Source organism: Indicator indicator, chromosome 2, assembly GCF_027791375.1.
Source record: "Indicator indicator isolate 239-I01 chromosome 2, UM_Iind_1.1, whole genome shotgun sequence".
Classification (NCBI taxonomy): Eukaryota; Metazoa; Chordata; class Aves; order Piciformes; family Indicatoridae; genus Indicator; species Indicator indicator.
Window position 1 is genome coordinate 49,672,380 of NC_072011.1, and position 130,565 is coordinate 49,802,944.

The 130,565-nt window shown below is 39.5% G+C and overlaps 1 protein-coding gene across 1 annotated transcript; it reads right to left on the reverse strand.

The window, feature by feature from the left end:
* Window positions 1–55,248: 55,248 nt before the first annotated feature.
* EML4 (EMAP like 4) lies at window positions 55,249–119,881 on the reverse strand. Its single transcript, XM_054399219.1, has 20 exons — window positions 119,766–119,881; window positions 112,147–112,275; window positions 109,114–109,139; window positions 95,751–95,874; window positions 90,800–90,949; window positions 88,518–88,587; window positions 87,001–87,111; window positions 84,420–84,515; window positions 82,366–82,500; window positions 82,031–82,166; window positions 80,085–80,236; window positions 78,510–78,635; window positions 78,270–78,401; window positions 77,586–77,653; window positions 71,514–71,602; window positions 69,123–69,220; window positions 64,552–64,639; window positions 63,228–63,326; window positions 56,282–56,412; window positions 55,249–55,794 (listed from the first exon to the last, which is right to left on the reverse strand). Exons 1-20 carry the CDS (start codon window positions 119,864–119,866, stop codon window positions 55,330–55,332), a joined length of 2,526 nt encoding a protein of 841 aa, XP_054255194.1. The 5' UTR covers window positions 119,867–119,881; the 3' UTR covers window positions 55,249–55,329.
* Window positions 119,882–130,565: the final 10,684 nt, after the last annotated feature.

Sequence of the window (130,565 nt, forward strand, 5' to 3'; positions counted from 1 at the left end):
TTGCAGCTGTGTTTAACAGGATGAAAACAAGTACCTAATGAGAGAGAAGTTTGTGGAACTGCACGTAGGATTAATTGCAAGTAGGCGTGACATTATAATCGAGCTTTTTACCTTAAACCAATTAAATGATGACACTTGGTATATTCAATTAAGATGTACCAATAGAAGTATGCCACCTGTGCATATTTAGCCAAAGATGCTGTATAAGCTGTGCTTTTGAACAATAAAGTTGAGACTTGCTTATCAATCATACTGATTGTGCGGGTCTTCCCTCGCCACCCTCGCCGTGGGTTCTCCCTGACAAGTTCCTGACAAGCAAGTTCCCCAAAGCCTCCCAACTCTTCCCTTCTCCCCACCTAAAACCCCCAGGGGTCTTTCTCCCCCCCCCCCACTGCTAGGCTAGTCTCATGCTGGCCAGGTCTGAGACTGTCCTCCCCTTTCTCCTCCTGGCATTAGGCCTAGACAGGCCTAAGAGGCCTTGAGATACTCCCCCACCGTTACCCGATAAGAGAGCATCTCCCACGGGAGTAGAGAGGGAAGAAAGAGGAAGAGAATGACTTTGCAGATGGATTTATAGGTGCAGGATTTACGGGTAGAAATACACTGTTTCCTGTGTCCACCTTATTGGGTCAGACACTCGGGACACCGGAGGTGTAACTTATGTGACAGTAACAGGAGGCACCCAACCTAAACTGCCACAGCAGCTCAGAATTACAGTACAATCTTGGGGTGTATAAAGGTTAGTTTTCCTCCTTGGGTTCTAACAGGGTCTTCTTACAATTAAGGTTTTGAGACCGGTTTAAAACAAATACAAATATAGCAACTGCTATAACCTAAACTGAGGATTGGGCACTGATGTCAGGATCCTTGAGGGCTCTAAAAGCCCTTGCTGTCTTTGCTCAGCCTCCCCTGAGACTCCCTCACCCTGCTCAAAGCCCGGGAGTCCCATTTTGTCTCAGACTGGGCTGTCAGTCCCTGGCCTGGTGACACCACAGCAGTCTTGGTCTCCAGCTGCAACTCTGGCTCTGCATCCTGGATGGACCTAGATCACTGTGGGTAGTCTGTCTACAGGATAGACTCCTCAGATGTATCTTATAGCTGTGTCTCCAGCCCTGTGAAAGCCCCATGAAGCTGTGGAACTCAGTGAAAGCAATGTTTGAAGGTGATGGTTGTTATTGCTTTGGTTTTGTCGATTATGGGAGATATGGTAACTTTACTGTACGTATTCCACCTGAGTTTTTTAAATTCGCAGTCCCCATAACTGTGAGTTATTTAATTGATTTGAATCCTACAATTATTTGTCTTCTGTCCCTGAATTTGCTGTTTTTTGTTGCTGTATTAGGGTTGGCTATAGCTTTGTGGAGAGAGAAACATAAAACTGGCCAAGTTTTTACCTTTTCTGCAGGCAGGGGCAGGGAGCTAAGAGTTAACAAAGAAGCAGTTTCAGATCACAGCGGGGAAGGGGGAAGGAGACAGAAGTGCCAAGGTAAGAAAGGGAAAGAAAATGTCCAGATCCCCCCTTTCCCACTGACCCAGAGATCTGGAATCAGTAGGCAATGTGGGTTCCTCTAGAGTCTGATATAAGACAGCAAAGCAAAAGCCAGTGGGGAGGGGGCAGCCGCTAGCTTAAGAGGCAGTAGCGGCAAGCCTGGCTGTGCCTGTAAAGGCAACGATGCTGGCAGTTTTACTGGCAACCCCTACACAATAACAAACAGTGGCGGTGAGTGCTGCTGTGACCAATGAGGCATAGAGTAAAATTGCTCATAAAAACAAGATGGAAGAATGTGCTGTATAAAATGCAGTTCAGACTGTGTATGTTGTATAAGGGTGCTGGCAGACCCTGAGCAAGTGGCAACGGTGGCGGCAACTTCACCAACAGCAGGCATTACTAATGCTAAAGAGGCACAGAGACTTCCGCCTGCAGCGGCTGGAACAGAAGTGAGTCCAGCAGCAGCAGTGGGTCCCAAAGAGCATTGTTTCTATGCCAGTTGCTTCTGCTTCTGCCAGTCCAGCTGTGAATTTCCAAGCAGTGCCAGTGGCTGTAAATCTGGTTGCTCCTGTGGAAAAGGATCCTTCTGATCCAACTCCAATTCCACCTCCAAGTAAATCAAAGGCAAAGACAAACAAAGCAGTCTTGGATGACACCTTAGAGGGCATGTTTTTTACTTGCTCCAATGTAGACAAGAAAGCAAGCTACGGAAGGTGATAGCGATCAAGGTGAAGAGGAGGAAAAGAAATTTCCTCTTAAATGTTTTGCTGAATTAGTGAAGCCACCAATGGGTGATCAAGATGCAAAAGAGGGTTAGGATTCTGAGAGATCAGAAAACAAGGAAAATTATTCTGGAGAGTCAGAAGACAAGGAAGGGGATCCAACAGAAGCTTCTAGTATGAAGCCCTAGGAGACAGCAGGTTGAAGAAGATGAGAATGCTGAAAATGAGAATGACGATAAAGACGAAATACAGTCAGCTAATGCACCCAGGCAGGACATTAGGCTTGTAAGAAAATATTATCTTGGAGGACAAACTGAACTGAATGAGTTGATTGGGAAGATGCCACAACACAGGTGCTCTTGCTTTAATAGTAGGTGGCAAGTCTGCAAAACAATTAGGTACCCTTGAAAAGTAAGTATACAGGGAGTTCCACTGGTAAAGTTTCACTATGGACACATCTTTTATTGGCTGTGCTGATGCAGTATCCATCCAGGGATGATTTATCCTGGAACCCTCAGAAGTGGTCTACAATAGATGAGGGATGTAAGAGAGTTTGCTGTGAGAGAAATAATTTATGGAGATCACTGAATACTGATGAAATTCCTGTGGGGGCAGGTCTAACCAAGAACCTCATTAAACTTGCTCCTCCTAATTATGTTGGTATTTTGGCAAGCAGACTCGTGCAAGAAACTACAGTGGAGCACCTCCTACTGTTGGTTATTTCACTGATCAAATGAGGCAATTGGAAGATAGTCTCACATGTGTTTCTTTGATCTCAGTTATTAAAACTCTGACTGGAGAGAGAAAGAATTGCATGAAAGAGCTGAAGGAGGAATTTAAAACCTCCATATCCAAAGTGGTGAAGGGGGATGAGGTCACTCCTTCTTCTTCTAAACGGATACAAGTTTCAGCCGCCAGGAGCAGGCGTTTTCCTAGAAGGCCAGTTCAAACTAGGCCAATCCAAAATAGATGGCAACAATCATGTGGGAGTCTTTGGATAACCCTGCCTGACCAATTTGGTGAAAACATGAATAAGTGGGATGGTCAACCCACTTCTGTTCTTTTCAAGAAAGTACAGGAGATGCAGAGTGGCAGAGCCAGAGGTAACAATACCAGAAGGGTAGCTGTCACTACCTCAGTTTTCCAGAACAACTCTAATTGTTCCAACAGTGATTCTGACACTAACACTAAGTGCTGTGTCAACTGTACATGTAAATTAGGGATGCTAATTAGGAGAGGAATAATGGAGATAATAGAGTCTATTGGGATGTATTCATTCAGTGGCCTGGCACTTCAAAATTTCAGAAGTAGAGGGTGCTGGTTGACACAGGAACTCAGCACACTATAACAGCATCAAATTATCAAGGTGCAGAGTCTATAACTATTTTAGGAATCACTGGTGGATCTCAAGAGTTGACTAAGCTGCAGGTTGACATAAGTTTAACTGGGAAAGAGTGGAAGACACACTATTGTAACAGGACCAGATACACTTTGCATTTTGGGAACTGACTTTCTGAGAGGAGGGTGTTTCAAAGACCCTAAGGATTACAAATGGGCTTTTGGAATAGCAACTGTAGAAATTGATAGAGGAAAATTAAGTTTGTCTGTTAGGCTTGAACTTTCAGATGAATCTGCAGTTGTGGGACAACATGAAATAGAGGATGTGAAACTGCCAGTTGCTTCTCAAACTGTGCATCACAGGCAATACAGAACCAACCATAACTGTTTGGTGCCCATTCATAATTTGATTCATCAATTGGAAGGTAAAAAAGGTCATCAGTGAGACTCATTCACCTTTCAAAAGTCCAATTTGGCCTGTGTTTTTTTTATTTGTTTGGGTTGGTTTTGTTTGTTTTGTTTGGTTTTTTTTTTTTTTTTTTTGTAGTGCTGGAAATGTTGGTTTTCATGAAAAAAAAAGGAAAATCCAAATCCTGCAAACTACCAATTTCAGTTTCATCTACTGGGCATTAACATTAAACCCTTTGCTACACTTTCAGGAAGTTACTAGCCAGATTTTTCAGAGCTGAATGCTCAATGCTTACCACTCTGTGTCTCTGTTATTCTTACACCTTTCCATGAATATTAGTTATCATTTGCATCAAAGATGCAGCACAGGGTTAGATGGACTTTGGCACAATACATCTATTATGGTGTTTGAGTAATTGAGGGAAAGTGAATTTCTGAAGCAGATTTGTTATTCATTCAGAAACATGTAGTTGTAAACATAATTTCTGTTCAAGTGGGAAGCTGACTTGTTTTTTTTCCCCTATTTCTTTTATTCAGAAAATTACTTGCATTGACTTTTTCACTAGAACAAGTGCTTTGAAACTGCAGCATGGATTCTTGTAATACTTTGAATTGAGACTATTGAATAACCTAGTTTAGGATATTTATGAATATATTAGAATCTATAGTCTTAGTAATCACAGGTTTGAGACTGAAAAAAAATAAACCAGAAAAGAACATCGCAGAAGGATGTATCAGCTACATTTTTCAAAAGAAGAAAAAAAAGAAGAGGGGAGTTTGGAAATTGAACCACAGCACCATTCTGTGGTGTCAAAAATACCAATATTGGAAACAATTTCCCAGTATGTTGCATTCTAAGAAGGAAAGTCAATGGCAGAACTATTTTGGGAATGATTCCCATTGATTTAGACAGAGAGGCTTTGCTAGACTGGTGGCAAACCCAAGAATAATTTACACTCATGTTTACTCATTAACAATGATACACAGTTTGCACTGAAGTTTCATCATGCACATGAAGTTGGATAGAGCAGAGGAAATTCAAGCACAAGGAACAGTAGGAGTGCTAGCAACATAGTGAGGCAGCCTACATCAATGCCTTTCGATTTGTGCTGCCAAGATACTCTCTTTCCAATGTCACTGTTGCTTATAGGGATAATTTCCTCTTTGAAAACCAAAATCACTTCAAAGTGAAGAGTAGCAGTCTGTTGTGGGTAACGTACAATAGACAAGCACCAAGCTTATCAATAGATCAATGCTATTTATAAGTGATTGCTGGGACACAAATGATCCTGTTGCATGGTTATACAGGAAGAGTCTGTCAGTGAAACAAAACTATTTGTATTTAAATGAAATTATTTCTTCCACATCTGTAATGTTTGTGAGAGATAAGCAGTGATCAGAGCATCTTCTGTCTGCATGGGAATTATGAAGATTTTCCACTTTTTTGTAGATGCTTTGTTGACACCAAATGGTTATTGGAAAATGATATTATGTTACTGAGTTTTTGTCAGATTAGTCTGGAACGTTCATAAGTCTTTTTATTTAATGAAAGTTACCTATTTTGTTTTTTCACTCTTTTATCTGCTTGTAGTGCTGGAACAAGTGGCCTAACAACCTTTCATTTTCTCTATCACATATCCCAGCTTTCTATTCTTATATGACTTAAATCTATCCATCAGTACAAAAGGTTTGTTTAAATAGTCTGGGTGGGTGTGTGGCATAAATCTCACTTTAAACAAGAATCTAAAATGGGGTTAAGAAAAATGATGTTATTGTGATTAATTGCAGTCTGTTTTGTTTGATATGACATACATACACATTAGTGATTGCTTTTAACATACTCCTGTTGCTGCTTCTTTATTTATTTGTTCCTAAAGGCATTTGATTGAGTAACTGCTGTGAGTGCTGTTATATAAACATGCTTTAGAAAAATAGACAAACAGGATTATAATAGATTTTGACAAGTGACAGATCCGGCAGCTGCAGTCCGGCAAAAGCAAAGAATTGAGTATGTCAGCCATTAATTGTTCTGCACTTTCATATAACTGATATTGGTACAAAAGCTTCATTCTGCAGACAGTGGGAGTTAAAGTTATGAGAGGAGAGGTTCAGTCTGTACTGTAGATGAAAATCTACTCCTTCCATCCCTTGACACTAAACTCCTCTCCTCTGATGTACAAATTGGATTAAGGTTTTTCTGTGTGATAATAGTGAAGGGACTGTAGGCACAAGATGACACAAGTTTTGGTCACTCCCCACAATGCTAGGGCTGTCTGCGTGTCTGATACAAGATATCAGGGATGCTAGGTGAAACTGTAACTGAAAATGAAGAACACCTAACCTGCAGCACTCCTACACGCACAAATAGAAACAAACCAAATAATTCACGCTTAAGAACAACAAAAGTTGCATGAATAATGTGTATACAGATTAATTTTACCCAAGTGGTCATTTTTGAGCCTATGGTACACAGTCTGTTGGAGATCTCTGAAATACGTCTTAGAAGGCTAATAAGTTAAATATGCAAAGAAAGCTCCTTGTCCATCGCAGAATCACATAAAATAGCTGGTTGGAAGAGACCTCAAAGATCATCCAGTCCAATAGATACAGGTCAATCCTAAACCATGTCCCTAAGCTCCATGTGCACAGTGCTCAAGTACCTCCAGGGATGGCAACTCCACCACTGCCTAAGGTAGACCATTCCAATAACCCTCTCTGTGAAAAAATATTTCCTAGCATCCAGCCTGAACCTCCCCTGGTGTAGCTTGAAACTATTTCCTCTAGTCCTGCCACTTGCTTCAACCTCCCTTCAGATAGTAGTAGAGAGCTATGAGGTCTCCCCTCAGCCTCCTCTTCTCTAGACTGAGCAACCCCAGCTCTCTCAGACACTCCTTGTAGGCCATGTGCTTCAGGCCCTTCACCTGCCTTCTCTGGACATACTCCAGAACCTCAATGTCCTTCCTGCAGCGAGGGCCAAGAACTGAACACAGTACTTGAACTGTGGCCCATATCCTGACTTACATCTCCATCATTCATGTGTGGTCTCAAGAGGTCTGCCAGAATTTTAAGGCTAACCATCTCTTCCCCATCAGAAGGATCTTTCTTAACAGAGAGACCCTGAGCAGAAAGACACTCACCTCCTTCTGCACCTTCTGCACCTTCTGCAGCTTCTTAGCGCTTTCTGGTGATAGTGGCAACCAAATTCACTGGGCTAGCTTTCACATTCGCTGTAGATTTGGCAGGAGCAGAGGAATTCTGTGCAGGGTTAGCAGGAGCAGAGGGATTCTGTACAGAACCAGCAGGAACAAAAGGATCCTGTGCAGAATCAGCAGGTACGCTTTGAGACCCTGCAGCTCCTGCTGCATCTGTCTCAGCAGCAGAGGGAGGAGGAGACTGTGCCTTGTTAACGGCACCTGCTTGCGCAGCCATGTCTGCCTCTGCCAAGTCTGCCTGTGCCTCGTTAATGGCGCCTGCCTGAGTAGTCACGGCTGTTATCTCAGATTCTGGCACATTTCCCAGACCTTCTGGCACAGCTCCTGCAGCTGCTGCTACTGGCTCTGAATCAAGGCTATCGGCAGCTTTCTCACAAGCCTTTTCTTCCCCGCACTTAACTGTGATCTCCTGGACACTGTAATCAGAACCAGAACCTAATTCCGAATCTCTCTGAGCTTTTCTATGTTTCCACTTACGTGTACGCAGGCTGCAAGAGCAAGTAGCCTTAGGTGTTTCCTTATGTATTTCTCGATACAGTGATACCAGTATCCATATGCTTATTCCAAGAAGCACCAAATTCAAGGTTAGCATAAGATATCTAGGGCACCATTGGTTCCAAAGACCCTCTGTAGATGCAATAGGAGTAATAAACTCAAATGCGTCTGCTAGCAGATTCATAGTTGACTTAACATATCTTCTTAGCCCAATAAGACCATAACAGAAATCAACCACATTTAGTAACTTGTTCTTAACCCAAAGAAACAACTTATATGTCACATATCTCACAATCTTGTCTATCATGGAAGAAAAGGCCCATCTGTAGATAATCACACTGATAACAGAGGAAATAAAATTACTCAGAATCCAAAACATCTTCATTTTGCTTCCTAATCTGCGTAGAAATAAATCATACAAGCAAATGCCCCACATTGGGCACCAAAAATAAAAATGTGTCAGTGTGAGCTGAAATTCCCCTCACACCGACAATCACCAGGCTAGCTCAGTCTGGAAGCAAATGAAAGCTGTATTTACAAGGACATCTACAATCTATGATGAAATGTAATGAATATGTACAAATATACAAAATTCACAACATTTACAAATATGTACAATCAACAGAAAAGTACAACCAAGCTCCCTTTGCTTCCCCACAAAGGGGACCCTTCCCAAGGGACCTCTCTCTCAGGGGCCTCCTACCCGCAGACCTCCCTGGCAGAAAGCAGAGTTAGCTAAAAACAAAAAGACTGTTAACTTAGCTTGCCAAGGTCAGCATGTTATCTTCAGCCAGAAGAGAAGAAGAAACAGCAGCCAGACAGCCCAGCAAGGAAGCCCAGAGCTCAGGCTCCGACTGCCCCTACTTGTTTTGAGAAGTGGTTCTTAAACATTTCTATCTATCCAATGGAAGTGTTTAGAACAATCATTATTTTGCTTTCTTACATCCGATAGTGATCTATTTACATTCTTTCACTTTCTCTGCTTGAACTGAGAGAAGAAAAATTGAAAAGACAGTTTCAAACCATCACACACTTCTGGTGGATTTCTCTATTATTCTTAAACTTGTAACAAATCTCTGGTGATTAGAAACACATCTCATTGCAGCATGTCTGATAAAGCTAGATCAAAACACCAGCTATCTTACTTCTTTCTAGAGATTAATATTCTCTGTTGAATAAGTCTGAATCTTGTTTGAGCTCAGTTCAAGTTCAGTATCACATGGTAATACCATAACGTTTCTCTTGTCATCTCCCTTTCTGAGCAACATCAATGTCTTTCAGGACTGCCTTTGTCCTGTATCCACAGCTAGACAGAAATCACACTCTTTGTGAATCACCTTGTAAACACCTCATGAAGCAGGAGCACAAGGACTGTGCTCCAAAATTGTGCATATACAATTTTGAAATCAATGTAAGTGCTTGACCATAATCAAACATAATGTGGTGTGTACCCCCTCCTGTTCACAGTTTTTTGGGGGTTTTGGAGGGCAGGGGCTTGAGTCAGAAATAAATTTAGCATTCCTCAGTTTGCTTTGGTAGCAATTTGCCAATACAATCCTCAGCTCTAGTGACCTCCAAGATACAGTCATTTGATAAATTCCTCCCTTTGCCATTATTTTAAGACATAACGCTCTGTTCAGTATTAAATTATTGCAAGAAATCAGCCAAAATAATTCTTTGGCAGAAGAAATAGCTGCAAGACTCCATATGTTCACAGTTTTGATTTTATTCCCTTCCAGTCTCATGATCCTCCTTCCAGAGCACTTATCTGCTCTCTGAGGATACCTCAGACTAGCCACTTCTTATCTCTTTACCACAAATGTTAGAGTACAAACCTGAACAATTATATCAGTTACTGTTTTCCTCTCTCTTTCTTTGTTAATGCACAGTACTAACTCAGTCCACTCTTTTGCACTTCATGTTTGCCAAATAAACAGCCAATAAATACAAGCTGTTTTCTGTGTTTTCTTTAAGAAAAAAACTATCATAATTATCTCTTTATCATGATGAATTTGAAACTATTTGACTACACAAGATATGGTAATTTAAAAATCTGTTTATGTTGAAAATGGCATTTTATCAGTAAAATTGAGGGCAAATTCTTACAGCTGGGCAAAATAACCTCTTGCCCTATGGGATTATTGGCAGGGCTGCGCCTGGAAGTCAAGTTGGGAAACACTCCCACACTGAATATTGACCCCAAGACACTAAATTGGAACACTTACTCTTGAACAAAATGCTTTCTGCCAAGTTTAGACAATATGCTTTCAACTTTCAGAGTCAGGTTTGTAAGACATCAATGGCAAAGCACCATGAATCCAAGGACCAGATGGCAAACTAGGGAATAATGAAGAATGCCAGGATAATTCACCCTCAAAAATCATGAGATAAGCATTTAGATAATACACATATTTTGATAAAACTTCTATTGTGCATCTTACAAGGAAAAAGAAAAGGATGTTTTCTAGGAGCAATGAAGTGAATGAAGAGCAAATCAAAGAGAGCTGACCAAAAAGGGATCAGAGGAACACAAGAAAAGATAAGGTTGTCCAAGAGAAAAGTAAATCAAGAATCACCAGCATATGATGACCAACAGAAAAGCTGGTGAGGCGTGAGGAGGTGGTTAGGAAATCTAGATCCTTTATGGACTCAGAAGAGGAACTGACATAGTCAAACTGCAAGTTTGGAAATTGATTTTACTGGCAGAACACCAGTTAGATTCTGGTCATTAATGTAATGTAACAAAATGAAACAGAACAGTGGGTGATTTGTGGATTTTTGCTTTTGGGGTTTTTTTGTTTGTTTGGGGTGGTTTGTTTTTTTTTTTTCTTTTTTTGCTTTGGGTTTTAGTTAGTTGGTTTGGGTTCTTTTGTTTGTTGTTTTGTTGTTGTTGTTGTGGTTGTTATTGTTCTTCTCTCCCCCCTTCTCCTAAAATTTCTTTCAGAACATCTGGTATAAAAAAAATATTAAAAATGTTTCTGGTCCTTTGCAAATGTCTTTCTTTGTAAGTCTTGTATGACCAATACCTAACAAAATTAATTTCTAATTGCTATCAGTTTAATACTCAGCTCTCTAGAATATTTGGTTTGTCCAATCAATGGACTATGAGGTATGTGCTTAGATGGCAAGTTTAAATAGCTAATCCTTAGTAAATGAAATCCTTTCCCTCTGTAACTCAACCAGTGTTTGCAGAACATGTGGAAAAGCAAATATGCTCCTTCAGAGCTCCTGGTGAAACAAACCATATGTCTCTGGAAGATGGGTTCTTGGTTATTTGTACCAGTCCTGCAGCAAAGGAAAATACAGCCAAAAATTGTAAAACAAATTACTGGGAGATCAGGAAGAATTTGCCTGCTTACAGTCACTTGCATTAACCCTTAGAAATGATCAAACTTTTAATCTACTCTTGAGTAACAGCTGACAACAACAGTTGCCCGGGTAGTCCTCATCTGAGGCTGGAGAGCCCAGATATGGGCAAATGTTATGTGCATACTGCCCTTAACCTTGCTTGGCCAAAGCACAGGTGAAGACAGCAGTGCACCTAATGATGAAATGAAGGCCAACAGCAAAGCTGGAGAGGTACTAAAATTTAGAACTCCATGAGCTGCCTAAATTAGTCTAGGAATGCTTCCATCTTTGAATCAGACCAGAAATTAAGATATAAGACATAGCCTGTGTTTGTCAGCACATAGCTGCAGGATCTTAGGCACAGCATTTGACCCTGGTTTTTAATCCACGTTTCTCTGAATGTCACCAGAGATTTGTGTTCCCAAGTTGATGCCACAGATCTCCTTACAAAACACACTTTTTCTAACAGCTTGTGTTTTATGATCTGAGATAATTTCATTCCAACTGTAGGAAGGGAGAGAAGGTCTCTTCTGGCTGAATGTATCCTGTGTGCAAGTCTCACAAACTGCCATTAGCTACTTCAATTCATATAAGGCATCTTCTGACAGTTTTGTAGGTTAGTTAACCTAGTCATTCTTTGTGCATGCTATGAAATCTCTTCCACTAATTGAATTCTGTATTTCAGTCTAGCATTTACAGTGCTTTATGTAGGCTATTTTTTAAAATGTTAGGCTGTTTTGCAGATTTATGGAATATTATTATTTTATTCTAATACCAATAGTAATAACTGTTAAACCATTGCATTGGAAAGCCTAATTTTAAATGTAAAATTAATACTAAATTTAAATATTTGAAATAATTATTTTTGAACTCTAAGAGACTTAAGAATGATTCAAGTAGACACCCACAGCTTACTAGTACAGTACAAGCAATCATTTAAATGTATATATTAAATTTGTCCCTGGGATTGTATCTGGTCAGACTAAGCCTTAGCTGTATTTCTCCCATGATCAAGTAAGGCATACGTCTCTGCAGTTTAGTGAGTTGCCTACACTGAAACTTGATTGAAGCTTAAGTAGATCAGGAGCCTGTGATGCTCTCAAGTACCAAATATTCAAAGGAAGAGCCCTCAGATTTTAATAATTTATTTTTAAACTGCTTGGTTAGTCAGTCCAATACAAACAAGGAATATGTCCTAATTAATCGAAAAATGCTTTCAGATCTATTATGTGATAACTTGGACAAAATTACATGCTTGTGCTTCTTTAGGATGGTTTAGCATTTTAAATTTATGATTATACAACAGTGCTTTAATCCAAGATAAATTGCAAGAGAGCAATGAACCCAAGCTCTTCAAGCTTTCTGATTTTCAGACCCAGTTTGTCCTAAAGGCACCCTTAGAAAAGGTCGGCAGAAGTCTTCAATGTCAGTAGAAGCCATGTTTAATCTGTCACTGTTTCAGGCTTGGACCAGAAAAGATTTGAGGTTTTTAACTTTTATGCTCTGTAGAGTTATAAAGATTGATCAATCTTTGGTGTGCATGTCCAGAGTCATGTGCACACTTGGAGTTCAGCATCATTTTGTTATTCAGTGGCACAGCTTTTATTCCTCATCTGTGTCTCTGGTGTCTACTCACTGCCTCTTCAGAGATGAACAGTCCTTTTATATTGCTTACACAAACTACCAACAAAGCAGCTTTAGTCAGAAAATTGTTATTTTTCTGTACTGCAAATACTAAACATCCTGCTTGTAACTATTTTAACTCCTACATCTGGCACAAATAATACTGAACATATACTTAAAACCCCCAAATTTACACCTCTAAAGAAAGCCCAAGAATATAACCAGGGAATATTCTAATGCTTCATTTGAAAAGTTAATTAGGTACAGAAAATCGGTGTCATGTTACAATATAAAGACAATTATTCAAATAAGATAATTTTTCTTTCTTTGATCATTGTTATGGCAGACGCAAGCAATAGCTTAGTCAAATTCTCAAAAAAATCAAAATTTGCGGGAGGTAGATTTCTTTTGGGCTCAGTAAAAATGAAAGCTTAAAAGCCAAAGACCGTAGGTATGTAGCAGACACCTGAAATGCTGGGTTTGGGCAAGGAGCAGGTAGTGTCCCAGACTTGAGGCACTTTCCTCAAACTGGGCCTGAAAGAGGACTTCGGAAATAAAGAGATTCTTTCCAATTCTGTTGACCTCATCTGAGGCTGTAGAAAAATGACAAGTGTCACATACAGCAGTCCTTTCTGTAGTCATTCCTATACAGAATAAAACGGGAGCCATCACACCACTGCTTTGTAATGAGACCTCCAATCAATCACCGTTATGATGATAAAATGTAAGGCACTATTCATGTGAGCTGAACATAAATTAGAGACTGCATTATAAAAAATTCCCGGTGAAATATTAAACTCAATGAAATTACATTCATTAATTCAAGAAATAAATTATCCCCAGACATGTGGAAAGCTCTGTACTGTTATGTGAGAGCAACTGAGATCTTTTGAGATTGTTAATGGAGAAAAATAGGATTTTTTCATGGAAAAAAGAACAGAAAAGTCTGCCAAGAAGAGTATGTTCTCTCGGGATACACTTGAACAGTCATTGAAAAATAGGGAGTATTTTGTGAAGTTCTACTTCTTCATAAAGAAGATCATTTATTGATGTTGACATGGTGTTCATAGTAAAGACTGCAACACATTTCAAAGAGAATCTTCAGCACAGGTTCTACACAAACTCCTCCCCTCTTAGTCTTCCTACTTCCTGCCAGCTTTTGACCTTGCAGCTACTTAAGAAATGTTAACCTAGAGAGGAAAATGTTGAAGGATTTCCCTCTCTAGTTTATTTATTCTCCAGTTCCTCATTTGCAGCTCCAGGGTTGTCTCAACTGAGCGTATCAGCAGATCATTTCAGCAGTAAACATTGTGAGGCTAAGTCCCTGCTCGCAGAAAAATGTCCACCTGTGGTGGGTTGAAAATTCCCCCCCAGCATTAAATTTGCCAGACCAGCTCGCCTGGAAGAAAATGGGGAGAAATAACAACAGGCACCAGTACAGGTTAGGAGCTGTCCTGCTGTGGCAATTTAGGCTGGGTGCCCCCTGCCACTGCTGCATGAGATACATGTGTGGTGTCCTGGGTGCCCACCCACAGGGGTGGACACAGGAAATGACGTATTTCTACCCATAAGTCCTGCACCCTATAAGGCCATCTGCAAAGTCATTCTCTTTCTCTTTCTTCCCTCTCTGCTCCCACGGGAGATGTCCTCTCTTATCGGGTAATGCCGGGGGAGTATCCTCAAGGCCTCTTAGGCCTGTCTAGGCCTAATGCCAGGAGGAGAATGGAGGGGGGGGCAGTCTCAGACCTGGCCAGCCTGAGACTTGCCTAGCAGCAGGAGGGGGAAGAAAGAGCCCTGGGGGGTTTGGGTTTACCCTCAGGTGGGAAGAAGGGAAGGATTGGGAAGCTTTGGGAATTCTGTGAGGGGTTCTGTACGCTTTGGGATACTCTTTGTCACTATGCTTTGTAGTTTGTAGTTTTTTTTGTAGCTTCACCAATTGCTTTTCCATTTAAACTTTCCATCACTCTCCAATCCGTTTGTGTGAGTCTCATTCTTTTGTCCCTTTCGAGGCAAGAGACAATCTGTCTGGCCCCAAACCAGCACACCTGCTGGAAAGCAGCTCCACAGAGAAAGACCTTGGAGTGCTGGTGGACAGCAAGTTCTCCATGGAACAACAATGTGCTCTTGTGGCCAGGAAAGCCAATGGGATCCTGGGATGTATCAGGAAAGGTGTGTCCAGCAGGTCTAGGGACCTCTCTACTCTGCCCTGGTGAGACCACACCTGGAATAGTGTGTCCAGTTTTGGGCTCCCCAGTTCAAGAGAGACAGAGAACTGCTGGAGAGAATCCAACGGAGAGTCACAAGGATGATTAGGGGACTTGGGCATCTCCCCTATGAAGAGAGACTGAGATCCCTGGGGCTATTTAGTCTTGAGAAGAGAAGACTGAGAGAGGATCTGATCAAAGTCTACAAATATCTGAGGGGCGAGTGTCAAGTGGAGGGGGCCAGGCTCTTTTCGATGGTTCACGGTGATAAGACAAGGAACAATGGGTTCAAACTAGAACATAGAAGATTTCACCTCAACATGAGGAGAAACTTCTTTACAGTGAGGGTGATGGAGCACTGGAACAGGCTGCTCAGGGAGGTTGTGGAGTCTCCTTCTCTGGAGACTTTCAAACCCCACCTGGATACATTCCTGTGCAGACTATCCTAAGTGATCCTGCTCTGGCAGGGGGTTGGACCTGATGATCTCTTGAGGTCCCTTTCAACCTCTGATACAATGTGATGCTGTGATACTGTGAAAACTGTATTTACAAGCAAAACTACAATCTGCAATGAATATGTACAAATATACAATATTTACAGGTATTTGCAATTAATAAACGACACAAGGACACCCTGGCCAAAGATCAGGGGAGCTGCAATAGCTTCTCCCTTCCCTGCCTCCTCCCCTATGCCCCTGTACTGGTTTGAAGCCAGACAGATCCTCTCTTGCCCCGAGAGGGACAAAACAACAACACTCACACAAGCGAATTGAAGAGTGATGGAAAGTTTAAATGGAAAAGCAACTGGTGAAACTACAAAAGCTACAAAGCATAGTGGCAAAGAATATCCCAAACCATACAGAGTCCTTTACATAACACCCAAAGGCCTCCCAGCTCTTCCTTTCTCGCCATCTGAGGGTCTACCCAAAACCCACGGGGCTCTTTCTTCCCCCCCACCCCCACCCCACCCTGCTAGGCTAGTCTCAGGCTGCCCCCTGCTTCTCCTGGCATTTGGCTTAGACAGGCCTAAGAGGCCTTGGGATACTCCCCCACCGTTACCCGACAAGAGAGCATCTCCCATGGGAGCAGAGAGGGAAGAAAGAGAGGCAGGGAATGACTTTGTAGATGGATTTATAGGGTGCAGGATTTATGGGTAGAAATACACCGCTTCCTGTGTCCACCTTATTGGGTTGGACACTTGGGACAAGGGAGGTGTAGCTTATGTGGCAGTAACAGGAGGCACCCAGCCTAAACTGTCACAGCCCCTGCAGACAAGGGACAAGAGACAGAAGCAAAGAAGTTAATACCAGTCAAAATAATGCAGCCAAGGAAAAGCATAAGCCAGCAGAAGCAGAAAGTTAGTATCTCCCAGCCCGAGGAAGCGAGAAGAGAGAGAAACTGTTTTGGGAACTAAATCTTATGGTATATATCTCTCCCATGGGATTGTTTAGAATTATCTTTATTTTCTTTTTTACACCTAATAGTGTTTTTTTACATTTTACTACTTTCTGTTCAAGATCTATGAAAAATTTTAAAGGCACAGCCTAAAACTACCACAATCCACCCCTTCTAAGCAATTCCATTGGTTGCTAATACTATCCATCTAATCTAAACCAATATCTACAATAATGAGTAAATAAAAGTTATAGTCCATTCCAGCTATCTCAGATGTAGATGATTCAAAAGTTCAAAAAAACAGGAAATAAGAAAACAGTTTGTCTCTTCACAGATGAAATGAAGAAAAGGAACAGGGACTCTTAGGTGACTCAGGGCTCTCAGGGTTTGTGCATCATAGATTCCTCATGGATTCTTTCTTTGGGTGCAATGTTGTGTCTGTACTACACTCTGAATTTAAACTCTCTCTGCTAAAGTTTAATTTCTTTGTGGAATATACTGAATTTCATCATTCTCTTGCATTATCCAGTAAGCATGACCAGGACCTTCAGCAGAAACCTCCCATCAGATAGGTTTGGCCTCTCCTGAAGGAGAAAATACCCAAACAGGTTTGCCTAACAGATTCTTTTCTCTAATAACAGGAACTTTATCACCTTCTATTTTTCATAACAAATCTGATTGTGCAGGTCCAAATCGATTTACTGAACCTCTACTATTCACCAACCAGGTTGCTTGTACTAGATGTTTCTCCCAGTTTTTCAAAGACCCACCCCCCCATGGCTTTGAGAGTGGTTTTCAGAAAACTGTTTTAACGTTCAATTTTCCCTGAAGCTGGTGCTTAGTAGGGAATGATGAAGTTACATATGGGGGGGTCCGGTTTTGATCTCTGCTCCTGAAACTTATCTCTGTTTTACATGAAATGGTATGAATGTAATATATGTGGTTGGAAGTCCATGGTTTTCTGCTTCTAAGCTAAAGCAACTGGGCTGCTAAAACAGGTCCATAATTACTCTTGCAATCTTGAATTCTTCATCAGGCACTAGTTATGCACACTGGAATGCATGATGAATACATCTATACAAGCTTAATGGAAAAAACATAATGGGCATGATCCATTTTATACTTTTCAAAGGCTCAGAAAATTGGCCACATCAATCCATATTTCCACTGAAACTCTTCAAAGTCCTTCCCAGTGAAAGCTATAATCTCTGGCAAACATCAGTTCTCAACTGAACTATTCAAATATGAACTTTTTAATGTTTTATGAAGGGGAAAAAAACAATTATTTTTGTTTCCTTTGCATTTACAAACAGGATGCAGGCATCTCATCAACATGTTTTGAACAAGGAAAAAGGGCTGCCTTTCCCAAGCAACATTTTAGTCTCAAAAGGTAAAGATTCTGCATGAAGAAAAAGAGGTAATTTTGATGGCTGCCTTAGCTACCTGCGTCATAGGATCAGAGACCATTTTTGCAAGATCATTACAGTAAGTTCATAATAAATGACACAGGTATTGATTCCTCATCAGAATAAGGAAACACTGTCATATCATACCAACCAGAGCACCTCCCTGGTTGGGTGAAGCAGCAGCACTGGCATTCCACACTTGCCCTCACACCTACTCAGCTCAGGTCTTAAACACTGAAGCAATAAACTGCCATATCACATCAAAACTTTAGCACTAAATCATGCTCGAAAGAAAGAAGACCAACAAGTACATAATGATTTATGCTTCTTTAGGTATTTGTTTTTGCAGACTCCTGAAAGCCAAACCAATAATTTGCTGCATATTAACTAAGTTGCCCATGAATGGTAATGCACAAACAATAATACAACTCATCATTTTCACTGGTATGCTGACATAACCTTCATTAAATCACCTAAATGTATCTTTCACTGCATCATTTCATTAGAATAAATTAATAGTATTTGTTATGTTTCTGTTCAGGTACATATCCTAAGTTATCAGTTTTCAGAAAACTCAGGATTTAGATTAAAAAGAAATAGATCTGACTCCATTTTACTTAGTAAATATTTCTGATTCAGAGTAAATTTTCTTCAGTATTCAGATTCAGCTCTAGCTTTCACCTGTTGTTTGAAGTATCTTATTAGCTCATGGGAGGAACAAGGTTAACAGCTAATATTCTGGGGGAGCAAAACGGAGGTGATCATGACTAATTTCATGGTGGGTTGTATTTTTTTTTTTTGATGGCTTGTTATTATTTGCTATTAAAATAGGCTTCACAGGAATATATAATGAGAGAAGTTCCATCTACTTGTTTTTGGTGGTTGATGGTTTTATGCACAAAAGCAAATCCAAAAGATAGAGGAGAGAGGTATCCTAGAAGAGAACTTTGAGCCACACCTTTGTGACAAAGCTCCTGACTGATCTGCTGCATTGTCAGGAACAGCTGCTTCTCTGGGATGCTCATATCTTCAGGAGCCAAAGGCTTGTCGTAAACCTAGCCTCACCAGCCTGCTCCTAAGTCTGCAGCGTTGTGATCCAGAGGGAAGATCCTCAGTTGTAGAAAGCATTCTAGAGAGGTTGAAAACACCATGCAAGAAAGTCTATCCAATTCTAAACTCATCACCTTCATCTTTTCCTGACTTTTCCACACTGAGAGTAGGCAATATTTTACTGTTCACACTTCATAAGCATCTTGTGACTGAGTTTGAAATGTCCCTGATAAAAGCCCTTGTAGCTGTATTTTTACTTTTTTCCACACTGATATGACACTTCCAACTCATTAATCATAAAAGCCAGAGAAAAGTTATGTTCTATCTCAATTAAGATTATAGTCAGGCAAATCCAAAACAGCTAGCTCTTCACCTATGAGATCAAGGCCAATCTTAGAAATACATTTACATATCTTGGATTTGAAAATTACTGGAGCTGGCACAAGGTTTACTTCATAGGAGATTCTTTCTAAACTTGTCACCACATTGTCATCACAGTTATCCCAAGATAAGATCTCACAAATTTGCTGGGGGTCTGGGATGAGCAGTAACTGGTGAAAGGCACATTATAGAAGATATGTTTTATTTATTAATTTCTTCACTACATGCAATAAAAGAAAACAAAAGCTAGTTCATCGATGACATCATCATCTGGGGTGAGACTGCTGAGGAAGTCTTCGAGAAACGTAACAAAATCATTCACATTCTCTTGCAAGCTGGTTTCACTATCAAGCGAGAAAAGGTGAAAGGACCTGCCAGAGAAATCCAGTTTCTGGGAGTGCGGTGGCAAGATGGTCACTGTCACATCCCAATGGATGTGATAAACAGAGTCTCCACCATGGCGAATTCCATCAATAAGAAAGAAACTCTACGTTTCTTAGGCTTAGTGGGATTTTAGAGACTGCATATTCCTGGATACAGTCAGATTGTGAAGCCTCTTTATGATGTGACTCGAAAGAGAAACAGTTTCCAATGGGGTCCTGAGCAACAAGCAGCCTTTGACCAGATAAAGCGAGAAGTAGTGCAAGCAATGGGTCTGGGACCTGTCCGAACTGGTCCAGACATTAAGAACATTCTGTACACGGCCGCGAGTGACAATGGTCCAACCTGGTGCTTATGGCAAAGAGCTCCAGGAGAGACATGAGGATGTCCTCTTGGTTTCTGGGGTCGTGGCTACACAGGTTCAGAAGCTAACTATACTCCAACAGAGAAAGAGATTTTAGTTGCTTATGAAGGACTAAAAGCTGCTTCTGAAGCAATTGAAACTGAGTCACAACTTCTTCTAGCTCCTAGATTGCCAGTTCTGAATTGGATGTTCAAAGGCAAAGGTTCTTCACCACATTATGCAACAGATGCTACCTGGTCTAAGTGGATGGCTCTGATAACACAGAGAGCTCGAATGGGAAATCTTGAAAGGCCTGGTTTGGTGGAGGTGATCACAAACTGGTCAGAAGGCACAAGCTGTGCAAAACCTCCAGAGGAGAGAGTAACTCGAGCTGAGGAAGATCCTCCTTACAGTGATCTGTCTGATGATGAAAAGAGATATGCTTTGTTCACAGACGGTTCCTGTCATCTGGTTGGAAACAAGCAAAGGTGGAAGTCTGCAGTGTGGAGTTGCAAAAGTGAGAGATGGAGAAGAAGAATCCAGTCAATTTGCAGAGGTAAAAGCTGTCCAGCTAGCTCTTAACGTAGCTGAACGTGAGAGATAGCCAAAGCTTTATCTCTACACCGACTCGTGGATGGTAGCCAACGCCTTGTGGGGTTGGCTAAAAGACTGGAAAAAGCATGGCTGGCAGAGAAAAGGAAAGCCTATCTGGGCTGCAGATCTGTGGCAAGACATTGCTGCTCGCATTGAGAGAATCCCAGTGAAAGTGAGACACATTGATGTTCACATTCGTAAGAGCAAAGCTACTGAGGAACAACAACACAACCATCAGGCAGATCTAGCTGCAAAAGTTTCCCAAGTGGGCACAAGCTCTGATCTTGATCTTGACTGGAAGCACCGAGGTGAGCTGTTGTTAGCTCAGTGGGCCCATGACTCGTCAGGACATCAAGGCAGAGATGCAACCTACCAATGGGCTTGTGACAGATCTGTTGACATTTCCATGGATGCTATCACACAAGTCATCCATGACTGGGATATTTGTGCTGCTGTTAAGCAGGCAAAGCAAATCAAGCCCTTGTAGTACGGTGACCAATGGTCCAAGTAAAAGTATGGTGAAGCGTGGCAGATTGACTACATCACTCTACCTCGTTCTCGATCTGGTAAGCAGTATGTGCTGACTATGGTAGACGTGAGCACTGAATGGCTGGAAACTTATCCAGTTCCTCATGCAACTGCATGAAACACCATTCTTAGTCTGGAAAGGCAAATCCTGTGGAGACACGGAACTCTAGAGAGAATTGAGTCAGACAATGGAACTCATTTCAAGAACAATCTTCTGAAAAACTGGGCCAAAGAGCACGGCATCGAGTGGATATTCCACATTCCCTACTATGCACCAGCTGTAGGGAAGATCAAACGCTACAACGGTTTGCTGAAAACCACTCTCAAAGTCATGGGGGGTGGATCTTTGCAAAACTGGGAGAAACGTTTAGCACAAGCAACCTGGTTGGTGAATAGTAGAGGTTCAGTGAATCGAGCTGGACCTGCACAATCAGATTTGTTGTGAAAGGAGGAAGGTGATAGAGTTCCTGTTATCAGAGAAAAGAATCTCTCAAGCAAAACTGTTTGGGTATTTTCTCCTTCAGGAGAGGCCAAACCTGTCCGAGGGGTGGTTTCTGCTGAAGGTCCTGGTCACACCTATTGGGTGATGTAAGAAAATGGTGAAATTCAGTGTATTCCACAAAGAAATCTAACTTTGGCTGAGAGAGGTTAAATTCAGAGTGTTGCGCAGATACAACATTGCGCCCAAGAGGTGAATCCATGAGATCTACGGTGCACAAACCCTATGAACCCTGAGAGACCTGAGTCACCTGAGAGTCCCTGTTCCTTGTTTTGCTCCATCTGCGAGGAAACAAGCTGTTTGCTGTTTTTTCCTGTGATTTGACCCTTTTGAATCATCTACATCTGAGATAGCCAGAATGGACTGTGATCCTTATTCACTCATTGTTGTAAATATTGCTTTGGATTAGACAAATAGTAGTAGCAGCCAATGGAATTGTTTAGAAGGAGTGGACTGTGATGGTTTGAAATTGTCTCTTTAATTTTTCCTTGCAAAGTTCAAGCAGAGAAAGTGAAGGAATATAAATAGGTCACTATCGGGTGTAAGAAAGCAAAAATGATGATTGTTCTAAACACTTCCATTGGATAGATAGAAATGTTTAAGAACTATTACTCAAAACAAGTAGGGGCACTTGGCTCTCTGCAATCTGCACTCAGGACAGCTTGCTGGGGTGTCTAGCTGCTGTTTCTTCTTCTCTTCTGGCTGAAGATAACACACTGACCTTGGCAAGCTAAGTCAACAATTTACTGCTTTAGCTAACTCTGCTTTCTGCTGGGGGGGGTTCTGGGTGTAGGCCCCTGGGAGAGAGACCCCTTTGGGAAAGGTCCCCTTTGGGGGGAAGCAAAGGGAGCTTGGTTGTGCTTTTCTGTTGATTGTATATATTTGTAGATGCTGTGAATTTTTTGTATTTGTAAATATTCATTGCATTTCATCATAGATTGTAGATTTTGCTTGTAAATACAGCTTTCATTCGCTTCCAGACTGAGCTAGCCTGGTTATAGAGGGGGGGCGGGGGGGAATTTCAGCTCGCACTGACACAATAAGAAAGCCTTTATTTCAGAATAGTCCTGCTAATCTAGATTAAATATACATAATCAGAAAAGAAAGATAATCTGAGTGCACAGAAAAACAAATGCATCAAAGATAGAAAATCTTGACGTGGTATTTAAAAAAAACCAAAACCACCCTCCCCCCACTGTCAGGAAGAAAAGATACTTAAATAACTTATTAAATGAAAATTTTTTCTTATGTAAGTAAAGGTTCATTTAACCCAATCACTAGAAATAGGCACTGACCATCATGCTTTAAAAAGTTAAGGATGCACAACCATTTTGCGTGGTCTTGTACACTGTAGATGGGAGTGATTCCTTAGAAGGGCTGCTTTGTAACTGCAGCATTTTCCTAGAAGTTAGATCTTGTTGAAAGAGTGTGCACAGTAAATGCAAAGACTTACCAGCATGTAAAATACTTTATTTAGAAAGGCATCATTTTATACCAATTTGATTTTTTCCATCAATCTTTACTTTTTATTCTGCCTTCCACTGTTTCTATGAGGTCAGATCTTTAGCTAGCACAATAGATAGTGGAATATATATGGAGCTAATTACAGGCACTGGAGAACAGCCAAGGAGATATATTGCTATGAAACATTTACTCACATTCCAGAGGTCATATGAACAACAGTAATGAGATTCCCAGCTTGGAAATGCATGGAAATTAAAGTGGGGAACCTCCCATAGGAATATAAAAGTGTAAGCTAAAAATAGAAAGTCAGACGTGATGGAAGGGCATTTTAGGACTTGTTAATGCAAGGAACTGTGCCATGGTGAAGCAAGCACACATCCTTTTTTACTACTATGAAAAGAGTAGAATTTAAGATCCACCTTGTAAGTGTACAATCTTAAATTATAGAGGGGATGGAGGAATGCTGGCAGCAGGTGAGCCCTCCTCACTTTCCTGACATTGAGGGAAACACTCATGTAGTAAAGAGAAAACATCAGGCAGATTTCTGCCAGTCTCCCTGTCTGACTTCTTCCGTGTTGATTTGATTCTTAAAACTGTGCAGCTAAGATCCAAAAGATTCTGTTTTGGATTTCCTGGAAAGGAATCCTTATTGGATAAAGCCCATTTCTGTACAGTCAAGTTGCTGGCAGCAGGGATGATTGGCTATGCTTCACAAAGTCTCCAGCAGGACAGATTGAAGGGTGTACAGATGTGAGAAGGGTTGAGATTCCCAGGTACAGTTCTTCCAAAAGGGAAGATAAATTGTGTGACCTGGAGTGTCTCTGTGTTCATTTGGATCAGAAGAAAAATTTTTAAGTGAATCTCCTGGCTGATCCTACTCACTGTGTTTTGGTTTGTATGCCAAGGATATCTCAGAGTGCACAATTAATTCCTTATGTATCAAATTTAACAGCATGATGTACTCCAGGAGTGCACACACTGTCCCAATGGGCACCAAGTCCACAGGATCAGCTTATAGCTATGAAAAAATAACACCACTCCAGAAAAATACTGCAGACATTAGACACCCCAGCACCAAGTCTTTTACTTTAAGGATCATCTCCTACTGCAGAACATTTTTTTGTTAAGGTCAGTGTTGTAGGGTGTTCCAAAATCCCCCTTCCTCCCACTCTGTCTGTGGAGGTTTGAATGGGGGAAGATGAAGGCAAGAAATTCCTTTCCTTTCCTTTCCTTTCCTTTCCTTTCCTTTCCTTTCCTTTCCTTTCCTTTCCTTTCCTTTCCTTTCCTTTCCTTTCCTTTCCTTTCCTTTCCTTTCCTTTCCTTTCCTTTCCTTTCCTTTCCTTTCCTTTCCTTTCCTTTCCTTTCCTTTCCTTTCCTTTCCTTTCCTTTCCTTTCCTTTCCTTTCCTTTCCTTTCCTTTCCTTTCCTTTCCTCTCCTTTCCTTTCCTTTCCTCTCCTTTCCTTTCCTCTCCTTTCCTTTCCTTTCCTCTCCTCTCCTTTCCCTTCCTCTCCTCTCCTCTCCTCTCCTCTCCTCTCCTCTCCTCTCCTCTCCTCTCCTCTCCTCTCCTCTCCTCTCCTCTCCTCTCCTCTCCTCTCCTCTCCCTTTCCTTTCCTTTCCTTTCCTTTCCTTTCCTTTCCTTTCCTTTCCTTTCCTTTCCTTTCCTTTCCTTTCCTTTCCTTTCCTTTCCTTTCCTTTCCTTTCCTTTCCTTTCCTTTCCTTTCCTTTCCTTTCCTTTCCTTTCCTTTCCTTTCCTTTCCTTTCCTTTCCTTTCCTTTCCTTTCCTTTCCTTTCCTTTCCTTTCCTTTCCTTTCCTTTCCTCTCCTCTCCTCTCCTTTCCCTTCCCTTCCTTTCCTTTTCCTTCCCTCCCCTCCCCTTCTCTTCCCTTCCCTTCCCTTCCCTTCCCTTCCCTTCCCTTCCCTTCCCTTCCCTTCCCTTCCCTTCCCTTCCCTTCCCTTCCCTTCCCTTCCCTTCCCTCCCTCCTCCCTCCCCTCCCCTCCCCTCCCCTCCCCTCCCCTCCCCTCCCCTCCCCTCCCCTCTCCTCTCCTCTCCTCTCCTCTCCTCTCCTCTCCTCTCCTCTCCTCTCCTCTCCTCTCCTCTCCTCTCCTCTCCTCTCCTCTCCTCTCCTCTCCTCTCCTCTCCTCTCCTCTCCTCTCCTCTCCTCTCCTCTCCTCTCCTCTCCTCTCCTTTCTTTTCCTTTCCTTCCTTCCTTCCTTCCTTCCTTCCTGTTTCTAGTTCTGATGTTGTTGTAGTAGTAGTAAGGAAAGCTTTTTAGTAAATGCAATTTAACTAGGGAGGGGTGGTAGGGAGAGAAGGGACTGATGCTTAATTTATGAATTCTTATAGCGCTTTCATTCAACCAGTTTGCTGACACAGCTTTGTTATAGAATTTGCAAATATTTTATGCAAAGTTCTATCTCTACAGTGCATGTGAAAACTACAGAACTCTCTCTAATTTCACAAAACTCAGAAGCTGATTGTGTGTCTTTACAACACCATCAGAAACCTGAGTGGAGGTATACAGAAACTTGCTCCCTTTTTGGATATCATGGACTGTAGAACAACAGAATTCTCGTCTTAACTGCTGCATGACTTTTGCATAAGCTAAATTCTCCTGTGCAAAAACTGATGGCAGCTGGGAAATGTAGTGGCTTCTTAAGAGGTTCAGAGCTCCATGTAAAAAGCTTAAAGCATGGGTATGCTTTGGTTCAAATAAGTACGCAGAATCTCATCACATGCATTATGGCACAGTCACGTCACTGACTTCAACAAAGTTGCTGTGTCTTTCATATATGGAAGATCTGAATCTGGCCTCTGTCCTTAAAATGTCTGAATCATTCTTCTGTCATTCAGCCAATGGTACTTTAAATCTGTCTTGCTGACATCCTGTAGCCACAATGTACATCTGTGCCATATTGTGCTTTCCAATTAGATTTACATATGTGCAACTATATCTTTAACGCCGGCCTCCAAGAGAAACACAGACAATTAAAAGCATTCCTTCCAATTTTAAACAGGATTCTGCCAAAATATACAGCTGGTCAGCAGACTGCACAGTGGTTACTGTGATGAAGTGAGACACTAGCTTAAGTTCTGTCTGCACCACAATTTTAACCAAACTGGTAGCTGTTTGGCAGTACACTCTGTTGATCTGGGCTCATATTTTGGTATAATTCAGTCTAAGTCATATTTGCTTTTATCAATAGAGTATCTGAATGCGTCTGTGGCTCTAGGAAGGCATGTGAGTGGGTGTGTGCTATTCACCGATGTGATTCTGTAGACATTCAGGAATGCAACAGAAGAAATTTTTAGGATCGTTTATCCTCTGATTAAAGGCCAGGTTTTTAAAGATTAAAAAAACCCTGAGATTAGGTGAGTTTGTCTTCAGGCAGTTGGATGATTTACTTTCTGGTTCATATTCCTGGATACTACTGTCTTCTTTTTCTCACAATGTTGATGCAAAATATCACTAAAACAACACAAGGGTCAAATGGTAATCAAAATTTTCCATCACATTGCACTGACTTTATCAAGCCTATGGGTGGATTCACTGACACAGTAGGGGAAGCACAAAATCCACATTGGTTCCATTCTTTAGAGATGCAGTGCTGCTGGCACCCATACAAAAATGCCTACAAGTCTTGAGAGAATATGATAATTGACCTAAAATATTTGTATATACTATCAAACAGTTTTCTAGATATTTCTGGGAGTCTTATTTCAGTTCCATCTCTGGCTCCATGCTCGAGAAACATCTTGCATTTTACTGGGAATTTGCTGGGAATCTTGATTATATCTGAACGCTCAGTGCTTGGCCAAGGAGACCTAGGGCGTCTGCCAGCAGAAATATACACTGGAAACGAGGCTGCCTCAGTACATTTTACCAGTACTCCACCACATATTGAATTGATTTGAAACCAGCAATTGCAGTTGTATTCCACCACAAAGAACAGTTAAATCAGGCACACTTCAATATGAACCATCTCAGAAGGGTTTGAATTTATATGAATAGCCTTTACACAAGTGTGTACAGATAGCAATTTACTCTCACTTAGCGTTAGTTTTCCATGCGCACGGGACTCCAGATAGAAATTCAGACTACTTTTAAGGTTTCTTTCCCCTTTGAAAAGAATATTCTACAAAATGTGATCCTTTTTGACATTAAAACAACCAAAGATCTGCTCTGGAAGAGAAATTTAAATTCATTATTTGCAAATATTTGAAGGGAGGCAAATAATAAAGGCATTCCAAAATATTACATCTGCATTACAGCCCTGGGATAAAATTCAGGGGAAAAGAAAACAACTCAGTAAACTTACTGTTGGAACAAAAATGGTAGATATGTTCAGATAGCCAAGAAAAATGGTACTTGGAGCAATAAGGACTGGTCTACACACAGCACAAGACAAGCCATTTTGAGAGGGAGTCTTTCATCTTAGGGATGGGACCCAAACCACAAAGACTGTAGAACACCATTGAAAAGCCAACATTTACCAGCAACAAACACAGAGACACATCCCCACTTTACATGAAACACGTTTGCTTTGTTTTGGCTAAGTCTGGCATTTAGAGGTACCTGAAGGCCAGTCCTCCTTCCAGCCATCACTGGTGTGGATCACACTTTCTCCCTTTTCCTCCTTTCTCCTGCCACTGGCATTGCTTCAAACAGGAGATGGGAAGTCCTACAGCCAGGTGCTGCAGGTACCCAAGAGCTCTTGCCTGACAGACAGTGAATCTCCATATGTGAAGGAAGAAAAGCTCCCCAAGATACTTGGTGAGGATACTTTACATCTAAATTAGTTTACAAAAACTGGTGTCATCCCCATTTTCAAGGACAAACGCTGAGCTCTGGTCAGGTTTCTCAGAAAATGCCTTCAGCTGCCTCCCTCCTGGGATGACCTCAGTCTGCATCTCCCAAGGGGACAAGTGCCTCCAGCAAACTCAGATGTGCTTTTAAGCTCTGGTGACCACAACAAATTTCCCCACATGCATCATCTTAACCAACAATTCTTTCTCTTCTCTGCTCAGCAGCAGAGATTCTTATTGGTGAGGGAGAAGGTTTGTTTTCAAGCAACTTTGAGAAGGCCATGTTTTTTCTTTGAGTTAGAAATGTACACCTTGTCAGGAACTGAGAGAGACCAGACAGGATTTGGCTGGACTTGTTGAGAAATGCTTGGATGATTTGTTTGTTAGCATTAACCAATTGTATGCCTTGTTTGAGCACATGTCAGTAGAAAGGTAATGAATTAGAGTGTGACAAAACTGCATTAGAAACATACATAAGTTAACTATGTAATATAATAATTGCCTTTGCAATAAATGCCTTTGCAATAAACATCTTGGCTTGAAAGAGTCTGCAGAGGCTGTGTCTGTTTCACCGCACATTGGCTCAGACCAAAAATGCAAGACAGTCTTCATTGGACTGGCAATTTCTGCAAGCTCTGTGGCCATGCAAGATTTTTTTTATTAGAGGAGATCAGAGGGTTCCCAGAGATGGGGAAGCCCAGAGAGAGAGAGGGGAGACCTGACACTAACTGGCATCTTATGTGTGTGCCCAAGAGGGTGACATGGCTAGGGCCATTGCCAGGGAAACTGTAGGAGATTTAAACACAGCAAAACTGGAAGCAGCACTCAGACTACAAACGTGAGGCAGCAGTTGTCTTGCCACAACACAGCGAGCATCATGCATGGCATCAGGCTGCAGAGTGCAGCAGTCTCAACGGTAGCCTGACAAAAGCATAGGCAGTAGTCAGGCAGGCTGGATGCTGAGAAAGATTAATAAAATAAAATTAAATAAAATAAAATTAAATTAAATTAAATTAAATTAAAGTTTTTAAAAATTAAAAAGTCACCATCTCAATCAAAGTACAATGGTCTCCAGCCGTCAGAAGAAGACCGTGCTCCTGACACCATCCAAAATCAAAGTGGGTACCCAGACAGAGCTCTCACAGAAGGATGTGATGGTGCAGGTCACAGGCTGCAAGGACTGTTACAGCCTCTCCCTGGTAGCAGGTGGTTGTGTGTGGTGTGAGCAGGTAGGTGATCTGTTCAGCTGAGCAGCACAGCTGGAAGATTAAGTGGAAGGGCTTAGGAGCATGGTGGAGCTAGGCTCTGCCCTGCCTGCAACAGAAATGGGAGCACCTGCCACATAGCACCCAGGAACGAGGGGCCCCTGTACCATCCCTGAGGTAGTTAAATTCAGAGACACATGAAGAAAAAGTGAGTCTCCTTCCATCCAGCCACGAGGCTAGAAATAACAAAAAAGAAGATGAGGGAAGGTGGAAGCAGGTTCCTGATCAGAGTCAGAGGCATCCCCCTCCCCTTCCTACATGCCCCCTACCAGATACATTTACATAATATGTATGAGGCTCTGGAGGTAGAGGGGAATAAAGATAGAGACATGGATCCATCCAGTGAGTCACCCAGGGCTTGTGACTCACCCCCACACCCTAGAACTTCTTCAATGAGGAAGAAAAGGAGGGTAATTGTAGTAGGTGACTCTATTCTGAGGGGAACAGAAGGGCCCATTTGCAGACCAGACCCATCCCACAGGCAAGTCTGCTGCCTCCCTGGGGCTCGGGTTAGAAGTGTAAAAAGGAAGCTTTCTGCTCTAGTGCAGCCCTCTGATTATTACCCTTTGTTAGTTATCCAGGTTGGTAATGATGAGGTTGCAGAGAGAGGCCCAAAGGTAATTAAGAAGGACTTCAAGGCAACAGAGTAACTAGTAGGCGGCTTGGGTGTGCAGGTGGTGTTTTCATCAATCTCTCAAGTGGTAGGAAAAAACACTGAAAGAGGGTAGAAAACATGTGATTAATGCATGGCTCAGAGACTGGTGCCACTGTTGGAATTTTGGGTTCTTTGATCATGGGGAAGTATATATGGCACCTGGTCTGCTGGGGGCAGATGAAGTACACCTTTCTCAAAGAGGAAAAAGGATCCTTGTACAGGAGTTGGCAGGGTTTGTTGAAAGTGCTTTAAACTAGGTTTGAAGGGGAAACGGGATAAAACTAGGCCCGCTAGAGAAGAGCCTAAAGATGGCCTTCAGGCTGTCATCCCACTTGAGGTCAATAGTGGTGGTATAAGCGACCCCAAGGGGCCTTTCCAAGGGGTCTCTCCCCCCAGACCAGAAGGAATCCCCAGACCCCCATGACAGAAGGCAGAGACTTAAGAAGCAAAGAGGCTGATAGACTCAGCTAGCCAAGGTCAGTGTGTTATCTTCAGCCAGAAAAGAAGCAGCCAGACAGCCCAGCAACTGCCCCACTGCCGAACGCAGAATGTGCAATGCCTACTTTGTTTTGGTAATAGTTCTTAAACATTTCTATCTATCCAATGGAAGTGTTTAGAACAATCGTTATTTTGCTTTCTTACACCCAATAGTGACTTATTTACATTCTTTCACTTTCTCTGTTCTGAACTTTGCAAGGAAAAATTAAAAAGACAGTTTCAAACCATCACAGTCCACCCCTTCTAAACAATTCCATTGGCTGCTACTATCATTTATCTAATCTAAAATAATATCTACAACAATAGGTGAATAAAGACCATAGTCCATTCCGGCTATCTCAGATGTAGATGATTCAAAAGAGTCAAATCACAGGAAAAAACAGCAAACAGCTTGTTTCCTCGCAGATGGAGCGAAGAAAGGAACAGGGACTCTCAGGTGACTCAGGGCTCTCAGGGTTCGTGCACCGTAGATCTCATGAACTCTCCTCTTGGGCGCGATGCTGTATCTGCGCAACACTCTGAATTTAACCTCTCTCAGCCAAAGTTAGATTTCTTTGTGGAATACACTGAATTTCACCATTTTCTTGCATCACCCAATAGGTGTGACCAGGACCTTCAGCAGAAACCACCCCTCGGACAGGTTTGGCCTCTCCTGAAGGAGAAAATACCCAAACAGTTTTGCCTAACAGATTCTTTTCTCTGATAACAGGAACTCTATCACCTTCTTCCTTTCGCAACAAATCTGATTGGGCAGGTCCAGCTCGATTCACTGAACCTCTACTATTCACCAACCAGGTTGCTTGTGCTAAATGTTTCTCCCAGTTTTTCAAAGATCCACCCCCCATGGCTTTGAGAGTGGTTTTCAGCAAACCGTTGTAGCGTTCGATCTTCCCTGCAGCTGGTGCATAGTAGGGAATGTGGAATATCCACTCGATGCCGTGCTCTTTGGCCCAGTTTTTTACAAGATTGTTCTTGAAATGAGTTCCATTGTCTGACTCAATCCTCTCTGGAGTTCCGTGTCTCCACAGGATTTGTCTCTCCAGACCAAGAATGGTGTTACGTGCAGTTGCATGAGGAACTGGATAAGTTTCCAGCCATCCAGTGCTTGCCTCTACCATAGTCAGCACATACTGCTTACCAGATGGAGAACGAGGTAGAGTGATGTAGTCAATCTGCCAGGCTTCACCATACTTGTACTTGGACCATCGGTCACCGTACCACAAGGGCTTGATCCGCTTTGCCTGCTTAATAGCAGCACAAATGTCACAGTCATGGATGACTTGTGTGATAGCATCCATGGAAATGTCAATGGATCTGTCACGAGCCCATCGGTAGGTTGCATCTCTGCCTTGATGTCCTGACGAGTCATGGGCCCACCGAGCTAAGAACAGCTCACCTCGGTGTTTCCAGTCAAGATCAGGATCAGGATCAGAGTTTGTGTCCACCTGGGAAACTCTTGCAGCTAGATCTGCCTGATGGTTGTGTTGTTGTTCCTCAGTAGCTTTGCTCTTAGGAATGTGAGCATCGATGTGTCTCACTTTCACTGGGATTCTCTCAATGCGAGCAGCAATGTCTTGCCACAGATCTGCAGCCCAGATTGGCTTTCCTTTCCTCTGCCAGCCATTCTTCTTCCAGTCTTTCAGCCAACCCCACAAGGCATTGGCTACCATCCACGAGTCGGTGTAGAGATAAAGCTTTGGCCATCTCTCACGTTCAGCTACGTTAAGAGCTAGCTGGACAGCTTTTACCTCTGCAAATTGACTGGATTCTCCTTCTCCATCTCTCGCTTCTGCAACTCTGCGCGTTGGACTCCACACTGCAGATTTCCATCTCCGCTTGTTCCCAACCAGACGACAGGAACCGTCTGTGAACAAAGCATATCTCTTTTCATCATCAGACAGATCACTGTAAGGAGGAGCTTCCTCAGCACGAGTTACTCTCTCCTCTGGAGGTTTAGCACAGCTTGTGCCTTCTGGCCAGTTTGTGATCACCTCCACCAAACCAGGCCTTTCGAGATTTCCCATTCGAGCTCTCTGTGTTATCAGAGCCATCCACTTAGACCAGGTAGCATCTGTTGCATGATGTGGTGAAGAACCTTTGCCTTTGAACATCCAATTCAGAACTGGCAATCTAGGAGCTAGAAGAAGTTGTGACTCAGTTCCAATCACTTCAGAAGCAGCTTTCACTCCTTCATAAGCAGCTAAAATCTCTTTCTCTGTTGGAGTGTAGTTTGCCTCTGAGCCTCTGTAGCCACGACCCCAGAAACCAAGAGGACGTCCTCGTGTCTCCCCTGGAGCTCTTTGCCATAAGCACCAGGTTGGACCATTGTCACTCGCGGCCGTGTACAGAATGTTCTTAATGTCTGGACCAGTTCGGACAGGTCCCAGACCCATCGCTTGGACTACCTCTCGCTTGATCTGGTCAAAGGCTGCTTGTTGCTCAGGACCCCATTGGAAACTGTTTCTCTTTCGAGTCACATCATAGAGAGGTTTCACAATCTGACTGTATCCAGGAATGTGCAGTCTCCAAAATCCCACTATGCCTAAGAAACGCAGAGTTTCTTTCTTGTTGATGGGATTTGCCATGGTGGAGACTCTGTTTATCACATCCATTGGGATGTGACGGCGACCATCTTGCCACCGCACTCCCAGAAACTGGATTTCTCTGGCAGGTCCTTTCACCTTGTCTCGCTTGATAGCGAAACCAGCTTGCAAGAGAATGTCAATGATTTTGTTACCTTTCTCGAAGACTTCTTCAGCAGTCTCACCCCAGACGATGATGTCATCGATGAACTGAATGTGTTCTGGAGCTCCACCTTTCTCCAAAGCATCATGGATCACTGCATGGCAGATGGTTGAACTGTGAATCCACCCCTGGGGCAAACGATTGAATGTGTACTGAATGCCTCTCCAGGTGAAAGCAAACTGAGGCCTGCATTCCTCTGCTATGGGAATAGAGAAGAAAGCATTAGCAATGTCTATGGTAGCATACCATTTGGCCTGCTTGGATTCCAGCTCATATTGGAGTTCCATCATGTCTGGTACAGCTGCACTCATGGGTGGAGTTACTTCATTCAAGGCACGGAAATCAACTGTCAGACGCCACTCTCCATTCTGCTTTCGCACAGGCCAGATTGGACTGTTGAAAGGTGAATGAGTTTTGCTGATGACCTTCTGACTCTCCAACTGACGAATCAAGTTTTGAATGGGCACCAAAGAGTCACGGTTGGTTCTGTATTGTCTGTGATGCACAGTTTGAGAAGCAACCGGCAGCTTTACATCCTCTATCTCATGTTGTCCCACAACTGCAGATTCATCTGAAAGCTCAGGTCTAATAGACAACTTCAATTTTCCTCCATCAATTTCTACAGTTGCTATTCCAAAAGCCCATTTGTAACCCTTAGGGTCTTTAAAACGCCCTTCTCTCAGAAAGTCAATTCCCAAAATACAAGGTGCATTAGGACCTGTTACAATAGTATGTTTCTTCCACTGCTTCCCAGTTAAACTTATATCAACCTCTATCTTAAACAACTCTTGAGATCCACCAGTGACTCCCTGAATAGTTATAGATTCTCCCCCTTGATAATTTGATGGTATTATGGTGCACTGAGCTCCTGTGTCAACCAAGGCCCTGTACTTCTGAAATTTTGAAGTGCCAGGCCACTGGATGTACACATCCCAATAGATTCTGTTATCTCCATTATCCCTTACCTCCCCCTGGCGGAAGGCAGGGCACCCCTAATGGTGGGGATTACCTCCACATGTACAGCTGGCACAACGTCCAGCACCAGAATTAGGATCACTGTTGGAGCTATCAGAGTTGTTCTGGGAAACTGAGGAAGCGACAGCTACCCTCCTGGTATTGCTACCTCGGGATCTGCCCCTCTGCAGCTCCCGTAACCTCTTGAAAAGATCAGAAGTTGGTTGACCATCCCATCTGTTCATGTTCTCACCAAACTGATCACGCAGAGTTATCCAGATACTGCCACGTGATTGCCTCTGCTGTCTGTTTTGGTTTGACCTATTCTGGAATGGCCTTCTTGGAGCACGTCTGTTCCTAACAGCTGAAACTTGTATCCATCTGGAGGAAGAGGAATCAGAATCATCCCCCTTCATCAAGTTGGATATGGAGGTTTTAAGTTCCTCCTTCAGCTCTTTCATGCAATTCTCCATCTTTCCAGACAGAGTTTCAATGGCTGAAACCAAAGAAGTACGTGCGAGACTATCCTCCAATTGCCTCATTTGGTCAGTGAAATGGCCAACAGTAGGAGGTGCTCCACCATAATTTCTTGCCACAATCCTGCTTGCCAGAATAGTAGCATAATTAGGAGGAGCAAGCTTAATGAGCTTTTTGGCAAGGCCTGTTCCAACAGGAATTTCATCAGGATTCAGAGTCTTATGATCTCCATACATTACTTCTCTCACAGCAAACTCTCTCAGACGCTTGATTCCCTCAGCTATTGTGGTCCAAGGCTTAGGGTTCCATGGTAAATCATCTCTGCTGGGGTACCTCAGCGAGACTGCCAGTAGGAGGCGTGCCCACAGAGAAACTTTACCAATGCACTTGCCTAGATGCCTGTCTATGCCTGTATCCTTTGAGAGCATCCCCAACTGAGAGGCCGACTTGTCACCTACCACCAATGCTGGGGCTCCCATATCAAAACACCTGGCTAGCCAAGACAGGACTGGCTCATTATCTCCTCTGATGTAATCCTTCCTCACATGTCTAATTTCCTGTCTGGGTGCATTAGCTGACTGTATGTGATTCCTCATCATCATCATCATCATCATCATCATCTTGAGCTCACTGTCCCCATGCTCATACTGCAATCCTCCATGCAATTTCCTGGAGTTCAGAGGCACTTCCAGAAGTTGCTAATTTCCTAGGGCCCATATTCTGACCTACATCTCCATCATCCATATGTGGTCTCAAGAGGTCTGCCAGAGTTTTAAGTCTAACCTTCTGTTCCTCTGTGCTGGTTTGAGGCCAGACAGATCCACTCTTGCCCGAAAGGGACAAAAGAATGACACTCACACAGACAGATTGGAGAGTGATGGAAAGTTTAAATGGAAAAAAACGATTGGTGAAGCTACAGAAAACTACAAACTACACAGCATAGTGGCAGAGAACATCCCAAAGCGTAGAGAGCCCGTTACATAATTCCCAAAGCTTCCCAGTTCTTCCCTTCTCCCCACCTGAGGGTCTACCCAAACCCCCAGGGCTCTTTCTTCCCCCTCCCGCTGCTAGGCAAGTCTCAGGCTGGCCAGGTCTGAGACTGGCCCCCCCTCCATTCTCCTCCTGGCATTAGGCCTAGACAGGCCTAAGAGGCCTTGAGGATACTCCCCCGGCATTACCTGATAAGAGAGGACATCTCCCATGGGAGCAGAGAGGGAAGAAAGAGGAAGACAATGACTCTGCAGATGGCTTTATAGGGCGCAGGATTTATGGGTAGAAATATGCTGTTTCCTGTGTCCACCCCTATTGGGTGAGCACCCAGGACACCAGAGGTGTATCTCATGTAGCAGTGGCAGGGGGCACCCAGCCTAAACTGCCACATCCTCATCAGAAGGATCCTTCTTAACCCTGAGCTTAACACCCTCTCCTGTAGCATCTGCACCTCCTCCTGTAGCATCTGCACCTCCTCCTGCAGATCCTTTGCACTTTTTGGTGAGAGTGGCAACCAAATTCACTGGTTTAGCATTCACGTTCACAGCAGAGTCAGCAGGAGCAGAGAATTCTGTGCAGAGTCATCAGGTACAGAGGGATTCTGTACAGAATCAGCAGGTACAGAAGAATTCTGTGAAGAGTCAGCAGGTACTCCTTGAGACCCTGCAGCCGCTGCTGTGTCCATATCGGAAGCAGAGGGAGGAAGAGACTGTGCCTCGTTAATGGCGGCTGCCTGTGTAGCCCTGTCTGTTATCTGAGACTCTAGCAGAGTTCCCGAAGCTGCTGGCAGAGTTCCTGCAGCTGCTGTCGCTGGCTCTGAGTCAAGGTTATCAGCAGCTTTCTCACAAGCCTTCTCTTCCCTGCACTTAATTGTGATCTGCTGTACGCTGTAATCAGAATCAGAACCTAATTCCGAATCTCTCTGAGCTTTTCTGTGTTTCCTTTTACATCTACGCAGGCTGCAAGAGCAAATAGCCTCATGTGTTTCTTGATACCGTGCTACCAGTATCCATATGATTATTACAACAAACACCAGATTCAAGCTTAGCATAAAAATCAATTTAGGGTTCCTTTGGTTCATACAATCCTCTGTAGATTCAACAACTTTCACTAGCTTGTTCTTAGCCCAAAGAAACGACTCATATGCCACATATCTCACAATCTTGTCTATCATGGAGGGAATGGCACATCTGTAGATAATCACACTGATAACAGAGGAAATAGAATGCTGCAAAATCCAAACCAGCTTCATTTTGCTTCCTAATCTGAGAAGAAATAAATCATACAAGCAATGGCCCCGTGTTGGAGCGTCAAAAATAATGAATGTATTGTAACAGTGTGAGAGCTGAAATCCCCCCCCCACTGACAATAACCAGGCTAGCTCAGTCTGGAAAGCAAATGAAAGCTGTATTTACAAGCAAATCTACAATCTATGATGAAATGAATGAATGAAATGAATGAAATGAATGAAATGAATATGCACAAATATACAAAATTCACAACATTTACAAATATATACAATCAACAGAAAAGCAGAACCAAGATCCCTTTGCTTCCCCCAAGAGGACCTCTTCACCAAGGGGCCTCTCCCCTAGACCAGAAGGAATCCCCAGAGCCCCCTGGCAGAAGGCAGAGACTTAAAAAGCAGAGAAGCTGATAGACTTAGCTAGCCAAGGTCAGAAAAGAAGAAGAAGCCAGACAGCCCAGCAAGCTGAGAACTGCCCAACTCAAACTCTGACTGCCCCAACGTTGTTTTGAATAGTGGTTCTTAAACATTTCTATCTATCCAATGGAAGTGTTTAGAATAATCATTATTTTGCTTTCTTACACCCAATAGAGACTTATTTATATTCCTTCACCTTCTCTGCCCTAACTTGGTGAAGGAAAATTAAAAAGACAGTTTTAAACCATCACAGTCCACCCCTTCTAAACAATTCCATTGGCTGCTACTACTATCTGTCTAATCCAAAACAATATCTACAACAAAGAGTGAATAGTCTTTCAGGCCCTTTTTGTGGATGGGCATCACATTGGCCAGCCTCCAGTCATCAGGGACCTCACCTGTGAGTCAGGACTGCTGATAAATGATGGAGAGTGGCTTGGCCAGCTCATCTGCCAGCTCTCTCAGCACCCTAGGATGGATCCCATCAGGTCCCATGGACTTGTGAGGATTCAAGTAGGTCAGCAGGTCCCTTACTGCTTGCTCCTGGAATACAGGGAAACTATGCTATCTCCATAGGAAAGGTGCTCCGGCCCTCTTATCATCCTCATGGCCCTTCTTCGGACACATTCCAGCACGTCTATATCTTGTAATAGGGGCTGCAGAACTGGACACAGTACTCAAGGTGGGATCTCACCAGAGTGGAGTGGAGGGGGAGAATCACCTCCCTCAACCTACTGGCTATGCTTCTCTTGATGCAACCCAGGATACAACTGGCTTTCTGGTTCACATCCCCAAGCATTCTCATAGGCTGCAAACTAAGTTTTCTTCCTTAGAAACCTGCTTATGAGATGAGCCTCAGGAGGGTACTTCACATCCTCCAGCTGGAAGGGGGCACTTGGTGAGGCCAGGTTAGCACTATCCCCAAAGTATATATATATAAATGTGTAAACCATGGATGCTAAGAGTTCAGCACCAAGTGTTTTGACTCATAGATGTGCTCTTGCTGGGCTGCATTACATCACATAACATGGTCACAACTTCTGTTGACTGAAATTACAGCATGTGATTCAGTCCATGAGAGTTTGGTTGCAGAGGATTTTTGCTTGTTTGTATTCTGGGAAATCATCTTATTGCCCATAGTTAGCCCAAGGAGACGAAATTTCAGAGCTCATTCTCAGGTGTGTCGTGCATGAGGCACTTCTCTTCCATTTGCTATGCTGTTGATGTCATTAGGGGGCAACTTGAGCAGCATTCCAGGACAATACCTCTTCCTGGAATTAGAGCTTGGATGGATCAAAATGCCTTCCTCTAAATTTTCTGGGTTATTCTTTATATTTTATTATTAGAAATTGAGTTCCAGTGCTTAAGCCTTCCATCCATAGATTCTGTTTCCGCCTCCAATGATCCATTCTGCAAACATGCCCGCAATGTTACCCACAACCAGGACCCTATCATTGCCTTGGAACCATAGTTGGTCCTGCACCCACCCAGGTAGTATCTGTCCCAGAACCTACCCCTCTATAAAATCTTTGCACACCCCATACTTCCATTAAAATAAAATAAAACCAAAACCTATCTATGTAAAACTATAAACATGAAAACTATTAACAGTGCAGCTTTCCCTCTCCAAGCCTGGGAACAAATGGCACTTTTTTAGTAGGTGACTCACATTCCACATCATATTCTCTACTGATGCAACATTGAATTATTTTAGATTGTAACGCTTCCCCAAAAGGCACCACATTCTTTACCCCACAAAACACCACAATGGTTTGTGAGCAGTAAGTACAATGAATGGCACTATTGGGATAATCACATAGGTCTCATTTCCTCTCTGATCTCTCTGCTTCAGAGACAGCTTTACAATCTAGTTAAAATTCCCTTCATATCAGAGCATGAGTGTCTATCCTGGTAATTTGCTGACAGATCTAATCGCCTTTTGTAGTTCCCATTGCTAAAATTTTTACCAAACTTCAAAACTATGGCAAACTGATTTAGATTACAGCAGAGTGCCACCTAGTGCTAAGCATGTTTGAATTCAAAAGGTGTGCTCTTCTCTGTAAGAAATTTCTGACCAAAAGTTTATTCTTCAGTTGTAGTGGCAGTATAACACACCCTCTCTGAGCCATTTGAAAAAAACAGAGATTGTAAGAGAGTCTGAACTAATTATGTTCTTTGTAAAGTTAACAAGGCTGTGTTGTTAACAAAGCCCTGTACTTCAAGATGAGTGAAGTGTTACTTGTGCTCTCGATTTTCACACATAACATGATGTATGCAAAAGGAAGGAGAAGATGGGACAAAAATATGTTCAAACTACTCTAGAAATGCCCAAGAATGGGAGATGGGGAGGGGAGGGGGAAGTCAGTGGTTTTGTGTTTTTTTTTTTTTTTCCAAATTTTGCTTTATACGATTTAAATTTTTCTCTTGCCAAGAGAAAATCTGAATCCCCTGCTGAAGAGGACAGGTCACATGGGCCCAGGAACATCTTCTGTATTTCAGATGAGAGGCACCTACTGACCTCAGCAAACATCAGCTGAAATCTTTATATGCCCCACAGTTCTCTGAGGTAAACACTCTATTTGCAGCCTCTGAAAATGGCGTTAGACATGAACAGAGAGGAAAGACATGAATGTTTTCACTCCCTAAATACTTTTACTGATGTTCAAAGGGAGATTTTAGACTGAGAGAGGGTGGGACAGGAAGAAGTTTCCTGACAGCTCAATCAGAGATTAAGCATTTCGTGCTATTAAGCTAAGGAAAGTATTTCCCTGGCTGAAATTAATTGTCATTTATTATGAAAAAGACAGTCTATCTTCTGGGTTGTAGAAATGGGCAGAGTAGATCAAGAAATAATTAATTATTCTGAATTAATATCCCAATTCTTGTCTCATTCTGTTCAGTGCTTTCAGACTACAGCAAAGCACAAAACATCACTTTCACTGCTGATATTTGGAACCTGTTATTATTTAGAAGCATGAACTTCAGCACAGAAGTTATCAAATTCTTCCATTTTAGAGGACGAACAAGATTTCATAGCTGCTTAATAGATGTTTCCAAATATGGCAAATATACCCTTGTAGTGGGACAAATTAACATGATTCATGAGTTGCTTTTTATTTTTGTTTTTGTTTAAAAACAATTGGGTTTGAGAGAGATGAAACACAAAATTGTAACAATTTGAACCTTTTGTCTTCTGTACAACTACTGTATGAACAAAACCAATATGAACTACTTTCCTCATGCTGGGACCAAATACCATCTGCTCTGATCCAAAAGTCTAATCTCAGAAGAGGAGAGAGGTGCCACACTGCTGAGAAAATGTCTGCTTTTTACCATTTTTACTGTAGGGAAGAACTTGGTGCAAGTCCACTAGCACATTAGTAGACAGTGTGGAGATGCCTCTGTAGGCTAGTGGCCTTGGGAAGACTTGCTTATGACCACTCTTCGGAAACATCAAGCTGGTCCCCCAATGGTCCCACTATACACCTCCCACTCTCCTAAAGCTAGGGATGGGTGGCTCCAGCTAGCAAAATTGTTGTATATTTACATACATACAGTGTCATATTGCACTCTGTGTGACAAAGTTCACATGAAAATGCCCCATTTTTTAGGCTTTAAAAAGCAAACCTCCCTTCACTCAAAATCTAGAATAATAATTAGGACAAAACTGAACTTGAACTGTTCCAGTTATTTAAAGGTAAAAAAAAAAAAAAAAGGATAAGGGTAAGATACACTCCCATTCCCTTCTCAGGATTATCCCAGTGTCCCTCAGAAAGCTTTTTCCTTTTATTAACCTCATCCCACCATTTCCAGCACACTGCAAGAAATAAAACTTTCACAGCTGGCTCAGCTCTCTGCAAACCCTCTTGCTGAAGGCAGAGAAAGGATTAACTCCATCCTGGTTAGAGTAAATCACAAACCCCCTCCCTTTCCTCTTACAGAATTACCAGATGGAGGCAAAGGGAAGTGCTGCCATGCCTCACATTTCTCATTTTACTGAAAAGGGCTTCTTCATGCTATGTGGAATGAACGTACTTCAGCATATGCACAATAGGCTCACCACGCCCTTTCAACATGTAAGTTCCTGTTTTGCATGCCAGTTTGTCAGCGGGAAATCTGTGCATCTTTGGAAACAAATACCATCATCACCATAATACCTATTTTTAGATGTATTAAAACATACTATTAAATAATATTTATCTTTATATAAATACACACATAATTCTGACAGGGCAGCACAACTCAGTTTTACAAAAGTGAGATGTTCTCATTTTACATGAGAGAAACTGAGACAGAAGGGTGAAGCCCTTCAGGGTAAGTTTCCCCATTAAGATGGGAACAATACTTTGATGTCTCCAGCCTTCATCCAAGGTGTCTTCACCCAGCCACAGTGCTCCTGAGGTGCCATTTGTGCAAGGTCAACCTCCTTGTTTAAGCCAGAACTCCCATTTTAAGTCAAGGTCAGGACTCTGTGTCAAAAGACCATTTTCAATTGGGAAGCTGCTATCCCAAACACAGACCTGTAAAACCAATCCAGCAATCAACAAGGAGTCCCATTTTACAAAACTCTGCAGACAAAACAAAAGGGGTTGAGCCCAAATGGCCTTTGTGATACCTTCCGGTGGAATCCTTCTCCTTGGGTTGTTGCATTTGAACTGCTCACAGCGAAATGAAACACTCAGATGTAAAATATTTTCTTTTTGGCAGCTCACAGTCTTGTTCCAAAGGCACATGTGAAATACATTCCTGGGTAATCTTGGAGTGAAGTGGGCCAGATGGTAGCAGTTAGACGTGACCCAATTCTTCTTAAGTTCTCATATTTTGAAAGATGTGTACTTAAAAAGATCGTGCTTTGCTCCCAAAACATATATATATTTCAGACTTTTTTTTTTTTGAGGCAGTCACAGGCATGTATAGAGCACCCTGTGTGCATGGGCTAAGGATCAATGAACATCTGTAATGGAATTAGTCATCCCATCACAGTTTTCAGTGCGCTCCCCATGGATCAAGAAGAAAACATGAAGCTCCTGGTTCAAGGAGTGTGAGGGAGAGGAAATACTTTCCTCAGACTTTACTGAAGGGAAACAGATAAAAGAGGGATGAGGGTGAAAACTGGGTCCAGTTATATCAGCTGGAGTGAAGCGAATGGCTTTCAAAATGGCCAAAAAGCATTTTAGCTTAAGATTTAGGCTTGTTTTCCTGAGAAAGGCTTTAAAATGCCTGATTCTTGTTCAATTAAACACATGCAGAGGCCCTCCCTTCCTTCTAGAGGGCTTCCTTTTTGTTCTTACTATGTTTTCACGTATCTGGCACAGGCATCCGATTCATATCCCTAGCATCTAAATGTTTCCAACATTCATTGCAACATCACAGAGCTCAGGGTGAGGCCATGTAGCTAACACTGCAAAACCTGTCACTATAGGAGAGCCACCTCTGGGAGCAGGGGAAGGAAAAGCCCTACCCACCTGGCTGGCAACTGCAGCTAACTGGCGTCAAAATAGGGGTGGGATGATCCTTCTTTGTCTGGGCCTCTTTACCCACCTCACAGCAGTTTTAGGTTGGCAGGTCTGATTTCACATGTGCATGCAGAAAGACCTCTCCTTATAACTTTTCTCCATAACACTCGAACTTCACAATGATGTTCTCTCTGACAAGAAGCTTATTAGTACCTGGTCATCAATACCTCAGGTAATCATGGTCCCTGCAGAAAAATAAACTAAATATTTCACTACCAAGTCTGTCTTTCCCAGTTTAGGAGAGGCAGAGAGTTCCCCATTAAAATGACTTTTCTCCCCCATCAAGAGAGCTCAGCAAACAAATCAATACATGCCTCTAAAATTTCCAGCTGAGGCCCTTGGAAAGGTGCAGCATGCTAAGAAGAAAAACCCCAAAACTAATGTTCAAAAGCTAGCTACAGCCTGTCATGGCAAACATGCCTTTGGAAGATGTATGTCTGTTTTTTTTTTTTTTTTATTTGATAGGAAATGAAACACCACCAAGCACTCTTTCCTGTGCCCTGCAGTGTGGTCCTCCCTACTCAGACTCTCCTGCAAAGCTGCCAGAACCACTGTTACAATCCAGCCTCATCTAGAGCTGATGAAATGCATCAGACATTCATGGAGGCACATGGACATATTGATATCTCACTTGATTTAGGTGGTCTACTTACTTCTTCAGTGAAAAAGCTGAAAGAAAGAAACTTTGCACTAAAAGCATAATATATAAAGAAAATTTACAACAGTCTTGCAGAGAAGGACTTAGGGGTACTGGTAGGTGAAAAACCAGGCATAAGCTGACAATATATGCTCATAGCCAAGAAGGCAAACCGTAACCTCCTGGGATACACTATAGCACAGCTGGAAGAACAGGACTGTCCATTGCTACAAAATACAATATCCTAGGATCTTGTGGGTAGAGGTAGACTATACAGCCTGCATGACAGATGGAATGTTCAGAAGAAAATTGGCAAAGTCCTAAAGTTTAAGCTTGAATATGTAATGCCCCAGCAGTGATGTGTTTCTTCTAAGGGTGGTGGTCAAATTCACCATTATCAATTTCTGCATGTTCAAGAAAGTGCTAATGCAGAGCCAGAGAATAGCAGGGAAAGGGAGATAATTCAGAACCTACTTGAGTAGAAAAGTAAAACAATGAAACCCAAGTATCCTAGAGGGTTAAAAATTGGTTTAAAATAATCAGTGAGAAAAATTCTTTAGGAAAGTTCATTTTGTAAGAAGTTTTGACAAAACACTGCACAACATACTTCCTGTTGCTTTTTCTCTACTTGAATATAAAAGACCCTTTTAAAAGGTCAAATTCTTGTAGCTTAGAGAATGCGAATCACAAAACCACCATCTAGTCTGCAATGCTGTATAGTGCTCATTTGCTAAGAAAAATTGGATGACCCATGCATGCAAATCCCTTTTTACAGTTTCCCCCTTCCTATTTTCAAAGTTCTCAAGAACCATATAATTATTTCCTAGAATACATTTACTGCTGAACTAACCCAGCTACCTACAGTAGTGTTTGGAGACCACTTGTCTGCCATGATTCAGAAAATTCAGTGGTGCAGCAATCTCTTTTGCTATGTCAGTCATATGAGACCATGGTTCCTTATAATTAGCTTTCAGATTTACCTTTCCACCTCAAAGTTTAAATATGTACCTGTGAAATTTCTTATGTGTATATTTGTTAATGTTATCTTAAAATTTGCCTTGTGTTAAACTGCCATATTCATTATCAGATGGGAAGTATATTTTTTCCAAATAAGTATTAAAAAAAAATTCCTATGCAGCAACAAAGGTGAAGAGGCAAGAACTGTCATATTCACATGTGGTTGGTGGTTTGTGCATAAGAGTAAAGGGAAAACAAGTATCCATGCTGTTCAGTCAAGTAACTACTGGAAGCAAACAACTCTGCTATCATGTCTACATACATGTATTGAAATGGTATGCCTTTACTGTACTTGGGTGTATTTGCCATTACTACGCAGAATTGTAGAACGTGATGGGCTTGATAATCTGTTGAATTTGTAGGACTTCTACAATCATAGAATTTGTAGGACTTCATGATCTTAAAGGCTTTTTCCAAACTAAAAAATTCTATGATTCTACAGATTTGCTTTCTCTCCCTACTGTATTCAGTAACTATGCAGCCTCACTACTGTAGTGTTTTGTCAAACCATCAGCAGTAGCTTGATCAATTTGGATTGCAAGAGAAAACTACTGTTTAAATGCAGTTCTGCCTTGAAAATGAGACTGACCTGTAACTCCTTGAGAACTATCAGGAATAAAACCAACAGAGGGCCTTTGAAAATTTGAAGGAACAAGGGAAAAAACCTCAGAGCATCAGCTTAATGTTTACAAAAGACCTGCATGTTGAGCTGATCAAAATCTTGCCTATTCCTTTGCACATGGTATCAGTTCCCTCCATTTCACGTACATTTCATTAAATACATATTTTACAGAGTGCAGAGCAAGAGATGTGCAGCAAGAACATGTGCATAGAGCACAGTATACCCAGGACAAGCCCTCTGTGCTTACAACTTCATACAGATGTATCTATCCTGAAACTTGTGAGCTGATTTCAATAATTTTCATTGAGACCAGCCTCTAGAAATGTTTCAGCAAAATGCTGGACTTTCAAGTGAGCTATCTACGGTAGCTCTCCTCATCTGCAGTCCTCCCTGCTATGGATGAAAATACTTTTGCTCTTTGCTATAGGGTTGTTTTATTCCCACTGGGTGATTCTGGGAAGACAATGCCTGCAGTGGGGAGATACTATAGCTGACACTAATTCAGGACCTGAAAATGCCATACAGCCCACAGTTTCTGTAGACATTTTCTTATAGAAGAACTAAAGCAGATTTTCTATCATGTTACCTAGGACATCAAAATCCATGATACTCATCAGGCTTCAAAGAGAGATGGTAGGGGGAACACAGGCATAAGGTTTCCAGTTAATACTGCAGCAGACTTTCTGATAACGTATTCCTTCATCTATTTCCATTTAAACAAATTTAAATCTGTAGAAAGGTAAAGAAAAATTCTGTGATTTGGTGAAAAAAAAAAAGTAAAAAATCAAAGCAGTAAATGACAATGCCACATACACAAACCTCTTCCCTTCTGTGAGAAATTCATGATGGTGATAGCCTGTGTGCTGCCACTTAACTGGGAACAGTCTGGGAGAAAGTAATCTGAGGAAGTAAAACTGCTCCAGGAATGTCACACAGGTTGATAATGATAACATGCTGTAAGGCAGTGCTCACCAAAACAGGGCAACCTTGATGGCACTTCATAAGCTGCTGCAGGCTGGAGAGTCCTATTCAGCCACCTCACACCCATCTCTTCAGTATACATGTCTACTCACATACAACACCTGCCCTACTTAGTCTCCAACTGAAGCACCATCACAGAACAACTTCTTGGCAGCTGAAGCCTTAGCCAAAATTTTCAGAAGAGAGGAAGCTTCTGCAAGTTGCAGTCATTCCCCTCTGATTGTTACGGAGACAGATTTTGATTTAATTGCTGGAAATAACCTGGAATGTCATCAGAGTCTTCAGGAAATTTAAAAAAAAAAAAAAATCAGAGCAAGAGGCCTATTCAAGGGATAATGCAGAGGCACAATTCTAAGAAGGCATCTGATAGAACAATAGAATTGCTTTGGTTGAAAAAGACCTCTAAGATCACAGAGTTCAACTATCAGATTAAGACCACCATGGCCATTAAAACATGTCCCTAACTGCCATGTCAACACGTTTCTTGGACATCTCCAGGGATGGTGACTCCACTACCTCCCTGGGCAACCTATTCCAACACAAGAGTGATAGAGTGATTTGGAAGATAATTATTCTTGAAGTTTTTTGTTTTGTTTTGTTTTCAGGAAAATCCTCCAATAGAAGCAGAATTTTAGTGTACACACACAAAAGATAATGTAAGCAGATCTATATGGACCTGGAAAAGGGCAGAACAGATATCTGCCCTGAAAAATCCCTCCTAGGTATGCTTTTTTGAAAACTTAAAAGGTTTTACATCTTTCCCCCCCCAGCATGTCAGAAAACCCACAGGACAGCAGATCTCTAAAAAATGCATTACAACTTTTGGCATAAGAAACCCAGCTTCACACACTTAATTAACATTTCATTTTCTGTTTGCCAAATTTGGGGAAAATGGGATCACTTCAAGAGCCCTGTCTATGCTACAGCTATCTTACTTCAGACATTCATGACAAGTCTCTGCATAGTATTAGGAGTATAGGATACCTCTGTGTGGACAAGATCTTGACTGCTCTACCTGCTCTTAATTCTGCATTGTCTAATTCTTCAAGGAAAAATTCTAACAAGCTCAAGGCTGAAAACAATGCCTTCTATGGAAATTCTGCCTGTGGCACAATCTGCAGCATTGCTGGGAAAGAAAACATACACTTATTACAGGCATGCAACTCACAGCATCTTAGAATGGTAGGGAGTAGAAGGGACCTCTGGTGATTATGTAGTCCAACCCCCTTGCTAATGCAGGTGCACCTAGATCAAGTTACACAGAAATGTGTCCTCTCTGGGCAGTCTGTTCCAGTGCTCTCCATCTTCAAAGTAGAGAAGTTTCTCCTGAAGTTGAAGTGAAACCTCCCATGTTCTAGTCTGTACCCACTGTCCCTTGTCCTATCACTGACCACTACTGAAAAGAGCCCTGCTCTATTTTCATGGCTTTCACCATTTAGATATTTATATAATTTGTAAGATCTCTCTCTTCTCTTTTACAGTCCCCAGCTGTTTCAGCCTCTCTTCATCCTCATGGCCCTCCATTGAAATCCCCCCAGTACATCACTGTCCCTCTTGAACTGGGGAGCCCAGAACTGGACACAAAACTCCAAGTGCAGCCTCAGCAGGGCAGAGTAGAGAGGCAGAAGAACCTCATTCAACCTGCTCCTACACTCTTCTCCATGCACCCCAGAATACCATTGGCCTTCTTGGCCACAAGGGCACATTGCTAGCTCATGGTGAACTTGCTCACCAGCACCCCACAGTATTACCCTGCAGAGCTGCTTTCCATCTGCTTTAATACCCACCACTGGACCAGAAGAAACATATTAGGAAGTTTGGCATACAGTCTTCCTCCACACACACCACAACTTGCTTCCTCTTTCTTTCACTGTCAAATTTAAACTTTTTTTTTATTTGCCTTGCTAAGGAAAAGCACTGCAGCTGGGTTTTTTTGCTGTTTTGTTGTTTTCCTGAGCTATGAGGTGAGCCTCAAGGCCCCTCTGATGTAGCAATAAAATTTAGTTCATGTTCCTTTTACCTTAGGATATACATAGCTTAAGTTCTCAATTCTATCATCAGTGTCCACACATCACCACAGACACTCGTTCATAGAATACAAAAACCTGGGAATTTTTCTGCTTATGTACAAGATAGCGTTTGACACTGTACTTGTTTTCTGATGCAGAGAGCTTATAACTTTGCCTCTCTGTGATTTTCCTGTACACAGTTACAGATGTACAGAAAAGCACAAATGGACTTGAGACTAACAGGAAAAATTATCACCAGAGCAAACCTGATCTCTTCTTCAATGGAGCTGGGGGGGGGGTTGGGGGGGCTGGGAAGAGGACACGTGCACAGACACTTAACTGTAAAGACAAGACAGCATATTTAATGGAAACTGAAACAAATTCTGAAACAGAAGTTAAAGCAAATGTCACACAGGATAAGGAGGATGCAGAGCAAAACAAGTGGTACATAACAGAAACATCGAATTGCTGAAGCATCCTGCAATAGCTCTTAAGACACTGTTCTCTATCTGGAGGATTTTTTTGGCTCATCATGCAAAAACATGTTCTAGAAGTAGTAACTTAAAGGCATTCTATCAAAAAAAAATAAAGCTGGGACTCTGTAAATCAGAATCTAAGAATTTACTTAAGGTGTTTTTTAATAGCTGCCCCAAAGAGCCGACAAAGAATGCTAGTTATCTGTAAGCAAAATAACCTGACACACAGAGGTAGGCAGCAGAGGCTGCTAGCAAGGCATGGACCTTGTTGACACTTCCAGAGAGTACTTGTCTTGCAACAGCTAGGATGTGCCTAGGGGTCCCTGCCTGAGGAGGACAAAGGGTTGTAAAGCCCACCATTTAAATCGCAAGGACACACATATCCCTTGAAGATATAGACTCCTTCTAGATTTTTGGTTGTTTGTAGAACTTTTGGGAAGAAAATTGTTATCTAGAATTGTCAAAAATAAAACCCATCCAAAATCTCCATAAACGTGCTCTTTCTCAAAATTATCCTGTACACCCAGTACATTGAACAGAAGTGAAAGATTTCACAGGTTGTAGGACACAGACAAACCCTAGAAGGCGTAGTTTTGGGTGTGGGATGGGGAAAAGAGTTAATTTATATTTTTCTTATTATCCATTGATGTTTCCTTCTTCCCTTAAAATCAGTTTTGTGGTTTTGACACAGTGTCTTAAGTACAGGATCAAGAGGTTTTCAATTTGGCCTCCTTTTTCAGTGGCAAGCAGAGGCCATTCACTGAAGTCTTGCCTCACTAGGGCATTTCATCCCTTCTCCATACCAGTGCCCTCGTAACACACTCAGCCATGCCAGGAAGCAGCCAAATTTCCATGTTTCAATTTTTTCTTTCTTTATAAAAAGGAATCCAAGGTCTATGCTCAGTTTAAAGTAATAAAACAAGTTTAAGGTAACAATTGTAATGAATAAACTTACTAATTTATAAAAATATGAAAATTAATTTTATTAGTATAAAATGTTAATAACGTTTTAATTATATTTATATGCAAGATCCTAATGCACAGTCATGGAAAATATCCCATAAACTGGTATAGTTTGACAATTTTGAACCCAATTAGAAAAATACAAACTAGTTACTCAATTAAGAACCTAGGTTGCAATTCTGATGCTTGACCACCAGATGGTGGCTTGACAAGATGATTGCAGCTGCTAAACAGCTAGAAGAGAGTGTGTCAGGGCAATACAACTTAAAAGAATGTTTCACAGATGTAAATCAATTTCGATCATGAATTATGGCTCCGAGCACTACTGTGGAGGCTGCTTATAAACCATAAGTTACAATACCACACGAGCTAAAGTGCAGGAATTTTAAATAGAACCAAATCTGACGTTAGACACCTGAACACTGGAAAGATACAGTTTCACTTGCTAAGCTGGTTGCTAAATTACTACCACACTGGTTGTCGAGGCTAGCTCCAGGGACCTGGCTGGGGCTGTGGATGCTGTGGCTGGTCCCTGACAAAGCTCAGGGGCTTGTGGGGACCTGGCACTGGCTCCCGGAGGCAGTCCCTTCCAGACATGGCAGTGGGAGCAGCTTTCTCCCACGACTGCGGGGGCACAGTCCAGACTTCTGCTGACAGGCAGAATCCCTGGACAGACCCTTTCAAGTGGCTCCCTCAGCACTGCAGTCCCTTCGGAGTCAGCAGGGCGCTGTGGGGGAGCGGTTCTCCTCCTGTGGCTGCTGGAGAGAGCATGGGGAGGGCAGTGTGTGGTGGCGCGGCTTTCCCGTGGCTCAGCTCAAAATAAGCAAGTGTTGCCAAGTTCCTCTCGGCAACTGCTTTCCCGTTTCTAGGGTTATGGGACTGTCGTTTGTGAAGCTGTCCAGTGCGCTCACAGGTGCTCCCGGCAGAGCATAGGTGGTGCTCTGAATCGCCCTAGGTCAGCTTTGACATAGAGGGCTGTGGAGCAGTTGTGGCTCCATCTCCCACAGCTGTGCGTGGTCCTACTTTGCAAGTAGGCACCCAAAGGCTTTGGCTCGCAGGTCTGCAGCCTTGTGGCTGTAGCAGACTATTAGAACTGCCAAGGATTGAGCCTAGTCATTCCCCTGATTGGGTCAAGCTTACCATCAGGGTTCAGTCCCTTTAAGATGAGGTGGCAGCTTCTTCCTACCAATGGGACTGGGACACGATGCAAGGCTGGCTGTAATTGCAGAGCAGCTTGCAAAGGAATTTTTGCTGGCTTCCAGGTAAACTGAGGCATGGTGGCACTTCCCAGGTTGCTGACTTTTCTCTGGACTGCAGAAGGCAGAAAGTGCACGAGGGCAAAGCATGTGGAATGGAACTGAACAGTGTAAATGGGCATACATGCAAGAGCAAAGAATAACTTGTTTACGATTTGGGGTAATATTTATAAGCTGCTCAAGGCTTGGAATTGGCCACTAGTCAACCTTAGTAATATCTATAACCAATGGCAAAACATGTGGCTAGAATTATGCCCAAACTTGGGAGAAGCACAAGCATCCCACAAGGTGGGCACATGAACTTGTTTACCCAAGAGAAGACTGGTTGTTTGCCTCAGCTCGGTGACACCCAGCCCTTTGGTTTCCTCAACTCTGGGATGAGTACCCACTCCAGAAAGGAGGGGGAAGGGGGGATTTGACCAAAACATGTTGGGACAAGTTTTGGCAATATTTGGGGCATAATTCTGGGCATAGGCTCTCTTCACAATGATTTTACCTGACCTCTGAAGGGGCTTTTAATTTATCTGAAAATGCCCTGCATTTGTGAAACATGTCTTACGGGACTTTAATCTTTATGGGATCCATCTGGACAAGAGGAGACAGTTGGGCTTGCACAGGGTACCAGCAACCCAACTTAGGAAACCACCCTTCCACCAGTGCACCTCCTCTCCCAGCCCTCTTGCCTGAAATAAGTCTTCTTACCTTGCCATCCTGCTGCAAATGATAAACCTTCTTAATTCGCTGAAATGTGAAGTCATTCACACTCCTTTCAAACAAGCCACACAAGCCCTGAACAGCATGTGTGTGTATGCACACAAAAATGCACCATGAATATAAAATACATTGAAGTGTGTACCCTGCCCAGCCTTCTAAATTGTATAATCCTACTCTAGGCAGCTTTCATTCTCAGTTGATTAAAATATTAGTACACAAAACATCTGCCAGAACTACAGATTGCCAGGAACCAAAATTTTATTGGCATGAGGCGGTGGAAAAAAGAATTTGTTGTTTATCTCAGCCAAGCTTATCATTAGGGACATTGTACTTACTTTTATCCTGATTCAAGTGAAACACCACACTGAACTGAAGGAAACGTAAGGAGGTGTAACATATCTTAAGGGATGAAAATTCAACAATATTGTTCCATCAATATAACAATCAACATTTTATTTTTAGAGACAAAGCCAGCATTCATGTATTCCAGGGATGATCAGAAGAAGTGAGAGGCTGGAATTTGACATGAAAAAACTAGTACTTGTTGCTTAAAATGAGAACTGCATTAACATCAAACCTAAGAAATACTTGGCTCATTATTACCCCTGCCTCTTCCTTACCTGGAAGCTTCTATGGTGTAAAAAACCCCTCCAAATGGAAGTATGTGCTCATATCCCTAAATGAGCCCTTTAGATGTAAAACTCAATCAACGTCACTTTGCAGGGTATGTGCCCAAAACGGACACTAAAAATCTATAAGCTTGGCATTTTGTAACATTCAAGTATTTTACTATGCAACTTAAGTGAACCTTCTAATGCAGATTTTGAATTTAAACTTTAGATCATGTAAGACGGGATGATCAGTGGAATACCCACCCTGAACTTCAGCTCCACATGACAAATACTATTGCTGCAGATATCTAAACTGACAGCAGACGCTGCTGTCTCAAGTAAGAGTGGAAGCTTGAAACCCTGTCCCATCTCCACCATGAGTGAAGCTCACATACTGGCTTACCTGCTCTTCAGGAAGATTCTGCCTTACTGAACATCCCAGAAGAAGAGGTGGTAGCAAAAGCCTTCAGACGAATTTAGAGAGAAAGGGAGCAGAGCCTAGAAAAGCACAGCACTGCACAGCTTACCTCAGGGCAAAGTGGTACGTGATGTTGAAGATGTGCTATGTGCCTGTAGCTCAAGTAGGAATAGCAGCACTCTCCTGACCATTTGGTGGAAGAGTTAAGTTTGCAGTCCTACTCAAGGAATGGCAATTATGCATTTTTGTTTGCTTTTTCTTTAAGCGAGGATAAACATGAGGTATTTGTCTATCTTTCAAGTTTGTTTCTTCTCCACCCCACCCTCCCCTGTTTGTGAAGAATAGAAACCAGCTGCACAAAATGAAGATGATTCCAAGCCTTTTAAAAGACTAGGAGTCTTTCACAAGGAGTATTAAACATATTGTGACCTTCTGAATCTGCAATTGAACAGAGACTATCAGGAATGTGGAAGCATCAGGTTATTTACCACATTATATCCAAAATTACCTTGTCCTTTTCACATAAATTCCAGGAGAAAAAGCTTCTGGCAGAACTCTGGAAGAGTTCTTCACATCAGGACAAATTCCCATTTGTAATTCCCTGTGGCCTATCAATTAGCTACAGTAGGATAATACCAGTAGCCTATTAATCAAAACAGAAAAGGGAAATGTCATAAAACTTTTGAAAAGTAAACAGAACAATATCTAGGGTGCAAGCATTATTCATGGTGCTGAATTAACTTATTTTTAGGCAGTCTGGGAGGTATCCAAAAAGCACAAGTTAACAAAGTTCTTCCAAAATGACACTCAGACATTGCAACTGTGATCACAACCAGAATAGATATGGAGAAAGTCACTCCCATGTATTGTTTTGATTATTTTATTTTTAATCTTCAAAATTTTCTGCCTTGAGACAGGAATGCATGATAGATAGAAATGGCTCAAATATCTTCACATGAAACACTCTTAATCATAATTCATTCACAATTATTTTTCTAAAACATCTACAGTTACATAATCCCACCCATTTCCATCCATTATCACAGATTTAATTAGACAGTAGTTGCCAGCAATTGAAAGCTGTAAGGCTTTTTGCGTATTAGTAGAGTCTTCTGAACTACAAACACAAGAATATCACAACTATAAGTCTCACTTTAAACGGCAACCCCAGGTGACAGATGTTCCAAGAAGAAATGTGTTGCTTATGTGGAGTTCATAAAAACGTCAGAGAGCTCTGTGCTTCAGGTACCTCTAAAACACTTTCTCCTTACTTAGTTTTCTAAACATACAGCATATTCCTCATTTGGAACGAAGAGCCTGGATGAGTTGACCTTTAACTTCCATTGTTGCTATTTGGCAAATTTACAACTCAGGCATACTAGAGCTCTCCAGTAAAACTCAATGTACAGAGCACAGTTTGAACAGATGGGTTGCTTGGAATCCATTTTTCCCTCCATCTGAAGGGACTTACTTTGAGGTTTTCTGGAACTGTTGTAAACAAGAGGATATTTTTTTATATGTATATGCGTGTATATATATATTTATGTATTTTAAATATAAATGTTCTAAATATCCTTTGGGAGTCCATTTTTTTAAATCTTTCCAAATGATGACTAAATACCTGATCTATAGCATTTCTCCTGAGAAGATACTAGTAAGGGAATGACAGTTTTGATGCACTTTGGAATGGCACAATCACGTAAACGCTTGCACAATTAAGACTCATGAACTCATCCAAAGATTCTAAACATGATATTCTAACTAAGAACTAAAATACCAGCACAATGTAGCAAGTTAAAAAAAGAAAATTCTATGTAATCAAAACATAAACAAGTACATAAGAAATGGATATCTGCCAGTAAATCTATATCTTTTAAAAGTAGGAAACGTATACACTTAAAAAAAAAAGGTAGCTATCTGACAAACTTTGTAAAAAAAAAAGTACTTTCCAGATGCATAACAAATGCCAACACATCCCGTAACTGGCCAGGTATAGCCACATGAGAACTGCATGGCTTAAAGCAACCTGGGGAGAGGTGGAGTGGAAACAAAATTCACAAAAATGATAGATCAGCAAGTCAAGAAAAAAAAATCACATCATAATCTAAATTTCTGTATGCTTACATCACAATTGCTAAAGGAGCCACCAGGGAAACCAGAAAAATAAAAAAAAAGAAAAAAAGCCCAGAAAAAGCAGAGAATGCAGTTTAATGACTCTTAGAGTTACCTCTAAAAATTCAGAAGAAAAAGTGATCGACTTAATACACTAATCCTAAGAACCAATTTAATAATTTAAGTTAACTACTTTTGTATTTTATCTTGGGAAAATGGGATGGAGCAAATTGTGCTTGAAGGCTTAACTTTGGAGCCCATCTGATTTCTGTGTTCTTGCCACATTGCTGGTCACATCAAGTTTCAAGCTCTCTAGGCAAACAATTATTTGAAGAGACAGTTAAGTCCTATAGTTTAAATCAACTTTCAGCTCATGAAAAGTGAAACATGCCAGTGTTTAGTCTGTTATTAAGTAGTCTGTGAAAACAGAACAGCTGACACTGTTTCTTGACAGGATTTGCCTTAGAACCAGCAGCACCCAGGGCAGACCAACTGTGAACACATCCAGATTCCACTAGGAATTAGTAGTGTTAGAAAATTGCATATGCGTTAGATCAAGAAGGCGCAGTTACACCATACATGTGGTGGTGTCACATGTTTTTCCTCTATTTTTCTCAGGAAAACAGCCCTACATAGAGGTTTTTTTTTGTTGTTGTTTCTGTTTTGTTTGTCTTTGCACCTGGAAAAAGCAGCACAGTACATCCTGGCTGGAACAGCTCAGAGCTTCCCATCAGCTTAACATTTTGGAAAGCACTTTCACATGGTTAAGATGGTCTACTTCAGCTAATTCTCAGAGCTAACCTTTTTTCCAGTATATATTTCGTGCCACTTCATGACAGCAACTTCAGAACTGAAACGGATCTATAGTAATTGTCCACTACTAACTGTGACCAGATCTTGACACTGACCCTTGGGATGGTTCCACACATTGAACTGAAGCTCGGAATAAAAATCTTACTGAAACTCAAATCTGGAGTCATCGTGAATCTCAGCTATTTTTACCTATTTGAACCCTCACCCTGTAATGAAAGCACACACACCAAGGGAAAATAACAGCCACCTGAGTGTTAAGACACTGGTGAGTTATCTTGCTGCTCTTCAGTGACCGTGGATTCGCTGTGCTCCTCACTTATCTCATTGGAGGGCTCATCATAGCCCAGCTCAGTGGAATCCAGGCTGCTCCCCTCACTTTGCTCCTCACTTTGCTCTTCGCTAGCCTCCACAGACTGCCCCAGGTTGCTCTCCAAAGAAACCAGAGAGCTACCAGTTACATTTTCATTTTGGTTCATTTCATTAAAAAGCTGTGGGAGAGGTGCAGGAGACTGTACAGCATTTTCACTGGCAGGGATGGGCACTTTGGCTGCACTGATGTCTACGACGATGTCATTTTGTGGCAGAGTCACCTTCTCCACAAGTTTCCATTGAATAATACTCATGTCTTTCCCTCCAGTTGAAATCAAGTGACCATCTCTATGGGTGAAGCTGACATTTGTCACATGACTACTGTGAGCACTGTATTTGTGACTTGGAGCCTATTGAAAACAAGCAGAAAGATAAATCGTGTGCTTGAGCACATGATACCAAAATCTAGAACTACTACTACTTTTACATAACCCTTCAAGACAGTTCTTCATTAGCTGAAGAACAAAGAATTATATTTATACTAGGTTTCCCCCATGATACATCCCCTCTTCTTAAGGCTTGTAACTCAGGGCAGATTAGATCTTTACCCAAAAAGTAATGGGCTAAACACCAAGGCCAAAACCCAAAAAGCATCAAGCCTCTGCTCCAGAACTCAACGTTAATTATTGCCACTTTACTTATAGGTATATTATTTCATATTTTATATATGAACTTAATGGGGAAAACCATGTTTTTTTCTCTTGGCACCATCTGCAGATATAAATGAGCTATTTGGCTGCCAGGTTCCAAAATGACTGAGCTGGAAGCAGGTGTCTGGCAAAGCCGGCTTCATGCAGTGCAAATAAGCACATAGACTAGAGACTGGTCTAGTCTTACCTTTGGCTTGGAACAGGGATACTGAAAGAGATGGACCTTACAAAAATCATCAGCAACTGCTATCACTTTTCGGTTATGGGATCTGACAAGGGCATTTATGTCTGTCCCATCTGATCCTTCAGGCCAAACTCCTAAGAGAAAGGAGAGCACATATTTAGTGATGGCAGTTTTAGAAACAAGTTGAAAGACAATCCATAAAAACAAAAATCTATAAAGCTGTAAGAAAAGGCAAGCTTACAGAAGATAAGATATTAAACTAGAAAAGAGAACACACATTGTATTAAATGTCACTAATGTTTTGCTAGTCTAATGCTGCTCTTCTCCTTCTCCTATATTCCCAAAACCTCAGCCTTGGTCAAAACATCAGTCTTGTTTAAAGCTTATTATAGGATTAGGTTTGCTGCTAAAATTGGCAATGCTTAACTTAACAATTCATGCACAAATATTTTAAAACAAGAATGATGCTGAAGCATGGAACAAGCCTGATACAGCATGCAGTGATTTCTTTTGTTATATTTTAAATCTTATTATTTGCATGATTTAAAGGAAACAATTGATGATGCTTTCCACAGAAACCCAGTCTATGTGAGATTCACAGATGTAAGTGCTGTCAAGTGCTTGAGTATAATTCAATATGCTTTTAGGTGAAAAGAATGATATAGATACATCTAGAAAAAAGAATAACAACATTGCTTGGATGAAAAGCACTGAACAAATTGGAGGGGAGGGGGACTCTAGTTTTAACAAAAAATAAACATCCTAGAGATTCTTGTAAAACTAGTGATTAACATCTGCAAGATGTGCTGTCTGTTATTTTATATAGCACAAAATGCTGACTTAGAATTGCCTTATCTTTTTCAAACTCCCACATTATCCCCTCTTCTTTTTAAACAAAATGGCAAATAGAATTTAATTTTAAAGTTGGTGGGTTTTTTTCATTATTCAAAGGGTAGAGTAAGAACTTTATTTTCTCTAAACAATAACAAAGGCAGCTTGTTAAGCTTCTTACAATGCCAATAAGCTACATTGTAGGTAATTCACTAAAGACAAAATGCTACACAACATACTCAGAAACATTTCAGTGCTCACACATCAAAGAAATCAATCTAAAAATATGTACCATCTAAGAATTTTCAAATGACTCTAAATGAATTAACTTTCTCCTACATTCTATATATAAAATACTGTCATCAGGTGAGAATAATAATGAACTTGAAATCAGTTTCCTGATTTTAGCTGCCACCTTAGGCAGACTCTGCCAAACAGCTATGCTATTTCCTCTTATTTTTAATTTCAGATTTAAAAGACTAATATTCAAGTTTTCATGTCTTATTAAATGTCCTTTGTATTCACAAATTCCTTTGTCAGCTCTAAAGATAAGACAATTCTTTGTCATAAGACAGCAGTATTTGCTTTTAATGCATCAAACATGGAACAAAGACATTAATTTGACCATGTTCTTAGTTCTTAGTATCTGGAAAAATAACAAGAAAATATTACATAGGACTTTGTTATCAGGTACAACAGCAGCACTTAAATTTTAATAAATTCTGCTAGCCAGCAGTAAGCCTCTCAAAAGGTCGTGCTCAGATAAAAGTATGGGAAATGTGCAGTAAGCAAGAGAGTGACTTCAAGTGCTGGGGGTGCAGGGATGACACTGCTGAAAAAGCATAGTCATTTCAGCTGCCAAAGAGCAGTGATGCTCCTCTCATCTGAGCCATGCATTTCCATCCTCTTTCTTCTGCTGACAGTGCAATGCCTGAGCCTATGGACACAGGGCTAAATTATTAAAACACACACCTCAAAGCCCACATCCCATAAACTGAACTCTCTCCTCAACATCAAAGTGAGCATTCCCCTGGCTGTTTGGATCCCTGAGCAATCTTTTTCCCTTTGGGCTGCAAATATCTGCTAGGCTGGCTTAGCTGCACTATCTGATTTAACGGGAAAATATTTGCCTTTGTCTGAGCTTGAGATATTATTTTAAAATTCAGCAAAGGCTGTCAGACTACCAGACAATATAAAATTACGGCATAATGATTCTTGGCTAGGAAGCTTAAATATATTCTATTCTGCTCCAGAATATTATCACATTATCTGCTTTATCTACTTCACTCCCAGGTCCTCTGGAACACTGAAGATTTTGAGAACCATTGAGACTCACATTTGACCTAGAGTGGCTAAAGTCTGTATTAATATAAAAAGAGGAAGGGAATACAGACAGGATCAGCAGACTTATCTATTTTTAAAAAACAAAAGTAAAAAGGCTTCTCAAAACAGTGGTTATGGGACCACAGGTGCTCTTCTCCAGCTTGAGCCCAGTCACCAGTAGCTTCTATTCAACAGCTGTTAAAGAGACAAAGGTCTAGATGTGAAACCAAAGTCCTTCTGCACGCCCATACCTCATCTCCTTATGTCAGGAGTAAAGAACCCTTCTGGGAAAGCACAGAGATTCATAGAACTGCTCCCCTTATTTTGTCTGCTCTTGTCACCAAATGTAGTGGTAAAAGTTCACTTGCAACAGAGTCACTGTCTGCTACCTCCACATTTCTGGTATATTTAAGTACTAAGCATAAAATGTAAATAAACCAGCTTCAGCTCCAAGGCTATTTACTGACAAAGTGTTTTCATTGCTCCTGAAGAAACACATCACATTACCATCAATTTTATTTTTCACCTTCTCTAGACTCCTGGATCTTCTGATACTCCATTTTATAAAAGGCGTTTGTGTGTTATGAATATGAATTATGATTTATTGATAAGGTAAATACAATATTAATAAAAATATTAATTCCTATTCATTAATATGAAAAATTGCCAAAAACTTATCAATAGGTTTGGCTGTAGTATATTTACAATGGATATGTAAAGTATATAGGCAATATGAACAATTTAAACAGTGTTAAGCAAACTGGGAAAATCACACTGCAAAAGATAATCTGCAGCTTGTTATGCTGTTTGTCCACCAGGGGGACACTCAGCAGGACCCTTGCCAAAACAGCAGCAATTAAAGACACACAGAATCCTTTATGGAGGCTTTATAGAAAATAACCAATTATTCTCAATCTTAGTTCTCCGAAATTCTTGCTGGGGCTGTAATATAGTCCAAGTTACACAGAGCAACGTGAATTCCACCTACACAGAGCAGGTGCTGTTGCTGTACATTAGCCGGTGACGGCTTCTGGGGTGCTTACGAGTGATGGTTGCAGGCAGGGGTGTCTCACTGTCCCAATGGCTGGGCTGGCCGCAGCACAATGACAGGCGGCTCTTGAAGCTTCCTGGGGGTTGCAGGCTGTCCCACGGTTTCAGGCTCTTGACTATAGCCTGTTTCTCTTGGTGCTTTGCTGCGAGGTCTGGGTTTGAGAAGTGGGCACTTAAGCTGGAAGTGACTTATCACTGGAAGGGGACGGTTCTCGGGGTCTTGACTCACCCGGGATTTGTCCTTTCTGCCTGGCAAGACATGCTTGTCTGCTCCTCAAAAGCTGTTACTGGTTCATGGTTATTTTCCATAAAGCCTCTGTAAAAGGTTCTATGTGTCTTTAATTGCTGCCATTTTGGCAAGGTTCCTCTGGAGTTTCCCCTTGGTGGGCAAACAGCATAACAAGCCACAGATTGTCTTTTCCAGTGTGATTTTCCTGGTTTGCTTAATACTGTTTAAATTGTTAATATTGCCTACATATCTTTACATATCCATTGTAAATATACTGCAGCTGTACAACGAACCTATTGGTAAGTTTTTGGGCAAATTTTCATATTAATGAATAGTAACTAATATTTTTATTAATATCATATTTGCCTTATCAATAAATCATAATTCATATCCATAACAAATGGTGCAGTGAGTAGCAAGGTGTACAATTGTGTATATTTTACAGAAATTGGGATATGCACTAACAGTCTCAGATTTGGACTGGGCAAAACAAAACTTCAAAAATCTGGAACACACTTTCCAGAAGCTAGCCAAGACTGCTAATAATTCCAGCAGCATACACACTGTGATTATGGGAACCCACACTGTGCAGATGCTAGAGAAATTTAAAAATTATGACAAGAAGGTTTTTTGTCTGGAAAGAGAAGTAGCCATGACAGAGGCACAGAATTGGAGGCATTATGCAAATTTCGCTATGAAAAGCAAGATCTGATTCAGCTTTGCTGTACATGGCACCAGACTGTTGCAGAGTCAGCCCATCCCCATGTGGCACCATGAAAATTAAATCACAAAAAGCAGCCTTACCTAGTGCGCCAGCATGCCATTCACTGTATTTTCCTGTGCAGTGAAAGCAAAGCATATCTGGTGCGAATTTGGCAACATCGCAACCCATCAGCAGCAAGACAAGCCTCAGAAACCAACCCGGACTGTGTGTCCGCCACAGATCCAGTCTACAGCCCATGCAGCAAGAGGAAACAAAATCACCTGCCACGAATTTCAAATTGCAAGGACATTCTCCTGCAGTCACTGGACCCGCAAGGTCCTCCACACCACATGACTCCAGCCCTCCGGCACTGCATGCATTGAGCCTGGGAAACCGCCATAATTCAAAAAGCATAGCACTCACAAAATCTGGTTCCGGCTCAGGCTGTAAAATGAGCCCAGAGCCCATTTGCTGTAAATCGTGGAAAAGCCATGCCATAAAGTGAAGCCAGCGACAAGGCCACACCTCACTGCAGCACAGAGGAGTCAGGCAGCACTTGCAAGTGCATTCGCCACAGCCTGAAAGGGAATTCCCAGGAAAAAGCTGAAATTTGAAAATGTCTCCAAAATACAGGGCTCAAAATCAGATTACAGCTCCAGTGAGGTACGCCATCTTGAAGCACACATCGACAGCCATCCAGTGACACCGCATGGTGAGAGAAGGGAATTGCATCATACTCAAACTTCCCCAGCCACCAGTCCTCGTTCAAGCCTGGGCAGGAAGAGGCCCTGCACTGGAAGGGCCCACATACAGGACACTAGCCACTCCAGTAACCTCAAACAGTCTCATTCACCACTGGTGAGCTGGTTCCAACAGGCACGTTCCCTGGGACTGCCAGAACACCTTGCAAGGTGTATGCCTACATTGCAAATTAAAGGCCTAGCACTTACAGCTTTGAATCAAAGTGGCAGCTGGGAATAGGAATTCCAAAACAGCCTTACCGGAAACAGGAACAGCTGCAGCCCAGCTTCACCATCAGCTTCATCAGCTCCATTCAGCAAGGGACTGAATTCTCCCTTACCTTAATACCGAGGGAATTCTGTCACAGCAACAGATCCCGTCTCCATCATGGGGTGGGAAATTGACAAAGCTCCATGGACACTTTAATTGATTCACTGTCACACTGGAGACAGACCCATCACTGGTCAGGGGGTGGGAAATCAAGAGCACCAGAGTACTGGGCTCAAAGCAAATGCTGTTCTACACTGTTTTGTGTTACACTCTGTTTACAGTATGGTTATATAGTTATATGGTTTATATGGTTGCGTATACTGTTTATATAGTACATACAGTATTGTTAAGTCACTATGTTTATGTGCAAGCTACTATGCTTGTACAAGCCAAGGTAACCCACAAGGTACCCCTCACTAAGAAGGCATTTATTACCTGAGAACAACTTGGCCCATAGGCCAGGGGATGGCAATATGGTGGTTTGGCCCTATCACCACATTGTGTTGGACTATTATTTCCATTGCAGTAGCAAAACCAGTGAGGAAACGACTACTGTGGACCAACTCCCTGTCAGCCCAGGCTTATCTGCATAGAGCATCAGGAGGAAAACAGCTGTCCCCTCTCAACTTCACCCACAAAGACACAGTTCTCAGGCTAATGAAAGCCTGTATTTTCATCAAACTAGCCGTAAGCAATAATATTCAGCTCCACAAATGGCATGCTCCTGTTTATTTCTGCTACCTACCTCAAGTTCAGAACAACTCAAACACATTTATGGAGTTTATAAACCAGTCAGTTTCCTTCCCTGACCACTTCATTTTCCCTGCTCTGCCCAGATCTTTATTACCCAGAAAGGAAATCAAGCCTACTTATAAAGCCACATAAGTGTGTCATATTGTACCTTAGCCCACACATCAACTGCAGACCTTTACGGCTACTTGCTCCTTAAGCACACAAGTCCTACAATATGCACAATAGGTGTCAGAAGCTACAGAAAGCATTTATACTTAGCTGGTTTTCTTGTACCCTTCACATAAACTGATATTCAAAGTTGACCTCTAGTAGCTGTGAAAAAGATTTAGGAATTTGGTGATTTACCTGCTTCTGAGTTTCCATCAACATGAAGAACACAGGCAAGCATCTGATCTCCACAGTGTTAGCAAGACATTCAATTTGCTCACACAACTTGGTTCTACAACACTAAGAGGCTGAATCATACTTTTCAAGCCCTTCCAGACAGGCTTCTCACGGCCAGCAGAGCTGTTCTTCAGCAAAAGCAGTTAGGACTGTTTGGCCACAGTCTTGAACTGCACTATTAAAATAATTTCTGTCAGCTCTGTAAACTTTTGTGTACATTTAAAATAACCCTACAAGGTAAAGAATCTGATGAATCTGTAAAGCATTTTTACTCTGTAGAAGCAGTGTATATCACTCACCTTTGACTCAAAATGCTGTCATGATTTTTAAGTCATGAACTGTAACCTATACTCATAGTCTTGTACCTACCTCAAAGCAAGCTAAGCAAAGGAAAACACGTATGTGCCATTTGAATACTTTAAGATACCAGCTTTTTGCTTCATTGGCTCTAAAACTGATAGTATAGAATGGCAGCAGAAAAGTCAAATCCCAAACATCAAGACTAAATAGGAATCAGTTATATTTTGTCTGCATCCAGTGCTCTCTATCTTGGAAAAGTATTGTAGTCAGTTTCTTCTGTCTGTAATCTCAGTGTATCTCTAATGACAAAAGAAATCACAAAAGCACAGTGCAAACAGCTTAAAAGCAATTAAAATGATGCTTACCAAACACCTGGAAGCCTAGCACACAAGTGTATGTCGTCCAATCTATATCCTTACAGTCAGAACGATTCCTGATGAGCTTACAGCCACTTGGAATGTCCCCTGTAAAAACAGTGTATGATGAGTTATGCCCCATAAAATTATAACAACTTATGTGCTCTCTCGAAGGTGCTAAGACAGTAAATAAATGCATTTTAAAACCAATGTGGACTCACATCAGCAAATACCTTTATCACATTTCAGGTACTTGAAACTTTGCTTGATATTTAAGAGTCACATCTACTTCTCATTTCCCTCTTCAGACCAGCATACCTCAAAACCACTTCCCTGCATCTTGAGTTCCTGCTATCAAGTCTGCAAAATTCTTTAGTAGAATCTGTAACAGAAGAATTTCTCCTTCCTATAAGCACCATTGATGTGCTAAAATTCAACCCATCATTCAGGAAGCTCTGTTTTTAAAACAGTGAGCAACTACTGCCAGAGGAGGCTTAGACTGTTTTTCCAGCTTCGGACTAGGAAAGGAAACACCATCCATCTTTCAATACACCAGTCTAGTGCTAATGGATTATAGCTTTTTGCTTCCCTATATAGGTAAGTACTAGCACTAACACTTCTTTTTGGTAGATTGAGATATTGCACTATCCAAATGTGAAACCTAAGTTGTGACAGGCAGAAAGAGCATATTAAAGTGACAGGTATTTAAACTGCTGGCTCTTCTTGCCTGTACAGCAACGGAACTACAATCCTCTTGGGCCTATTTAAAGCCAGAGAAAGACAAGAATACAAAACCCAATTTAAAACTGGACCAATATGCAACGTGCAAAACAAAATTTTGACATAATTTTCTTAAATTCGTATTTTCACATACTAAAGACAAACATAAAAACTTTATTACCTCTAACTCATTAAGTTTGCTTAGTTTTCAACACCATGAGCCAAAAAAAGTTTAAAAAACATAAACCCCAGTGGCAGAGACTCACTGATTTTATTCCCTCAAAATAACTGGTATTGTTGACACTAATTAGGGAACTATATATATTATTTTCAATCTACAGAACTTTGGGCCAACATCAAAATGTAGTGCCACTTGGTCTGTAAATTCTACACTGTTAAACTGATTTATGACCTTGTAAAGAAGTAAGCTATATTTGGCATTGCTATTAGGTAATACACAGCTCTGAATAACATCAAGACATCAGGTTACACAAGTTCAAATTGGTTCCTTTGTCAGTAAGCATTTTGTACAGCCCTGATCAAACATACTCTTCTACATATTCTGACAGCTAATACATAGTTCTTCTTTCAGTGTATTTAATTTCATACTTACAGTATAATATTTCATAGTCTCCTGAGTTTGACATTATATACTTGTTGTCTGGGGACCAGTCAAGGTGTGTAATATAGCTGGAATGTCCCTGGAGAAGAATGCAGTAAAAACAATGCCAAATACTTATTTAATTCAAACAAGAGCAGAAATTGCACCAGCAGATGGGACCACTAACAGAAAAAGAGCATCAGCATCCACCACCCAGAACAGGTCTGCTGCAATTCGCTTGTGCTCCTTTAAAGGCTTCCTACTCCACAGTGCCACACTTGTTAACAGCTAAACAAACACAGGCTGGGCATCATGCCTCTCCCACTGCACAGCAGATTCTTCACTTGTAAACTGTGTCACTCTTGGACTCCAGAATGATTCACTCCTAGAAGTTACATTGCTAAAATATGGATGAACTCACACTTGTCCTTGAATTTAAAAATTATCCATTGCTACCAAGAAAAGCAAGTAACTTTGCAAAGGATCATTTTTAGATTTCATCAGAAAAGGGACAGATAAGACTCTCATTTCTCTATTCAAAATAATTTCTATTAAATGCATGCAAATTTGAACAACCTTTGCCCATCTTAAAAACTTAGGACATCCCAGTTAACCACCACCATGTAAAACCACAAGATCAAGGACTTGTGTTACAATACCTTCATAAGCTTTTTGAAAGTTTCTGCTGTGCATGTTAGTGCCAACTTTGAAAGAAATCCCCTCTGTAGGCACAGCATCACAGATTCATGCATAGCATCAGGCTGGAAAGGCCTCAAAGGCATCTTATCCAACACCCTGCAGTGAGCATGGACATCAAAACACTTTGGCTTTATCGCTTAGTAATCACCACCAAGAGCATGTTGTTTTTGAGGAATAAGCTAAATGCAATTGGTAAGAACAACTTTCTGGTGCACGAACTCTTTTCTTGGTAGTAATAGTAGTAATACAGCTATGAGACGCTCCAGAGAAGCCACACATGTATAAAGTAGGACTAAATTATTTGTCTGTAGAGGAAAAGGTAAGAAATTAACAAAAGTGATACTCATGTCACTCTCTTCTTCCACCCTCCCATTTCTTCTTAGTGCTCCTTTCCCCCTTTAAGACTATGCTTTTTCTCCTTCCCAGTTTTTCTGACAGGCAACAAAATGCCATTTTTTGGACTGATATATACCAATTCATCCACCTCTCTCAGTGGGCACTATGAAGAAGATGTCCTTTGGCCCACCGTAAAGTCTCCTTATGCAGCCTACACCCACCATGCCAGGGCCATGCTGCAGCACAGTCTGCTGCACCACCCACCACACCAATGTCCTCTATAGAGAACTTTAAAAGATGCCAATTGCTTCCAGAATTTCATGTAGAAATACCTCAGTGTCTGTCTCCCTGTCCCCAGATCCTCTGTAAGAGCCTACAAAAACTTTTAGGAGAAAAGCTAGCCTTTAAGACTTATTTACTTATGAAGTAAGCAGAGGAACTGTACTGACATAATTGCTTTGCAGTCATGGGTAGGATATGAGGTATATAGATGTATGAATTTGGGATTTGGAAAACAAAAATATACAATCGGCTAGGATTGTTCCTCCCCTCCTTATTTTCTAAGTCATCAAATTTGCAAGTGAACTCCAACATGGAAAAGAATTGGTCAGTCATTTACTAAATCCTGCCAGACATTTGGCAGCTGTTAAAATTCCTGGGGGTGGTGGGAGAGGGAACAAAGCAATTGGCCAGGGGGTTCCACGCTGCACCCCTTCAGGCAAGTGATTACTGAACAATGAACTGGAACATAATGTTGCCCTAATATTTTCAATAGGACGATCCCATTTTCTATTAAAATCTTTCTTTGGTAGTTGGTCATTGATAAAGCAGTATTTTACTCTTTTGTGTAGCTTTATATACAATGAAGATAATTACTCACATTATCATTGGCTAATAAAGCTATCTGACTGAATAGAAACCCTCTCCTTCATTTGCAATGTTTATCTGTTTCAGGCTTAACTGGTGATAGGGTCAAAATGCCCATAGCTTATAAGATGGGCACACTAATTATGTCAAGTCCAAAGTTTCAAATACTTCAGCATGACTGCCCATGTGGCTTTCCCCCCACAGCCCTCTTGATAAATACAAAGTATTTGCTCCTCCTTTCCTAACAGATCTCTCTGACGTAAGGCAAACAGACACCAGAAGTTGCACTGCACTGCTGACATGCTGGAAGTTCCTATCACAGACATACCTCCACATTGCTGTCTGCATAGCTAGAGCCCTCAAACAGCTGCACTAGTGAAAATGATTGCTTCGTTTCATCTGAAATTCCTTTTGACCACAACCAACACCATCCCACACTGTGGAAACATGCTTACAGGGTCAGAAACTTGCCCCTCCAGCAGCAGCAGAAAGCCTGGTTGTGACTGAAAAAGGATTTAAATGTGACAGTGGGCATGCAGCCCTTATGCACAAGCTAATGCTGGTTCAGTAGATAAACTCTTTTTGAAAGCATTCAAATAATGTACGCAAGTTAGAACAAACAATTAGAAGCTGACTACCAGGAGGACTGAGTCATATTACATAGCCCGTGAGGCTACCGAATGACAGAACGCCAGAAAGAAGCTGTGCCAGCGCCTGAGCACTGGCCAGGAAAGCGCTCCGGGTCCTGAGCATGCCTGGGTGTCTTCCTGCTTAGCATCAAGCTGGTACTGAGCTGCCAGCCTCTGGCAGGCAGCAAGGGGAGGCATGGGGCATGTGAAATTGGATCGGCAGCCTCACAGCATGCTCCCGTCAGTGAACATATTGCTGCCTTTTGCACAGGCTGTAAGGGTCAGGGTTGCTCAGCCTGGACAGTAACCAGGTTGCTAATTTTGGCTTCTACACACAGTCACTTGGACTGAAAAAAAATGGTTAACAGGAATCTGCTTTGAACTCTTAATGATTCTGATGAAGTATAACAATGCTCTTTTCTCCCATTTCCATTCTTACATAGCCCTTTCCTGCCAAGGCAGAGGGACAGACAGACATACAGATGCTGGTTTAAATTACAATATAATCTCTCCTGATATGTAATACACACAATATATAGAAATATACTATCTCATACATCTTCAGAGAGCTCACAGAGTCCTTGAAGTGCATAGCAAGCTAAATATTATGTATGTTAAGATTAGCCATCGCTAAGTGATTTCATCTTTTCTAGTTAAAAAAATAAGTGATGGGATAAAATGCTGTACTGCAGTGCAGCTATCTGCTGGCATCTCCACTAGCCCCATCAGGCCCCAAGTCTGACCTCTCTGTAGGCTCTGCCCTTTACCCACTGCCTGAACTACTTGGGAAGGCTGCACATTCAATTTCTTGTTTCACAATGCTAATCCTTATTGGATAACTCCATCCCCACCCTGGCTGGGGACTGCAGGACTTCCTGGCTCCCGCACCATAACTCTGCTATTAAAAGAGTGCCCAGCACACCCAATAGTCTTCCCTCCCTGTTACATCCCATCCCAGTGCAAAGCCCTGCCTGCCAGCCTGTACACTGCAAGGATGGAGCAAATCCATTTCTGCTGACTGCCCTGGATGCCCCAGTACAGATGGACCCAGGCTGCTCTGGATCCCCATTTGCTAGCGGTATGGAGAACCCTCAGCCACATGATGGTTGAGGACACCATACATGGCAGTAAAGGACTGTCTGATGTTTGTCCGTTTTCCCTAACAGTTTGCACTGTGAGTCTTCCATCAGAAGTTGCAGAAAAATAAAAACCATTAAAAAAAAAAAAAACCTTAAGAAAAAACCCAGCAGACCAAATCTCTCATGAATTAACCTTATGATTCCCTTACTTCTCATTTGCAAATTAATGAAGCAGCTTAAGAAGTTCTATTGTTTCTGAAATTAAGAAATTCAACTGGTGACAATTATATGAAAAGTATTTAGAGCAGGGGATGCAGGCATACCTTAAATTAAAAATTTCACATTTCAAACATGAACCTATTATTCGGGTATCACTTTCAAGTCCCATTAATGTTCAGCTGTTCTTTCTATAAATATTCCCAGTAATGTAAAAAAGATAGCTGAACTTAACAGGATGTTAAGTAACATTTAAGGAAGAAAAAGTATGTTTTTTAGCCCTGGGATAACTTCATGTAAGTGTAAGAGCTAATATAACCTCCATTAATTATGTTATACACAGACTTAGTTAACTTGGATAAGAAATTAATTGTTAAAATATCCACCAATTCCAAATTTTGTAGTAACAATTACAGCTGAAAACAGTGCATATTTGCAACCTCCAAAATCATGCAGCCTCCACCATCAAATGCTATGCTGGTCAAAAGAGTATTTTACCAATAGGGAGAAAGTATCCTCAAACAAGTGTAAGAGTTTGCAGAGTTTCAGCATATAGGTAATTTCCCATTTCAAAGAAGAAGTCTGAGAAATTAGTGATATTTGATGCAAAAAGCATCTGTCCACCTGAGGTTTAAAATCAACCAGAATTACAAACAGAAAAGCATCAATCCAGAGAGAGTTCCACTGCTTAATATTTTACTGTATGTGTAACACTAAAATGCAAGAAAATGCTGACTATATTTGCTCCAAAACTTACAGTGCATTTTCCGTATCTGCTATACTTTCTTCCATTTTCCGTTACTACATAGAGGTAAATAAAATTGTCATGGGATCCAACTGCAAGTAAAGTGCCATCTACAACACAAAATATTTGAGAATTAATTAAACAGGTTTATCATTAAGACCATAGTGTCACGTAAACCACTGCTACCAATTGTGTTTAAGGATACATAACTGTTTACGTTGCTTTTCAGTCAGTATCTGTTTACCTTGTGAGTATGTTTTTTGGTCAAGTTATTTCACTTCTGCTTTTTTAAAATAAGTGTCCAAAGAACAAGGTACAAATCCTCAAATTGCACCAGATTTCTTGAAATTGTCAACAACAGGCAAGCTTGAGTTTTCTGCATCACAAAAAAATGCAGAACACTATTGCGATGGTTTTGAGGCTATGCCTTTAATTTCTTTTCACATAGTTCGAGCAGAAGGGTAAAAGAATGTAAATAAATCACTATTGTGTGTAAGAAAGCAAAATAATGATTATTCTAAACACTTCCATTGGAGAGATAGAAATGTTTAAGAGTCAGTACTCAAAACAAGGTACAGGCAGTCTCTCTGTCTGGTGTTTTCTCTGCTGGGTAGTCTGTGTTTCTCTTCTGCACTTAGCTTCAAAGATAACACACTTACATACTGAGCTTGAAAAGCTAAGTTTAATAACCTCTCTGCTTCTTGGCTTTCTTCCTTCTGCCAGGGGGGTCTGAGGAAGGCAGGGGAAGAGGCAAGGCCCCTCTGGGACCAGGGGACTTCATTGTTTTTCTGTTAATTGTACATATTTGTAAATGTTGTGAATAGTGTATATTTGTGCATATTCAACACATTTCATTATAGATTGTAGTTTTGCTCTGTAAATACAGCCTCATTTGCTTCTGAACTGAGTTAGTCTGGTTACCGCCAGTGTGGGAGGGATTTTTCTTAACCCATCACACTACAACAACTATTTACTCTACAGTCAACTTAGCTTTGGCAATAGGAATTGCACGTAAATCTTCTTGTGGCCAATGTGGCCAATGGCATCCTGGGGTGCATTAAGAAAAGTGTGTATGGCAGATTGAGTAAGGTTCTCCTTCCCCTCTACTCTGCCCTAGTGAGGCCACTGGAATACTGCATCCAATTCTGGGCTCCCCAGTTCAAGAGGGACAAGGATTTACTGGAGAGAATTCAATGGAGGGCTACAAGGATGATTAATAGACTGGAGCATGTGCCTTATGAAGAAAAGCTGAGACAACTGGGGCTATTTAGGCTGGAGAAGAGAAGACTGAGAGGGGATCTAATAAATATATATAAATATATGAGGGCAGGGTGTCAAGACAGGACAAGGGGCAATGGATGTAAACTACACCACAGGAAGTTCCACCTCAACCTGAGAAAGAACTTTCTTACTCTGTGTCACAGAGCACTGGAACAGGCTCCTCAGAAAGGTTGTGGAGTGTCCTTTGAAGACTTTCAAGACCAGTCTGGATGCATTCCTGTGTGACCTGCACTAGATTATATGGTTCTGCTCTGGCAGGGGGGTTGGACTCAAAGATGTCCAGAGGTCGCTTTCAAACCCTAACATCCTGACATCCTGTAAATCAGCACTAAATGTCTAAAGAAGTGAAGTATTCACACATTATAAGCAGTTCTAACCTGTGCTGTCTCCCTTAAAAAAAACCAAACAAACAATGAAACCTCCCCCCCCTCATGGACAAGAGTTGCTTTAAACCATGACCAAATGCCTCTAGTGTCAATGAATATCGCTGCTTTAAAATAAACTACTACATTTGGCAGGTGTAGTGGCAGCAGAGGAACATTTTGCCCACTGACACAGGACATCATCCAAAGGCAAACAAGAAACAAATTTATGAGTGTTCTTCCATCTGGTTTTAACAGAGAGGAGTGATGGTGATCTGTCATGTCCTATCTGAAGAGGAGACTCAATGCTGGACTGGACTCCATGTAAACCCATGGCAAATATTTAAACATCTCTGAATTTCAGACAGATCTCAACTTCGTTTTATGATTTTAATGAAAATTAACCAATGATTTTTAACTGAAATACTAAGCTTTTTACAGACGTTCCTGTTGTCACCTGTTTAGTTGAGAACTTTATTCTGGGAGCAAAGCTAACACTTACTATAACAACAAAGTTCAATATAAAAGAAAGATTGGGAAAGGCAAACTGTAATGTTAGCAGTTAAAAATCAACATGATTTAGCATCTCCAAGATTTACAAACAAATCTGTAAGCAAGTATTCAGTTATATATTAAGGATCTTATTTTTTTCAAAACTCTTTCAAAGCTGTTTTTAGTGACTGGGGAGCAGTTTAACAACATTTAATAGAACAGACATCTCATTTATCAGCAATTATTCTGAATGTACAAGTCCGCATACCTACTGAGTAGCGCATCACAGAGAGCTGTTCATTACCATCTGTGTGTATTGAAACCAGATCCCTTGTTTCTGCATCCAAAACAAACCATCTAAAGAGAGGAGAATTCCAGTGAGTATCACTTCCACTGAGCGAAAAAGCAAGCAAAAGAGCAATAATCACTGCCTGCCTTCATCTTCTGATGCTAGTCCTCAAGGGCAGCACAGCAAATATCTGCTTTTCTGGCTCATGAAGCAATATAAGTTTCAGTGAATAATGTATAACAGATCCTAAATACAGCCCAGTATTTCCCCCCAGCCTTGAACACTATAGTAATCACCAAAATGTCTACTGGATAATAAACATGCCATAAGATAGCTAATACGACTGTACATTATCACCCTGAAGCCTTAAGGCTACAGCTGAATTTTAACATACTACTTCTTCCCCAATTTGAAGGACACCTTTGATATAAAAACTAAACTTGCAACTTGCATGAAGCGAAGCTAAAAAAAAAAAAAGTAGTAGGAGGGAGTTGAAAACATTTCCATACTCGTTTTAAACACAAAATATATTCTAGTCTGATATTTTCCCCTCAGTATTTCTGTTTCTATAAATAATTTTATCAAAGGAATAACCATTTACTGAAATGCGATGGTTCAATAAAACTTGTATTTTTTTTTCCTATTTCCTGCTTGGATGACTTACAACTAAGTTAATTAAAAGGATTTTTTTCTTATTTAACAGTAACTTTTAACATGCACTATTCGTTACAATGCACACGTAAAAGCTCAGAGAAGCTTGCAAGAAGTCAGTGGCCTGTACAGCAAAATGGCCACTGGCAGTAAGATCAGCAGAACTTGAGCATTTTGCAGCAGTTCTGATGCTTTCCTAACTCCTAAATACAGTAAACATTAGCAAAACAAAGACAATTTAATAAAAATATATCAACATACATGTGTATCCTGAAAATCTAAGACGTCAACATGACTAAACATATTCAGGGTGTACACCGAATTTAATTCCTTTGCTTACAACCACGTGCGTACACCACAACTAGGTTTCCATCCTTGGTGGCAAATGGTGGGTTCACATGCTATGGAAACGAGTAAGGCAACTCTACACACTGCCTTGCAGTGAACTCAGTAGAACATTGCTGAATCTAGGACCATTTATTTCATAACTTCTGTAACCTAATATGAACTCAAGGAACAACAGTATACATCACTGCTTTCTATAGATGGAGACGAGATTCCAGCGCATGTTGATCCAGCATCCAGGAGGTAGGTATCTGAAATGTGGCCTGGTCCCAATGGCTGAAGATCAGCTTGTGGTTAGAGAACCACATGAAAGAAATTAAATAACATACACATAAAAAAACCTGGTCCCACATGCCACAGACCGATGAATAACTCGGTGTGCAAGATAGATGGAACCAATGGAAAACAGCTATTGTGTTTGCATTGGACAGCATTAGAAATCACATTCAAGAGTTTCTCTGCTGTTAATCCCTCTGCTGAAACTGGACATTTGATTTTCAATCTACACATGGAAGCTTTGCAGGTTCTTTGAACACATTAGGAGTTACAAGTTGCTATTCTGCTATTTAGCTCAAATTATATGCACATTTGGCCTCGTCAAATGTTTCACTGAAATGTTACCCGGCTGATGCTACCCACACCTCTATCAGGGTTAAGGAACAAACCAAAGTAAGTTTAAAAAAGCCAACAACCAAAGCCAAAAAAGAACTTGGCAGGGGAGGAAGAGAGTACCATGCCATTTTGGAACCACAGAAATAAAAATCACCTCCTCATTGACAGTAGAACTACTGTTAAAGTACATCCTGACACAGGACAACAGAGGTTTGAAGAACACACATTAAGGCATTGCTGAATTAAAGTCATCTGGTTTTCAAGTAATATAAGAAGCTGGTCTGAAAGCCAATGACCCACTGTCTCACTTTTAAATTGTGTTTTCATGGACCAGCACAGGGTGGAGGCTGCTTCAGTCTTGATAAGTAACACACCTCACATGCACAGACAGCAAAATGAGATAGGAAAGCCATCTTTTGCCTTTCCAGACAACTTAGGCACCATGCTGTAAAATCCATTTATCTAGCAAGAGGACACAGCACAATGCCTTGTGGTTTATCCTGAGCAGCAGAATTGTGGTGCCTGGATATACAAATTGATGATCAGCACAGTAGCAACCAAAAGCAGCCTTCTTCCACAAAGTGGACTGGTACCTCCTGTGGGTGACTGCAGTGCACAGCCCTTCTGCTAAATAGCCAAGGGGAAGATTAAGCCCTCTGTGTTCTGAAATATATGACCAGGGCAGAGCAGGGGTGCTGCTGCAGCACAGACATGCCTCTTCACGCTAGCCGTGAAACTGACTCCTGAGGTTGGTTCTTTGAGGCTGTGATCTGAACCTGGTAATCCTCCAGTTAATATTACGTAAAATTAAAAATACCCCAAAAGCCTAAAATGCAACCAGAAAAATATGCAACCCCTCCTATTTTACTGAAAGCAAGAGGTGGCACTGTGCATCAAAAACAGTGTAAAAACTGCAGCTCTTAAGAGTGCACACTGAACTTCATTTGGCATTAGGAGATAGCATTTTCTCCAAAAAAGTTCTTCTGAACAAGAGCAGCAACCTTAGGTGATCATGGAAGAAGTCAGTGCACCATGACAATTTGATAGTAATTTAATAAAGGAAGCTCTAGTCCCATCTAGTCTAACTGTTTCTTTATGCTTCCACAAGCTGTAATCAGACACACGCTCTTCAATCTTCAAAGCTCTCCCAACGCCATGGCAAACACTGCAATTGTCAGCAAAAAAAGCCTGTCTCCATGAAACGTGTCTCCAGTCCAGCAGCTACAGCAGGTCATTGGCATGCCTCACACAGGCTCTTCCTGTGAACAGCTGCAGTCTACCTTGAGGCTGTGTTTGGGGAAAGGATTTTCTGTCCGATGTCAGGGTACGTGTATCCAATATGCAAACAGGAGCTGACCCTGGAAATGTCCTATGGGCTGTGAAATGCAAAGATTGGCTGCCAAGTGAATTTCTGATCCATAGATCAGATGAAATAAATGCAAAAATAGTATCACAGCTGTAAGACAGTGGATGTTTCTTTTTCTGATTTTTCTCCCAACTGTTACTGAATATGATCAATTTGTTTGTGAGTTCACCTAAATAAGACAGAACTTTTGCCATTTTTATTTGTACCTTGTCTTATTATTCCTTTGTTTTTAAATAAAATACTATCTGCCTAAAAATTAAGTTTTTTTAGATACAAAACTCCTTAAACCACTCTTTTGGAAAGCAAATTCTGACCCATGACAGACACTTATTACTGATAATTCATGTCTGTGAATGTTGGATTATTTTGTTTAAATGGGTAGGTAAAAGGTATTGTGAAGTACTAACACATTTTTGCACTTACACTTGCAATTTCCATGTCTGGGAATTCAACATTGAATGTTGAAGCTGCAAGACTATGTGAACAAACCAACCCATCTTACAAGACTGGTTCCCTGAGAAATTTAGGCTTCTTCATCTTAACACCACAACAGATGCTAAACTGGTATCAAGCTCAATAGCTCTATTGACTGATTTAACTCCTTGTGGCTCTGGCTTACGTTAGTCTTGTCCTTCAGTTTTCTTAATAATCTTAGTATTTTTGCAAGAACCTTATTTGCACTTTTTTTCTTGCAGTACTTTTGAGTAGTCACATGCACAGCATTCAAGATGTTCCACGTGACTCATCACAAAGGTCAGCTTCTTGCCAATGATACCAATGGCAGAATGGCAAAAGGATCTGCGTAGTGCCTTGAAAACCCCACTTTTATGGTAGTTTCCTGACTGCCAGCTCTTTTTAGTTTTCCAGCTGTGCATTTCCACTACACATCAGGATCCACACAAAGTATTATTTTTCTCCAAACCAAGCTTAATCCCAGACAATTGATATCAGGCATACAGCAGGTGGTAACAAAACCTGCAGCAGATCATTTGCAGACAGCCCAAATAGGTACTGAAATGTTTATTATGGGAAAGGGTAAGTGGAAAACACACCAAAATCATGTGTTGGCCTGACAAAAACACACTGCTGTCAAAGAGCAGACAGGAATGGGAAAATAGATAAAAAAAACAGTCTTCTTCAGCGGTCACATTTTTAACAATCAAAACAAACCTTCTCAATGCTCCATTCTCCACCCCTGAATTACTGCCCTTGATACTGGAAGCAGAGAGCACTAGAACATCAACAGATAAATACATCCAAGGTTTAGGTTTACTGAGTCCTAAACAGATTTGTTTAATATTTGCTTTAAGCATTTTGGGCTTGAATCAAGTTACTTGAATCAAGTTATTAAATGATTTGTTATTAGGCTGAGATTATTTCCCCCTGCATTAATCGAGATACATCATGAAGCCTTCATTCCTTGGGGAATAACTGCCTTGGACTGGATTATTTCGCACAGAAAGCAGTGAATGATGTTGATGTTTAGGCAGCGAATTTAAAACCGGTCTGCTGTTCTTGATTCACAATTCCATTTATTTCTCATCCACTTGTACAGTTATCAGGCCTCATTTCAATGCAGCTTTATTTGTGTATCTTAAACCTATAATTGAATCATGCAATTTAGAACATAATAAAATGGTGAAAATATAACCTTAGTTCCAAGAAAATACTTGTTTAAAAACAAACAAAAATCCCAAACAAAAGAAAACTCAACCAACACCTAAGGCCAAGGTTGCGTCAAGTAATTTTAAAAAAAGAATTTAAGATGAAAAGTGCTGAACTCAAAAATTAATGTTAAATGCTCAGGGGGAGTGGAGGGGGTGGGGAAGTCAATCAAAAGCAAACAACATCCTGAATGCTCTGGCTGCCCAAAGTGTTTTCATGCAATTTCAAAGATATCTTAGTAACTCTCATGAAACGTAGCCTATTTCCCTTTTCAAGTACTATTAGGCCAGTACCTTCTGCTCTGTTGAGATAGAGGCGAGAAAAGGGAGAGGTACAATGTGGAAACCAAATACAGAAGAGCTCAGCAAGATTTTTCTTAGGAAGGTAAACTAGGTTTTCTAGCCTGATATTAGACCTAATGAATTTAGTGCAGACTGCATCTTCGTCTTGCAGAATGAAACTCCCTAGAAAGTATTTAGTCTTTTTCAAAAAATGTTTAAGGGTGTTGTACATTGTTCAGCAGTTTCTAGAAGTCAAACTTCAACCTGGGGCCTAAAAAGCATCTAAGTATAAAAAAAAAAAAAATCTAGGGGATGAATTAAACAGACCAAAACTGAAACAAACAAAAAAAGAAAAATTTCCAGTTTTCTTACAAGCAATATGCATTACTGAGTTATCACCCACAAGGTGTAAGTGAAAAACTGAACAAAAATCCTAGCAATTCCTAGTTCTATGAATATCCTGTTTTTAATTTTAATTGCTACTTGCCAAAAATCCTTTCTTGCGTGATGACATCAAGGCAGAGTTGGACTATGAATTAGAACAATTTTTTTCCATTGCTGAAAGAAGTCTGAGTTAAAAGATTCAGCTTGTGCTTTGATAGTTTTCAAATAAGCAACAATTTCAGGAAGAGTATGAATAGCTCAATAGCACTTTGTTGCAGTAGTGTGCCATGTTAAACTCTGTCATACACAAAAATCAAAATACTAGCCTGTTGAACTTGCCTCCACACATCAGTTTAAAAAGTTGCAAGTGTGTTTGATTTGGGAAAGACAAAGATCTGTCCTATAACTAATGTAACACACGCACACACATTATAAAAATATATGATACTTGGTAAAGCATTCTCATAGAAACCTCTGCAAAAACAGTTAAAAAAAATAAATAAAAATCAAGATCTGGGCTTTCGTGAAAGTGTAGTTAAAAAACCAACTCAACCTTCAAACAGTCAAATAATCCTATTTTCATCTGACCTATGTAATAAAGATCTGCCCCTCCCCCCAGGATTTTTAGGCTACCTAAACTGAAGCAAGAAGAAAAAAAGCCAAATTAATTCCTGCGTATAAGAAGACAATTTGATGCCAAGCATTTTTAAACTTTCAATCATCACAACTCAGTCCAAAGGCATTTACCTGCCCGAATGTGTTCCGATCGCGACCACAGCTCCACTGGGATGGAAGTCAGCACAGTGTCCCGGTTCCTGAACAGAGATGTACAGATATATCATTCACCCGCCCACTCCCTTAGGGTCAGGAAAAAGGTAAACACCTCTCCAAAGCTAACCTAAAAGTCTGTGATGAACTGGCACAGGAAAACCAGTCAGTTAGCAGCATCCTTATAATCCCCAAACAGATTTTCTTTTAAGGTATCAGTGACATGCAATACATGACCTCCTTGAAAGTAAAAGCCTAAATTTCTGTGTATAAAAGGTACTTTTGCTTGGGAATTATGCCAGAACTAGAACATGAAATGAACAGTGATAGGAAGGAAGGGCAACTAAAGCCAAATCTTGTACAACTGTACAGTATTCTCTTCATATTATTTAAATAACCAGGGGAAAAGATTAACAGTAGCAAGAATAAAGGACTAAGTTTTATTCAGCTCTGGATTGTCAGAATGGCAATGGCAACCAGATTACAGTCTATATAACGTCTGATGAGGCTGGTTAAGTTTATCAAAGCTTAAGAATAGCTGGTTTTTCAAGTCATAATTACAGTATTTTTGCTTCTCTTGCAATCAGATGGGATAAGGCTGTTGCAGAAAACTAATCTTTCCTATTTTCCAGCTGTATATTTAACATTACAGGGTTGACGTACATCTAGCAGCCTGGTCCATTCCAGCGTGTGGTCCACAGAGTTCCACATGCAAACTTGCCTATCTTGGGCACAAGTTAAAAATAAGTCTTTGAATGGATGGGATGCCAGTCCCCAGAGTTCATCTGTATGTCCCTGGAAAGAAAATATTTAAATGTACAATTTAACAACGAATAAAATAAAGACCACACCAGCAGGGAAAGACTTTAAATTTTTGGGTTATAGTTTAAAAGTTTTGCTTACCTGTACCTCTATTACAAAGCCATCGTTAAATGTTCCGCGCAAAACAAAGTTTCGTGAAGTACCCACTAAAAACTGATCTGCTTTTCCTTCTGCTACGGCTCTTATTGTTCCATACTGGTCAGGAACCTAGGAAAAGAAACACCTGTAAAACCACATCACACACCTTGACAGATGCTTGTTTTTGAAGGTCACAAAGAGGGCAAAACAACAGTACCAGAAATGCAATGGTCCCAGAAAAAAAAAAAAAAAATCAATAATCATGTGTATAGTAGATGAGAATTTCACCCCAAACCTGCCTTATTTATTTGCTCAGTACAAGCATTCAATTCAAAACAATCACAATTATGTGTTTTTCAGAAACCTCAGTAGAAAAAATTACAAATTAAATTACATGGACGTTTGTGTTAAATGCACTAAATGCATTCCCCAACTGTGTAACTCATGAAGGCAGGAATAATGCACATTTTTTTGTTTGCTTTTCAAAACATATTGGGAAAAATCAGAAAAATCTTGTAGCAAACAGTAAATGCTTTGAGTTTCTTAATCTCTTAGTTTCCTGATTAGCCTTAAGTAAATGCTCATATGTCTTATGTCAGCAATGACTCTGAATTTTACTGCACACTTAAATTCTAATACAGTGCTTTATTTTACAGCATGCATTTGTTTGGTTTTCTAAATTATTTATCTTTAGAAAACACACTAGTATTAGCCAGACAAGACAGAAAATTAATGCAATCATTCAGAAAGTTGTCTGTCATAGTTTTGGTAATATTTCCCAACATAAAAAAATTAGGTCTAAGATAAAATTATTAACAAACAGAAAACAGACACTGGTATGAAGCCTAAGAGTTGTATACAATAATCGATGCTTGCTACCTCTCAGACATGTTTTTAAAAGATCAGTTTTAGATTTCAGGTGGTAACAAACTCCGGATATATCTATACACATGAAGAAAAAAAATACTGCTATAAATTAAAATTATATAAGTGGACTAAACCATTATTAGAAAGACCATTGTTCTAAATCCTTATTGTCAGAAAATAAATATTTTTAAATCCATAACGGACATTTTTTTTTTCAGTACACACACATTTATTTAGTATTGCCATGGAGCCAAATCACAAAGACTTAGTACTAAACACTTGTTTTAGGATCAAAGAAGTTCCTCAACATAGCTTATTAATCATTAATTCTTACAGAATACCCATATACATTTTACCAATTGTCTGCTTTATGTCAAAAATTCTATTAAAACCTTCAAATCCCCGGACAGGTAAACTTAACAAAACACACAGAATGCTAAAGAATATCCTCAAAAGAGGCATGAATAAAAGAAACTAAGGAAGGGTTTGGAGAATTTCTGTTAAACTTAAACAGAGGAGATGCCTCTGAAGCCTCATATAAGCTCATTTACAGGCTGAAAATGCAAACACTTTTATAATAAAACATTGTCACTCACTTACAGCAACCAGAAGATATTCTATCATCAAAACAACCAGTCCCCAAAAAAGTGGGGAGTCTTGCTAGTCAATACCTTGCTCAAGGCAATTTCCTTGTCACTCATGCTTTCTTACCTCAATTTCTCTTTCAGGATTCAGATCATGATCCCACAGGATGATCTTTCGGTCCTTCCCACCTCCAGTTAACAGCATCCCGTTCCTCATTTGACAGAGTGTGAAGACACTGCCATCATGAGCTTTAATTTGTTTGCTTATCTGATATACTCCTAGATGCACAGAAAGAAAATAATAAAAAACAATACTCTCTTTTTTTCACCTGGCATTCACAAGAAGTTTTGCCTTTGGCAGAAGAATCTTATCTAATAAATTACATTTTGACTGTCAGGCTATCAAGTATGGCATTGGTACTGCAAACACCAGGTAGTACTGTTTTCTTACAGGATAAAATGATGAAGGGCCTGCATTTCTGAATAGAAACTTTTTTGAGACTGATGGTCCAAACAACTTATGAAGACAGGAACAACTATTTTCAAAATGTTTTCATTTCTCTGATATCCAGCTTTCCAGATGCAAGAGAGAATGTCCTTTAGACTCTATAAATATTTAGCAAGTCATTATTAGAAAAAAATTAAAGTCACTGTATTAAAGGAAACTGAAAGACTTGCTGTCTATAGTCTTATGGGAACATATTTATAGCAATATTTCCAGGATGCATGAACCTACTATCTAATGCTGGATGCTGCCTCACTTAATATTAGAACCAGCATTTGGCATCTATCAGGTAGCAGCCTACTCAAAGAAAACCACTAGGAAGAACAAAAGAGAGATAAGCAAATTAAACAACAAAGGTAACAAAAGAAGCCTTTAGCATCCTAACTGAGTTTTCATGTCAAAATAACTTCTGTAGGAAAGTATATTTCTAAAAAAGCAAAATTCTGGTGCTTTAAGACACAGATATTTTCAAACAGCAATCACATTAAAAAAAAAAAAACAACTAAAGCACTATGCAAATAAATTCCAGTTTAACTCATCAGACTACCTATGGCTTACATCAATTCAAGTCAGCATACTTTCACATTGTGAAAGAGTTTGACAATCCAATGTGATAAACCAAACAGAAGATCCCATATTTAATTAAGCCAATGTAAATGTTCTATTTGGTATCTTTTAGGATTGTTCTGGGAAGAGTATAATCTTTTAAGATTATACTGCACAAGAATCTCAAAATTAAACATAAGCTAATCTGTTAAATGATTTCTCCATTGCACTTAGCTTGAAAAACAAGAAAAAGATTTACCTACAAAACCAAACGAGTTGTTGAAACTACTTTGTACGTGATTGTTTTCCTGGCATACCCATTAAAATCAAAGTATTTGAAAATAGCTACCAAGCAAAATAAATTATCCTCGAATTTATAAATTACCTTAGGGCTTAACTGTGCCAGGTCTGCATATGTTCAGTAAGGAATCATTTTCCTTTCATTTTCTTTTTGCAAAAGTTTTGCCCTAAAGAGTAATTTTAACCCAAATCTGAAATTAGATGCTTTTTTCAATACCTTTAACAGACAAGACCCGAGTTACCTGCTAAACCAGACACAGTTACTTGTGTAACTAGTACAACTACCTATCACATAGTTCATTCATGTACAAGTCCTGTTAACACTGGTTTCAACACTTTTATGGTAGCCCTCTGAGACTAAGCATGGAACAACACAACCCTTAAGAGACAAAAGTACCATGCAGAATCCTCAAACTGATCCTACAGCCTTTTTCAAATCTCAGGATGAAAAGAACACTGATTAACTGCACTTTAAAAAAAATTAAAAATATTTAGAGCAGTTTTTATTCATTTAAGGCACAGTTTCATTAATTGATAAACTCTAAATTGCTCTTAAATCAGCAAATTCATGAGACCTGGAGGGGTTTAGTACCACCTGTTAATAATAGGAAGTCTAAAGCCTGAATCAAGGCCTGTTTCGCTGTTCCGTTTCTAATGCAATCCTTTATGTTTGTCTTCTGCAGACTATCTAAAATCGGAGATTAACTGTGTATATTTCCTACCTTTAGGTCCTTTTCCTGAAGTAGATTCTACAGTAGTTTTGCCCCATATAAGTATTATCCCACCTGAGTCTCCAGTGAGCACATCACCATTTCCCAGAAAAGCCAAACACTGAACAAATTTGGGTTTTTCATATTTCTGAAACAAAATAAGCAAAAGAAATGGAAAGTTTATACTCTTCATGTAATTAGTATAATACATCCATATACACATATACATGTAAATAGAATTTAACCTTTTTTTGTTTCTCTCTCTGATTAAACAGGACAGTGACAATGGAGCAAATTTATAGAAAGCGTAAGCAGATCATTCAGTTGAATGGACAAGACATTCTTACCCCAAATATCCCTTGCTTCCTTGATAATGAATTGCCACTCCATGTCCAGAAAAATATATGAGATTTGCCACATGTTATTATGGTATTTGCATCAGTTGGATGGAATTCTACAGCAAGAACAACTTCATTTGTAGTCTGAAATAAAAAAAAAGAAGTAATATTTATTCAGATGGGATATTAGCTACTAAAAATGTATGCAAAAACTCGAGTTTCAGAACAGAGATTTGAGGAACTACACAGCTCACTGCATGCTTGAAAGAACCCGATGTGTTCTGTGATAAATCAACTGTCTGAATAACTACACGTATTTTATATAAATTGATACTTTACGTTCCTAAGAGTTTTTTATAAAACTACAGTAGAAAAGCCATGGGTTTAAATAAACTTTTTAAATTACAAAAGCTTTTGCCCTCTAATAGCTAAGAATTCTGCCACGAAAAGTGAAGGATGTATGAAAGACATTTTTTGCATTGAAAATCCTGCTTAGTTTTTAATGCAGACTGGTCTGCTACTCTGGATAACAAAGCTGTGGCTTGGACCAGTGGGACATAGCTGTATATACTGTTACTAACACCTCAGTGAACATTTCATCCTTTACCAATAGATTTTACAAACATTGACTGACTAGTCATTTATCTAGCTTCTAATGTATATTTATTCAAGTTGCCCTTGAAGACAATCTCCTGGAGGCAATGACTCTACAAAGCACTTCAGTAAATGCATCTAAGCATTTACTTCTCTGGGATTTAAGCCCCTGCTTTAAAGGAGTATGCATAAAAGTGCTGCTGACTTGGCACCTTGGGATTACCCCTTTTCCACTTCACTGTTTTTTGGCTCCTTTTAGGAAAACAAACTTCTACTTTTCATTTTTTCTTGATGGATATATTTATTAAATTATGCTTCTCACACACAGTTCCCTCAACATGAGTGGATCTGCTATATCCACAAATTGTATGGAAACTAAGGACTGGAAAATTTAATGGAGCTCTGAAAAGGCTTCTGTTTTGAACTCTAGGTCAAAGCATGCAACTGCTTCCTCCCACTTGTCAAGGAAGGTGCTTAAGATACTGCAAGATCAAATTCTAAATGTGAATAAGTACTGATGGGCAAGTCGTCCATGCCAAAGTGGTTTGAGCCAACTCTGAAACACCAAGGAACTCCCTGGAGAGTGGAAACAGTCAAAACAGTATCAATAAAATGGGAAACACAAGGCATATGCCAAATAGCTTCACATTAAATATCAACAAAGAAATGAAGACACTGACATAGAATTACATTAAAACTTGCAGAATAGAATCTAATTAGTATCAACAAACATAAAGTAAATTAGTCAAACCAACCTGATTTTGTCTTAAATTGCAAGTTTGTAAACATACAGACATTTATGCTTGTGAGGTACTCCACAGGCTGCCTCATGATTAAAAAAGGGGCAACTTTAAAAAAAATCAGTTCCATGTCCACATAATACCTCCTTGCTCGATATTATACAATGCAAAGCAAGACATCTCAAAATACGAACTCTAACAGCAAGTTACTTTTGGATTTGCTTCATGTGAACAGTGAGCACACCACCTCCGAATGCTTCTCATTGATCAGAAATTTAGGTTACAAAAGATACAGGAAAGCACACAAGATTGCAATCTACAAAAGTACTAATTAATTTCAAATAAGAGGAGACACATACTGAGAATCAGTGTCTGGAACTGGATTAATGCAGAAATGAAAGTAAGGAATGTCTAAATATGTTTTGTTTGTTTGGCTGTTTTTTTAAAAAACAACTACAGACTACATCATCACTTCAGTTGATTAAAGTTCCCAGGATTTACTTTTTCCTAAATTAGCAAAATATTAGAGGATTACATTATTTGGGTTGGCTCTTAAGGACGTGTAAAATGTAATTATAAGCGCTCAAATATTCAAACTCCTTTTGTACCTTTACACAAGCCAGCAGGATTACACAGTTGCACTATCCAAGTAATACCAAATGTGTCTCTATTGTCTTTATGGAAACACAATCACTTGTATTTCAAAACGTTAATTCATGCAATAATTACCTTTATTTCTGCTATTTTTGATTTCCTCTGCCAATCCCACACAGTGAGCATATGCTCATTGGAGTCATCAATTACACATAAATGAGTACCAGAATCCTAAAGAAAAAGAGAAAAAGAAATGCTGACAAAGTACTAATACACCCCATTCATAAACAGAGCAGGGCAGTAGTATTCTTAAAAAAAAAAAAAAAGACAGTCCAAACATGAAAATTACTGAGGACCTTTTAAAGCACTTATAAGCTTGACATACTCGGTGTTTTCCTCTTCTCTTAAAGACAGACATAGATTTTTTTGTATAATCTCACAAAAAATGACCATGCTTCAAATAATATTCTAGAAAGGTCTGAAAAGTATCTTCCCAAGTCTTTCCCTTTTAGTCTGTGTCCTGGAAGAGGCATTAACAAACCAGCTAAACCTGTTTGGCCACTGCCCTCTCTCCTCCCTCCCAGTTGCAGGGTCCAGGTTGAGGTTGAGAATCCAATAGGCAGGTGTCATTAAGGCTGCCTGGGCAGAGGAAAGAGGTTTCTCTTTCTTTTCTATTCTGCACATAATTTATTTTTCCTTGGGTCTCAGAGGACAGACAAATAGCTCCACTTGTGTTTTTTTCTTAAATGCCACTATCATGTACATGCAAGTTTACTTTATCAGGTTTTGAAAGCACATCTCTTTTTTTTTTCCTTATGGAGCATTAGGTGCCAGCAGTTTCATCATGTAGTTAATAAAACTGCAGCAAAGATAACAATCTTTCTGAATGTTTACAGAGCACAAAGATTGGCATCTATTGCATTAAATACTTGAAACAATTTATTCTGAATAATTTTACAACAAAATGCTTTATATGGCTTTATGAGATTAAAAGAGCAGACAGAATTTCTTAGAACAAAACCACACTTATTGACAGTAACACATACTTGCACCAAGAGGTTGCTTCAAGGACATGTATAGAAAAATTTGGAAGAGGCCATATTTATTTTAAAGTTGACTCTTGCAGTTAAACTGCATTCTCTTAACAAACTATGAAAATACAGGTACCTGAAATTTTTATTCCCAAATACTATTATAGCGGTAAAATGTAAATATACATGTCAGTTACTAAGTGAAGAGAAACCCTGAGGACAGCATTGATATACATGGCTCTTGTGTAGACTAATGAAATTTTGTGGTAAAAAACATAGTTCTGCACATTCACGAGTCTGTTGAGGAATCTGTCTAGTCAGGAATCATGAGATCATAGTAAGGTTTCAAAATCAGTTTCATCTGCAAATCAGCACTTGTAAAAATTAAAATCTAGCCCTCAAAAATGCCTTTTTTGTTTGTTTCTGAGTATGTATCTGAGTTCAAAAGTTGTATTGGTTTGTTAGAGTGACAGGAATCACTGTACTCTTCACATTACTTGAGTTCATGCTACCCCCTATCTAAAAATAAATCAGTAAATAATAATAATAATAGTTAAAAAAAAATCTTAACGGAAAGACAAAACTTCAACATTTCAATTTTAAGCAAAACTGCAGCAAGAGAGCATAAGCATTTCTTTTCAATGAGTGAGTGACACTGCTCAGTCTCCATCCTTGGAGATATCCAGAACCCAGCTGGACACAACCCCGAGCAGTCTGCTCTGGCTGAGCCTGCTGTGAACATGATGGTGCAGTGAGGTGATCTTGAGACCTTCCTTCTCACCTCAGCTGTCCCATAAATCTCTATTAGCAAAATACAGCAGACATTCTGTTTCTTCATTTTTCATATGTATTAACTCTCCTTGCTGGGATGCAAGAATTACAGCCTGGGTTTTCAGGAGGTTTTACTTTTTGCAAAAAAAAAAATTGCTTAAAGATTAAAATATATAGATAGTTTACAAAAAAAAAAAAAAATCATCACATGGGCAATTTTGAAAAGAAAACTTTTATCAATGCCAAGTAGCACATCTCCATTTGCTACTGATTTTTACTGAAAAATTCATAACAAGACTTTTTTTTCTTCTTCTTTGTAAAAGTAGATGCACAAATTGACCAAAGTATTCCTCAAGAAAAAAAATAGCACATGACATTTTTTTGTTTGGCTTGTTGTTAGTTTACAGGGTTTTTTGTTTGCTTGGTTGGTTGTTTTTTGGTTTTGTGTTTTTTTTTTCTTGATTTAATTTCCTATTGCTGGATAAAAACTTACTCCAGCTGTGCAAGCAGAAAAGTTATCCTTTCTATGAGAACTCACTAAAATTTATCTTTATGAACCTCACTAACAAACCTGTTTTTAACATCTAAACAAACAAATAAACAAAAAACCCCAAAAAACAACCAAGCCCCACAAACAAAACCAAACCACCAAATCAAACAGAGACTTCAATTTCTAGTTAAGGTTTATTCACTGTGCTAGTTTGTGACCACAATTTTACATGTGCTATTTCCTGTTTCTCCAGCTAGCTCACTGTCAGCCGGTTTTATAAAGTATACATTAACTTAACTGACACGCTTTCAATACCAAAACAGATCAGCCAGGCAACCACATACAAAGTCTTCCGAGATTTCCTTTGTTTTTACACAGGGCTGGATAAATTATATACCACACCAACCAATCATGGTCATCTTACCGCTTTTGAAAAATCCAAACACCCCACTCCACGCTCAAAAGTCCCAAGGCCAATAACCTGCAGTGTCACCAGGCTCACCGAGTCCCATACTCTAACATGGGGCTGCAGAGGCTGCATGAAAAGAGCAATGTGACAAGCAGCATCACCAACAGTGAAAGCATTATATGCAGGTTTCAAGTTTTGCTAGGCAGATGCTACTTGAATTACAAACTGCAGACTGAAATGCAGGATAATCTCTGCTAATGATGCTGCTGGATATATCTTGAAGCTTTGTCCTGGTGAAACTCAAGACAATCTTATGTCTGGGCTACAAACACAGCAGTGCCCCACCAGGGCAGGAAATTAAGTGGCTTTTGATAATTGCAAAAATAAATCTTTGTCTAACTTAAGATTGAACAAATAACAGAAGAGTCATCTTGCATTCCAGACCCCAGACCTAGAAATCTTCTGCAACAATTGAAAATAATGATCAAATTGTTTTACATATATATAGAGTAGGGAAAAATAAAATTAAAAATCCTGTTGCAGCGTTTTCTAACCATCACCAACAACTCAATGAAAATGCCCATGGCTATATTTCACACAAGTACTATCCCAAGCAGTTTAGCTTCATAAATGTGATACAATCATAAATAAAGTGGGACTTAAGTTGTCTTAAGGACAGCATTCACCATAGAAAGTGACAATAAAACATTCCAGTGATGGAAAAGCAACTAACCAGCCCTAATGGAACAGTTGGTAAATGTTCAGTGGAAATTACAATAACATCTATACAAAAAGCTCTACATCAGTTTCTTACAAAATCTAAGGAATTAAGCTGAACATATGAATAAGGCTTATATTTAATGTTTCTACACCTGACAGTATCTGCTGTCTTTTTTTCTTCTTTTTTCTCTGTCTGTCAGTGCATGAAGATAATCCAATTATGCAAATTCTGTCAGTTTGACAAGAACCAGGGACAAGAATATTTACACACTTGCTCTCAAACAAGGAAGTCTGCAAGAAATCTTGACACACCTTCCATGAATTCTCCAAGTTGGTTCTTCTTCTGTGAAACCTTAAGACTGACCCACAGAACTAGGACTTGTTCTCAGGAAGAAGACTTATTGAAAGAAATGTAACAGAAAACATGTGGCCTTATAAATCACTTAAACGTTTCACATTTGCTTGCAGAATTGAAATTGAGTCTCTTATGTCACGGACAGAGAAGGCTCGTTTTGATGTATGGCTGAATGCTTAGGTGTTACTGTTTTTTGATGGAGATATAGGCTGCTACCTTACAAACAGCAAAATGTCTCAGTAAACGTAGTGCTTAAAATACAATTGCACATGGAAGGTGAGGATGAGATTGAAAAAAAAAAAACGAAACAACAAAAAACCCTAAAACCAAACAAACCCAAACCAACCAACCAAAAAAAAACCCACACACAAAACCCCACCAAACCCCCACCAAACCCAGAACACTTTTGCCTGATTTTCAGAACAAGATACTACTGCTCAACAGCTACATTACTTACCCTTCCATCTTTATCCACTCCAGCTAACTGTCCTGTTGCAATTCTAATTTTGTCTGGATGAACTGCAAGACTAAGACAGACAGAAATATAACTTGCTTTTGCTGCCAAAGGTCTTCCAAACTGAGAGTTTTTTTAATTATTTTTGTTCCCTTTCTCAATTGAAGCCTATGAAGACACTTACGATCCTAAATCCCACTTTTAATGAGACAGTTTACAATGTTTTATTGCATACTGTACTAATGGGTTGATCAGGCTCTTGCAATGGCTTCTGGCACACAACCTGGAGTGCAGAAGAGCCACCTCACATGTGAAACATTAGGGGTTGGAAGGGACCTCAAAAGATCATCTAGTCCAAGCCCCCTGCTATAGCGGGATCACCTCGAGCAGGTCACACAGGAATGCATCCAGGCAGGTTTTGAATGTCTCTAGAGAAGGAGACTTCACAACCTCTCTGGGCAGCCCATTCCAGGGCGCTCTCACCCTCACAGTGAGAAAGATTTTTCTTACATTTAGGCAGAACTTCCTATGCTCCAGCTTGCACTCATTGCTCCTTGTCCTATCATTGGTCATCATCGAGCAGAGCCTTGCTCCATCCTCCTAACATTCATCATTCACATCTTTATAAACATGAATGAGGTCACCTCTCAGCCTCCTCTTCTCCAAACTAGAAAGACCCAGCTCCCTCAGCCTTTTCTCGTAAGGGAGATGTTCCACTCCATCTTTGTGGCTCTGCACTGCACGCTTTCAAGCAGTTCCCTGCCATTCTTGAACTGAGGGACACAGAATTGGACAAAATATTCCAGATGTGGCCCCACCAGGGCAGAGCAGAGGGGGAAGAGAACCCCTCTCAGCTTAGTAACCATATCCCTTCTAATATGCCCCAGGATGCCATTGGCCTTTTGGGCTACAAGGGCACAATGCTGGTTTATGGTCATCTTTCTGTTTACCAGGACTCCTGGGTCCCTCTCTGTGCTGCTCTCCCAACAGATCAGCCCCCAACCTCAATTGGTACATGGGGATGTTCTTTTCGAGATGCAAGACTACACTTGCCCTTTTTGTGTTTCACTGCATTTCTCCCTGCCCAACTCTCCAGCCTGTCTAGGTCCCACTGAATGGCAGCCCAGCCCTCTGGTGCTTCAGCCACTCCACCCAATTTTGTGTCATTGTTTAATGATTAACTTCCTACACATATTTATAAACATTACAGCATATTTTATGCATAATCCTACAGACAGCATGAAGCTGAAAGAAAAATAAATAAACATGCACCCAGGATTCAGGGATTACTGACATTTTAAACAAGTTACTGATGTGACTGTACTAATGAAATAGTATACCAGTAGTGTAAGTAAATAAATTAAAAAAAACCCTGCTTTTGATTATCACATTTTGCTTTGGAGCTGATGTGAAAAGACAGATTTCAGAGTATACATCCTTTTAGTCCTAGTGATTTTTTGACCAACCTTCTTATTTTCTTTCTCTGTATAACTACAAAGGTGAAGAAAGACATTGAAACAGGAAGTGGGGAGCAGGGGAGGCAGGAAGAGGTCAGAATGATGGACACCAAAACCATTCACAATGCAGTCCAGGTTTTTGAAAAAATTTGAAGAACACAAGACTGATAGAATTCCTTCCACAGTATGCAATTACAGTTACCAAAGCACAGCTAGGAGAAAAGATGATTAGATAGCAACCCTTTTCCATTCAGGTACACTAGGGAGCTTATGTTCACCATTACATTACATGCACTACTCTTCAGACTAACATCATACAGTCAACAACTGCCTTTGCACCCACAATGATGCAGGCTTCAACTTCCCTGCTTGTCTGTTTTGTTTTGCAAACATCCTTCTGATTTCCCAGACAGGAAATCTATTAAAAAAAAATGACAAAATTATTGCTCAGTTTTCCATTTGGTTTTCTAATTTCTTTTTAAGGCTACACCTTTGCCACAGTGCTTGTAAATCACTGATTTAAGCTGTGAATTTTAATTTCTGGGACATCTATTAAGAAGAATTTACACTAAGACCTCTTCTCTAATCTCTTTGATTGTCTGCATATTCCGTTGCTTTATATTTAAGACACAAATCCTAAGCTAGCATGGAGTGCCTAATACTATTAATTTCTGCAGTGTTTACTACAGTGATTCTACCAGGACTGATGAAACAAAATGATTACAATTATGATGACAGTAATGAGCTTATACATACAGTAGGAGAGAACACAAAAATAAATTTCTGCATTATTATACGCATACCTACATGCAAACGTCATATACTAACCATTTAACACAGTCTGTATGACCCAGATAGTGCCGCTGAGTTTTCTCCTCATAGTTGAACAGTACCACCACTGATGCTATGAAATAGACAATTTCTCCAGTAGGGAGGAGGTAAACATTGGCTCGACAGTCTCTTCCACGATACCCATATCTATACATATATATTTTTTCAAGTCAAGGATTTCATAATTACTGTATATAAAAAAAACACATCTTCCCTTCCCCCTCCTCCCCATTCTTAAATTATTCCTGGGGGAGCTCTCATGTGTCATCAAATATACTTTATTTTTTTCCTCTGGAACTGCAGCACAATCTCAGTAACACCATGTGAAAAGTCTTAATGCCCTTCAGAAAAAGGCAAGCTTCTGTATGGCAGCCGTCAAGTTCAGAAAATACTTTTTTAGACTATTCTAGAGTATTTTTAAACCAGGAAAAACTCAAAAGGAACTGACACAGTGAAAAATATTCTATCCAAATCTACCCAAAATATGTAAAAGGGATGATTTTTGTAGGAAACCATCATGACTCCTAGTGATGTTCAGAAGTTTCACACACTGCAAAGCAGGCTTGTTTAGCACTAATCAAACATTATTACGACTCATTATTTCTTTGAAACAGGTGCTACTAATGTGGCTGCCTGCTTGCATTCCAGCTCCCAGGGTCACTAGGTACAATGCACATCATACTTAAACAGTAGCTCTGTAGCCCCCCAAAAATCTAACTTTTCTATTATGTCCTGCAATTCAGAGAGCTCTCCAGTGCCAACCTGCAACAGCAAGGAAAGTAAGGGAAAAATATTAAGCAACTTTTATCTAAGGGATCCCAGTCTCAGGTCCTGGTTAATCATCTAAATAAAAAGAAGTCAAAAACCCACAGAGATAATGTTGGATGGACGAAGCTGGCCTTCTCTCATAAATAAAGGCATGTGAAGTAGTCCAAGTTTGGGAGGATCTACTGGCAGCTACTGCGGTGCTAGTTAGAGAACTGTCAAATAGAGTCTGATCTCTGCTCCTCTCAGAAAAAGGCTAGCTTCCTACTAAAACACCACCAAACCCCTTCTAAAACCACCACCTGCCACCCAAAATTCCCCTGCACACTACCTTTCCTCTTTTGTGGTTACACCAAACTGCAAGAACACTTCCAAAATTCAACATGATGTGACCTAACAATGATTCAAAGAGTTACACTGCATTCAGTTGTCAATTAAATCTCTTCAGAGTACAGTTAAAAAAATAAAAAGAAAAAATTCAGTCTTGTTGTCTTCCATCTCTTGCTGTCTTCTATCTATTATAGAAGAACACAAGGCCTCCTCTAAAGCAGATTATTTGGTGTCTTGCATAGTAAAGAAAGTATTAAGAGAAATGCCGATACAACACAATACTGAGGGCAGGAAAAAAAACCCCAAACAACAACAACAAAAAACCCCCCCGAATGCCTCTGTTTCTCCTCCATCACTATTTGCTTGCCCACTAAATTTTCCTTTCTTCTTATTTTAAACACTGATGAAACAAAAATAAACTCCAGAATGGTCTTTCACTAAAAACAAAACAAAATAAATACACCACTGAGCTTTCAAAAATGATGGACTACAAACCAACAAAAATATTTTTTCTATCCCGAAACATAGAGAATGCTACCATAAATACCTTCTCATAGGAGAAAGGCAGATCTTGTCAATTTTCTGTATAAAATAGGGAGTGTATTGATAAGGACTTAGTCAGATTGACATCTCTGAACATTCATCCTAGAAAACATGCCTTTCTGTAGCAGGTCTACCATGCAAAGCTAAGGCTATATATTTTGGCACCCACCATTTTGCTCTCACATTCATGAGGCTGCAAAAATATTTACATTTTCTCAGTCCATTGCTTTCCTTTACCCCCCCTACATAATAAAGTACCAAAGCAGAGCTCCATATCCTAGGAGTGATTTTTAGGAGCATTTAAAGAAACTATTTGCTTTGTGGGAGAATTTTTTTGCTTTATTCATTCTCCATTCCAGGTTATCTCACAAGAAAACTAGAGGAGTTGCTGCCCCACAGCAGTTTTCCTTCTTCACACACTCAGAACAAAGCAGCAGATATGTTAACACAGTAATTTTCTACAGAGCGTCAAAGGGGTGATATGACCTTCACTCTTAATTTCCACCAACTTTCAGTACTAATCCTTCAATGACTGATTCTTCAACCAGAGAAATTCCGAGATATGTATCTTCATATCAAGAAAGTTTCTCACCAATCACAAAGACACATTTGATATACATAAGAGCTTTTAGTTTTGTGGGTTTTTGTTTCAAATTGGCTAAGAATAGCCATGGCCCTTGTGAAAAGTGATCTGCTATCCATCAGACTTCAATAGTGTATTTACCATTATTCATAAAAAGGAGAGCATTAGTGCTAAAAATAATGTTATAAAATCCAGAAACTGAGCTACTATACACTGGGAGAATAGATAAAGTCACTGTCAACAGTAGCACTGTCTCTGACCTTTGTAGTTGCTAAATAAGCCCATTTTGCCATTACTAGGAATACCAGATATGTTTTAACCAGTTCTGAAGTGCAGTAGGAAAGACTGCACTACAAAACATGGACACTGAAACTAAATTATTATATTTAAATGAAATCACTCAGGAAACAGACACAGTCCAGAGCTCAGATTTCCCTATGAGCTACTTTTTTTTGCCAATTGGCTTAGGTATTTCTTCAACTGTCAGTAATCTGCTGGAGAGACAAAAGCTGAGTGTTCTGTTCAATCTACAGTAATGGCTATCAGTAGTTGAATGTATCTTTAGGACACAGTTCATCTTAAGAGGACACACCCAACCCAAACCCACCAACCAACCAATCAAAAAAACTCCAAACAAAAAAGTCGTCCCAAGAATCCTTTGGTTCTTGCCCTAAAGTTATTCATAGTTGATCAGCATCTTCCTAAACAGTAATATCAAAGGAAAACTCAATTATAAACAATCACCCAGAAGGCAGGGAAATTAAAGAAGTTAAAAACAAACAAACAAGAAAGCCCAAAGATTGAACAATTCAACAGTCAACTGACTTTTCTATGGCAAAACACTGACATTACTAAAATATTCTATGAATCCATGTCCCCTGGTCTTTTTAATAAAGTGTACAGGCTTCAGTTTGCCATAATTTTTGAAAGTACTGGCTGTTTGCAGATTTTTTCTCGTCACTAAGACCTTTTGCTGCTCTATTTTCCTGTCTCCAAAACTAAAAACCATTTCTGTGCAACTTCATAGACACCAGTGTTAAGTCTTCATAAATTATACTACCTTTTCCTCATTGCTTTCTTCAGCCTTGCATTCAAAAGATACTCTACACTCATAAATATACTGATTTAAGATGACATTTCCTTAAACAGATTCCAAAAACATATGCACAGTCTGTTTAGAATAGATTTATTTCACTTTAATTAGTCCTCAGCAGGAAACTGCTTTAACCTGAATTTAAGATCCTTGGATATTACATAAGTGTGTCCACACTGGGATTTGCACCTACTTAACTGAGGGTGAGATTTCATGATCAGTTTTCATTAGGACAAAATGCTCATTGCTGCCGAAAAAGTAAGATCTGATCTTTCTCCACTATGCCACAGTTCTAGCCCTTGCACGTTCATCGGGAAAAGCAGATGAATGAGCTGATGCTGCTGAAAGTTAACTATCCAAAAAACATTACATTTCAGTCAGACCAGTGACTGACCCAATTTACTCCAGTCTTTTAAGTGCCAGCAGCAACATTCAAGAGCTGTGACAGTAGAAAAGCTGGGCATGCATGCAAAGCATGAATAAAAGCTGTTTTCCTTCCAGTCATACTTTTAACCCATAACTATCCTCCTTCACAGTCTAAACTTCCACAGTTTCACTGAAAATTTAGAGGACATGAGCTCCACAGCTGCTTTTCATAACCAAGTACCTAATATTATCTCTTTCAAAAATCTACTAGTTAATACAGGCAGAAAAAAAAGATATCTTCTTTCTTAAAGTGAGTAACGAGGGATGGTTTAAAATACACATATGCCTAGTCACTAACAGAGATGATGAGGAGGGGTACAGGCAGCCTCTGTCTGTACATATCCTGACATGTGACAACGTACCATCAACACATTCCTCAAAACATTCCTGCTTAAAGCAACATCAGAAGGATCAAACCTGAGATTATTACACCAACTCAAATGCTGCCTGGATATGTTATTTTACTGAAGTACTAAAACTTACTTATACAATCACAACTTACTGGAAGAATCTGCAGAGATGGGGGGTGGGGTGGCAAGGGTGTGTGTTTAACAGGAAGACCCAAATGTGTGCAAAAGCATGTCTCTCATCATGAGCTTAATGTCTGATCTACTATGTGCGCAAAACTACTCTCAGCCACAAACCAACTCCATTCTTCAAATGATTAATTTGTTTAGGGCATTTATTGCAAACCAGCTTCTAAGAAATTAACCCCTTCATTTTGGAGATTAAATAGAGAAGCAGTTGCAAAGGATAGTTGCTTCTCCAACCCTCGCTCTGCAAGGACAATGAGAAATTCTAGATCTTCCATAGCTCTAGAATCTCCTAAAATGAACAGAGATTGAAAACTAACACTGTTCTTGAATGCAAAGCCTGCATTAATATAGTGGAAGGAAGAGAGGAACACTTTTTAAACTCTGTGTGTCTCCAAAGATACTTTCTTTCATGCTGAAAAAATAGTGCAATTAGTTTGAACAGCAAAACAAAGTATAGTTTTTTCTGACTACATATTTTGCAGCTTGAAGTTGTACTATACAGTAGTTACAAACCATTTCAGTTGTTATAGTAAATTGAATTTCCTCCTATTCCAAGTATTTTTTATATCTGAAAAGACACCAAACTGGCTTTTCAAGGAGAAAAAAAAAAAGGATAAAGGCAAGGTAAGACAAAAAAAAGAGACAGAAAGTAGTTACTGATATCAAGGATACACCCACTCCAGTTTTAACTTTTCAGGAGGCAGCTCTGTCCTAATATCATCATAGTTTTCTATATCGGAAGGAATGAACATTGTGATTGGTCGACCTCGCATGAACATCTTGATATATTCTCCCTCTGTTGAAACAAAAAAGCATATTAATCATGTGATAAGTTTACACAACAACTAAGCGCAAAAGAAACCAGTAATAAGCACAGAGATGCAAATAACACTTGTGATTATTTTTTAAATGCGAGTTTTAATTTTTTTCAAACAGAACACTAAAGCATACACACACACACATGTACACAGGGTATTAGTTGAATTTGTGATAGAACAGACTGAACATGTAATATTTTAGACATGCAAATTAAATTACAAGGCAAATTTTCAAAGGATAAATCAGAGGATAAAGTATGTTAGGTTGAAGAGGGCCTCAGGAAGTCTTTAAGTCCAACCTTGGGCTCCAAGTAGGCTCAGCCATGAAGTCAGACTAGGTTGCTTAAGGTTTTGCCTAGTCCAGTCTTGAAAACCTCCAAGGATGGGGATGGCACCTCTCTTGCTGCCTGGATGTCTGTTAGCACCCTTAGGGTTCTTCCAGCAGAGCTGCTCCCTGCAGCTCCTCTGTCCCCAGCCTGTATCCCTGCCAAGGATACAAAGGCTCCTTCTTCCAGGTACAGGACCTGGTATTTGCTGAAGCTGAATTTTGTGAGTTTCTTGCAGGCCCATCCCTTCAACCTGCCCTGGTACCCTTGGTTGGCAGCTCTACCCTCCAGCACACCAACTGGGCCCCTGGTCTGCTGTCCTCTGCAAATATGAGCATACTGTTTTGCCTTCTCCATGTCACTGCTAAAGATATTAAACTGGACAGGTCAGGGACAGATCCCTGCAGACTCTACTTGTTACCTGCTGGCCACCAGCTAGAGTATGATTGGTTAAGCACAACCCTCTGAGGCCAACCATCCAACTGGTTCTTTTACCCACCCTAGCTGCTCACCAATTGTCATGGCCTAGGGCCAAAAGAGGCCCAGCACAAACACAGACAGGCCTTAAGGTGTCTAGACATGGTCCCACTCTCCCCCCTCCTTCCTGCAGAAAGTCATGGCAAGGTGGGAAAAGCCTCAAAGGGGACATGTCTGGTAAACAAGTGGTTTCCATGGGGTATGAGCACATGTACTGGCCACTGCTCCCCCAGAAACAAGTCCTTTGTTTCTGCCTTTTATGGCCGCAACCTGGCAGAACCATTTTCACTGCCCAGTTATATGCTGCCTTCAGTTGCCTCTATTGGCCCAAATGGATCTCAGGCAAGATAGATATACAGGCTGACTTGTAGTCACCTTCACCTTGCCCTTAAACCTTGCTTTCAAGCCTTGCCTTGCTCAAGCCGTGCTTGAATTGCCTTCCTGGACCCATCTCGTATGAAGCTGACTCAAGTCGCCCTGCCCTGCTTTGAGTACCTGGTCCAAAGCCTGGGATAAAGCCACGAGCCTACACACTGCAAGCTGGAGAAGCCACAAGCTTAGGAGCCATGCCTGCTTCCCCTTGCCACTGGAATCGTGCCGTGCCTCAGTTTACCCAAGAAAAAGCAAGTGCCAGTCGTGAAGAACTCGTTGTAAACTGCCCTCCGTCCGCTGAAGCCAGATCAGCCCTGGGCCAACGTGGCACCCTTCTTGCTGGCAACCTGCCGTGCCAGCATCGTACTAGAGCGCCCCAAAGCCTCAAAAGCCTCATAGCTAACACAGCAGCAGAACTCCCCATATGAGTAATTAACTCATTGTCTCTTGGGCTTAAGAGTTCCTACAGAGTCTCCCCCACCCACGCTGCGGGTAATCATGATTTTTGCTCTCTGTTACTCTCTTTCCACGTTATTTCCTTCCAGTTTGCATAGAATTGTTGTATTTGACTAAAGACTGTACATTCCTATTGTAAATATATATCCCAACCATACAACGATCCTATTTAATGAGTTTTGGCAATTTTTCATATTAATAAAGGGTTACTAGTATTTTTATTAATACCCATTTGCCATATTGTTGGTTAAGTGCAATCCCTTAACACCTACGCAAACCATGACAAAGCTTAGACAAAGGATGCTGCAGGGAAGAGAGTCAAAAGCTTTGTTGAAGAATATAATCTGAGATTATCTGTCATCACAAAATAATATACTAACTTGAATTCTTAAATGTATTGAAATAATTCCCATTGCATGCTCCTGCAAATTGCATCATATCCTGAAGAATAGTAAGAAGCAACAGCTCCTAATGACTCCACTATAACACTGCCTATAGCTGTGACAACTAGAGTTTCAGAGTTGAGTAGGACTGAAACAGAAGAATAGCCGTCAATTAGTGATGTCGTATTAAAAAATCTGTAATCACATGTGATGCAAACAACATTGAACTCTAAAATTAAGATCTTGAAAAAATTACTTTTGTATTTCTTTCAAAAGACAAACATGATACAGACTTTCCCATAAATGCCCATGGAATGCTTATAAATATTTCCTTAATGAAGCATAAGATTATTACTCAGAATGCATGAAATGGACAATCTATGTTTTTCATTCCTGAAAACATCTAAAACTGAAATAATGAGAAACTCAGACTAATTTACACAGAATGATGACTTAATAGCCCAAGTCAAACTCGGAGATCTAAAAAGGCAAGAAAGCAGATCATTTCAGTGAGAGCAGATGCAGTGTATACTCCAAAATAGTCTCTTGCTCACAGATGCATTTTAGAAGATGCAAAGATCAAGCAGTAAATTTATGACCAAGATCAGCCTACGTTAGGGTCCCTACCCTTCTTTGAGTCTGAAATACCCCTACTACACATACTGCAAAAAGATACTTTGTCTTACTGCAGGCAGAAGAGAATGAAAGGACAAAAATGTAGTATTTTCATCCACCAAAGACATAAAGCAGTCTTGCATGAAGCTTGGGAATAAATTCTTGACACCTAACATCTTTCTTCTACAGCTGTACAAGACAGAGGACTGACAATTATCAGCCTAATGAAAAAGTGTGGTGAATATTCTGGGTTATTTAAAAAAACATTTCTGATCACAGAGTATCTTAATCGGAGTTGTGTGAAATTCTGTGGAATACCACTCCAGCTCTGAAAACATGGGAAAAGTACTAGTTTGAATACACCAGTGATGATCCTAGCACACACCACTGACCTGGACAGCACTGATATGCATGGGAAAAATCTATGGTGACCAAATCATGTAATACATTCAGTAACTCCCAGCCAGAGAAAGAACTACCCATGAATTCACATGGTTTTAACATCACTTGTCACATGATTGCTCAAACTTAATTAGGTCAATGAATTCAGGTACCTCAACATAAGCTAGTTAAAAGTATCCCACATGATATTCACTTTGACGATTTCACAACACACATATCTTGCTAAAAACTTCTTCCTTTTAATACACTTTACTTTGGTTTTACAATGCTTAACAGTTTTTTTTTTAATTGTTTGATAGAACCAATCCGTTTATCAAAATTACCAGGTTCTCAGACTTAAAAGATATGTTTAGTGTGACTTGTTTTACACTTTCCATGTGCTCAAGTTAGTCTTCATTTTATTTCAAATTTGTGTCACTTTGACTCTGCCAGTGGGTTTACTCTATGCTGGAGACAAGAGAATTTTCCTATGACAGGTGCAACACAACTGAAAACTAGTGCAAAAACCCCACAAACTCAAAAAAGAATTTTCAGAAAGGAATAGTTATGATTGAGGAATGTAAAACTAACATATCTATAAAGATTGTTCTTTATTTAGACTATTTATAATGTGAATGCTGAGCCATTTAACTCCAGTATGAAAGGAACAAACAATAAGATGAAAAACAGTTGTCCCACTTCAGAAAACAAATACAGTTCCTCTGAACAAGTGAGTACATCCACCAACACCAGTGGAAACCTTTCCTCAGATCACATATCAGAGAATATCGCTTCCCTGTAGCTACATTAGAAAGAATGTTTATTTTACCAAATGTGCATTGCTTACCTGTATTGCTGAGAAAAACTGAAGATCATTGTTACTAGAGTTTGACACAAATACTTAGTCAATTACTCCAAACTATAACAGGTCTCTTTCTTCCATCAAATATATAGTACACATTTTATAGAGATAAAATAACAGTGGCCAAACCCAACAGTAACATACTAATAATGACCCTCCTATTAAAACGTGGCATTTACACTCTAATAAATTAAAACACAGTGTAGCCTGAGGGCATTTAGAAAAGACCATTCATTTGTCAAGTCAGATTCTTGATTTAACACCGAACGTGGCACTTCTGGCTCCACAGATCAGTGCAAAACAACACCATAAATTTAGGGTCAAATTGCTCATTGCTGCTTAGAACAGTGGAGACAAGCTGCAACTGAATTTCATATGGATGAAGGCAGTTGCACCTGTCAGACTCTACAGATGAGAAAGATGAAGAGTCCAAGAGGAATTCAGTCAGGTCTTTTGGCCAGAAGAAAGGGGCTTCTCGTGGAGCTCAGGGGAATGATATCTGAAGGGCATTCAGATACAAACTAGCTCTCTGAACTTCCCTATTAAAGAAAGGACATTTTTTCTTTTATTAGCTAGCTGCCTGTTTTTCAAGATTAGCTTTGAAGTTATACATTTAACACACTTGTTAGAGAGACATAGGCTAGGTATAACTTGATTTAGCCTCTCCCTGCTGAAGAGGGAGGATTAAGAATAGACAGCACACTGAAAGATTTTTGTCTAAGACTGTAAATTTCCTTTAGTCAGAATAACCTGCAGGGCAGATATAATATTAATACAAAAAAACTTTTTGAAATACAGGAGAGGATGGCAGCCTATCAACAAACCCATTCTCAAACAGCAGCTCATTGCTTGAAGCCAAATTCTTGCATCTGTGAGTTAAGAAAAACAGTGATTTAACTCTTTCACAGCATACTGGCTCAACTGAATACTCAAGAGCATAAGACTGCTTCCTTCTTGCATTCTCATTATTTCCAGGTGCAAAGAAGTACGTCAAGACTGTTTTTTCCCCTCCCTTGACCTTTTGGAAGAAAAGAGCTTCTGTCATCTCATACTGTACAAAGGTAAGGAGATACAGGGGAGATAAATCAGCAAGTTTTAAGGAGAGTGAGGGGGGGAAACCCCAACAAACAAAGAATCTTCAAAAAATTCTGATATCTACCAACATGAAACCAGTAGGTGTGGAAGTAAAAATTCTCTTCTCCATACAAAGACATGTCAGATCCCACTACCTACTGTACAAAAACATTTTGGGTGGGGAAGGGGCAGAAGGGCATAACTAAAAGACGCTTGGTGCTTGCTAAATTAATTTGCAACTGCAAACATCCCATAAATCCTTTCAAATAGGGATCAAACCAACCCAAAAGTACATTTGAAACTCTGTAGATAGCACACCTAGATGCCATGGATTATCCATGCCACGCAACAGCTCAGGCTCAGGGCTCCTACAAGTGGATACAGCATTCTGGCTTCAGTGGCCAGCTCTTCTCTGGGAACAGCTGTAGCTGCTTTTGCGTAGCTTTGACCTCAGATTCACAGTCTTTGCCAAACTCAGCTTGGCTTCACAATAATTCCATCCCAACCCTAACAATTCTATGATTCTATGAGACTCTTTAAGCCCATATCATGAGCTGAAGGTACACCACAGATGAACCCAGCCTAGCCCAGCCCGATGAATGCACAAAAGACTCTCAAGTACCCTTTCTCTGGTTTTCACTCTCATGATGGTACTGCAGCACTCACTTTGGACAGGACTAATTTGGCTATTGCTGGGATACACAAAAACATGCTCTATTGATTTCAGGATGCTATGCAAAAATCTCCTAATTGTTAAGAACTTCTCAACTTCCAGGCAATAATAAAGCACAGCCAGATTGTTTAGTTTTTGTGCATGGTTGTTAACTTCAGCACAGGTCTGCCCATCTGCTGTATGAAAGTGCATCAAGTAAGCATGAAAACAGCAATCATGCCTGCCCTTCCCCAGCCTTAAATTTGCAATAATAAAAACATCCAGCTTTCTTTTTGTGTGATGTTTCAATCTGTCTCCACATTACTACAAAATTTACCTTTTATAATTGTGGGTGGCTCGAACTGTGTGCAGTGTTACAGAGGAGAATGGACCAGGGTTTTGATGCATTAACGCTTTCCATAAGGCTGCATATTTCTGTTAGAACTACTTCTGATACATCTTGTGATTGCATTTGTGTTTTCAAGTAGTTCAATCCTTGTATGATGCACCAACATGTCAGAGCCCTTTTCCTCACCATCTAATTCTGGAAGGCAATCTGTTTATAGCTAAAATGTTAATAGTGACTCCTGCATGTTTAATCATTCATTTAAAATAATTTAATTTTGTCTTATATTTCTCCAGGCCTCAGGAATATCTAGGTCTTACTCTATTAAAATCTCACCTTCCACTGCATCAGTTTGGTCACTCAACTTTGTGACATCAGTGAACATTCATAAGTGCTCCTACTCTGCTGTGTTAAGTTCACTAGTGTGAACACTAAGCCAAATAAGGTCCCAACAGGCTGGAGGCAGATGTTAGCAACCAAGGTATCTACTACAGGTTTTTTGAAATTCTACAGCCTGTTACAGAAGACAGAAGTAACTATGTCAAGTGAAATAAGGTGCTGCTGTTGAAAGGGAACCCTAGAAACCTGTATGATCTACAAGGGAAAAAAGAGCATCTTCCTGTCACTGTAAATCAGTATAATACACTGCATGCAAGGAAACAGTCAATTAAGCATGGAATGCCAAGAATCCAATAATGAAAACTAGGGACAAATAAAAAATTGTGGAGAAACAGTAGACAATGGCTGAAACTTTTCTGCAAAGCCTCTTTATATCAAAAGAAGATTTCCATTAATATCAATAAGCTTTTCTTATACATGGGAGGGGAAAAAAAAACAGAAAAATAAAAAGCAGCACAAAGGCAACAGTAAAATTCAGCTTCAAACAATTCACACCTGGAAGAGAGTTTAAAATCCAGCAATTCAGGGAAAGCAAGCTGGAAGGTAAGACCAATGAACACTGCAGGTGTTAACAAAAAGTTGAAATTAGTGCTTCCATGAAGTCAGCACAGAAAGACTCATGCAATGACACTTAAGCAATTTATTACTTTCTGTGAACCATGTTCTTCGGGGCATACGGAAGGTTTTTCAGAGGGAAACAGAAAAAATAGGAACTTAAAAGAACTTAAAAGAATGAGAAGAAAAAAAAATCAAGTCTTCATAAATTAACACAGAAGTATCTACAAGAGAGGAGCAATTCAGGAAATGTGAAAGGTATTATTCAGATCCTTCAGAAGACAATGACACAACAAAACCAAAATCTTCATCGTTTCCAAAACCCATGACTTCAAATGAAATTGTTGAGGACTACACAGTAGCTTACTAGAAGCATGTGAGATGTCCTTATACTCAATTACTGATTTCTTCAACAACACTGGACATTAAATAATAGAAGAACATATATCACACTATTCCTCATTAGTTAAACCCTATGCTGTAGGTAACTGTTCTCCAGCTAGAAAGTGTATGCATAATGGGAAGTCTAATAAGCACACAGATTATATATATAAACACATACTCACACAGAGCAGACACTAGTGAATAAAAAATGAAAATATCTATTTTTTTACATTGTTGCAAATGTAATTCTTAAGCAATCATGACAATTTTATCTTGCAAATTATTACTGTTTTTCAACAGGTCTTACCTCATCTAGTTTTAAAGAGTAATATGGACTTGTGCATCAAAAACCCCTGCTCAGTTCTACTTGTTCTTCTGAAGTGATCTGAATCTTAACCTTAAAGTGAATTACAAGCAAACAAAAAACCCCAGCCTCCAACTAGCTTGGCCAAGCAGAACTCTCTAATAACATACAATAAAGTACCACATCCAAAATACATTTATTCATCTGTCTTCACCTTCTAGCTGCTTGACCAGTGAAATTATGCTTTTTAATAGTACAAATAGTTTCTTTCCCACAAGCTTTCTCCTTTCAGGCCTGTGTCCAAGAACTCTGTAGGACCTCCAACCTGAAGGACAAAGACTTTGAAACCTGTTTCTAATTTAAACCAGTGACAAGAGCACAGAGATGAATACAAGCAAATTCAGCCACCATTACATTTAAAATTACAGTAGAATTAAAATATTGCTGCAGGTCTGCTGTCTCTCACCCTGAGCTAGGTGTCCATGCTTGCTGAACCTGACAAGCGTGCACGCACCTTTGCTATTAAGCGCTGGTGTAATGCAAACCAAACAGGAAAAAAAGCAGATGAGATGGAAGAGCTGCCTCAGTTTGGAATGACTTTACAGCTTTGCTTTTTGATTTCTCAATTCTTTACTGTGAGGGTGACAGAACACAAACAGGCTGTCCAGAGAGGTTGTGGAGTCTCCTTCTCTAGAGACTTTCAAAACCTACCTGAACACATTCTTGTGTGGCCTGCCCTACGTGATCCCGCTTTGGCAGGGGCATTAGACTAGATCATCATCCAGAGGTCCCTTCCAACCCTTACTATTCCATGATTCTATGAATAGCTCTTCAGTTAATAATTTTATATAACTTGATAAATAAATCCTATTTAAAGTTCTGGTTCTGCATGTACCAGCGGACATTAAGAATCTAGGTACCAACAAAAGTTACCATTTCCATTGAAATAATTCTAGTTTAATATTAAACTCTATCATTTTATTTAAAAAGTAAAGGACTCATGAGGGAGTATGGGACACTAACAAGCTTAATAAGACTGCATCTAAAGGCCTCCTGATTAAGGAGCAAAATCCTGACTTCACTAAGTATCAGTAACAGAAATTTCCAAACACCAATTTGTTTTTCTGACAGTAAGCATGTTTTTTAATAACATGTACTGTGCCTGAACAAGAGCAAGCAGCCCAGTAACAGTGAGATAGATATGGACTCCATTTGCCCTCAGGTATGTGTGTATACCTTCAATAAGCACCTGATAGAAAATATGCCTCTGACAAAAACCCCTGATATGAGGCAGCAAATGAATTTTGCACTCTGAGTGGATAGGACACAATGTCAGCAGGGTAAATTTTTCTGTCATGTGCTTCATGATTGCCCCGTTCTGTGAAGCTAGAACTACAGCACAGTAAAACTAACAGAAGAAAATGTACTGGAAACTAATAAAGCATAATCTAAAAGGAAACAAACTTAGGAATGCAGTGAATGTTTTTCATTAATTCTTTCACATATGTTTTTTATTGACATTCAAAAATGTCTAAGTGTCTTTTATTACTTTATAATAAGTGAACAAGTGATTCACATACAGAGTTGCTATCACTGAAACCCAAACTCTAGCATGGAATCTCAGGGGGAAAAAATTTAAAAAAAATTATCCTAAAATAAGCCAGGTCATTAACTTCTGCATATAAAATTCTTAATGCCATATGATTAATACTTTAAGAATGTCTTTGCTCAGTTGAAAAGCACGACTATTTTTATAGGTGATCATAAACACCTGCTGGTAAAGAATTTAAAAGAGTAACTTTAGCTAGTGTCCTTTTAAGGCTGTAGTAAGCACCTGTTCATTTCACCCATAGCTTTATTGGATATCTTCAGCAAATGTATGAAAGCATGTATGATACTGCCCTTGTTGGATTGGCATCACACAGTTCTCTCTGTATTAGCTCAGCTTCAGCATACACCCAGATGCATAAAGCTCAGGACTAACCTTAACACAGAGTATAACAGTGTATCAGAGGTTGGAAGGGACCTCAAGAGATCATCATGTCCAACCCCCCTGCCCTCAAATGCATCCAGGTGGGTTTTGAAAGTCTCCAGAGAAAGAGACTCCACAACTCCCCCAGGGAGCCTGTTCCAGTGCTCCATTACCTTCACTGTAAAGAAGTTTCTCCTCATGTTGAGGTGAAATCTTCTATGTTGAAGTTTGAGTAGCTGCAACTCAGCTCGTATGAGAGAGATACAGGTACTGGGGGAACAAAACTGGGTACTGAGATAGAAGGTGCATGATGAACACTGGTAACATGCATAGGCTCAGTCTGATGCTAAACAAACACAATTCAAATGACTGTCTGCAAGGTGGTTCTAACTCCCCACTCTGCTGGTGCTGGCAGGAAGATAGAATTGCCCAGGTCTTGCTGACATTCACGTGCAAGACCTGTAGCACACCCTCCAGGGGATTCTGTATCAAAGTCAATTTAGACAAAGAACCTAATGCCTTTCACTACTGAAGCTCATCGAAGACTCTCATTTGCTCCTCAAGTCTTTCAGTATTATACCTAATACCTACTTTCTACAGAAATCACAATGAGCACGCACAGATGGTCACAACACAGATAATATTTCAGTAACTTCTGTTGCTATAAAAGATTCCAAGAACTAAACATGCAAGCTGTTCCAAGAACTGTACAAAACTGTACTGTACCGACATATTTCAAAGCAGTTTAATGGCTGAAATAAAGGAAGCAAAGGGATTCAAGATGTTCAAAGCTACACAGAATTATCATTTTCCATCCTATTATCCCATGCAAACACTGCCTGTTATGGTAACTTGCAATGTCACCTTTCCCAGGCTTATTTCATGTGTGGATAAAGACACTGAAGTATGTTTATGTAAGATTTCTGTGAAAGCTTGACAATTTTCACCCAAGCAGCAGTCATCCCAAGAGTTTCCTTCACAGGATTTCTAGGAAGCACATCAACACAATCGCTGGCGCAGGAGGTGCATGCCGGGGACATATGCAGTATCTCACTGTACAGCCCACTGAAATTAGCAGCTAAGGGGAGCTGATATAACTTAAATAACACCATGCTGGGGACTGCTCATCTCTAGAGGCTAAGCCTGGCAAGCCACAAAGAATTTAAGTAGCTGTAACTTTTTATGCCTTTGAATTGTAGAACAGGAAAGATAGCAGAAAGAACAGAAACAAACAGCAAGAGCAAAGGCTACTACTCTTCATCCCCCTCTGCCCAAGATAACTGTCCAGCTGCATGCGATGTACCTCCAGAAACCATGTTAACTATCTGTGCAACTCTTCAACTTTATGACTGGTGTCAATAGGAAATTGGTTTATTTAGGTAGCAGCTATCGAGTACAAAACAGGCTGAAGTGACCTGCCTTGACCAGGACATTGCACTGCAGAGAATTGCTATGCTTACACTGGAAAGAATGGAGTAAAGACTGCAACTATGGTAACTAACAGGTGGTTACACTTCTGTGTTCTATGGCAGTAAACACAACGCACAAACCTAATTCAGTCATATACACACACAGACACATACTCTAAAACGTGTCAAAAATACACTTGTTGATCAGTATTTAGGCTGAATCGTGCTAACCACAACTTCATCCACATTAGAGGCAGAATGACGTTTTTCCACTATACATGTTTCAAATGTTGGTGAATGCATTTTCTATGACAAGACTTTATCTCCATCTTCCATATATGTGGGACCACTGCCATCTGCATATTTCTCTTTCATTCCAGTTAGGCTCAGAACAGACCGTGGCACGACACAAATGGAAGGTACTTGTTCATAATTCGGGGAAAGATCACATCATCTGAGGAGCAACACAACAGACACCAGGGTACACATCAAAGCCACTTAATCTATGGCTACCAGGATAAGCAAACTGAAGGATTCTTGACAGAACATGTAGAATTATAGAAGCACATTGTAAGAAAAGAATTAGTATTAAAGATATTTTAGCTGTATGCAACCTGGTTTTGTAAAAAAGTATGTTTTGTAAAAAGGGTATTTTTAATATAACAATTCTATTTAATTCTTGCAAATCTAAATTGCTGCTGGTCTGACCGCTACTGAGTAGTTTTCTTTTTACAGTAACCATTGCTGCACGTATGTACTGTTCCACAGTTGGTGTTAAGCAATCTGACGTAAACATTTCTTCTTTGTTTCTGATGCTTACACACCCTCTTTCACCCCCACTGTCTTTGAAGGATACTTTTGATAAAAAATGTAGAATATTTTTAATATGTAATTTCTCTAAGAATTATAATGAGCTAAAGCAATTGGATTCAAGGTGATTTTGCATTCATTAAAACAATTCCTATATTAGCTTAAACTTTTGGAAGAAAATCCAGAGGGGATCAAAAGTAATCAAACTGCATATAATGTAACCTTGCTTACAGCACAGAATTTGGAGACTTAGGATTTGTTAATTAGCAGCAAGAAAGCATGAGACAGAAGCTCTGTACATAGATAAATGTTGTGTATAGCATGCATTTGGGTTACATGCTTTAGTTCCAAAACTGCATGCTTCAGTACAGTGTGCAGGACATCAGAGTTGTTTTGGGGCATAAGAAGTGCATTTCTTTTGTTGTCCTGTCCTACCACCTTCAGATACAAAGCTCCTTTTCCAGTCTGAACAAGCCAGCAGCAGCAGGTAGCCACAGAACACAAGATTCATTGGTGCAAAGACATACACTCTACAAGAGACTAATTTTTTGTTGTAGGACACTATATTAAACCCTTCAGTCTCTATTCTTGTCTAATCAGTGTGTATAGGTTGTAATATTGGTAACACAGAAATCTGAGACAAAACAAATCGTTTAGTTGGCAGTTCTTAATATTCTTTCAACATAGGCAACAATGCAAGACTTCCAAAACCTTATTTGAACACACACTCCTCTCTGAGGAAATTATACATGCAGTAATTTATTTTAGACTGTCCCCAAATAATCCCCACATAGACTGCAATGTCCATATGCATATGTATTTCCATAATAAGAAAGCTGAAACATTTATTTTAATGCTTCAAGTTTTTAAAAGATCATGCTCTTTGACAGTGAAAAGCCAAAGAAAAGATTCATGAGAGCGCTAAATTAGAAAATGACCAAAGGGCGTATCTTAAATCTTACCTTGGCTGTTTTTTTCACGAGTTGAGATTTTTGCTGGTTATGGGACAGAAATGAAATATCTTAAAACTATTTCTACAGTCTCACTCATATCTGCTTGGATAAAGACTGGCACATAGGTTGAAACTTTAGGGTTTTGTTTCTATATACCATCTCTTTATGCACATACACACAGGGAAAATGATCCAAAAACAGTTTTTTTTTTTTTTTTTTTAAAAAGTAGAACAAATTCTCCCACCACCCACCAAAAATTTCTGTCCTTTCTAAATATCCAATTTGATGAGACATTTCTCCATAATTTCAAAGATCCCTATACAGGTCTTGAGTAACATTTGGCTATTATTAATTATTAATGCCATTTTAGCTCTATATCCCCGTTTCACAAGTACACATTCCAATGCATTTATTTACAGGAGATAATAAGTCAAAAGCAAATCTTTTCAACTTCATCCAGTATTTAAAAATAAATGTTTTGATTTACCTTGGCTGATAATGACATCTTTGTGCCTGGGGAAGAATTCAGAATAACACTGTTAATACTGTGAAATGTTTATCAAGCCAACACTATCTAGTTCTTACACATTACTGCATTTTGCAGTAATCAGCAGATTCTGTGACCAATGTAACTGATGCTAAATAACTAATCTTGGTTATCATTGCACATTTTTAGCCATACACTATTTTATGCAGTTCGCTGTGTCTTTAAAGTAACTTAAAAGTCTTTGTCTCTATGGCAAATGCTCCTAGGCATTATGGTGACAGTAATAAAATACAAAAAGCTTTCAAGAATAACTTATGGACGGCATATTCCTTGCACATGGAAAATACCATTTGAGAGAGCAAACTTGCAATAACCAAATATTTTAAGCTTTGAAACCCCCTTGGGCCTGCCAAGTAAGCTGTCAGCACAGAACACCATAAATTTTTTTAGGAATTAAGCCTACTGGATATATGGAATAAACATAAGCAAGTTGCAGTTTCATTTAAACCAGATCCATGCAGGATTACTGGATGTGCAACAAAAAGTGTTCAAAGGACAGCAGTTGAAACATCTCTCCTTGCCAGAATCAGGAATGAACTACTCACAAAAAAACTTCAGTCCTGTTCTGTGAAGAGGGAAGAAATGCTAATATCCTGCGTAAGAGCTACTTCCTAATATACTAACACTGGTAGACGGCAGGATGCATTGCATAATAAATCCTCTTGAATTCATTTGAAACTCAGCAGAGGGTATGAGTGGCATCCAGTACTTTTAGCAGGATGGAGGTCAAATATTTCTAAGAGTGACAAATGGCCAAACATATGAATGAGGAAAGTAATCTCTGACTATTGGTTGAATCACCATCACCACACTGCCAAATGAAAAATTAAAACTGGATTCCCAGTCTTGCCTTAAAAACCTTGAATGATGGGCTGTTGGGGGAACCCTCTCCTCTTACTTCTTACAGCTTTATCAGTCTGATTTACAGCTCAGCGCTGGCTTACAGACTTACTAAACAAAGTTCATATTCTAGGCTGGTAGTGCAAAGCACATGTAAAGCATTTCTGTCCTGGGGCCCCCATAAGGGACTGAATTCTATTCCCTTGCACAAGACTCAGCTAACTTCAGGCAGATTAGGATGTTTGTTAATTGGAAATTATAAACACCACGTAACAGTATGACTTTGCACAAACCAATCAATTATTTTGGAAATAGGGCACATAGAATAGAATAAATTAGTATTAACATGTGCTTTTGAATTCAAATGGTGCTTTTATTAAAAATGTGAACATAAGAACACAGAACACAAAAACCAGTCCTGATGATGGTCTACGATTGATAGTGCTTGAAACTTTGATATTTTGCCAAATACTTTAAGATACAACAGCTTCAAGTTATGAACAGACAACTTTCTCTAAGAATAATTAGTTCTACTGTTTCTTTGTCTGCTCTTTTTGTTAGGTACTTGATTTTTTTCTCTACTCTACAGATTGTAAAAGGACATTTAAAATCTTTTAGAGAATAAGCACAATCACAGGAAAATAAACCAAGACACTGCTATTTTAACCATGTCTGAACCAAATACAAAATATCAATAAAACTTTTTTATTATTAGCATCCATGAAGTATATGCCACATTGTGAACGATTTTAGTAGCATAACAAAACACAAGAAAATAAATTTGGTAAGTAGAAATCAAGACAGAGTGATTTTTCATTCCAAAATGTTATCTAGCAGTACCCTGCTGTAATCTAAATTGACAAAGGACTTCCAGATTCCCAACAATGAAAACCAATTTGAACAGGAAAATAAATATTTGCAAACCATGCAACTCATAATTCCTCACACAGCACTTCACTGCTCTGCAGAATGCTTCAGGCAGAGCACAAAACTTTCAGTAAATGTACTGATACACACACCCAAAATAAACTTGAGATGTTTTTATTCTTCCCATTCCTAGGAAAGAAGGAATGCACGTGCACAGCTCTTGACTCTAAGTATGTATTTGACAGTCTTACGTGCAAGCAAAGGAGAGCACTACAGACACAATCATAAAAAGTACTAGAAATTTGTCATTGAGGGTGGGATTTTCAAGTAGTTCTGCCTTGGACCAATTAATAACTATATGAATGATGATTAATGAGCAAACATATGAAATCTGCAAATGACATCAAGCTGGGAAAAGCTGGCAGCATGCTGAGGATATCATGGTACTAGGACAGGGGTTGGTGAAAAAGTTAACACAGTAATTTGAAGAAATTCAGCTAAATTAAAATTAAAACAACAAAGAAACAAAGTGTGAAAAGAAACAAAGTGGGAATCCCAATTGACAAAGAGTACTATGGATAAGAAGTGGGTGACAATAGGAGTCAACAATATGGAGTTACAGGAAAATAGAAACTTTTGACCCTGTTCTTAACAGGAGAAGTAACTACTTTGTGGTATTCATCCCTGGAGACCACAAATTGAAGAAAAAACTGCTGTTGAAGAAGAGCAAAAGAGTAATGATGGGCTACAGCACATCCACTACTGAACTTGAAGCTAAAAAGAAAATCCTTGCAATCAGGAACCTGTTACAACAGTTTATTTGAGAGACCTACCTGAAATCATTAAGATATACTCTTACTATGACAGAGTACTTTAGAAACACACATACTATGTTGAATCCGGTATATTAATTTCAAGGAAATACATTTGAATTTTCAAATTATTTTAGGAAAAAACAAATTGTAAGTTTGCCAACAGTAGCATTAAGTCATAAATCTTCACTCATAGTGCATCAATCCACTAACCCAAATGGGCAATATTAAAATATTTACACTCAAATCATACAGTAATGTTTTATAATAATTTTAAGATTCCACAGGCACCTGCAGCACCACATGGGCAAGTTACATACTCACGATAAAAGCAAACATACAAATGGTCTTTACATATATACACACACATATATTAATGTCACTAGAATTACGCTGTTTCGCAGTATTTTTACTCTAAAGTTCACTTGCTTTTATGTATGAAAATGATACGTACTTGTCTGCATTCTTTGCCACTTTTGATATTAATTTAGATATTGATGTTACTCTCAGCAGCTTGTTACGACTGTCATCAGAACTTTCCCAAGCACTGTGAGATTTTTCAGCAGTCAAGGACTTCTTTATGCTAAAAGAAACAAAAGTACATTTTAAAATTATAAAATAGTAAGATAATAATAACTGGAACTGGTATGCAATGGATAGATCAAGCAGCAGGAGACAAAAGCAGAGCTAGGTCTTCCTTCAAGCTGAAGCATGAAAAAGGGAAAAAAGTTTAGTCAAAAAGTTCTAACTGGATGAATGAAAATAAGTCAGCAAGACAGTTGCCAAGTATTTTATGCATTCCTTTCCATTTCCAAATGCTCTTACATAAAGACGAAAAAACCCAACCCTGTACTTCATTACTATATTGCTAATGTATTACAGAAGTGGACAAAAATAGGGCCACAGTATATTAGCCTTAATTTTTTGTTTGTTTAAAAAAAAAAACCCAAACACTTAAGAAGCTAACAAAGAAAAGTAGAAACTTTTTCCCCAGTGAACTGTTTGCTAGTATTAATACACTGTTTTCGAAGGCAGAAGAGTTCCATCAGATTAGTTTCATATGGCTGTCTTGCAGATAGCACTTTCTAAATCACATGAATGGCTTTAACTTTGACATAATGTCTGCAAACTTCTTACATGACTAAGGCAAGCCAGGTTTGGTTCAATGCTATAGACTATTAAATCCATAAATTCTGATACAATTGTAGCAAATTTACACTAATGGGAACTTGCAAGTTTTGTTGCCACCATTAATTTCACACACATCTTCATTATGTTCAAAAGTGATCTCATCCAAATTACTCTTCAACCAGTTCATTTAGTGTGTAAATTGGTCCTGCTAACAGTATTATACTTCATCCTGTCAGAAACGCTTTTTGCAGAAGTCCTTAACTGCAACCTTAGAAACGGCAAACTCCTTCCACAGCACCTCAAGAGGCTGAAATGTCCTGACACAAACAAGTTAATCACATCAGGTTAAACAGTGAAGAGATTGAAAGCGGCATTTTTTCCCCCCCTCACACTGAAAAAGATTAGTAAGCGAGACTTCACACAAACACCTTTACAGTGAGATACCATGCAGCAGAACGACAGGCTGCAAGTTCAGCTTCAGATAGCTTAGGAGTTTGTGCAAGACATGAAGACAGATCTTTTATGGAGTGTTATAACATGCATCAGTCAAGTGAAAGTTTACTTATTAGAGCTGTGAATTCAAGCAATGCAAGACAACAATCTTGTGAACTACAGTAAATTTCAGAGCAATACATTTTGTTTATGAACTTGTGTGAGTGTCCTAAATGCCAAACACCAAAAGAATCTCACACCTTCTAAAACAGTAAGGTAACAATGTAACAAAAAAATAAAGAAAACATATTGAGTCATCTGCATAGGTTTGAAATGCAGAAATCATCACCCAAATTCTAAATTTCCTTAACTTTAAAACACTATTAAAAAAATAGTAATCTACAATTTTTTTTCTCTGCCTAATTCCCATTAAAATGAGTGGGAACATAGAGGCCATCCTAAATAAACTATGCCAAGTCAATCAGTTCTGATTTGGGTGTAAAACCAGAACTTCGCTCATATTAAAAAAAAAAAAAAAACCAACAAAAACCAAACCAACCAAACAAACAAAAACCCACAAAACCCCCAAAAAAGTGAAGTGAACCACCCTGCAACGTCACAGGAGTTCAAAAGGGAAAGGATGCAAAATAAATAAATAAATTCAAACTGCAACCATTTAAAAGAATAACTTAGGAAGAAAAACTCCTGAAGGAAGAGTTGCAATGATACTACTGTACTGTAAATGCTGTAGCAGAATGTAGCAAACAGTCATGTGTAAAACATGCTTCACAATTCAGCTATATCAGATAAAGCCTATGAAATCCATCTTGAGAAGCATCAAGTCAGAGTTAAGTACTTTAGAATCATGACTGATTAGACATAATCTAGCACATTAGGATTTAAATCACAGAGCAAAAAAAAACTCCTACATAATCTTAAAATTTCACCCAAAGAAAAACTGCATTTTTTAATGTATTTGCTCTGTTGTAATGCATGCTGAATGCATCTTCTCTGGCAACAAAAATATCAAACATTTATTAACTTGATCATATGACTGAACTATTTCACATGACTTCTTGTCAAATATGAACTCAGTATCATTACAATCACTTTCTAGTTCTGTACTGTAGTACTGTGAAAACCTTTTAGCTGGAGCTGAACTCTTGCTTTCTTGAGTTTGCCTGTGTGTTTGGAGAGCCTGTGAGGAGGGCTGGGGAGGAGGTGATGCTTGACTTTGTGGACTTTGATCATTAGAATGAGATTCCTCTTTTTTTTCTTTCTGTCCTGGAGGCTTTTCCTTCTTTTTTTCTGTACTGCTGCAAAATAAAGTATAACACAGTGGGGAAAAAAAAAAAAAAAAAGAGAACAAGCACATACATTAAAAAAGGGTGGAAAAAAATTCTTGCTGTGAAAAGATGGGAGATGCATGTGACAATTTACAATATATAACCACCAAAAGAATGCTTTGACTTTTTACTTATACTCCTCAGGTTAGTGTTCTGCTAAAGTAAGATTTATTCACAAGATCCACACTAAAAAGGCAAGGGAAGCACTGTTTATTTTTACTGCGCAATTGTACTAAGTTTACTCTGATTTTAGAATGAGTACAACTTTGATTTGAGTATGTCCCTCATTCATGGGTGCTTCTACAGTATTCGAAGCTGACACAAGTCTGCCATCTCTCAGAAAAAAATAAAGATCATCCTCTGGATCGTCTCAGTGACTACCTTACCATTCTGACAGCCAAGGCTCAGTGCAAGTGAAAGGCAGGAGTGAGACTTGCACTATCTCCAATTTGAAGCCCACAATGAAACTAAACCTCTTTCTATACTTCTGGCCATGCATAGTACTGCTTATCTTTGTGCTGTCTGCAAAAGGGAGAAATTCTGTTGCTGGTCTCTCTGCTTTTCATGGCTGCAGCAGCGTTCAAAGGAAATCACCCCTGAAAACTCATTGCTGTTTTTTCTCCACAGTTGACTAACATCAGAATGTGTCACCACTTCTTTAAGGTGTTCAGCAAACAACAGCTAAGATTACACTTTTTTGTTCCTAGTCCTGTATTTATTAAGCCAACGCTTAAAACAGTTTAAAAACACATAATTAATAATTTTAAATTCATTAAGGATATAACCAAAAGTGCACTAAGTAAATAGAAAGAAGATTATTTAAAAGGCTGTTCTATAAAATAGCATGCTTTGCAATATACTGGATCACACAAACATCATCAGGACCTGAAAGAAAAGTATTATTGTATTACATAGCCTATTTTTTTAGATTAAATAAAAATCTTTAAAGGCAAATGTCTTAGTAAACAAACAAAGCATGATACAAACATTGGTTAAAAAAGAGAAATAAATATTTTTCTCCTAGATTTAAAGTAACCTGCGAAGTAAAATAAAAAAAATTAAAATAGTATTTTACTGAAAGGGAGAAGCCAGATTTCTATGCCCTGACACCAATTTTTCCTCCAAACCCTTGTATAATCTTAATTATTTGTGATTCCATTTACTTTTCCCCACAAAACAATGAAAACCAGTAAGACAGCATTCAGAATAAATGAATAAAAATGGCTCCCTGATTTTAATTACATATTCACAAGCTCCTCTTCCTGTTTAGAAGCATTGAAGAACATGAGAAATAATAAAAAACCCAAAATACATTTATAAGGATTTCTTCTGTAAATTAAATTACTTGTTAAAAATGTCAATACAATCCATCAGTGTTACATTTTATTTACAGAAAAGCAGGCAAAAGCAAAACAGAGCTTTCACATTTGAAGGCATATATGTGATCACAGAGAACAAAGCCTGAAGAACTGTGGGATTTTGGTTAATAATTTACAGAAGCCTTTATTAAACTAGAAACATAAAAATCATTGTTTTTTAATTAGAAGACAGCTTTGATTGCTGGATGCAAAAGCACACTATACAATCTTTTCACAGTCTGTGGTAACAAATGCAGTATCATGAAATAAATTCTTGGATTCTCTCATCACTAAACAAACCATGTCTCTCTGTTCCTACTCCAATATTCATTCTCCCATAAATGCAAGATTTCTCATGATGGCAGACATGTTTTGTTTTTAAAAGGAAATTGTTTTTCAGGAATACATGCTCCCAATTTTCCCTTTATTTAGTGATTTCAAAATACAGTTTAGTACTAGTAAAAGCGACATGGGAGGCAGGAGGAACCAGAATACGCAAATGTAATGACTTAACTCCAGTTGCAGGAGTTAAGGAAACATGCTACCACCATGTTTTGTGTCAGGTGGTGGCATAAAAGAACTCATCTGTGAAGTCATTACCTGCTGTCTCCTTTCTTCCTTCTCTTTGTAGTATCTTGTTTACAATGACACACCAGAAATTCTGCAATTCACATCTGTGTTCCTTCAGGATGGTCAGGTGAATGCTACCTGCTGACAGCATCTAACTTTATCCACCTGGTCTCATGTTGTGTTCTTAGCCAAACTTGTTTAGCTCATCTCATCAACTTTCTAGAAACCATAGCTTCAGTGTGGGAATCTTTTCAATGGCTTCACTGGGCTTGTCAGTGGACTATTTGCTTCATGCCTCTGCCATCAGGTTCACTCCTTAAATCCTCTGTTGGGACCGTAAGAGGCATCTGGAACACTCTAGCTTTTCTGAGATGCAGCACAAGGCATACCTTGGGTTCCAGCACAGTTCTTTTATTTACCACCAGGTTGCAAGAGGGTTGGGGTTTTTTTTTACTGTTATTTTAATGTGAAAAGTAAATTATGTAGGTATGTTGCAGGCCCGATATTGAATATCTTTGTACTGAATTTGGTTTGCTCTCTCCTGCTAAACTCTCCAGCTTAATTGTACTACGCTGTTACAGACCAGCTCTCCCTAGGTCTTGTGAAAAACTGAAACCAAATCAAGAAAAGCACCTTTTCTTGTGGGTTACCAAGACTAGTTTTTCTGGGAAGCAGTCATTTAATGCATCCAAAAATTTCCACGTCCTGTATTGAAGAGGAATTTCTTCAGTCTACATGTGAGCAACTGAGATCTATTACAATCTGTCCTAATTTTGCATAATCTCTAATTTCCCTTAGCAGAATGATTCATCCTTTGGACCACAATCCATTGGCAGCTACTATGGAGAGTGGTTATTCTAAAATATGAAGACTACCTTACCAGAAGCCACTTTCAGAAGAACGTTTAGTCACAAGGAAAATGATCAAGCAGGTTTTTGTGACAATCATCTACAGTACAAAGTATAAACCTGTTTCCAACTCTGTTGATAAAAAAAGCCATGAATTGTGTTCTAAAGTGTTTTGGCACCTCTGTCACAAGGCAGTTCCAGACTACAGGGCTGAAATCTTCCCTAATGTATGTGACTTCACCTCTATCAATGGGACATCATCTACCTGTTTGTGGTACATTCCTGGGCTCTGGTTTTAGCAATAGCTGGTATTTTAGCATACCTGTCAAAATGAGATGGCCACAGAGCCATCAGTACATCTACATGATCTCAGTGTTCAAGATGGCAAGACAAGGATTAAACAGTCCAGGAAATGAAACAAAATAAATTATCAGAGACAACAGGTCTACAGAGGCCAGAGCCTCTGAAACATGCAATGTAAAGACTACACAAAATACAGATACCTAACTTCAACAACAGTAACATATATTTAGAACATGAAAATCTATAGGCAGGTTATGGGGGCTGTTTGGCAACTAAAGTAATTTGATATCAACAGGTGACCATGCCCACATGCTGCACCACCTCAACTGCCATCCTGAAGAAAAGCCTGGACAAGCTGGGGTGGAGCATCCTGCAACCAGCTGATACTCTCTTTTGGCTTCCCTCCTTTTCAACTGTAATAAGAATTTGGAAATAAACACATTTACCCTAACTTTAAGGAAATTGGACTGTTGACATTCATTTATGCCTCCTTCTGGAAACACTATTCGGTACTGAACAGTTCTGCTGTTGTTAAACAACCACAAAGCCTGAGATTTGACATTTTCTTTCACCTTTCTTGAGATTGCAATTTTATGAAACCACAAGTCTCTTTTCTTCCAAATACCAAACAAATTTCACAAAAGAGTGTATAAAGACAGGAGAGTAAAAGAAACTGCTGAAAAGATAACCGAAGAGGGGACTTAAGCCTTTCTAAGCAGCATCTTCAGATATACTGAAAGCACCAAAACCTCCCCTGGACAGTAATTTAGATGCCTGGGAAGAGCTGCCCTCTGTATATTAAGGCTTTCCTCTTTTGGCCTGTCCAGGTCTCCTTTTAAAGACCTTAACTCAGATGAAAGGGATGCCAGCCACTCCACTGTGCTCTTCTTCTGTCAAGTGTTGAGCAGCCAATGAATCAAGAAAGTGATTCAGCACAAATGCAAGCTGAACACCACAGGAACCAGACCGGCTGTCATCAAAGTGCCAAGAGCCACAGGGATAAGATTAATGGAAAAGCGCTAAAAAATACCTTCCTGCAGGAATGTGGTTGCCTCAGTGCCTGTCACACTAGCAGAGAGAGACAGATAACAATCCTTTTCGGATTTATTGTTGAAAAATAAGCAGTAAAAGGGAAGATATGCAATGCTACACAATGGAGAAAAGTGAAGAGAAGGGCACTACCATTGTTTTCCAATTCCAAACAGCACTAAAGATTGCTCTAGTTTGCTGTCATATAGCTTATATTTGCATACAGCATTTTTAGTCTCTTAAGTGCATCTATTCCCTGTCTTGTTGTATAGCACAGTATTTATATCTAAGCTAGAAGACAAAGCAGCTACTGAAGAGTACTCCATAGAGTCCAAGAATTTGTTCATGTAATTTACCACAGTTTTACATAGGAATCTCTGTCCTGTGGCTGTATCTGGCATCCTGTTCTTCCCAACAAAAAGAACAAGGTGCAAAACCTACAGATTAAAGAAGCCACATAATCACTATCTAATAGACCCACAAAAGAAAGTAGTTATACCAATATTTTGTTTACAGCTGAGAAAAAAAAAGCCCTATTGTTTGGTGCTTAGCTCACTTAATTTCATGCAGTGTTATTTTTACACATTTGAGATCTGATACAGATATTCCTAAGAAAGAATAAGTAGCTATATTTTGCATTAGATTTTCTACATACAAATGTAACCTTTTATCTTGCACAACTCATTATTGTTTCAAAGCTACTGCCTATTCTTTACAGTGGTGTGAGTATTGTTCTTTAGCTTCCTTGGGAAAAAAAAAAAAGAAAAAAAGAAAAAAAGATGCAGATGAATTTTCTATTTATATTGGAAATACATTTGGCTTTTCTGCCTCTTACTGAGAATGCATTTTGGACGCTATACACTACAGAAATACTCTCAATTCTGGAATTCTTTTTAGAACCCTGCTGTAAGCAGCCCAACAAGAAGGTATATCTCCAAAGTTTATTTGTGCCTTACTAGATGCCATGAAGCTTCAGTGAGGGTCATGCAGAGGAAAAGATCAAACTCTTCCTTTGTTTGTCAAGAAATATACAAATTAAATTTTAATAATAGATACCTTTTTGCAGCAGATGAAAGAGTTTCTTTTCTAGCAACAGAAACAGATAAACTGTGGCTTGTTTTCCTGTTTCCTGCACTCCCATTAGTTATACAGGACATTGAGATAGCTTCTCGGAGGCTTGGCTGACCTAGAAAAAAAGGAAGAACACAAGATTTTATAGCTGCATCCAAAGATCTATTCGAAAAACCAAAAGCTCTCAGATGGGGACCTGGTATCACATGGCAGCAGTTCCAGCACTCAGGACATTCATCTAGCCTGTATCCAGTGGAACACATTCATGAAACTAGACAGCTGGAAATAGAAGATCTGGGAAACTAAGACAAGCAAGAATACGTTCTGATAGGGGTCAACTTCTCTACTGCCATGCTGCCAGCAAATATTTTAATTCAGTGACATGCCACATCTCCTTCCATTTGTGATCCACTGGAAGAATTACAGATTACAGCTAGCCTTGGGAAGCTGATCAGCTCCAATAGCTGTGGGAGATCATATCTGATTATTTCCACACTGTTCAAAACCATCACAGCTCAGAGAATACAGCATGAAGTTTAATGCTTTCAGTTTGTTTGGTTTTATACTGAATTGAAAAGAAGTTGCAGACAGAAGGGCTCTCTACAGTGAAAGAATTAAGTTATTTAAGGGTTGTGATGCTAATGATTCAAATATTTCAGCTTGCTTTCAGTTTCCCCTTCCATCTTAAAAGTTATTGACTTTTCAGTATATGCACTATAGTCCAACTATAAAGTTCCTTATCTAGTTCCTTCCTTAGAACTGCCACATGCAATGAATATCAGAGACTCCCTTTGGGGATGAATTAAGACTCTATTTGTGAAGAAGGCTGTAGTCTGTCAGATGCCCACTTCACTCACTGCAGAAGTCTGAAACTATGCAGTGAATGTGAGAGGGATTGCAAGGAAGATGGGGGGAGCAAAGGCTCTTCTATTTAAAGGATAAATGCTACCCTGGAAATTGGCTTCCAGACCTGCCTCTGCTACAAACTATCAATGAAATACAAGACATTATACTCAAACCTGACATTTCACCCCTTCCCACTAATTGTGGGTCTCTTCTTTTTTGCATGCCTGTCTTATTTCTAAGGTCTTATCCAGAGAACTGCTTTGCCTCCTCTTCCCCTTGAGTGCTATAGTTGCACTTTTCCCTTCTGAAGCACTATACAACCTAACAAAAATTCCTGGGCTAATCTCACATTAAGTATCCAAAAATCAGGGGGCACTTTTAACCCTAATTTGGTGCCACATCCCCATTTCACAAATAAATTGTTAGTGCATCTCATGGGGTTGTGATGTCCAGTCACTCTGACTTCAGTAATAAGCATGAAGGACATGACTGACAGCAAAATAACAGGTCTATGTTCATGTCAGGCTGGGAATAGTGTGAGATAAGGCATGAGGCTACCCACTGAAGACAGAAGTGAGTAAAAAAGCAGTCACGGACAATTAGCTGTTCTGTGTACCAAAGACAAACTCACACAGATGCATCATTTGAACAATACCAGCATTTGGTGGTACCTTTATCACAGTGTAATTCTACCAGGCAGGTTGAGAGGCAAATTCATTCTTAATTTAAATAAGCATTTTACATATAAGAGATAACCATCAGGGGAATATTACATTTCAGAACTATTTGGACGAACACAGAAAGCAGGCTGATCTGTGCTAACCACAGACTGCTTCAAATACACCAAATCAGCACATGACCACATCTGAAATTCAGATCAGGAAAACCAGAAGATGCATGCATATCCCAGGCAGAAATGAGAATAAAGGAATCTGAAGAAAGTAAAAATATGCTTAAATACAGAAACACTGCAAAGATCATTGTTCTGCACAAATCAGGGTAGTGTGATTCCTTCCAACCTTCTTAGAGAACTGTTTTATTTGCAACATGTGCATTTGGAATACACATTTAATTTTAAAAGTTAATATACTGTACAAAACATCTGAAGCTCAAGAGATTTTACCCCTACATGTTAAGTTAGATGCAAGAATAATGAGCTTAAAAAGCACTTTTAGTATTAGAAGCCTATAAATTAGCTTCTTTTCTTCTCAGTGACAAAGTAAATAATCTTCTTTGTGGAGAATCATAATATCAAGGCCTATGATTCACTCTTGAACTGCATATGACCTTAGCATCTCCATCTGCTCATTGTAATAGATCAATGCCTCTCCAACCAGCACTAGCATAGCTTTCCAGAAACATCAATCAGGAGACATAACAGGGATAATTCTTAGTATGGTGGGGAAAGCATGCAGTGGAAATTGTAAAGAATACACTTTTCCTGTAAAGGTACAGGAACTTAATAAGATGGGGAACAAATTGCCCAGAGATCATTGATATTTTGTTTACTGATGACATCTAGAAAAATTACCACTGCTAGGTATGAAAAGTGTTAGTTCCTGCTTATGTTCATGGACAAGAATGATTCAGAACAAAACTATACATCAATGTATACTCCTGACAGGACTGTAGGCTCCTCCAAGCAACGATGAACACAGTAACAATTGAAAACAAAGGATCTATATGGCAGGTTTTTGGTTGTTTATTAGTGAAGTGGACACTGGTACTAATTTCAACAAGTGGCATGCAAAATTAAATTTGTTTCATCACAGAACATTAGAGGTTGGAAGGGACCTCAAGAGATCAGAGTCCAACCTCCCTGCCAAAGCCAGATCACCTAGGGTAGTCCACACAGGAACGCATCCCAGTGGGTTTTGAAAGCCTCCAGAGAAGGAGACTCCGAAACAACCCTGGGGAGCCTGTTCCAGTGCTCTGTGACCCTCACTGTAAAGAAGTTTCTCCTCATATTGAGGTGAAATCTTCTATGTTCAAGCTTGTACCTGTTGTTCCTTATCACCACGCACCACCGAAAAGAGCTTGGCCTCCTCCACTGGACACCCACCCCTCAAGATATTTATACAATTGATCAGATTTTTACAATACGCCCTAAGGTATTCACATCATTCAACTACCTTAGAATGCTCTGTTTTCATTCTCAGAAAACTTGACAAAAGAGTTCTATATTTCAAAAATATGACATGCCTAGGAGTTTTGCACTAATAAAATCAACGGTTTTAAGGACAGAAATTAGCACTCTAAGTGTACAGTGTGTGGTCAACCACACTATTAGTCACCAGTAAACCCACCACACAGATGAACCACAGAAAAACACTACTGAAACAGTACTAAGTGTAGCAGAACATAAATTTTTTTTATGTATTCCTTCTTAAAATAAAGTCATCAAAAATGAACTAGAAATTATGACAAAACCTAAATTTCCTTCAAGATGTCATAATGAATGATACCAAAGCAGTTTACTGCAGTCACCACTTTGCTTCCAAAATTTCAAAGAAGTGTCTCAACTCATGGAACATGCTAGCAAAGAAAAAGCTTGGGAGCACTAAGACTTTTTTTGAAAAGAGTAGTGTGTTCTGAATTGTAGGGAAATATTTTCTTCAGCACTTCATTTTATTCAACTACTTCACTTACGCAGTAAGAATCAAATTCTGATTGAGACTTCTTAAGCAGAGTAAGTGTTCTTCTGTCACATGAACAAACACTACAGGTCAGGGCAAGATACTAGTTTCAGATAGTATCAAATAAATCATGAAAAAGATAACTCAGCTCATTATCTATGAGTTACACTTCATCTTGTTTAATCATCCAATTTTAGGAAAAAATACATTTTGACAAACTTTATAATTCTTACAATAATTATATCTAGATAAAAAACCCTAGATTTTTAAAATACCTTTTTACAGAAGCCAGACTTCATAAATCTCAACTGACGGCTGGCTAAATGAATGGAAATATCTGAATAGTTAACAGATTTTAATAGACAACAGTTGGAGAATGTATAGCTAATGCCTAAATATCTTGAGACACAACTGAATTTCGCACAATAGGTATATAAATTAAGTACATTATGAATAATTAAATGCTTATTCAAAGATTTCCTACAAAATTTTTATATCTAGTGACTTGACCTGTCAACACACAAACTTCTAACCATAACTGATCCTTCTAGAGACATAAAACTAGTTTTTCAGGTGTTATGCTCTTGAAAAAGGAAAGTCCTGCCCAAGGCTCTTTGGGCTGGCATTTTAAACCCTACTACCCAGGGAAACTGAAGATGTCTTTGGCACGAGACAGCCAACAGATTAATCAACGCACACAGCCCTGTTTCCCCCTCCCTCTCTACCATCTTATTATTTTGCTATACTTTCCCAGAGTTACCATCTACTTCCTCAACCAACTAACAAGTGAACTATATCCAAGCAGAGAAAAGAAAATTTTAACTATGGTAATCTGAAACAGTTTGATATGCTCTAGTAAACAGTGACGAAAGAGGTACTCAAGTATTAAAAACAACAAGCAGTTTGAAAAAGTTAGTGGAACCATTTAACTCTTTCAACAATCCAATCCAGCATTTGAGAAACATCACAGAACATCAGAATACTGCTCAGGAGAATTTGCCCATGCAGTTCCCCAAAAAGCAGTCAAATGCATGAAACTAAGCAGCATATGGAAGAAGAATAGACACTTATCACCACAACTGAAAAACACTCTTCTACAATGCTCTAAGTATCTCCTCCGATTAACCAGATTATTAGGTTACAGAAGTTTGGGGGGAAAAAAAAATCCTCACTTGGTTTAGCTGGTCAGTGACCCTTAGTTCATTAATGCCCTCTAGATCAAAATTCTTTTAATAAAGGAAAATAAATGAAGAACATCAAGAACAGTTAAATATAACAGAGGAAAATATTAAAGCAGATAGAGGAAAAGATAGGGAAAAATGGGAGAGAGATGCAGAAAAAAATTATATGCAGAAAGAACAGATGTCACTAAAACCAATGCCTGGAAAATCCATTAAGATCTCAAGAGTATCATTTATTATGCAAGCATGCAGTCTGCAGACTTCAGTTGGACTATTCCCATGACTAAAATGACACATGTACTAGCTTGCCAAGTTAGTTTTAATATCAGGGATAAAAGCCTATATCTTACCTCTACCATAAGCACTTTTTCATCTACACTTCTGTTTTCTGTTCCTTTAACATTTACTGATTAGGCAATATAAACATATACCAAATTACTAGAACAATTCTTCACATTCCAATGTTAAAACTAAACCCACAAACACAAGTCCATCTTACGTGTTCATTACTGAAGCTTGCTGAACTTCTGAAAATTTTTTTAATATAAACCAAAATTACTTAATGTTATTGAAATTAAACCACTGTTGAGACAAGCTAAAAACTCCACTTAAGGTGCTTTGCTTACATTAGCACAATGAGATGGAATGTGATGCAAGATACTACTTAAGGTTTTTCCCATTGAACAAGGAAACAGAAAAGGAAGAAAATTCCTCTGGGTCTCTATTATACAAATTCACTGCACAAAGTAAAAAAAAAAAAATTTAAAATGTCTGCATTTCCAGTACACAGCTGCTTTTGCAAGTCCCTTGCTTTAAGTAAATGCCTCTCAATTTGCCAGCCTGCATTGTCATGGGAGATCATCTATGCAACCTACCATGTACTGCTTCAATTTCATTTGTGAATGAGTTATCCAATATCAGTTCTTGTCCAAACAGTAGGAAATGGTCATCCAAAGCTTTGATTCTCATTACTTCCAAGTCCAGAAAGAGGACTGTCTGTGGGCAGACATCAGATGTATTGTCTGGCAGATGGTGACTTTTTCAGGCAAGAGTTCATACCCCAGGTATTTTACTGGTGCCATTGTGTGCCACAACCTTGTCTCCACACTCAAGAGCCTGAGGGAATAATTCTCCTCTTACACATATTTCGATACTGTGGAAGATTTTAATAGGTTTACAAGGTACCAGCTGTGAGCCAATCTATCTTGCTGGCAGCCACAAATACCAGACTGCTTTTATGCTTTCCTTTTATTCAGCAGCCAGGTAATCTTTCGTTTTGGAACTTTTTGTGAACATTAACAGCATCAATCATGCATCAGAGACATGTGGCAACAAGAGCATAAAATTGCCAAAAGCGCAGAAATTCCCACCTAAGAAAATTTTACCAAGCCATCCATTAAAAAGAAAAGACAGACAGAAAGAAATATAGGAAGAAATAAAAATAAAATCCACAAATGCATCCACACACTATAATCTCCCCAAAACTTGTCACTGTTGGGTACCTGTTTCCTAATTATCCTTTTCATGTTTCGAATCCTTGATATTATTTTTGGACCTGGTAATCTCTTCTTTGTGTAGCTATTCAGGTGTGTACAGAGATGGAGAACTATTACTATAGTCTTTTTATTTCTAAAAGATTTTCTCTATTTGGAATGACTTTGCATTGAGAAGTACTAAAGAGGAAAAGAAGTCACGTGAACACTCCCAGTCCGCTTTTCACTGTGCAAAAAACAGACAAGAGCTAATTCTCTTGCAATCCCTACTACAGGTGTTTCCCTCATACAGCATCTCCACTTCATACTTTAGTAGGAGGCCCCAAGATGGCTAAAGAAAAAACAAACAAACAAACAAACAAACAAAAACAAAATAAAAAAAACCCTCACCCTTTAGCTTATCCAATACAGTTCACAAATCACCTACAGCATGCTTCCGAGATAGGGCTACAGAAAAAACATTATAGGTATCAACCTTCTGACATGAGTTAGAAATAAAAATCTACCCATGCCCACATATTATTTTCATGCAAAACTGGACTAAGTTCAAAATAAGGATTCAAGAGAAATTTAAGGAAAAAAAACCATAGACTATAATGATAATGTAAAATATTGTATCTTCAAATATGGTTGATTCAATTTGCCAATTTAAACAAAGAATAAGAACAAAATTAGTTGAATAGATATGTAATGCAGACAAACTAATACAAAGGATGAATAGATCTCTCTTTTGCACTAAGTTGCACCATCAGGTTCTTAATAAGAAAAATCAGTAAAAATGTGATGATCGAGACTTGTCCCTTTCAGCACAAGTCACAGTCTGTTCACAACACTTATTTTTAGCCTTTGAAAAATCTCTCTTTAAAGATTCTGCTGAAGTTGCAACAAGAAAAAAATGGATATGTTTTAGAAAATTAATTACAGCAGCAAGCAGGAAAGACTCCTTCAAACTAGGTTACATATTGTCTGTTATTCAGATTAAAACTTTTTGATAGATTCAAGATGGGTTTTCCTAGTTTGATGGTTCTTGTAAGTTCAGTTTATTCTCAAAGTATTTTATCTTACTGTGTTTCCATACTTCAAGCTGAACACATCTCTCTCGATGTATCCAGAAACATACATATTTACTCTCTTTACTCATTTACATCAGCATGTATTTGTAAGGGCTATGGTAGAGACAAATACTTGAGAATCAAAGCCTCAGTATTTTTTTAAAGAAAACATTTGTATAATATTAATCAAGAAACTGCAATTATTGTAATGCATAAATCCAAATTCTTGACAGGATCATGAATGCCAGAAAGTTCTGGACGGATATAATTACCTTTGCAGCAACTATGTCATGACTAGTGAGAGCCTGTTTTGTAACCATAAGATGCTTAGAAGAATTAACAATTACTTCCTAGAGTATTATTTTTGTATGATAGTTTAGATGATCTGCCAATCTTACTCATTCACAAAAATATTTCTCTGTTAAAACACTGCAAGAGTGCTTTATCTACTGCATCAACATTAAATACAGAAAACAGAAGTAGAATCCAATGTATTAGAAAAATCTACATATGAACTTGTGATGAAATACTTACTTATTAAAATGTTGATATTTAAGTTCAATCTCAAGATCATTCCTCAAGTCTAATTTGAGACAGTGACTGTATGTGAAAATACTCTCTTGTGACGTCTTTATGCTATCTATATGCAGCTGATTTAATAATCGGCAGTGAAATTAATGTGTTGCCTGGTGGTATCAGATAGCTGAACACAATGGGGACACATTCACCACAAATTAAATACAATGTCCATTAATCATAACTCATTTGAGTGTATCAGCTCATACGTGCACATAGAATCACAGAACTGTTACAGTTGAAAAAGACCTCTACGATCACTGAGTCAAATCATCAACCTGAAAACACCATGACCATTAAACTATGTCCTGAAGTGCCAACCCCTGTCCTCATCTTGTTCTACACAGCTACATTCTGTTGTCATTAACTGGCAATAATAGTACAAACCTGAAATATTCAGATATTCCACCCTCCCCCAAGAAATAACTATTTTTCACTGAACAAATTCACTTAGAGAACTTGGTATGGCACCAAGACCTCCAGACTCCCAGCAGGCAGATGGCCCCAAGGAATTTTGAAGAATACAGCAAATTTGTCCTGCCTGTGCAGAGTTTAATGGGCATTAGACAGCTACAAGCCAAAGGTCTTTAGCCATATATAAAAGGGAAGAATAAGGTTCTATGTTGTACACATTTTACCTACATTTTTCCAATTTTCTCAAAAAAAAAAAAATTTCTTTTTGTTTGGAAAACAGAGAGCAAAGAGTGATTTAGTCAAATACTGTTAGAAGTCTTTTTACACACAGTTAGAGAGGGAAGTCTCAATCGTGATGAGACCAGGGATGCATATTGAGTAGATAAAAGCTACATTTATAAGCAGAGATGACAACAGCCTACAATTAGCAAGCAAGAGAGAATGGCAGGATTCTGAGCCCAAGCCAATTAAGCATCATCACTTCCTTCCATCTGGCAGTGAAACTGCAACAACACTTAATTAAGGAATTTGATCTTTCTGACACATCTAAAATAATTCAGACCTTCAGCATTTTTAGCTTTTCCATTTTCAGCCTGTATAATGCAGCCACCGCCCAAGCAAACATAGGCTGCAATGTGTCAGTTCAGTATTTTGTACTCCAGTGTTTTGTATTACAGGGACTGAGCACAGAGAGTTCTGCTTTGCACGGTTTGATTAAGATACAAGCATTTATGGTTAATGAGAACTTTGAATTATCTGAAATATGACCTAAATTTTTGTTTAATCAGAGGCCTAACATACACCACAAACATACGCAGCTGTAGTTCTCTCTAAATACACAATTTCAGTTGGAAGCAAATTCAAATTGATTTGAATGGTTCTCTGGAACAGAAAATGAAATATCCATAGAGGGGGAAAAAAAAGTACAGTACGTGAATATTAGTGCCAACAGCATCTAGTTTCTTTATTTTTAAACAATCCTCTATATTTCATAGTTGCAATGCAAAATTTAATGGCCACTAACCAAAAGATACTGCTGATTTGCTACATGGCCACTTACTACAAGAAATCTACTGGTAGAGAGTCATCTCTGTAGATGAAAAAAAAAAAAAAAACAAAAAATGCATTCAGAAAGCTTCCTCAGTTGGTGGCAATGCATTTGGTTTTTTTTGTTTGTTTTAACTTAGGAGCAGAGGGAAATGTAGCCTTTACAATACCCGTTCAGCTGAGTAACTTCTAGGTGAAGACCAAGCTGAGACTCAGAACTGCTCTTAAGTCTCAGCACTCTCGTTGGCAGGTTAAAGACTACAGCCATAAATAATTTCACCATTTAAATTAAATTAAAATTTACCAAGGTAAATTTTCAGGAGTGTTAGGCACATAAAAGTGTAAGCAAACAGGAAAATTAATAAACATATTTCAGATATTAGCCACACACTGTAAAGCCACTCTTAAAAAAATAATCACATCCAACTATTTTCTGCCTTTCCAAATCTGGCAGAAAAGGGAAGGGGAAAAAAAAAAGTGATCAGTGGAGATACATTCTGAATTGTAACACTGACTCTATAAAAATTCACCAAATATGGGCATACCTTTACTTGGTGCTGATTTTCTTACGGAAGCTACATGGTCCTCAGAGATAGCAAGACGCCTTAGCACATCAGCCAATGCTGCTTTTAGCACAGTGATTTCATCTTCTTGCTGCTGTACCCTCAGCTCCAGGGCTGAAAGACGGTCCTGGACATCAGATGTGCTCGTAGCTGAGATGCTGTCATCTGTACAGATGGAAAGCAGAGTAGGAAGAGGCATTGAACTCTTTTGTTCAAAACTAAAAGCCACAGAAAGAAGCATATATACAGCATTAGTATGCCTGTCTCATACTGAAGATGTTCAAACACACACATTCAGACATATAAGGAATAGATATTGTGTTAAATGTTTCTAATGTTTCAAGACAGAAACATCACTAACCATTAGCTAAGACTGAAGGCTTAAGGAGTTTGGTCCTATTACAATCAGAAGAGGCGATATGCTTTCTGTTAAAATAGCATAGAAAGAAAAATATGCTTACCAGTGGAAAGACGACTGAAATTGAGCTTATTTAAACAGCCAACTGAATTAACTAATAAAAGTATAAAACTGTGGTAAAAGTTGGCAATATATTCCTTTGGAGCTGTTGAAGAATTTTAACTATAATCCTTAACAATAAAGTAAGTTTTAAATTTAAAAGCATTCACAGTTGAATATACAAGTATTGGCAGCCATGACCTACTTGCATCAAGTGTTTTAAATAGTAAATTGATTTAAATAGTTTACTAGATCAGTTCTTTAACTTCGATTCCTCCTCTCTAACTTTTTTCACATCACTACCCTGTATGTGCCAAAAAAAGACTTATGACATTATAATATTTGGCCTGAAGTGAACAGAAAATAAATAAACTGCAAAATGGTTCCAAAAATCTGTTTGGCCACACAGAATTAGTATTGAAGGCATAGTGCAGCCAAATCTATCCTTCAGTGGTAAAAAGGAAATTACAGCTTCTGCATAGTCTTTGCCTTTGACGGCTCTTTGCATTATTTCTGCCAA

Coding starts and splice junctions, on each gene's coding strand:
- EML4 (XM_054399219.1), bottom strand. CDS start 119,866: ATGTCCTGTATAACTAATGGGAGTGCAGGAAACAGGAAAACAAGCCAC. Junction 90,950..95,750: donor AAGTTAAAACTGGAGTGGGT/GTATCCTTGATA, acceptor ATATATGTATAG/ATATGGGTATCGTGGAAGAG. Junction 77,654..78,269: donor AATGGACCAGGCTGCTAGAT/GTACGTCAACCC, acceptor ATCTCTGTTCAG/GAACCGGGACACTGTGCTGA.